Source organism: Oncorhynchus clarkii, chromosome 10 (genome assembly GCF_045791955.1).
Source record: "Oncorhynchus clarkii lewisi isolate Uvic-CL-2024 chromosome 10, UVic_Ocla_1.0, whole genome shotgun sequence".
Lineage (NCBI taxonomy): Eukaryota > Metazoa > Chordata > Actinopteri > Salmoniformes > Salmonidae > Oncorhynchus > Oncorhynchus clarkii.
In genome coordinates this window covers 40,131,494-40,275,672 of record NC_092156.1, presented here as the reverse complement: position 1 = coordinate 40,275,672, position 144,179 = coordinate 40,131,494, and the positions used below count along the sequence as shown (strand labels likewise).

Below are 144,179 nucleotides of genomic sequence, written 5' to 3'. Positions count from 1 at the left end.
TGTCCCATCGCGCTCTAGCGACTCGTGTGGCGGGCCAGGTGCATGCATGCTGACACAGTTGCCAGTTGTATAGTGTTTCCTCCGACATATTGGTGCGGCTGGCTTCTGGGTTAAGCGAGCAGTGTATAAAGAAGCAGTGCAGCTTGGCAGGGTCGTGTTTCAGAGGACACATGACTCTCAACCTTCGCCTCTCCCGAGTCCGTACGGGAGTTGCAGCGATGCGACAAGTTGCAGCGATGCGATATCACGAAAAAGGGGTATATCACGAAAAAGGGGTAAAAAGTACAAAATACTATAATTTAAAACCAGAAATTTCACTTCCCTGACCTGGATCCTTTGTTTGGACTACAGGGAGGAGAGCTCTAATGTTACTTTGTCCATCTTGTCTTTGGTGTCGTTAACAATCCTTGGTTCCCGTCTGTGCCTGGTAAAGATATGAGGGGGGGACATCATGACCTCCTTCTATAGACTATTTGGCAGAACGGCCAGAATATGTTATTTAAGTTAAGATAGGAGATGGTGCCAAACACATGCCGGAACCAACTATGAATATGACTATGAACTATGAACATATGATTATGAACTATGCCTATGTAACATCTCTGTAAACTACGTTGTATAGGCATAGTTGGGACTGCCCCAGTAGAGCTCCTGACTATGGTGCATCAAGTTTGTTGGAACCTCTCCAGCGTGCTGATAATAAACAATGATTAAACCTCTTACTTCTACCCCTTCCTTTTTCGAAAATTCTGTTAAAAATCGCGCAACTTTTCAGCGTCCTGCTACTCATGCCAGGAATATAGTATATGCATATGATTAGTATGTGTGGATAGAAAACACTCTGAAGTTTATAAAACTGGTTAAATCACGGCTGTGACTATAACAGATCGTGTGTTTCATTGAAAAACGCAAGAAAAACTGCTCTCTGAAAGCTAAAAATAATTTCCATAAGTCACTTCCACCAGTTATTAAAAGAGAACAGAATTTAATGGCGATCTGCCTGAAATTCATACAAATTCCGCACGATGGCGCCATTGTCCTAATTTTCAATTGAATTAATTGTTGGAAAATCCTTCTATCTGACCTCCAGTTTCCCAGTCTTCACCCGGATGCAGTTGAGGGAGATATTAGAAGCCATTGTTTTTGCAAGTGAAGACCTATTGAAAAGACATCGCCCTGTAATCATTTTGATAGATTATAAACGTTTACTAATACCTAAAGTTGGATTACAAAAGGATTTCGAAGTGTTTTGTGAAAGTTTATCGTCGACTTTTTTAATTTTAAAAAATTACGCAGCGTTTAAAAACGATGATTTTTTCTGAATGACACAGCTTCCATACAAAGCTATTTTGGGTATATATGGACCGATTTAAACGAAAAAAAGACCCAATAGTGATGTTTATGGGGCATATAGGAGTGCCAAGAAAGAAGCTCGTCAAAGGTAATGAATGTTTTATATTTTATTTCTGCGTTTTGGGTAGCGCCGGCTACCGCAAAATCTGTTGTTTACGTGTCGTGCTGGCATTTTGGGGGGTGCATGCTATCAGATAATAGCTTCTCATGCTTTCGCCGAAAAGCATTTTAAAAATCTGACTTGCTGGCTAGGTTCACAACGAGTGTAGCTTTAATTCAATACCCTGCTTGTGAATTTTGATCAAAGATTGAGTTGTAACGAGTACATTTAGCATTTAGCGTAGCGCATTTGCATTTCCAGGGGCATACTTGGGACGTCTGCGTGTCAAGTATGCTCAAGAAGTTAATTTAAGATTGACTTCGAGTGTCCCTGGGTAAGAATTTCCACAACAGAGCCCTGGCGGAGTGGTGTGAGGTAAATAACCTCTGTCAACAAAACGAAGGAGCTGATCGTGGACTACAGGAAACAGCAGAGACTGCACACCCCCATCCACATCGACAGGGTTGCAATTGAGAGGGTCACTGAGGATCACTGAGGACCTGAAATGGTCCCGCCACACCGACACCATTGTGAAGAAGAAACAACAGCGCCTCTTCAACCTCATGAGAGAAATTTGACTTGGCCCCTAAGACCCTCACAAACTTCTACAGGTGCACCATCAAGAGCTTCCTGTCAGGCTGTATCACCACCTGGTATGGCAACCCCACCGCTAGCAACTGCAGGGCTCTCCAGAGGGTGGTGCGGTCAGCCTAACGCATCACCAGGGGCACACTGCCTGCCCCCCAGTTCATCTACAGTACCCAGTGTCACAGAAAGCCCAAGAATATCATCAAAGACCTTAGCCACCCGAGCCACGGCCTGTTCACCCTGCTACCATCTCGCTGACAGAGACAGTACAAGTGCATCAAAGCCGGGACAGAGAGACTGAGAAACAGCTTCTATCTCCAGGCCATCAGACTGTTGAACAGTCATCACTAGCCTGCCTCCGGCTAGTACCCTGCCCTGCATCTTAAACACTGTGTCACGCCCTGACTTTAGAGATCCTTTTTATGTCTCTATTTTGGTTTGGTCAGGGCGTGAGTTGGGTGGGCATTCTAATGTTTTGTGTTTCTATGATTTTCTATTTCTATGTTTTGGCCGGGTATGGTTGTCAATCAGGGACAGCTGTCTATCGTTGTCTCTGATTGGGAACCATACTTAGGTACCCTTTTTCCCACCTGCATTTGTGGGAAGTTAACTTTGTTTGATGACACATAGCTTTAAGCTTCACGGTTTGTTTTGTATTGTTTATTGTTTTGTCGGCGTCATTTCTTAAATCAAGTCAAATGTACGCTCACCACGCTGCACCTTGGTCCTCATCCTTCAACACACTGTCACTAGTCGGGTACAGCCCGGGACACTACCCTACACATTAGAGACTGCTGCCCTATGTACTGTACACTGAGTATACCAAACATTAAGAACACCTTCCTAATATTAATTTGCACCCCTCCCCCTCCCTTTTTGCCCTCAGAACAGCCTCAATTTGTTTGGGCACGGACTCTACAAGGTGTCAAAAGTGTTCCACAGGGATGCTGGCCCATGTTGACTCCAATGCTTCCCACAGTTGTGTCAAGTTGGCTGGATGTCCTTTGGGTGGTGGACCATTCTTGATACACACAGGAAACTGTTGAGAGTGAAAAACCCAACAGAGTTGCATTTCTTGAAACAAACCGGTGTGCCTGGCACCTACTACCATACACCATTCAAAGACACTTCAACCTTTTGTCTTGCCCATTCAGGCTCTGAATGGCACACATACTCAATCCATGTCTCAATTGTCTCCAGGCTTAAATATCCTTCTTTAACCTGTCTCCTCCCCTTCTTCTACACTGATTGAAGTGGATTTAACAGATGACATCAGTAAGGGCACAAAGCTTTCACCTGGTCAGTCTATGTCATGGAAAGAGCTTCATGTTTTGTATACTCAGTGTCTATGGAGTCATTGAACACTGACCACTTTAATAATGTTTATTGCTAGCGAGATCCTATATTTATATTTCCGGACTCTGACATTTATCGTTGTAATATTTCTTATTTTCTTTTTCCTTCTTTTTTTTGTGAGGGGGGATTATTTTTATTTTATTATTGTACTGTTAGACACTTACTGCACTGGTGGAACTAAAAACATAAGCATTTCGCTGCACCTGCTTTAACATCTGCTAATCTGTGTAAGCAACAAATAAACTTTGATTTGAAATCTCTGTTACAGCCTCCATGGCAGGTGGCACTGGTAGAGCTCTAGGTGCTGTTCCCGTGTGGGATGAGGAGTTATTCATTCCAGACACTAACCTTCACATCCTCCCATTCAGCAAAGTGTCACATCCCATCAGGCCACATACACTCCAATTCTTACTATCAAGCTATCTGCAAAGCCATCCTCCCGCTCAATAACGGTATCACTGCACACACTCAATTAGCTATTACTCTCTGTGTCCATGTCTGTGTGGGTTTGTCGTCGTCAGTTTGTCCTGAAAATCAGTTGTTTCAACAATATTTTATATGCATGTATATAACGACATGTCTCATGTTTTATGTACAAGATGTGGGTTCCGAAATTATTGACACCCTTGATAAAGATGAGCGAAAATTCTATTATTTTATACTGATACTGTACAATTTCTCAGTGAAAGAGATTTTGTTTAACAAGTAATACTTTTTTTCTCAAAAAGGTAGGGGTCAAAATGATTGACACCGCTGTTTTCAATACCTTCCAATACTTCACATTGCAATGATAACGGCACTGAACCTATTTCTAAAAGGTTTTATGAGACACAGAGAGGGATCTTAGACCATTCCTCCATACTGAATGCTTCCACTGGTCCTGGGGCCCTTGTTAGGGTCAACGGCATCATGAACTTTGCCCAGTACAAGGATATTTTTTTTGCCAAAAACCTGGTTGCCTCTGCCAGTTGGCTGAAACTTGGCCGCAAGTGGATCTTCCAGCAAGACAATAACCCCAAGCACACATCCCAATCCACAAAGTAATGGTTAATTGGCCATAAAATCAACATTTTGCAGTGGCCATCTCAGTCTTCGGACATGAAACCCATTGAAAACCTTTGGTTTGAATTGAAGAGGGCAGTCCATAAACACAGACGAAGGATTTCAAGGATCTGGAAAGATTATGTATGGAGGAATGGTCTAAGATCCCTCCAAATGTGTTCTCCAATCTCATAAAACATTATAGAAAAAGATTCAGTGCCTTTATCCTCGCAAGGTGAGGTATTGAAAGGTATTGAAAACAGGCTGTCAATAATTTGGACCCCTACCTTTTTGAGAAAAAACGTATTACTTGTTAAACAAAATCTCTTTCTCTGAGCAACTGTATTTGTATAAAATAATTTCCCAATTATTTTTAGCATACAAAATAGCTCAGTATTTGAATTATTTTACATAGTAATTTTTGCTCATCTTCATCAAGGGTGTCAATAATTTCTGACCCGACTGTATTTTTGTATAGGCATTTGAATTTTACTGAATTCAGTTCTATTTCCTTTTATTCAAATTGCAATTCTGTATCCTGTTTACTACTTAAATTCAAATTCAATTCAAATTCAAGAATTGAATTGGAATTTGAGGGATTCTCAATACAATTCTTGATTGAGCCCAACCCTGACACGCACACAGAGACAGACATGCACCCGTCAAACACGTGAATCCTTCAACAAGGTCAAAGTAGAAGTTAAAAGACCTGACTTGCGATGTCAGCGGAAACTGTCTTTTGGCTAACACTATTTACCGTTTCTATTAGATTAGTTCAGAGATTCCAGACCTAACTCAGCACAACTCAGGACCACCCTGTATGGATGCAGACTGTCAATGGCTCACCGCATGGGCTTCAGAAATTGTCAACCCCTGTTGTGAGGCGCTGCATTCCAAAATAATGACCGTGGAGATTCATCAGCCAAGCCTGACCATGCACTTCCTGATGACCTCACAACTGCACTATCATCAAAGTCATCTGTATCTGAGCTCTTCTTTCTAAGCAAAGAGGATTCAACTTTGTTTCAACACAAACAGATTGCTTAGTTTATGAGTGCCTGTACTGTATGTGAACTTAACTATAAAGTAAGGTACACTTATGTATTTGGACAGTTTATTTTTAATTTCAATTTATTTTTAATTTCACCTTTATTGAACCAGGTAGGCCAGTTGAGAACAAGTTCTCATTTACAACTGCAACCTGGCCAAGATAAAGCAAAGCAGTGCGACATAAAACAACAACACGGAGTTACACGTGGGATAAACAAAAGTACAGTCAATAACACAATAGAAAAATATATATACAGTGTAAGCAAATGGAGTAAGGAGGTAAGGCAATAAATAGGCCATAGTAGCGAAGTAATTACAATTTAGAAATTAACACTGGAGTGATAGGTGTGCAGATGATGATGTGCAAGTAGAAATTCTGGTGTGCAAAAGAGCAAAAATAAGTTAATAAAAACAATATGGGGAATAGGTAGGTAGTTGGATGGGCTATTTACAGATGGCTGTGTACCGCTAGAGCGATTGGTAAGCTGCTCAGATAGCTGATGCTTAAAGTTAGTGAGGGAGATATAAATCGCCAACTTCAGCGATTTTTGCATTTCGTTCCAGTCATTGGCAGCAGAGAGCTGGAAGGAAAGGCGGCCAAAGGAGCTGCCCACTGCACTGAGGCTAGGTAACACGGTCACCACCGATAAATCCATGATAATCGAACATTTCAATAAGCATTTCTCTACGGCTGGCCATGCCTTCCTCCTGGCTACTCCAACCCCCCCCTCCCCCCGCAGCTACTCGCCCGAGCCTCCCCAGCTTTCTCCTTCACCCAAATCCAGATAGCAGATGTTCTGAAAGAGTTGCAAAATCTGGCCCCATACAAATCAGCTGGGCTAGACAATCTGGACCCTCTCTTTCTTAAACTATCCGCCGCCATTGTTGCAACCCCTATTTACCAGCCTGTTCAACCTCTCTTTCGTAACGTCCGAGATCCCTAAAGATTGGAAAGCTACCTCGGTCATCCCCCTCTTCAAAGGGAGTGACACTCTAGACCCAAACTGCTATAGACCTATATCTATCCTGCCCTGCCTCTCTAAAGTCTTCGAAAGCCAAGTTAATAAACAGATCACTGACAATTTCAAATCCCACCGTACCTTCTCCTCTGTGCAATCCGGTTTCCGAGCCGGTCACGGGTGCACCTCAGCCACGCTCAAGGTACTAAACGATATCATACCCGCCATTGATAAAAGACAGTACTGTGCAGCCGTCTTCATCGACCTGGCCAAGGCTTTCAACTCTGTCAATCACTGTATTCTTATCGGCAGACTCAATAGCCTTGGTTTCTCTAATGACTGCCTCGCCTGGTTCACCAACTACTTTGCAGACAGAGTTCAGTGTGTTAAATCGGAGGGCCTGTTGTCCGGACCTCTGGCAGTCTCTATGGGGGTACCACAGGGTTAAATTCTCGGGCTGACTCTTTTCTCTGTATATATCAATGATGCCGCTCTTGCTGCGGGGGATTCCCTGATCCACCTCCACGCAGACGACACCATTCTGTATACATCTGGCCCTTCTTTGGACACTGTGCTAACAAACCTCCAAACAAGCTTCAATGCCATACAACACTCCTTCCGTGGCCTCCAACTGCTCTTAAACGCTAGTAAAACCAAATGCATGCTTTTCAACCGTTCGCTGCCAGCACCCGCCCGCCCGACTAGCATCACCACCCTGGATGGTTCTGACCTAGAATATGTGGACAACTATAAATACCTAGGTGTCTGGCTAGACTGTAAGCTCTCCTTCCAGACTCATGTTAAACATCTCCAATCCAAAATCAAATCTAGAATCGGCTTCCTATTTCGCAACAAAGCCTCCTTCACTCACGCACCGCCACCCTAGTAAAACTGACTATCCTACCGATCCTCGACTTCGGCGATGTCATCTACAAAATAGCTTCCAATACTCTACTCAGCAAACTGGATGCAGTCTATCACAGTGCCATCTGTTTTGTTACCAAATCATCTTATACCACCCACCACTGGACCTGTATGCTCTAGTCAGCTGGCCCTCGCTACATATTCGTCGCCAGACCCACTGGCTCCAGGTCATCTATAAGTCTATGCTAGGTAAAGCTCCGCCTTATCTCAGCTCACTGGTCACGATAACAACACCCACCCGTAGCACACGTTCCAGCAGGTATATCTCTATGAACAAGCTGCAAATGCATCCAAATGTATCATTGTGTGCTAGGAATATGGGACCAAATACTGTCCGATAGGAAGTGAATGGTGAATAATGTGTCGTGCTTCTACACCTGCATTGCTTGCTGTTTGGGGTTTTAGGCTGGGTTTCTGTACAGCACTTTGAGATATCAGCTGATGTACGAAGGGCTATATAAATACATTTGATTTGATACTAAACATTTGTCTACTTTAATACACTATAAGTGAAATGTGTCCAAATACTTGTGACATCTTCAAATGGGGGGACTAGATATATAAAGTGTTTTTTTCTAAATGGTAAAACTATTTGATCTCAAATCCTAAATGTTGGAGGAAAGAGACAAATTAAACTTTTTTTTTTTGCATCACTGTACAAATACTGTACATAAGTAAGGAAGTGTTGGTGTCTGTTTCAAACAGCTATGCTGGGTAGACTTGTTGACTTAGGGTTTGTTGGCATCTAAAGCCAGTTTTTGAGAGTTACCTTGGCTATTGAGAGAGGATAAATTACAGGATATCCAGTACTTAATGAAAGGCCCAACCAGCAGCTGGAGAATTAAGTGTTCAGCCAGTCCTCTAAGCTCCAACGCTTTATGATTACACTGCTCTGCTCAACACTGAGGATTTAGCTGAGCATGAGATAAAAATGAAGTACACACTCCATTACAGAATAGGGGCTTTTCCTCAGACAGATCTGCAGGTGAATCCCTCACACCTAACATGACTTTTAACTGAGCCAAAAAAACCTCTTAGGACATTCACTGCATATACTGTACAGCGTTATGTACCAAAAATACAATACTTAGGGGGTGGTTTAATGTACTTAAGTAAAAATACTTTATTAAAGTACTACTTAAGTAGTTTTTTGGGTATCTTTACGTTACTATTTTATTTTTGACTATTTTTAGTGCACTACATTCCTAAAGAAAATAATGTACTTTTTACTCCATACATTTTCCCCAAAATACTCATTACATTTTGAATGCTTGGCAGGACAGTAAAATGGTCCAATTCACACATTTACCAAGAGAACATCCGTGGTCATGCTTACTGCCACAAATGCTTGATTTGTAAATGATGTCCGAGTGTGCCCCTCACTATCCGTAAATGTTAAAAAAATAAATTGTGCCATCAGGTTTTCTTAAAATAAGGAATGTGAAACGAGGTATATTATTACTTTTGATACTTAAATATATTTTAACAATTACATTCACTTTAGATAATGAAATACACTGCTCAAAAAAATAAAGGGAACACTTAAACAACACAATGTAACTCCAAGTCAATCACACTTCTGTGAAATCAAACTGTCCACTTAGGAAGCAACACTGATTGACAATAATTTTCACATGATGTTGTGCAAATGGAATAGACAACAGGTGGAAATTATAGGCAATTAGCAAGACACCCCCAATAAAAGAGTGGTTCTGCAGGTGGGGACCACAGACCCCTTCTCAGTTCCTATGCTTCCTGGCTGATGTTTTGGTCACTTTTGAATGCTGGCGGTGCTTTCACTCTAGTGGTAGCATGAGACGGAGTCTACAACCCACACAAGTGGCTCAGGTAGTGCAGCTCATCCAGGATGGAACATCAATGCGAGCTGTGGCAAGAAGGTTTGCTGTGTCTGTCAGTGTAGTGTCCAGAGCATGGAGGTGCAACCAGGAGACAGGCCAGTACATCAGGAGACGTGGAGGAGGCCGTAGAAGGGCAACAACCCAGCAGCAGGACCGCTACCTCCGCCTTTGGGCAAGGAGTAGCAGGAGGAGCACTGCCAGAGCACTGCAAAATGACCTCCAGCAGGCCACAAATGTGCATGTGTCTGCTCAAACGGTCAGACTCCATGAGGGTGGTATGAGGGCCCGACGTCCACAGGTGGGGCTTGTGCTTACAGCCCAACACCGTGCAGGACGTTTTTCATTTGCCAGAGAACACCAAGATTGGCAAATTCGCCACTGGCGCCCTGTGCTCTTCACAGGTGAAAGCAGGTTCACACTGAGCACATGTGACAGACGTGACAGTCTGGAGACGCAGCATGACCGGTTTGGAGGAGGGTCAGTTATGGTGTGGGGTGGCATTTCTTTGGGGGGCCGCACAGCCCTCCATGTGCTCGCCAGAGGTAGCCTGACTGCCATTAGGTACCGAGATGAGATCCTCAGACCCCTTGTGAGACCATATGCTGGTGCGGTTGGCCCTGGGTTCCTCCTAATGCAAGACAATGCTAGACCTCATGTGGCTGGAGTGTGTCAGCAGTTCCTGCAAGAGGAAGGCATTGCTGCTATGGACTGGCCCGCCCGTTCCCCAGACCTGAATCCAATTGAGCACATCTGGGACATCATGTCTCGCTCCATCCACCAACGCCACGTTACACCACAGACTGTCCAGGAGTTGCCGGATGCTTTAGTCCAGGTCTGGGAGGAGATCCCTCAGGAGACCATCCGCCACCTCATCAGGAGCATGCCCAGGCGTTGTAGGGAGGTCATACAGGCACGTGGAGGCCACATACACTACTGAGCCTCATTTTGACTTGTTTTAAGGACATGACATCAAAGTTGGATCAGCCTGTAGTGTGGTTTTCCACTTTAATTTTGAGTGTGACTCCAAATCCAGACCTCCATGGGTTGATAAATTTGATTTCCATTGATAATTTTTGTGTGATTTTGTTGTCAGCACATTCAACTATGTAAAGAAAAAAGTATTTAATAAGAATATTTCATTCATTCAGATCTAGGATGTGTTTTTTTAGTGTTCCCTTTATTTTTTTGAGCAGTGTATATTTTAGCAATTACATTCACTTTAGATAATTAGATATATTTTAGCAATTACATTCACTTTAGATACTTAAGTATATTTTAGCAATTACATTCACTTTTGATAGTTAAATATATTTGAGCAACTACATTCACTTTTGATACTTAAGTATATTCAAAACCAAATACTTTTAGACTAGTATTTTTGTATTTTATCGGGTGACTTTCACTTTTACTTGAGTCATTCTCTGTTAAAGGTTCTTTACTTTTACTCAAGTATGACAATTGGGTACTTTTTCCACCACTGGTCCTAAGAACCCTACCAAATCATTCAGCTACAGTGGGATTGTGCAGTCAACCTACTTTACCTGACCCTATCAAATGCAGCTATAATATACCTATCCCTCCCTGTTCCTCTGGATAATGTAAATATGTGCTAAATAAGAAATACATTACCACCAAGCAATCCTGTTGCCAATAAATCCTTAGATAATATAACATATTCACTTTCCACTAAGTTTCTTTAGCATGGATTAGTGATATTGATAGATACATTATTCACTAGGCAATTTGTCGAGGCTCAGCTATCGAATAGTCCTCTGTGAGTTCCTCCTTGACATGAGACAGAGAATGACAGACAGCTAACACTCAATAATACAGGCGTCAAACCTGCCTCTGCTCTGTGCCGTGCCGCATCTCCTCTGTGACAATATGAGCTATGTCACATTCTTCACAGGTTCTGCTTTGAATCTCACTTTTCATTCAGCCACTGGGGATTTCAGAGAAAGGCCCAATGTTTTGGAGGTACTAAACATTCTGTCTCCAACGTGTGTTAGAACTTCTCTCCCTGCATTATTGAACCATGTTATTGACCTGCATGCCTGTCAGCTTCTGTGCTGGATAGTGCAGTGGCATGAAGGAGCTGCCTTACGGAAAGATCATACACACGGGTGGGAAGACACACTGCGCACACAAATGAACACGCACATGCACTTTGGTAGCTTTGGGTGTATATAACCACTGCACAAGCTCCTTTGTGTTAGAGATCATTCACAGGGCTCTGACATCACTTTCTAATATTACATCCTCTATTTCAAGCTGTCTTTAGCACAGGCCCTCCCATTACTGATGCAGTGTCAGGGTAGATCACCACAAGCTAGTAACTGTCAATCAACGTGGTTGCCTGGCACAACCCTCCCTCTCTTGGGTGGCATGTGAGCTACTGTAAGCAGACCCTCCCCATCGTTCCACTGGCAGTCCCTCATGCAGGCAGGCAGGCACAGTCCTCCACAGCAGAGTGGGCCACTGGGAAGCCAAACTCATACTTACTCATGCATAGAGACTGGCTCTTAATTTACCCCCTCGAGGAGTGAGGAAGCATCCATCGTGAACGCCCCAACAAAACACCCGTCAAATGGTTGATACGCTCTGAGCAGCCATCTCTTATCCCCTCCTATTCTCCTCTGTAATTTATCATGGTTCTGCTTCACAAGGATGTTGTGATGACAGAGGGTAAAAGAGAGAGAACTGGAAAATATGATGCAGCTGATTGACAATCAACAGCAACAATACAGAAATGAATAGTGTCAATCAGCAGGAGTAGATTCAAATGCTGCAGTGTCTGTTCGAGGTGCTACACAGTGTTGGGAGGCCCGTGGTTGGTTGGAGCAGAGAGCTATGTGTGGGTGTAGTGAAAGAAAGGACAGGTCTCTGCTCTGGGCCTGACCTTTACCTGTGGGGAGCCAGACAGAACAGACAGACGGCCTCGTTAGCACCAAGCACTGATAACATCCTGGGATTGAACGGCTGAAGGCATGACAGCCAGACAAAACGTCTGGCCGTCTGGAGATATAAACAAACATAAACAAACGTTGGCTTCATTCCCCCACACCTGGCCTGTTGAATATCTAGCTTCAGTCACGCTGCAGGGCACACGGAGCCATCTGAAAGGATAAAGGATTGCCACTCAGATGTCTTCTCCTTTTTGTCTCCTTAAATGTTGTTCCCTTTCTACGGGAATGCCTTTGTTTGGGTGAACCATTCATCAATGGTTTTTGGGAAACCAAGCAGTAAATATCTGGCAGCATTTGCATATGGCAGATGAGACAGATGATGGAGATGAGAGGTAATGATAGTAGAATAGAATAGCAATGATCAGACAGAGGAGATGAATCGCCCAGGTTTAGCTCTGATGAGCGTGACCTGTCTGCTTGATGACAAAGAGATGTGTGATTTCCGGTGCACAGCCCCTTCTGTCAACTTCAACAACAGACTTCGTTATGAAAACACAAACACAAAACGGTATCAATGTCATTTGCTTTAATGTTGCAATATCCTTTTAAAAGTTCACTCCTACAGTTAAACCCATAACTTCCTCATTTCTAAACTTCATAAACCCTCCTGGCAGGTTTGGTGCACTTCTCTAACAGGTTGAAGTAGAGATTTTTTTAAAATCGTTCATCCAGAATTGTAATTCCTCTCCCCTTTAGACCAATGATTCATAAGTGAGCCAGTATTAGGATTCATGAGGTACGGCAGTCCTACACCTCCACAGTTCTCCACACTGCTAATCTCCCTCACCTCTGCTCTTGTGATGTGTGTCTCCATATTTAATTTCAACCATAAATCTTCTCCTCTCCCCTCTACGCACCCCCACAGTCCTGCGCTGGGCTGCGGAGCGTGTGATTGGAGGAGAAACTGGGGGAGGGGAAGGACTGTGAGCCCAGTGGGGGCTATAGTGGAGGAGAGATGGGAGAGAGGCTTTGGGGCATACATAGAGACTACAGTGAAGCATTATTCAACACTGACTCCACCTGCTTATTATGTCAATATCACCACAGGAATTGGTGCATTGGGCCAACTGTAAGAAATCATACCAGCCCCATTTTACTAACTTATTTTCCACAATACAAATGATACATAGTTTTAACATGGATGATTTATGTTTTCTATTGAGTGGCCACAAAGCTCCCACATGCTGTGAAAAGAAAACACTATAAGCCCAGAGATCATTAGTTATTCCCAGAGACCCCACCCTATACAGAATCCCACGTTCACACAACCGTGAAACATCATCAGTGTAATTGGAGCACAACCAATTAGTCAATGAGATCAATTACAAATTACTCCATTTGCCATTGATTCTGCATTGTGATGGGCTGACTTTTTCCCCTTGTTCAATAGCCCAACATACTATTCATCTCACCCAACACATACAGAGACAATTAAATCTCTGGCAGGCAGCAATCGATGCTTAAAACTGTGTAAAAACATTATTGACCCAACACTTCAGAAAGTCTGAAGTATTGAGCTGCCAATCTAGTGGAAAGAGGCCCTAGAGCATATGTAGGCTATTTTTAAGCTTTTTGGGCAATGTATGAAAGATATCAAAATAAACATTTTAAATGACTGAATTCACTAATACTCCACCTTAAAGGAGAGGGTAGGAGTACATAATGAGTCTTCTTGGGACTGTTTGTTATTGTGTGGCGAGTGAAGGTGAAGCTATGCAGTGTGTGTGTGTGTGTGTGTGTGTGTGTGTGTGTGTGTGTGTGTGTGTGTGTGTGTGTGTGTGTGTGTGTGTGTGTGTGTGTGTGTGTGTGTGTGTGCGTGCGTGCGTGCGTGTGGACATGTGTGGACATGTGTGGGGATGAGGGAGCATAGCAGGGCTGAGGGAACATAGGGCTGAGGGAACATAGGGCTGAGGGAACATAGGGCTGAGGGAACATAGGGCTGAGAGAACATAGGGCTGAGGGAACATAGGGCTTCTCTTGCCATGCATAGACATTACCCATCAACATAGGTCACATGGAATGCTCACAAAGACTGCATTTGCACAGAAATAAACATGCACCAAAGCACACTGACTGACGCCCCCGTGCACATGTGTGGATGACACCAGCCTCCCTCTACTCTCAACATCTGCTGGACCAGCTGGCTGCACAGGCCCTGTGTGTCCCCACATCCGCTACAGGGATTAGTGTGTTCACACACTGCCCCAGTCCCCTCCAGCGGGGTCCCCCTCTCCTCCCACCGTTCAAGTCTGGGTTGGGCCACATACTGGAGCTCAGCTGCACCATGTCCCGACTGTGTTCAAAACAACAAGACAGTAGAAAAGCACGTGAGCAGAGAGATCATGTTCACTAATGCCATTGCGATAGCAAATAGACCTCCACCTCCCTGAGGTAGACAGTTGACTAATCAAGATAGATTTATTGATTAAGTGTGAGAGAGACAGTGATCTGGCATTTGCCTCTGACACACCATATAGAGAGCCAACATCTATGGTGAGGATAATGCATTACATACATAGGAACTGAGCCCTGTAAAACATACACTGTTCTTCCTTTAGTGGGTCTCAAGCTAAAATCAATCCATTTGTAAAATAGTCTTTCAGGATCAGGTACGTCCAGACAGTCTGGACTGACAAAGGAGGAGAGAAGCGAGATAAGGCTCATGATTGCCCTCTTCTGGTGTCTGATGAATGTGTGTGGGTGCAAGTGTGACTGTGTGTGGCTGTGTGTGACTGTGTGTGCAGGTATGTGCTTAGAATGAGTACAATTGAGAGGGGTTTACACGTAAACAACATGGTCAAATAGATTACCATGACACTCCACGTTCAGGCTTTTAAGCTTGGTCGATGAGCTCAGGTCATTTAGTCATAAGGGGACGACCAATGCCACTCCCAGAGCCTGCTCATACTCAAGCTCATTCAAGTGGAACTCTCAGCATCCATTTTGACAAGCCTCTCAATACCGAAAAGCTGTTGCTTCTCAAATAACATGGAACTAGAGCCCACTACGGTATTTAAACCATAAACAATTTTTAATATTTTCTAATCTGTCATGTTTTTCTCCCGAGAGTATCATTTCACAGACTCAACTGGGGATGGAAGTATTCATAAATAGCTACTAACCCTCGCCAACCCTGAGGAGTAGCCTACCCACGCAACACCCTGGGGAGTATACGTTCACAGTAGAGAGTCATATCTCCTTAGTTTAGCATCCACTCACATTGGATTTGAAGTTACAGAATCTGGCTGCCATGAAAAGGATTTCACAGGTTCATGGATAGGTATGGAAAATATGAACATGAATGAGTAGATGGGCACGTTACTAAGGGAATGAGAGGACTTGGGCTTACATGACATACTGTATTCCTTTCAGCTTCTAGTGGATCAAAGGGCCTCAACGATCTCCAGCTAAATCTGTGGTGGGCGGTTTTCTTGACTTCATTCCAGGTGGTTCCTGCCTTCTCCATCTTCTTGTTCGTCCTTTTCAATGTCTTCTGGGAATGAGAGGAGATCATGTTAAAATTACAGAGCAACGTAACATTGTTCTAAACTAAAATAGTTAAGCACGTAAAGGAGTATTTCCTTTCATGAGAGTTTAAAGCCGTCTTTGGTATTGCTACATGTAGAACTCGGATCACACAGACCAAATCGTCTCTTGTCCAAAAGGACCTAAAATGTTGAATATTTTATGCCAGCAAAAACGGAAATTAATTAGCTCTCTTATAAACTGAGGAACTGGCAACATATGGATGGGATTGAGTGCTGAAAGGGTTAAAGGTGAGGGCACAGGTAAACTCCAAAACACCCAATTCTACAGTATTTGAACAGAACCATCACTCATGTGGATAGATTGGTCCTGAATCAGAAGGGCTGATGATGCTGTGCAGGGGAGATATGGGGCACCTACAATACTCTAACAGGCAAAGCTATATAATTCATCAGTTGTCATACATTTTTATTTTTTCTCTCCATCTCTCCACCTCTATAGCGTGCAGTTGCCCGCATGGGCTTCCAGTCTGTGTGTGTCTGTGTCTGTTTGTGTGTGTGGCAGAAAGCTCTAATTGCCAGCAGCTACAAGGTGATTAATGAAGCCCCATTGAATCTTTAATCATCACAGAAGATATCATTTAAGTCTAATGAGTCTATGAGCATAAAAATCTGAACCACAGGTAATACAAGGAGAGTATGACTGCATAGTAGAGGGTCAAAATGTTGCACGTCTTTGATATTCCATAGTGATTTAAATTACTGCCTTACAATTTCACCTCAACACAGTATCTTAGGAAACGTGATTCCTTAGTATATATGCGTTCATTTGGTGACAATGGCAACAGAAATGGAACTTGTTCCTTATCCAGGTGTGAACAAAACGTCCGTATCTGATCCAGTTGAGAAATGATGCAGTACTATGAAGGTTGCACTTCTGTGTGGAATACAGACTCATTCTGTGTTCATGTTTACTCGATTTCTCCTCTTGGCTGTATGATGGGCCTCTGTTCCCCCTGGCTCTCATAGGCAGGCAGCATCCCCCAGTTTTGACAATAAATCATCATTAGCTGATTCTCAACGTTTTATTAAACTCACACATTTATAAGCAATTAGAGGCGTCCTCCAGGAGTGACTGCTTCACAGCAGAGAGCTGGGGGCCATATCTCACTGCTGCCAGAACCACACATACGCAGGCAGGCCACACAACAACAAAAGAACAAACAACATTTACAGTACACACACACACTACATTCTCTGTATATCGTCCATTACTCCAAGGCTTCAAATCTACAGAGAAAACACAAGGCAGAAATAACTTAGAGAAAATAAGCGGGAGCTGGGTAAAACTGAGATATGATGGAGATTGGAGGTAAAGTTAGCCATTTCTCTGGTGTTATGGAACACCTTGGACATGTCATCTCGTCATTCCCAGTGATTACTGCCCATGGCAGGGTAGCCTAGTGGTTAGAGCGTTGGACTAGTAACCGGAAGGTTGCGAGTTCAAACCCCCGAGCTGACAAGGTACAAATCTGTCGTTCTGCCCCTGAACAGGCAGTTAGCCCACTGTTCCCAGGCCGTCATTGAAAATAAGAATTTGTTCTTAACTGACTTGCCTGGTTAAATAAAGGTAAAATAAAATAAAAAAAAATGGAAGGCCTAGCAGGCCAGCAGACACCCTCTGAAGCCAGTGATCTGTGCCGGCTAGGTCCTGCTTCACCTGCCCCTTTCCCCATCTCTCTCACGTCACCATTAACCCCAGGACTAAAGAGCTTGCCAAGGGACAATCTTTAGTTGAAAAAAATAACAAAGTGTACTCCTTGCCACTGTTTCGGGATGGGGATGAAGAAATGTAACCACTCTTTCATTTATAGACAGAGCTATGGATGCAAGGGTTGACCATCCATGATTATAGTTTTAACCATGTTTTGAGGCTATCCAGTGTTTGTTTACGTCACATTGTTCCCAAACACTGGAGTAAAACACGCTTATATTTTAAGTTCTGATAGCGTACAACAGTTAAACTAAGCTCATGGGGTATTTATAAGATATATTCTTCAAGAATGAAATGGGTACATATTATAAATTTAGTCCAAAAAAGGAATGTAGCAACTGCAGATTGCCCCTTTAAGCAACAGACAGATGCTTTGCATAAAGATATTAGAAGTATCTGGCAACTCTCATCCTCTTAATGGCTGAGGTGAAATGGGGAAATGATTATTCATGCATTCTGTCACCGTGGTGATTCTGGCAGCCTGGGTGAATGAATGACTACATGGGCTTTGAGGCAAGTGGCAGCTAAAGTGAAAATAAAAGCGCAAAGAAGCGCCAATTTGTGTCTCGTCATTCATTTAGAGATGTAGTAAGGCAGTGTTTTCATTGTGCTGACAGTCAGTCTCTGTGAGAGCACATCCTATTTAAAGGATTACCAAGCCTTACTGGGATGCTTCCCTGCTGTGCTCTGACAGAAACTAACATCAACATGTGCATTTCCTGTTTAGAAACCCCCCTAGATTAATAATATCAGCATGAGCACTGCTCAACAGCAGCATAAACCGCTTGCATTTCCTTTTAGGTGCATTTGGAGATGAATAGAAGAAAAAACATATTTTGAAAATGTGAATTGTGGAATAGTGAATTTGAAAAATAGGTAGCATAATGAGTATTTTATTGGACTGGAAGATACTTGAAAGGGTCAGAGAGCATCCCATTCCCTGAACCAATATATTTAATTAACTCATTTGCATAATTAACATTTCAAGCTAATCCACACAATTAAATTAGCATACATGAATGACATTCATTTGGTGAATATCAATCTAGCCTCGCTTGATAACATATTTCACGCATGCCTATTATAAGCCCTCGTGGAATAATTACAAGACAATCCAACTGTTTTAATTGCATGTAATTTTACCTCTGAGTAACATTTCTAAAACGTCTAATGACTCATTTGTGCTGACATGTGGTGCAGTTTGAATAGAGAGGCAGTACTTTGTGAATGTGGGTCCTGACTATCGTCCTTTTCATTCAGAAGAGGAGTCTTTATTATCACTGGGGGCAATTCATTTTGCAGCACTTAGTAAAAACACAGTGGACCCATGGCAATAAATGTACACAAAAACTATATATACAGCAATATGTACACAGGTAGTAGACCCTTAAACCATGCATGAACAGTCAGTCAATACCTAACTAAACAGTACTACAGTACTAGAACATCAGAATGGTCAGTTATGTTCGTATCAATGATCCTGCTACTTAGTTTCACGATGTTACCAAGCCTGTTCTAACCAAACCAGCAGATCAAATCAAATCGTATTTGACACATGCGCCGAACACAACAGGTCTGGACCTTACAGTGAAATGCTGACTTACAAGCTCTTAACCAACAATGCAGTTTTAAGAAAATGCATAAAAAAGTAAGGGATAAGAATAACAAATAAGTAAAGAGCAATTGGAGGGGGGGGGGGCAATGCAAATAGTCTAGGTAGCCATTTGATTAGCTGTTCAGGAGTCTTGTGGCTTGGGGGTAGAAGCTGTTTAGAAGTCTCTTGGACCTAGATTTGGAGCTCCGGTACCGCTTGCTGTGCGGTTGCAGAGAGAACAGTCTATGACTAGGCTGGCTGGAGTCTTTGACAATTGTTAGGGCCTACCTCTGACACCGCCTGGTGTAGAGGTCCTGGATGGCAGGAAGCTTGGCCCCGGTGGTGTACTGGGCCGTAAGCACTACCCTCTGTAGTGCCTTGCGGTCGGAGGCCGAGCAGTTGCCATACCAGGCAGTGATGCAACCCGTCAGGATGCTCTCAATGGTGAAGCTGTTGAGGATCTGAGGACCTATGCCTGTACACTAACCTATAGGGAGGAAAACATCTGTACAGTAGGGACACTTTACAAACACCACATCACCTTGGAGACACAAAGCTATCCTCCAAAAGACTTCTCCCACTGGGAACAAACTAGTTAAATCAACGTTGTTTCAATGTAATTTGTCAACGTATTGTGACTTGGAATCTTCGTGGAAAACACATTAGAGCTAGCCAAGCAGCAGAAACGTCTCCTTCAAATGTTGAAATTTGGTTGCGTTGACAACCAAACAATTCAAGATCACATTTTTTGGATTCACGTCTCCATCTAAACCAAAAATCGAAGTAAAAAAAAAAAAATAGGATTTAGCCAGTGGCTCAGCGATTAGAGCATTGAGACGGTCACAGAAAGGTCGCTGGTTTAAATACCCAAGCCGACAAGGTGAAAATTCTGTCGATGTGACCTTGAGCAAGGCACATAAACCTCATTTGTTACAGGGGCGCCGTACTGCTATGGCTGTCCCTGTAGAACAAAACACATTTCACTGCATCTATATGGTGTACGTGACAATCATTTGTATTTATTTTTATCCAAGCAGTAGATACATCTCCTTTAAATGTTGATACTCGGTTGGGTTGTCAACCAAACCTAATTCATTATTACTTTTGTAAGACAGTAAATGGCCATATTCATTATCTCCAGCACCAAACCAGTCTATGATCTGTGGTAAATAATGCTTTTCTGTGACATCACAGGGTAGGATTAAAAGTATAGTGTTCAGCTGACCACATGGGACTCCAGCCTCTGCCTGTCTGTGTGGCAGAAAGCTCTAATTGCCAGCAGCTAAAATGTGATTAATGAAGCCCCATTGAATCTTTAATCGTCATAGAAGAGGTCATTTAAGTCTAATGAACATAAACATCTGAACCAGAGACAATACAAGGAGAGTGTGACTGCATAGTGGAGGGTCAAAAACAAATGTCTTTGATAGGCCATAGTGATTTGAATTACTGCCTTACAATTTCACTGCAACACAGTATTTTAGGGAACATTCATTCTGTGACAAAGGCAACAGAAATGGAACTTGTTCCTTATCCAGGTGTGAACAAAATGTCTATATCTGATCCAGTTGAGAAATGATTCAGTGCTATGAAGGTTGCACCTCATGTGTACTCGATTTCTCCTCTTGGTTGTATGATGGGCTTTTGTTCCCCCTGGCTCTCATAGATAGGCAGCATCCTCCAGTTTTGACAATAAATCCTCATCAGCTGATATAAAATATACATATAAAAATCAGTGAGTGATGACGTATCGTGTAAGTATTCATGATCTGAATAAAAATCTAAAGTTCAATGTGTTTCCATCGCGTTTTCAATTCCACCAATAGTTTAGTCACAAAAACTGCTGCATAGGGCGGGGCACACTTGGCTCAGCGTACTCCAGGTTTGGCCGGGGTAGGCTGTCATTGTAAATAAGAATTTGTTCTTAACTGACTTGCCTAGTTAAAGGTTAAATTAAAAATGTTAAAAATGTAAAACAAAATGTGCCTACTCTGGTCTTGGCATATGAGCACTAGCCAACAGCTCACAGATACTGTGTGGGTACAGTGCAGGTAGGCTGTGTGGGTACAGTGGTGGTAGGCTGTGTGGGTAGAGTGGTGGTAGGCTGTGTGGGTACAGTGCAGGTAGGCTGTGTGGGTACAGTGCAGGTAGGCTGTGTGGGTACAGTGCAGGTAGGCTGTGTGGGTACAGTGCAGGTAGGCTGTGTGGGTACAGTGCAGGTAGGCTGTGTGGGTAGGCTAGTCTACATGATGAGATTATTATGGATTAGAGTGATAATGTTTTTATTTGTCAAACGTCGGTCAAGCATTGATCATCATGTCACCAGAATAAGACCCTCAATATTTATTGGAAAGGAGCATCAAGAGCGCCGTGCACTTTCACCACCCTGTGAAGTTTGTCATAACTTATTTCATCTGTAGCCTAATAAACTGCATGGTTTCCCCGGTCGTAGCTTGACTCCAGGCTTACTTCGATATAATGGCTGTTATATCAATATTTGCGCATTAAGGCATTTATACCTTAATTTCCCGCATAATTCATTTTACAGAAACAAAAAAAAATCCCCCACATAGAACGAACATATTATAAGTCCACGTTTAAAAAAATTATACAAAAAATACACGTTTCAATCACAGCTTTTTTTTTACGGTATGCTTCACTTGCATAAAAAATGTGGATGGAAACGTGGTTAGTGTTTGAAAATTAGTGTTTTTAAAATGTTTTTATGTATAACTTTTTATGTCATCGGGTAGAACTTAACATTATGTTTTATACAAAACATAGACATGCACCATTTTCACATATGTAGACACTGGTTTGGTGCTGAAGAGAATAATTATGAGGTTGAAAAGTGGCGGAGTTTCCGTTTAAAAACATCTTAAGGCTCATACCTTTTTTTTTCCATTTTCGCCTAAAATAACATACCCAAATCTAACTGCCTGTAGCTCAGGACCTGAAGCAAGGATATGCATATTCTTGATACCATTTGAAAGGAAACACTTTGAAGTTTGTGGAAATGTGAAATTAATGTAGGAGAATATAACGCATTAGATCTGGTAAAAGATCATACAAACAAAAAAACATGCATTTTTATTTATTTTTGTTACATCATCTTTGAAATGCAAGAGAAAGGCCATACTTTCAGACAGGAGTCTAGGTGTGATTTGATTTTGGCCACCAGATGGCAGCAGTGTGTGTGCAAAGTTTCAGACTGATCCAGTGAAGAATTACATTTCGGCACAATATTTTGGATCAAGTCTGCCAGGAGTTTTCACAAATGTGTCCCGAATTGGTCAAGTACATAACTAGAGAACATACAAAAATGATATGGAACTAAAAAATAAAAGTGTACACAATCCCAGGAATGTCATACATGAATATACACTAACTTTCACACATCTAGATGGCCGGGCCGGGCGGGGTGGGTGTGGAGCCAGAGACAGCAGTGGGGTCAAACTGTAGACCCCAGTTCCTACATTTTAACATAAAAATAGATTTTATCAAACAAAACTATGCTACATTTTATTTCTGGGACCCTCAGGATGACAAATCAGAGCAAGATTACTGAATGTAATTCCATTACTGACCTTCAGAAGTGAATGTATCAAACCAGTTGATGTGATTAAAGTTTGTTGTTGTGCACTTACCTCAAACAATAGCATGGCATTTTTTCACTGTAATAGCTACTGTTAATTGTACACTGCAGTTATATTAACACGAATTTAAGCTTTCTCCCCATATAAGACATGTATACAGTCATGGCCAAAAGTTTTGAGAATGACAAAAATATTAATTTTCACAAAGTCTGCTGCCTCAGTTTGTATGATGGCAATTTGCATATATTCCAGAACTCCAGAATGTTATGAAGAGTGATCAGTCAATTAATTGCAAAGTCCCTCTTTGCCATGCGAGTGAACTGAATCCCCCAAAAACATTTCCACTGCATTTCAGCCCTGCCACAAAAGGACCAGCTGACATGTCAGTAATTCTCTCGTTAACACAGGTGTGAGTGTTGATGGGACAAGGCTGGAGATCACTCTGTCATGCTGAATGAGTTAGAATAACAGACTGGAAGCTTCAAAAGGAGGGTGGTGCTTGGAATCATTGCTCTTCCTCTGTCAATCATGGTTACCTGCAAGGAAGCAGGTGCCGTCATCATTGCTTTGCACAAAATGGGCTTCACAGGCAGGGATATTGCTGCCAGTAAGATTGCAGCCAAATCAACCATTTATCGGATCATCAAGAACTTCAAGGAGAGCGGTTCAATTGTTGTGAAGAAGGCTTCAGGGTGCCCAAGAAAGTCCAGCAAGTGCCTGGACCGTCTCCTAAAGTTGATTCAGCTGTGGGATCGGGGCACCACCAGTACAGAGCTTGCTCAGGAATGGCAGCAGGCAGGTGTGAGTGCATCTCCATGCACAGTGAGGCAAATACTTTTGGAGCATGGCCTGGTGTCAAGAAGGGCAGCAAAGAAGCCACTTCTCTCCAGGAAAAACATCAGGGACAGACTGATATTCTGCAAAAGGTACAGGGATTGGACTGCTGAGGACTGGGGTAAAGTCGTTTTCTCTGACGAATCCCCTTTCCGATTGTTTGGGGCATCCGGAAAAAAGCTTGTCTGGAGAAGAGAAGGTGAGCGCTAGCATCAGTCCTGTGTCATGCCAACTGTAAAGAATCCTGAGACCATTCATGTGTGGGGTTGCTTCTCAGCCAAGGGAGTTGGCTCACTCACAATTTTGCCTAAGAACACAGCCATGAATAAAGAATGGTACCAACACATCCTCTGAGAGCAACTTCTCCCAACCATCCAGGAACAGTTTGGTGAATAACAATGCCTTTTCCAGCATGATGGAGCACCTTGCCATAAGGCAAACGTGATAACTAAGTGGCTCGGGAAACAAAACATCAATATTTTGGGTCAGAAAACTCCTCAGAACCTAATCCCATTGAGAACTTGTGGTCAAACCTCAAGAGGCAAACAAAACCCCACAAATGCTGACAAACTCCAAGCATTGATTATGCAAGAATGGGCTGCCATCAGTCAGGATGTGGCCCATAAGTTAATTGACTCTTTGCATCAACATGTAATTGTCAATAAAAGCCTTTGACACTTATGAAATGCTTGTAATTATACTGCAGTATTCCATAGTAACATCTGACAAAAATATCTAAAGACACTGACGCAGCAAACTATGTGGAAATTAATATTTGTGTCATTGTCAAAACTTTTGGCCACGACTGTATGTTCCGGAAAGTTGGCTGTTGTGTACAACGTCATTCTACTCACATTAGCGCACGTTAGCAAAAACCGTCCCGGTTTAGGGACACCCATCCCCAAGAGGTTGATTAAGGCTATTTTACAAACGAATGTGAGAGTATTTATTCAACCTTAAAATGAGTAACACATCCATGGCCACATTATGAGGTTACTGATTCAATGCGTCTTCTTATGTAATCATAGAAAGTGTGTTCAGGGTCCCAGGTCTGTGGAGATCTTCACCATTGCTATAATAATCTGCACAGAATCTCAAACGGCATTGATCACTTGCACCATGTACTTTTAATGTAATATCAACTGCAATCCCGGTCATTTGGTTGTGCTATTAGATAAAGCACAGTGACAACACATTACGATTTTATATAAATAAACAATATATCTGACATCGTATTCCCATTTGAACTTTGATGTGTTTTTAAATGGTTGAAAGCTCAGTGCTAAAACATTTAGGTGACAACTAAATCAAAAATCAGACATTGATTTTCCATTGGAATTTGGTTGTGCTTTTCGATGGTTGAAAGCATAGCGATAACACATTAGGAATTCAACAGACTTTTGGCTCTCTTTTTGAGCGGGTGAAAATAGGTTGGAATCTCATTGATCAACGTATCTACCAAATATTACCAAATTCTCCACGTTGAAATGACGTAGTGAGAGTATAAAAACAGCCTTTTTGTCTTCTTCATTTCAAACAGGGGAGCTGTAGGCCTATCAGCTGCATCTAAAGTAATACTCTATGATGACAAACAAAGCTCTGTGAGACAACAGCGTAGTTTGGACCAAGAAAGGAGGCGGCACACTGAAAATCAACAGAAGCACTGCTGGGGAACCCAACGTCTGTGACGATTAGAGAAACAGGATGAAAGCAAATACAGGGACGGGAGAATATGGAACTGGTAATCCACCGACTGTGTCAACTGGAACACAGTATATTTACATGTGAATATATTTACCCCTGGCTGGGTGTGTGTGTGCGTGTGCGTGTGCGTGTGTGTGTGTGTGTAACTCATTTAGGATATTAACAGCAGGCAAAGTGGAAAGGGGGAATAAAACATTGAAATAATTGTAGATGGTGTTGGCTTTGTTTTATTGACACAGCCTCATAAATATTCATGTTAGTAAAGTCTTCAATTCAGCTGTAAACTGAGCTAACCAAGGGCATGACAATTATTCTCAATACTGTTCAGTCTTTTGAACAGTGGCACTCACGTTGATGATAAAATAAATATATCCAAGTAACTCTTGGTGAACTGTGTGTGTGTATGCATTAACTCTGCAATAATTTGTTTTTAAACCATTCCTGGAGTGCATCGTGAATATGAGGTGATGTGTAAGTAGCTACTCACGGTGTTATTCAGCAAACACCACAATGGCCCACAAAACAATACAGTTCCACTTTTTATTTTGTCCTGTGACACAATATTAACATACATGTATATGTATACAGTACCAGTCAAAGGTTTGGACACACCTACTCATTAAAGGATTTTTCTTTATTTTTACTATGTTCTACATTGTAGAGTAATAGAAGACATCAAAACTATGATAACACATATGGAATCATGTAGTAACCAAAAAAGTGTTAAAAAAATATAAATATATTTTATATTTGAGTTTCTTCAAATTGCCACCCTTTGCCTTGATGACAGCTTTGGCACTCTCTCAATCAACTTCATGAGGTAATCACCTGGAATGCAATTCAATTTAACAAGGTGTGCCTTGTTAAAAGTTAAACTCCACAAATTATTTCTGTCTTAATGTGTTTGTGCCAATCAGTTGTGTTGTGACAAGGTAGGGGTGGTATACAAAAGACAGCCCTGTTTGGTAAAAGACCAAGTCCATATTATGGCAAGAACAGCTAAAATAAGCAAAGAGAAACTACAGTCCATCATTACTTTAAGACATGAAGGTCAGTCAATCTGGAAAACTTCAAGAACTTTGAACATTTCAAGTGCAGTCACATAGTCAAGTGCAGGCTATGACGAAACTGGCTCCCATGAAGACCGCCACAGGAAAGGAAGATCCAGAATTACCTCTGCTGCAGAGGATATGTTTATTAGTTACCAGCCTCCAAAATTGCAGCCCAAATAAATGGGCTGCATTTCACAAAGTTCAAGTAACAGACATCTCAACATCAACTGTTCAGAGGAGACTGCATGAATCAGGCCTTCATGGTTAAATTGCTGCAAAGAAACCACTACTAAAGGACACCAATAAGATGAAGAGACTTGCATGGGCCAAGAAACGGTGACACTGTGATTTACTTAGAATTCAAGGCACACTTAACCAGCATGGCTACCGCAGCGATACGCCATCCCATCCGGCTTGCGCTTAGTGGAATTATCATTTGTTAGTCCCACTAAAAATGACCCAACACACACCTCCAGGCTGTGTAAGGGCTATTTTACCAAATAGAGTGATGGAGTGCTGCATCAGATGACCTGGCCTCCACAATCCCCTGATCTCAACCAAATTGAGATGGTTTGGGATGAGTTGGACCGCAGAGTGAAGGAAAAGCAGCCAACAAGTGCTCAGCATATGTGGGAACTCCTTCAAGACTGTTGGAAAAGCATTCCAGGTGAAGCTGGTTGAGAAAATGCCAAGCGTGTGCAAACTATCAAGGAAAAGCATGGCTACTTCAAAAAAGCCTAAATATATTTTGATTAATTTAAGACTCTTTTGGTTACTACATGATTCCATGAGTTATTTCATAGTGTGTCTTCACTATTATTCTACAATGTAGAAAATAGTAAAAATAAAGAATGCTTGAATGAGTAGGTGTACAAACTTTTAATTGGTACTGCATATACATACACACACCTCATTTACATTCTTCAGATATGTAAATGACCACTTTTTTTTGCATTACAGTCACCAGTGGATATTAAAGAAAACAGAAGCTAAAAAATACACATGGCTGACAAACAGGAGTGTGAACAAAAAGGTATCACTTCATTGTAAGGATTCCTTAATAAGGCTTAATAAATACCTCACATCGAAAGGTTAACAACACACTGAACACATCTGAAGAACAAAAAGGCAGACATACAAGTTCACGTTTGTTAAAAACTGAACCTAGATATTTTCCATGGCCTATGACAGAGGACATGATCACAGCCCTATCATAGTAGTGTTGCGGTACATTTGGATCAAAGTCGGTTTCTTATCTTCAACACATGTAAATCCTTCAATAATTTATCTTAAGTTAAAGAAAAGCATTTTTTACTCATTTTTATTGCAATGATTAATCCTTAATAAGACAAATATTTAACCTTGAACATCACCAAAGCAACCTAAATATCTTGAGCATTACAACAAGGAATCTACATTGACAATCCGATGGGGTTTTTGTTAGTAGGGCTAACGTATACCAGTACTCAGACTTCCCATCGTGGCCTATATTTGTCCTTACAGAGCTGAAAACACACGGAGGACCTGAGAAGCTAGGGTCAGTTCTTATATAACAGCCATGCAAAGTGCACCCACTGGTTAACATCTACACTGAATATATAAATGGGTTATAACTGATTTCTCAGCAAAACAAAAGAAACCGGTGAGCAATAAGTGGATTAGGGACATGTGTAGTGACAGTCACTATTGAAATGGAAGGGAAAACATTTGACACGTGAAATGTACAGTCACATGTATAGCAACAACATGCACAAATTCTTGATAGTATTTTTGAGGCCTCAAAGCATGGTCCAATATTACAGTGTGAATTAAAAATAAATGATATACTAACAGCAGGAAGCTCTGTTTGTACAAGGCAACCAATGTCTGACATTTACAGTAAGTAGTGTAGAGTACTTAGTGTGTAGAGTAAGGAGTAAAAATTATAGGCGTGACGAAAATCGCACAAATTCAGTTACAAAAAAAACAATGTCATACTAAAAAAAACTACATTGTACATACATGTATCTGTGTTTTTATTAATCAGTACTTAAGAGTGAGCGAGCAACTAAAGCCAGGCCAAAGCCTAACCTATGGCTTCTTGTCTGGTCAAATTGCTGTCCAAAACAGATGAGAGCTGGAGAAATGTGGCACAATAAAGTGAAGGAGGGGGATAAATAGTATGGTGATACAGATTTGGAAACACTGCTGCAACAGTGACCACATAGTGGTAGGAACTGAGGGTAAAAAGGCATCTATATCTCACAGATATGTTACACACACACTTAGAAAAATATAATAATTTAATTTAAAAAAAGAAAGTATTTTTAACCAACTGCATTCAAAAACAAAAAGGGAAGACTATGCTCTCGTCAGTCAACTATGGGATAGTGTATTTTAAAGATGTGTTTATATGCAGCGAAGTGTTCATATGATTTACACATACTGCACGCTAAGGAGGAAACTTCCACACATACTTCAGCCTGAATATTTCATAGACAAACAAGCTCTCCTGTTGTGTCGTCAGACACACTGCTAATGAAAAATAACTATTCTAAAGCCCAGCAGAGGGCAGTCAGGAGTTTAAAAACTGAAATAAAAAAAGGAAGTGGGAGTTAAATGACTTGTGAGTTACTGACAGACGCTGTCAAGTTCAGTGACATGTCTATCACAATGACAGTAGTGTCTCATCCCTTAGACCCAATTAATTAGGAGGCATAAAAGTTGCCAGATCTTATAAACAGTTTGAAAGGACAAGGGGGTAGCTATAAATAGCTGTCACTGCTCAGATGTAACTAAATTAAAACAAGTTTAGACATACAGAATGGAGTAAAGGAAAACAATTATAACACTTGACACGTAAAAAAAAACATTGTTAAACAGATAAAAGAACGTGGTTAAACAGACTAACATACAACATCTGATCACAACAAAAGGATGACAAAACCAACTTCAGATCCATTTCCACACAATAAAAAGCTTCCATCTTCCTCCAACATACTGTCCACTTGGAGTGCAGTAACAGATAGCCTAAGCCTTCTTTGAGACATGAGAGGTTTCACTAAAACTTGAGTCATGCTCTAAAAGTATGCTATCTCCATTTTAGATTTGAGGAGTTGAACTACAGACATTTTACTGCAATTTGCAATACACATACAAATAAAATGTTGCACTTGCTGGTTTACCAGCTCCCCCAGAAGGAAGAGGGGACTTAAAACAAAACGGCTTTACAACAAATGTACTATACAAACTATATATATCCAAAATATTTATTTGCCAAATATTATATTAGCTAGCATGTTTTAGTGCTTCCAGCTCAACACTCATTCACCATGCTCCATTTTATGTAGACTTCTCATGCCACTGTTTCTAATTTCTTTCAAGTCGATATCCATTTTGAAATGAAAACCAACATGTGCCACAAGCACATGGCATGAGCGCAACCACATTCACAATTCAATTGCACATTTTCCATTTCTATTTTCACAAATAATATACTTTATTTGTTCTGCAAAACAAATAGCAGAGACAATGTTACAGAACTGTTTTCCTAAGCATAATTAGTGTTGGTACTTTGTAAGACCAAGTTTCCTCTTAACAGACCAATAAGAAAGAGTTCCAAACATCTCTTCCAATAAAAATAAATGTTCGGTTTCCCCCTCAGACCACTCCCTGACAGTCCTAGCTAAATTCTTGAGAAACTGCTCTTTGCTAAGAAGCTGTTTTTGTTTATTTTTGACCATTTTACCTGAAAACAAATCACAGTAAAGTACTTTATTCTTACCCAGAAATGATTTGATATTGAGATAACTTCTGCATTGGACCTTTAATAAATCACAGATTAAACAAACAAGTGAAAAGATGGCCTACTTGTCCAACCAAAGGTGAAGTGAAGGAAGTGTAACGCATGGAGGAGCTGTGGGCAGCGCTAGGTTTACTGGTACCCCAACCTAACAGGCAGCCCACAGTGCCCATGAGAAGGGAAGCAGGTTCTACCATAACACCTCAGAATAGGGGCGATAGAGAGGCAGTGGAGGAGTGAGGAGAGCCATGGCTATCATGGTGGGCTTGGCCTGGGGGTAGAGTGGTGTGTAGTGGGTTAGTTGGCACCTCTCAGGGCGTCTGGGACCCGGACCTCTTGAAGCTGCCCAGCAGGCTCTGAACTCCCTTCTTGACACTTGAGCCCACACGGCGTGCCACAGAGTCAGCCGGCGGGCCTGGCAGGCAGGAGCTGGTACTGGGCGGCCTGGCGTCCAGACACTTCTGGTAGCGCAGCTGTCAACAGGCACACAAAATTAGCACCAAATCTCATTCGAAATATAAACTTCGAATTCAAAATATATGGTGCAACAAGGCTGTGTATGTTTACTATTTTCTCTTCATAAAACAGTCCAGTCCTGGCAAACTCCTCATATCGAGAAGAACCACCTACCCAATGAAAAAGTTGCCATATCAAATAAGAACCCATCTGAATGCAGTCGTTTGTTGGGTAATGCTTTTTCAGGACTATACATTGCCGATTCACTGACATCACATGGACGTGACTTCAATAATCATGCAAGGAGGAATGATAGCCTACTCTCTGTCCACCTGGCTTGTAAATATTCTCTGTTTCAGTGTCAATCTAATTTTCCACTCGTCTGTGCCTCCATCCTTGGTACAGTAGCTAGTTAGCCAACTAGCTAGCTTGATTTGCATTGTTTTGGGCATTTTTAAGCTAACTACACAACCAGGCATTAGATTAGAGGTAGAGGAGGGAAGCAAAATGACTTCATCTAAATAGTCCTCCATGCTGGACTTATATGACATTTACGTACATTTTCTTATAGGGGGCAACGTTCTTTTTTTTTTATTCGTTATTTTACCAGGTAAGTTGACTGAGAACACATTCTCATTTGCAGCAACGACCTGGGAAATAGTTACAGGGGAGAGAAGGGGAATGAACGAGGCAATTGTAAACTGGGGATTATTAGGTGACCGTGATGGTTTGATGGCCAGATTGGGAATTTAGCCAGGGCACCAGGGTTAACACCCCTACTCTTACGATAAGTGCCATGGGATCTTGAATGACCGCAGAGTCAGGACACCCGTTTAACATCCCATCCGAAAGACGTCCCATCCGTCTTATAGGGATATCTAGAAAAACATAAAATAGCGGAACACTTCTCTCCTGTCTGCACACAGCTGTCACAAACTCAATGGCTCTTGAATCTTTGCAGGCAGAGCCCAGTTGATACAATGTTGAAAGTTTGCTAGCGAGAGTGTGAGCTCAAAACAGACAGGCAGAGTAGAGAGATGATGTGATTGAAAGACAACCTGAACCAAGCTCCATGAACGGCCTGTGAGATTTATAGAGGATATTGATTTTCAATAGGATATTATCTGCCGGACAATTAATTTGTATCGGACAAAAGCCAGCAATTACCGGCTGATGGAAACATTGCACTCACCATGCAGGCGGCCTGCACGGCCTCACTGAGGCTGGCTGCGTTGGGCTCACACCAGAACATGTGGCAGATGAAGTCCCCGGGGCCCTCGGCCATGATGAAGGCAAAGGTGTGGACGTCCTTCCCCACGCCCATGAAGGACAGGAACCGCACCCGGCACTCTGACAGAACCTCCTCTGTCTGCAAGAAACAACAGAACGCCTTGGGTTCTATTCCCACAGAAACTTAAACAACCTCAGACCTTCAAATTAGAATGACATTAAAAAAATATATATTTTTTGAGATTGTGTGTACATTTGAGTGCGACCATCTATATGTGTACTCACCTCAGCAGTGATTATGGTAAGTGTGGCTGAGGCCACGTTCACAGTAACTGACGTCCACTCTTCCTTGACTTTGGAATTCATTGCTGTGTCGAGGGCAACATTAACTAGGTCCATACCTGGATAGGAATAACAACCACCTAGGTTAGCTAGCAGCTACATCTACAGTGCATTCGGAAAGTATCCAGACCCATTCCCTTTTTCAACATTTTGTTACATTAGAGCCTTTTTCTAAAATGGATTGAATCCTCATCAATCTACACACAATACCCAATAATGACAAAGCAAAAACAGGTTTAGATTTTTGTGCAAATATATAAAAATAAATAAAAAACAGAAATACCTTATTTACATAAGTATTCAGACCCTTCGATATTAGACTCAAAATTGATTTCAGGTGGATCCTGTTGTTTTCATTGATCATCCTTGAGATGTTTCTACAACTTGGGAGTCCACCTGTGGTAAATTCAATTGATTGGACATGATTTGGAAAGGCACACATCGGTCTATATAAAGTCCCACAGTTGGCAGTGCATGTCAGAGCAAAAACCAAGCCATGAGGTCGAAGGATTTGTCCGTAAAGCTCAGAGGCAGGATTGTATCGAGACACAGATCTGAGAATGGGCACCAAAAATGTTTTGCAGCATTGAAGGTCCCCATGAACACAGTGGCCTCCATCATTCTTAAATGGAAGAAGTTTGGAACCACCAATAATCTTCCTAGAGCTGGCCGCACGGCCAAACTGAGCAATCGGGGGAGGAAAGGGCCTTGGTCAGGGAGGTGACCAAGAACCCGATGGTCAAAGCTCCAGAGTACCTCTGTGGAGATGGGAGAACCTTCCAGAAGGACAACCATCTCTGCTGCATTTCACCAATCAGGCCTTTATGGTAGAGTGTCCAGACGGGAAAGGGGATACCTAGTCCGTTGTACAACTGAATGCCTTCAACTGAAATGTGTATTCCGCATTTAACCCAACCCCTCAAGCAGAGAGGTGTGGGGGGCTGCCTTAATTGGAATCCACATCTTTGGCGCCCAAAGAACAGTGGGTTAACTGCCTTGCTCAGAGGCAGAATGACAGATTTTTACCTTGTCAGGTCAGCGATTCGATCCAGCAACCTTTCGGTTACTGGCCCAACGCTAACCACTGCCGCCCCAGGAAGCCACTCCTCAGTAAAAGGCACATGACAGCCAGCTTAGATTTAGCCAAAAGAGACCTAAAGGGCTATCAGACCAGGAGAAACAAGATTCTCTGGTCTGATGAAACCAAGATTGAACTCTTTGGCTTGAATGCCAAACTTCACGTCTGGAGGAAACCTGGCACCATCCTTACGATGAAGCATGGCTAAGGCAGCATCATGCTGTGGGGATGTTTTTCAGCGGCAGGGACTGAGAGACTCGTCAGGATCGAGGGAAAGATGAACGGTACAAAGTACAGAGAGATCCTTGATGAAAACCTGCTCCAAAGCAATCAGAACCTCAGACTGGGACAAAGGTTCACCTTCCAACAGGACAAGGACCCAAAGAACACAGCCAAGACAACACAGGAGTGGCTTCTGGACAAGTATCTGTAAGTCCTTGAGTGGCCCAGCCAGAGCCCGTACTTGAACTGATAGCTGTGCAGCGACGCTCCCCATCCAACCTGACAGAGCTTGAGAGGATCTGCTGAGAAGAATGGAAGAAACTCCCCAAACACAGGTGTGCCAAGCTTGTAGCGTTATACCCAATAAGACTCAAGGCTGTAATCGCTGCCAAAGGAAAAACATTATAGATTTTTGAATAAGGCTGTAACGTAACAAAACATGGAACATGTCAAGGGGTCTGGATACTTTCCAAATGCACTGTACATCTGTCTGAGTACACTCAATACCTGAGAATATTAGGAAAATCGAAGGAAGGAATTACTAGAAATGTGTTCGTTCATAATTCACTGAAAACCAAGAGAGTTAAAAGCTCAATATCCATAACAAGAGGATAGCTCATTGAAGTTGAGACTTCACACAGTAAGAAATCAGTATCAATCTGTAGGAGAAATTAGTAGAATACGTGCAATAATTTGAGACATTCAATTAAGTAAACGTGTATAGAATGCATTTCATTGAGTGAAACCAAACTTAGTAGAAAGTTAGCATTCATTTAAACACAGTACCAACATACAGGAGGACAAGTGGAATGTTAAATACAGGCAGTGACTGAGAAGTTTTCCTGAAACATTGTTCAAAACACCACAAGATACACCAACAAACAGCTAGGAAAGAGAAGAAAAAGCATTCCTTACCAAAGCGTTCCTTACCTACGGGTTTGGCCACAGGCACGTTACCTAGGTAACATACCTGGAAGCGCTGGACTAGCTCATTCTTTGGTGCAGGGAATTCTGTAGGGAGAATAGAGCAGAGTGAGAGAGAGAGAAGACCTCATGCTTAAACCATACAAAGGACCATAGATGCATTTGGTTTCAGATTATACATAGTATATAGTCATTAGGGATGACAAATGTTATCGAACCGTTCGGTATGCCCCCTACGGTTCAATACGCACACGTGAACCGTGGAATTATGGTATGCCTGTCATTTTCCTATCATTTCCAAAACGTGCTTATTGCGCTGCAGACTACATGCACGTTGTACATTCAAATCCACAGAAGCAAACGCTCAGCTTGTGGCCGTTAGGGGGCTCCTGGGGCTGACAAACTTTACTCCACAGCAATGTCTCAAAATGTGGCAACCGCAGTGACCGCAACTCACTCAAACAACCAATGGACGATTTGCAATGACATCTCAGTAGGAAACCTCCCTAACGGGGCCCCATAAAGAGAGGGGAAACTAAAAAGAAATATTCTCTCAGCTCCAACGTGACAATGGCGTGCACCAACGAGACAGAGAGAAGCAGATTTGAAGAAGCACCGCCGTCTTTCAAATCCGCTGTGTGGGAACATTTTGGATTCAGCGTTCAATATGACGACGAGGGTAAGAAGACCGTAAACAAAGTACAGTCTGCAAGCATTGCTTTGCCACTCGGCGACTAGAGTGGAAACACTTCTAACATGATGTGTCATTTACGTGGCCATCACCCGGCCGTATCCCTTGCAGGTGGAGTAAGGAGAGTCCACCCGTTAACGAAAACACCACATTCTCTCGCTGCTGCCTTCTAACAACAATTTGCAACAAATTCAGAAAAACAAAGAAATAACGAAAGCAGTGGGAGTACTCATAGCCAAAGATTTGAGGCACTATTCGATGGTTACTAACTCAGTACTTTGTCACCTGATGGAAAAAATGTAACTGCGTTACAATGTCTCCTACACACATTTCAGCAGCAAAGTAATTCCCAAACTCGATGAAACATCACAGAGAGAAATAGAAAACAAATTGACATAGATACCCCATCTAGCTCTCTCCACTGATAGTTGGACCTCCAGAGCAACTCGAAGCTACCTCCACTATGTACTGGAAGCTACCTCACTGTGACGGTTCACTATGTACTGGAAGCTACCTCACTGTGACGGTTCACTATGTACTGGAAGCTACCTCACTGTGACGGTTCACTATGTACTGGAAGCTACCTCACTGACGGTTCACTATGTACTGGAAGCTACCTCACTGTGACGGTTCACTATGTACTGGAAGCTACCTCACTGTGACGGTTCACTATGTACTGGAAGCTACCTCACTATGTACTGGAAGCTACCTCACTGTGACGGTTCACTATGTACTGGAAGCTACCTCACTGTGACGGTTCACTATGTACTGGAAGCTACCTCACTGTGACGGTTCACTATGTACTGGAAGCTACCTCACTGTGACGGTTCACTATGTACTGGAAGCTACCTCACTATGTACTGGAAGCTACCTCACTGTGATGGTTCACTATGTACTGGATTGTATGACACTCATCCTCTGTATGAGTGTCATACAAGCACACACTTTTCTTAAATAGAAAGACACTGAAACCGTACCGTGGCCCACAAACCGTGATACATACCGAACCGTGGGCTCACTGTACCATTACATCCCTAATAGTCACAGTAAAAGTGCCAGTGTTTTACCCTGGAAAGGAATGTCTGCCAGGTTAGAGGGGTCTGTGTTGAGTCTGTTCAGAGAGGATTTGGATGACTTCCTCTGGGCCATTATCTACAGATAAGGAAAGACACAGTTTAGCCTTAAATTCAACATTTGAAAAAACGAGGACAACCATCCACCCCTGAACCACAGTTTCACAGTCATGTGAAAAAAGTTACATTTGGAGACCAGAGTATGGTGCAATGCACCATAGCAGATGGGCTTACCTTAGAGCAGATGTCATGCATGCTCGTGGCAATGTTCTTAGCAGGTGTGTCACACCTGAACACATGGCACTTCAGAACATGAGTCAGTTTGTCTCTCGCCACGTAGGCAAAGTCCCTAAAGTTAGCACAAACACACACAAACAAAAAGAGGTATCACCAGAGAAAGAGGCTGTTATAAAGGCTGATCATGACAAATGAGGCTGATGAAACGGACAATGCTGAAATCAGTCAATACTGATAAGGATTTTTGACCAATATTGTTCAGTCTCTACTCAAGAGAAATATTAACCAAAAATACAATGAACAAATGTAACCACAACTATGACAGAGAACACTTAACGTAGTCTGACTATTATTGATGGCTAGTCTTCACTGAGTGTACAAACATTAAGAACACCTGCTCTTTCCATGACAGACTGACCAGGTGAATGCTATGATCGCTTACTGATTTCACTTGTTCAATCCACTTCAGTCAGTGTAGATGAAGGGGAGGAGACAGGTTAAAGAAGGATTTTTAAAGCCTTGAGATATGGATTGTGTATGTGCCATTCAGAGGGTGAATGGGCAAGACCAAAGTTTTAAAGTGCCTTTGAACGGGATATGTTAGTATGTGCCAGACACACCGATGTGTCAAGAACTGCAATGCTGCTGGGTTTTTCACGCGCAACAGTTTCCTGTGTTTATCAAGAATGGCCCACCACTCAAAGAACAACCAGCCAACGTGACATAACTGTGGGAAGCATTGGAGTCAACATGGGCCAGCATCCCTGTGGAACGCTTTCAACACCTTGTAGAGTCCATGCCCCCACGAATTGAGGCTATTATGAGGGTAAGGGGGGGGGGGGGGGGGGACAATATTAGGAAGGTGTTCTTAATGTTTTGTACAGTGTATAGGTGCTACTTTCAGAGAAACTGATCGAAAGTCATGGGTGGGAGTGAGAAACATCAAGCATTATGGGATGGGGGTGTGGAATCAACAACTGACAAGCCAATGTTGTAACTATGACAACCACAACCTATGTGACGGAAGATGGTGGATACAACAATACACTACCTCTCCCTGTGTGCCCAAGTGCAGCAGGTTAGAGAGAAAACACCAAATCAATTCAACAGAAAACAAAGCAGGATTCACAAAAAGGCAACTCGAGATTCAGTTAAAAGCTAGGCAAATAAAACTAAAATAAGAAACATTTCCTATAGCAAACTGGCAAAATCTGAAATGTAGATTATATTAATAAAATAAAAAAGAATAGTTAGAGTAGCAGGGGACTGGCCTGCCGTTGTCCCGGCCCACTCCCCACACTCGGATGCTGACGATAGGCTGGGTGTGCAGCAAGGTCTGGCCCAACGGATCTATCAGGTTCAAGATCTCATTCTCCAGAACAAGGAGCATGTCTTTTCCCTGTGTGGAAACATTACACAACATTTCTCTAAACATTGTTCTACCAACATTACGAGGTTATATTCCCATACACAAGCCATTATCTGACCTCTCCCCAGATCCCAGCCGTGTCGTGCAGGTTGTGTTTGTGGTAGGAGAGCTGTCTGATGCAGTTGTTGACAGCCACACTGCTCTTCCCTGGAGCCATCTCCTCCTCTGATATCTCCACCCAGCCAAGAGACCGGACTGCAAAAACCTATTCAAATCCATTTTTATGTCACATGCTTCGCAAACAGGTGAAGACTAACAGTGAAATGCTTACCAACAATGAAAAAATAAAAACAATGTGTAACGATAACTTGGCTACATACACAGGGTACCAGTACAGAGTCGATGTGCAGGGCTACGAGGTAATTGAGATAGATATATACATATAGGTAGGGGTAAAGTGACTAGGCAACATGACATAATAAACAGTAGTAGTAGCAGCTTCTGTGAGGATTGTGTGTTTTTCCTGACAGTATGCCTGTGTGTATGTGTTATGTGTGAGTGTATGTAGGAGTGTCAGTGTAGGTATGTGTGAGTGTGTGGGTAGAGTCCAGTGTGTGTGCATGAGTCAAAAGAGTTAGTCCAGGAAGCAATTTGACTACCTGCATTGACCCTTTTTGCACTAACTATGTAGCAGTCTTATGGCTTGTAGGTAGAAGCTGTTCAGGGTCCTGTTGGTTCCAGACTTGGTGCATTGGTACCGCTTGCTGAGAGAACAGTCTATGACTTGGGTGACTGGAGTCTGAGCATTTTTAAGGCCTTCCTCTGACACCGCCTGGTATAGATGTCCTGGATGGCAGGGAGCTTGGCCCATATGTACTGGGCCGTACGTACTACCCTCTGTAGCGCCTTGCGGTCGGATGGCAAGCAGTTGCCATTCAAGCTGTGATATAGCCAGTGAAGATACTCTAAAAATGGTGCAGCTGTAGAACTTTGAGGATCTGAGGACCCAAGCAAAATATTTTCAGTCTCCTGAAGAAAAAGAGGCATTGTCGTGCCAACTGTGTTGGTGAGTGGACCATGTGAATTCCTTAATGACGTGGACACCAAGGAACTTGAGGCTCTCGACCCACCCCATCGATGTGGATGGGGGCGTGCTCGGCATGCTGTTTCCTGTAGTCCATGATCAGCTACTGTGTCTTGCTGACGTTAAAAGGAGAGGTTGTTATCCTGGCACCGCACTGCCAAGTCACTGACCTCCTTATAGGCCGTCTCATCGTCGTTGGTGATCAGGCCTACGACAGTCATGTCGTCAGCAAACTTAATGATGGTGTTGGAGTCGTTCGCGGGCAGAGTCGTGGATGAAAAAGGAGTACAGGAGGGGACAATGCACACACCCAAGGGCCCACACCATGTAGTGGGTCAGCATGGCTAATGTGTTGTTGCCTATCTACACCACCGGGGGTGCGGCCTGTCAGGAAGTACAGGATCCAGTTGCAGAGGGAGGTGTTCAGTCCCAGAGTACAGAGCTTAGTGATGACCTTGGAGGGCACTATGATGTTTAACGCTGAGCAATAGTCAATGAACAGCATTCTCACATAGGTGTTCCTCTTTTCCAGCTGGGAGAGGACAGTGTGGAGTGCAATAGCGATTATGTAATCTGTGGCCCTGTTGGGGCGGTATGCAAATTGGAGTGGGTTCAGGGTGTCTGGGGGGAAGGTGTTGATGTGAGTCATGACCAGCCTTTCAAAACTTTTCATGGCTAGATGTGAGTGCTACGGGGCGATAGTCATTGAGACAAGTTACCTTGGCTTTCTTTGGCACAGGGACTATGGTGCTCTGCTTGAAACATGTAGGTATTACAGACTGGTTCAGGGAGAGGTTGAAAATGTCAGTGAAGACACTTGCCAACTTGCCAGCATGCTCGGAGTACGCATCCTGGTAATCCGTCTGGCCCTGCAGCCTTGTGAATGTTGACCTGTTTAAAGGTCTTACTCACGTCGGCTTTGAAGAATGAGATCACACAGTCAACCCGGAACAGCTGGTGCTCTCATGCATGGTTCAGTGTGGCTTGCCTTGAAGCGAGAATAGAAGGCATGTAGCTCTCCTGGTAGGGTCATGTCACTGGGCAGCTCATGGCTGGGTTTCCCATTTTAATTTGTGTTAGTTTGCAAGCCCTGCCACATCTGACAAGCGTCAAAGCCGGCGTAGTAGGATTCATTCTTTGCCCTGTATTGATGCTTTTCCTGTTTGATGGCTCATCGGCGGGCGTAGTGGGATTTCTTTAAAGTGTCCCGATTAGTGTCCAGCTCCTTGAAAGCGGAAGTTCTAGCCTTTAGCTCAGTGCGGATGTTGCCTGTAATCCATGGCTTCTGGTTGGGATAAGGTGAATTTGGAAAGAATTCAGACCCCTTTACTTTAACATTTTGTTACGTTACAGCCTTATTCTAAATCTACACACAATACCCCATTATGACAAAGAAATGTTTGCACATTTATTAAAAATAACTGAAATATGACATTTATATAAGTATTCAGACCCTTTACTCAGTACTTTGTTGAAGCACCTTGGCAGCAATTACAGCCTCAAGTCTTCTTGGGTATGATGCTACAAGCTTGGCACACCTGTATTCGAGGAGTTTCTCCCATTCTTCTCTGCAGATACTCTCAAGCTCTGTCAGGTTGGATGGGGAGCATCGCTGCACAGCTATTTTCAGGTCTCTCCAGAGATGTTCGATCGGGTTCAAGTCCGGGCTCTGGCTGGGCGACTAAAGGACATTCAGAAACTCGTCCCAAATCCACTCCTGCATGGTCTTGGCTGTGTGCTTAGGGTTGTTGTCCTGTTGGAAGGTGAACCTTTGCCCCAGTCGGAGGTCCTGAGTGCTCTGGAGCAGGTTTTCATCAAGGATCTCTCTGTACATTGCTCCGTTCATCTTTCCTAGGAGACTAGTCAGGATCGTAGTCCTTGCTGCTAAAAAAACATACCCACAGCATGATATTGCTACCACCATGATTCACCGTAGGGATGGTGCCAGGTTTCCTCCAGACATGACGCTTGACACTCAGGCCAAAGAGTTCAATCTTAGTTTCATCAGACCAGATTATCTTGTTTCTCATGGTCTGAGAGTCCTTTATGTGCCTTTAGGCAAATTCCAAGCGGGCTGTCATGTGCCTTTTACCGAGGAGTGGCTTTTGTCTGGCCACTACCATAAAGGCCTGATTGGTGGAGTGCTGCAGAGATGGTTGTCCTTCTGGAAGATTCTCCCATCTCCACAGAGGAACTCTGGAGCTTTGACCATCGGGTTCTTGGTCACCTCCCTGAACAAGGCCCTTTCCTCCCCTGATTGCTCAGTTTGGCCGGGCTTATAGCTCTAGGAAGAGTCTTGGTGCTTCCAAACGTCTTCCATTTAAGAATGATGGAGGCCACTGTGTTCTTGGGGACTTTCAATGCTGACAAAATGTTTTGGTACCCTTCCCCAGATCTGTGCCTCGACACAATCCTGTCTTGGCACTCAACGGACAAGTCCTTCAACCTCATGGCTTAGTTTTTGCTCTGACATGCACTGTCAACTGTGGGATCTTATATGGACAGGTTTGTGCCTTTCCAAATACTGTCCAATCAATTGAATTTGCCACAGTTGACACCAATAAAGTTGAAGAAACATCAAGGATGATCAATGGAAACAGGATGCACCGGAGCTCAATTTCGAGTTTCATAGCAAAGGGTCTGAATACTTACGTAAATAAGTATAAGTAAAATAATTAGTATTTTTTTAAATAAATTTGCTAACATTTCTAGAAACCTGTATTTGCTTTGTTATTATGGTGTAGTGTGTAGATTGATAGATTTTTATTTTATTTAATACATTTTAGAATAAGGCTGTAACGTAACAAAATGTGGAAAAAGTCAAGGGGTCTGAATACTTTCTGAATGCATTGATTGTTCGTACAGTGACTTTGGGGACAATGTTGTTGATGCATTTATTATTAAAGCCACACAAAGACATGAGGACAGAGAAAGAGCGACTGAACTTAGGTTGAATGTTGACAGAGAGAAAAATATGTGTGGGATTGGAGTGGAATGATGGTTATGTCCATGTGTCCAAGTGAGAGTACATACCTTAGCCTCCGGGTCATTGATGAGCGAGTTCATCTTTTCCTTTTCTTCAGATTGTGAGGAGCTAGGAGGTGAAAGGAATCAGACTATCAGTTAGTTGTCATCTACACAAGTCAGGAGCATCTAATGATAACAGACACCATGCATGGTGGGGGGGGGGGGGGGGGGGGGGGGGGGGGAGACTCACTTGAGGTTGATAGAGGCATAACGCAATGTGGCTCCTTCAAAATCCTTTAGGGTCTGATCAGCCATGGCATCTTCCTCCTGAATTTAAAACAACAGTAAGAAGTCAAAATCACCAATCATATTTCTACATTTGATATAGTAAATAGTAAGCAGTTGATACCTAAACATTGAACATCTCAATGTGCAATGTTAATGTAAAGGTTTTCAAACGGAATTGATGTTGGGCTTGTTTCAAGTAGTTGGCACTTACCTTCCAGAACTCCTCGTCATTAAATCTGTTGGGGCGGCACTGGGTGAGACTATTCCACATCAACTGAAAATACAAAAAGGACCAATTAGAAAACTAAATCAGTTCGCACTAGCAGTGGGTGCTTAATGGAAATACAATGACTGTGCGGCACGGGCAGGCATTGAGTACCGGCAGATGGGTCAATGCACGTACAATCCACTTGCTCAGACAATTTTTTATTCACAGTCCTGATACAGTATGTGGAACAATGTAGTCTTCTATCAAATGGCAAGAACAATGTCCTCAACACAGACTCCATCACTATCCTCTAGCTCTCACCGTTGGCTCCGCGTTGGGTGTGATGGCAGGGGAGGTACTGGAGGGTCTTTCTGGGGCTTCTCCCTCCTCTATGGGAGAGGGGGGCTCCCACTGTGTGGTGCCTGTTGGGATGTGCCAGTAGTAGGTACCCGACTCGTCTCTGACCCGCATCCACCCTGCAGGCAGGTCTGTGTCCGTCTCAAACGCACTACGGTCCCAGTAAGACTCTATACAAAAGGAAGAACGGTGAGATAAATATAAGATAACCCAGAACACAATTGGACTGTGTCCCACTTCCTGTTTGTGACAAAAACAAAGTGTGAATCTTACACACAAAGCTTCATTCAAAGCCCATCCATTGTTAAGACATTTAGTTTCCCCTCTTACCTGGGTCACTGTCGGGCGTGCTGTTGGCTGTGCTGCCCTGAGACAGTGACATGCAACTGGAGTCCTCATCACTGGGTGCTGCGTTTCTGCCCTGAAACAGCAGGCATGTGTCCTTCACTTCTCCACTGTCATATCTCTGAGACTCACTGCTACTCTGCGCCTCAGACGAGTCTGTGTCCCTCTCTCCACCTGTTGGAAGTAGTGGAGACTCTTCCTCATCCCCGTCCTCTTTCTCTTCTTCCTCCTTCCCATGAGGGGTCTCTGAGGTGTCGATCAGCAGAGGCTCATTCAGGTCAGAGCAGAGGGACCTCAGGGTCTTAGAAGACGGGTTCTGCTCACTGTCTTCCTCCTGCTGGTCCATCACTAAAGAGTTATGGTTGGGGTTTCCATCTGGGCTCTCGTTGTGATTCAAATCCTGGTCAGAATGTATATTCTGGTCCTGCTGCCTCTCTGCCACTTTGCGAAGTTGATTCTGACCCTCCTTGAGCCACTTGGCATTGGTCCCAGTGCAGTGCTGTCCCTGCTCGTTCTCCTGGTTCCGGACCCTCTCCTCCTCTCTCTGTTGACTGGACTCTTCCTCATCGATGCAATTGCTACCCATGGTGCCATTCAGCAGGTCCAAAGGTGTGGATGTGGCATAGTTGTGGCGCTTCTTGGTGGAGGAGGTGGTGGTGCCTTTGGCCTTCTTGCTCAGGTCAGAATCAAACTGAACACTATGTGGGTAGCGGAGGTCAAGGGTCAGCGAGGATGGCAAGCATGTGTTCTCATTGGCCAGGTCGGAGGTCTTCTCCAAAGACATGGCAGGGAGCTTAGAACCACTGTTTGGACGTGGGGGAAACAGAAAATCAGGTATAAAGATTAACAAGGGTGTTTGTCTACAACAGCATACACAACTGTGTAGAGACAGAGTTAATGTATCAGTGTTTACATGGTCTGCATTAAATAGATCTAATTTGAGTTTCATCTGATTTCTAAAATGTAGCATGAATATGATTGCAACCCGTTAACTACTAGCAAAGCTTGGCATGCAGTGATTTCAGCTCCTCCCAGTTGGACTCCAAGGCTGTGCAAGCAACACAAACTATAGAATAGCTAAAGTTAGGTAAAAGCCCACACTAACGTTACATGTTAAGCTAGCTGACGTTAGCTCGTAAATGCCCACTGCATGTCTAGTTCGTTGCAAGCAAGTTAGATGCTACTATGCACAAAAAAGAGGGACAGAGGACATGTCATCTTGCGAGCTAGTTTGCCCTACATAACGAACAATGTTTGGAATATTTGTTTCTTAGCTAGCTAGCTAAAGCTGCCAAAATTGAAGAAAAAAGGCAATCAATAGTTATTAAACCACGTATGGCACACATATTAGCTAGCTATATAATTATATTTTGTATAATAGCCTAGAAGCCGTCAAATGCATCACATTAGCTAGTTAGCTCGAGTAACTAGCAAGCTGTTTGCTAGCTACAGTAACATTCGCTAGTACGTTAGTTGTGACTCACGTAGCACTATCATTCTCCAGTTATAAACACACCCTTGTCTTGGGTGCCAGCGACATGGTAACTTACCCTAAATTGTATTTTCCACACCTTTATTTCAGTGGTAAATAGCTAAATGTAATGGTTTGCGACATTGAAGACGACGTGGAACGAAACCAATTTTGTGAACCGCAAAAGCAGCAAACTACGTCACTCATAAACGTCATTCCGTAGATTAGAAATGATCCGTAGACGCAGCTGCAGACCTAGGATCAGCGTTACCCTCCTACATTTAAACCTTTTCTGTTATGGAAAACATTTTAAAGCTGATCTTATAACAGTGTGTATGGGGTTCGTCCTCTATAAGTAATGATAGTCAGACAAGATCAGGGGTGGGAAGAGTACTGAAAATCTGTTATTTAGATAGTAATTTACTCAAGTAAAAGTAGCCCCCTTAAGAAACTACTCGTAAGCGTAAAGAATTATCTGGTCAGAAAACTACTTAAAGGACAAGTCAGCCCCTTTTTACATTTGGTTGGTTATTATGAAGCATTTAGTGATGCCCATCACAGTTTTAGTGTCATTTTACGATTTCATGTCTATTAACTGTTTAGTGATGAGGAAAACCGGAAATTGCTTCTCTGTGACGTTTTTGAATAGGATCCATGAGGTGACTTTAAATTGTGGACAGTCATTTTCAGCGATTTATCATAACCTGTCTGTAGTTGTGATTATAATGGAACTCCCTGCAATTTGTTGCTCAGGCTGTCTTTGTCTAATAATATCTGTAAACTGGGTGACTGAAGTCTTTGACAATTTTGGGGGCTTCCTCTGACACTGCCTGGTATAGAGGTCCTGGATGGCAGGAAGTTTTACCCCAGTGATGTACTGGAATGTAGGCACTACCCTCTGTAGTGCCTTACGGTGCAATGCCGAGCAGTTGCCATACCAGGTGGTGATGCAACCGGTCAGGATGCTCTTGATGGTGCAGCTGTAGAACTTTTTGAGGATCTGGGGACCCATGCCAAATCTTTTCAGTCTCCTGAGGGGGGAAAAGGTGTTGTCGTGCCCTCTTCACAACTGTCTTAGGGTGTTTGGACAATGATAGCTTGTTGGTGAAGTGGACACCAAGGAACTTGAAACTCTCGACCCGCTCCACTTCAGTCCTGTCGATGTTAATGGGGGCCTGTTCAGCCCTCCATTTCCTGTAGTCCACGATCAGCTCCTTTGTCTTACTCACATTGAGAGAGATGTTGTCCTGGCACCACACAGCCAGGTCTCTGACCTCCTCCCTATAGGCTGTCTCATCATTGTCGGTGATCAGGCCTACCACTGTTGTGTCGTCAGCAAACTTAATGATGGTGTTGGAGTTGTGCTTGGCACGCAGTCGTGGGTGAACAGGGAGTACAGGAGGGAACTAAGCATGCACCCCTGAGGGGCCCCAGTGTTGAGGATCAGCGGGTCAGATGTGTTGTTGCTTATGACATACTGTAAGCAATATATTTAGACTAAACTTAATCTGGGTTTGATAGCCAGCTAGCTAAACTAACTGCGGGCTAACTAGGCGGAGCATTGCATCATGGGAGACTAAATGCACCCTAGGAATCGTAGTATGCTGCAGAGGGCAATGCAGAAGCTTAAAAATGACAAAAACAAGAAATCGTGCAGTAAGACTAACAAAAAAAGGGCAACAAATGTTTAGCAAATCTTACAGCAGTGCTAATAACAGCATAATAACTGGTTATAGAGTGGCAGAATTGCCTACTAACAAATTTAGTTTGGTAATTGTTATACCATATGGTAAACTGTAAACGCAAACAGAAAGAACAACAACTTAGTGTAATTGATTTGACATTCATTTATTATTTAACCCTGCCAGCACTACAACCAGCACCAGTTGTTGACAGTGAACATAATGTCCCTCCCGGGAACATGCTACTTCAAGTACAGCCCACAGAGAGTAACTAGAAAAGTACTAGTGACTAGTGACCCTTACTTAAAAAGATTGCAGTCTCAGTGCAGTTTAACAGCAGTTCAACTGCAGTACACTGCAGTTATTCTGAAATTACTGCGTCCAAAATACCACAGTCGACTGCAGTTGCTGCACTTTTACTGCAATTTCAAAATCTTTTTTTTGTAACCAGAAAATGTGCTTAAAGATGCACTATGCAGAAATCGCTCTGCCATTTACTGGTTGCTAAAATTATAATAGTTTGCCTAATTGAATTTTATGTGACAAAACAAACAAGTTTAGTTTAGAGAATCATTGTACCATCTGAATCGCTGTGAAATATCTTTTCCATAACCCAAAATATTGTATTTTCAACTGTTTGAAACTGGTGGACAAAACCAAAAATAAAAGACACAAAAACTAAAGTAAAAAATGGGGAGCATAGAAATAGCTCACAAAGAACAGATCTACTGCTTCTTAGACATATCATTCTTAGACTTGCTCTCAAATAGAATGACAGATCTATAACTCACATTTCTATGTGATTTTTTGTTGGGTTACCCCAAAAAGGTACGTATTGCAGCTTTAAGTACATGTTACTTGTAGAGCGTTACCACCCACTGCTGCCAAAGATAGGCATGGGACTGGGTCTCTAGACTGTCAAGCAGTGTTTGTGGTGTCTTTTTTCAAGAACTTAGCTGGCTAACTAGCTACTCCCCTTTATTTCAAATCCATTAATCTTAGTAGGCCTAACCCGAATTCTTGCATGAACCCCTGGACAAAACCCTGAGTCCTGGGCTATGCTACATATACATTGATTTAAAGAAAGTCAAAATCACTAACAATTGTAGCCTATTTAATGACATGTACAACTTGTCTAACACACACAATGAAAATGTTGCATTGGAACCACATCCTGTGCACCAGTTAGGTACTGTATCACGTGAATAATGTTCTTATTATTTGTACCTGAGGGGGATCTGTAGGCCTTTTAGGATGCATTATTCTATATCGTTTCATTGTAGTAGACCTACAGTATGTCATACCAGTGGTGGAAAAAGTACCCAATTTTCATACTTGAGTAAAAGTAAAGATACCTTAAAAGAAAATGACTCAAGTAAATGTGAAAGTCACCCAGTAAAATACTACTTGAGTAAAAGTCTAAAACTATTTGGTTTTAAATCTACTTAAGTATCAAAAGTAAATGTAGTTGCTAAAATATACTTAAGTATCAAAAGTAAAAGTATAAATCATTTAAAATGTCTCATATTAAGCAAACCAGACAACACAATTTTCTTGTTTTTAAAATTTGCGGATAGCCATGGGCACACTCCAACACTCAGACATCATTTCAAAACAAAGTATTTGTGTTTAGTGAGTCTGCCAGATCAGAGGCAGTAGGGATGCCCAGGGATGTTCTCTTGATAAGTGCGTGAATTAGACCATTTTCCTGTCCTGCTAAGCATTAAACATGTGATGAATACTTTTGGGTTACAGGGAAAATGTAAAAGGAGTAAAAATTACATTATTTTCTTTAGGAATGTTGTGGAATTAAAGTAAAAGTTGTCAAAAATATAAATAGTAAAGTACAGATACCCCAAAAAACTACTTAAGTAGCACTTAACGTATTTTTTACTTAAGTACACCACTGCCTACTATCCTAAGTAAAGGAAAAAAATGATTTTGCAAACATGCACATCCAAACATGTTATGCTACTTGAAGTAACTTACACATATTTAGTCCCCGTGAAGTAGAGTGGGCTAGATTTGACCTTGGTCGCCAAATTCAATATTGGCCATTGGGACTCCGTTGTCCACTTTGACGTAATCCTGCAGTGCAGACAATATACAAACACAAGGAACTGCATGAAAAGGTCAAATGTTGCATGCCCAGATAGCCTCTTAAATCATTTGAATCCACAGAGAAGAATATGAGATGCAGAAGGAAGTCTAGCGGAAGAAGCCACACGTACTTCATCATCCTCCAGGATGTTCTCGAGGTCTCTGACTATGTCGTTGAAGGAGGGCCTTTGGGTGTTTGGCTCCAGCCAACAGTCCCTAATCGTCTGCAGTCTAGAAGTAAAGGGGTCAATTTACTAGCACACCAGTATCATGCAAATAGACAAGAGCAGTTGATATTCCTGGAAATATTACATGTAAAAAATGAACCAGAAAGGGGACCATTTCTCACATCTCTGGCCTACATGTCTCTGGGACTGAGTTCCTTTGTCCAGAGCAAACATAGCGCACCACCAACTCTGGAGCTTCCAGGTTAGGATATGGTAAGGTCCCTAAGATTAAGATGAATCATTAATGACTCATTATTAAAACATTAGTGAATAGATTTCATTCAGTTAATCTCAGGTGCTCTTTCCATCTTACCAAATGTTTGCATCTCCCACAGCACAATGCCAAAGGCCCAGACATCCCCTTTGAAGCTGTAGTAGTTGTTTCTGAAGTACTCTGGGGGATACCAACGCAGGGGCACACTTTGCTGTGAAGTGAAGCACAAAGAACAGCCAAGTTAGAGATATCTTTATGCTCTCGTCACAATGTCTGGGTGACTTCAGTACAGTCCTCCTCACCATGTGGTCCACTTTGCAGCTGCTGCGATGGCTCCTTTTGTGAGTCAGGTCTTGAGCCAGTCCAAACTCTGCCAGCTTCACCTCTCTGGGAAAATGGTTCACCATAATGTTTCTCAGGGCTAGGTCACAGTGCACCACCTGGAGTATGAACAATTGTGGAACAGAACTGATGGGGTCAAATATGTATGTGTGGTGACCACAGGAAAAATGTTGAATATATGACATTGTTGATGGATTTTTAGAATGATTTTAATGTACCATTTTAGAGCACAGGTGTCTCATGGCATGGGCAATGTGATATGCTGCTGTGGTGAAGAAATGTTGCAGTTGACTGTCCCTGCTCAGTTGGTCTTGATTCACTTGAAGGAAACTGCGCAGTGTCCCACTGCTCACCGACTCTAGGATCAGCATGTAAGGAGCTGGAGTAAAGGGAAATAAAACACACACAAAACCACCTTTCCACTTTTTGCCATGGGACAAGATGCAGAAACAATCAATGCTAAATAAACTATACTGAACAAAAATATAAATGCAACATGCAACAATTTCTAAGATTTTACTGAGTTGCAGTTCACATAGTTGCAAAAGTATTCATTCATCCCCCTTGGCGTTTTTACTATTTTGTTGCTTTACAACCTGTAATTTAAATGTTTTTTTATTTGTATTTCATGTAATGGACCTACACAAAATAGTCCAAATTGGTGAAAGGAAAAAAATTACATGTTTAAAAAAATGTGGGAAAAAATGTGAAGCCCCTAAATAAGATCTGGTGCAACCAATTACCTTCAGAAGTCACATAATTAGTTAAATAAGGTCCACCCGTGTGCAATCTAAGTGTCACACGATCTGTCACATGATCTCAGTATATATACACCTGTTCTGAAAGGCCCCAGAGTCTGCAACACCACTAAGCAAGGGGCACCACCAAGCAAGCGGCACCATGAAGACCAAGGAGCTCGCCAAACAGGTCAGAGCCAAAGTTGTGGAGAAGTAGAGATCAGGGTTGAGTTATAAAAAATTGAAAACTTTGAGCATCCCATGGAGCACCATTAAATCCATTATAAAAAATGTAAAGAATATGGCACCACAACAAACCTGCCACCCACCAACACTCACGGACCAGGCAAGGAGGGCATTAATCAGAGAGGAAACAAAGATACCAAAAATAACCCTGAAGGAGCTGCAAAGCTCCACTGCAGAGATTGGAGTATCTGTCCATAGGGCCACTTTAAGCCGTACACTCCACAAAGCTGGGCTTTATGGAAGAGTGGCCAGAAAAAAAAGCCATTGCTTAAAGAAAAAAATAAGCAAACACGTTTGGTGTTCGCCAAAAGGCATGTGGGAGACTCCCCAAACATATGGAAGAAGGTACTCTGTTCAGATTAGACTAAAATTGAGCTTTTTGGCCATCAAGGAAATCGCTGTCTGGCGAAACTTATCACCCCGAGAACACCATCCCCACAGTGAAGCATGGTGGTGGCAGCTTCATGCTGTGGGGATGTTTTTCATCGGCAGGGACTGGGAAACTGGTCAGAATTGAAGGAATGATGGATGGTGTTAAATACAGGGAAATTCTTGAGGGCAACCTGTTTCAGTCTTCCAGAGATTTGAGACTGGGACGGAGGTTCACATTCCAGCAGGACAGTGACCCAAAGCATACTACTAAAGCAACACTAGAGGTGTTTTAAGGGGAAACATTTACATGTCTTGGAATGGCCTAGTCAAAGCCCAGACCTCAATCCAATTGAGAATCTGTGGTATGACTTAAAGATTGCTGTACACCAGCGGAACCCATCCAACTTGAACAAGCTGGGGCAGTTTTGCCTTGAAGAATGGGCAAAACTCCCAGTGGATAGATGTGCCAAGCTTATAGACATGCCCCAAGAGACTTGCAGCTGTAAAAGGTGGCTCTACAAAGTATTGACTTTGGGAGGGGGGTGAATAGTTATGCACGCTCAAGTTTTCAGTTTTTATTGTCTAATTTCTTGTTTGTTTCAAAGTGGTAGCCATGTTGTCTAAATCAAATGATACACATTTTACAATTCCAGGTTGTAAGGCAACAAAATAGGAAAAATGCTAAGGGGGTGAATACTTTCGCAAGCCACTGTATGTTATATGGATGTCACATGACTGGGAACACAGATATGCATCTGTTGGTCACAGACACCTTTAAAAAATGGGCCTCACAAAGGTTTCAGATCTCGTCATTGTATTTCTTGGCATTCAAATTGCCATCGATAAAATGCAATTGTGTTCATTGTCCATAGCTTATTCCTGCCCATACAATAACACCACCACCACCACACTGTTAATATCAGCAAACCGCTCACCCACACAATGCCATTCAAGTGGTCTGCGGTTTTTAGGTCAGTTGTACATAATGCCAAATTCTCAAAAACAACGTTGGAGGCGGCTTAAGGTAGAAAAATGAACATTACATTCTCTGGCAACAGCTCTGGTGGACATTTCTGCAGTCAGCATGACAATTGCACGCTCCCTCAAAACTTGAGACATCTGTGGCATTGTGCTGTGTGATAAAACTGCACATTTTAGAGAGGCCATTTATTGTCCCCATTTATTGTCCCCATTTGTGCCCAACATTTGAGAGAAATACGTTTTTTGTGCGTACGGAAGATGTCTAGGATCTTTTATTTCAGCTCATGAAACATGGGACCAACACTTTATACGTTTATATTTTTGCTGAGTGTAGTATGTGACTCTTACCCTGTGTGATGTTCCAGTCTAGCAGCTGCAGCACGTTCTTGTGGACACCCAGCTTCCTCATGATGCTCACCTCTCTGGCTACTCTCCTGTGAGTAGCCCCTACAGATGGTGAGGGTTGGAGGGCATTACTCTGTGATTGATATTATTGTAATGATTAAAGTGCATTGTCTCTCTGATTGATGATGAATGTGTTAGTGAGCTTGATGGATGTGTCCTAACCCTCTTTGATAATCTTGCAGGTGACAATGAAGTGGCCCTTGCAGGTGCCACGTATCACCTTAGCCTTGTAGTACACCCCTTCCCTCCCTGCTTTGATGATATACTGTAGACCTAGCCCAGACGTGTTGAAACAGGAAACCTGGGAAATTAAGTCCACACTGTTACACCATTTCACAGCTAAATTCAAATATGAGAATGTTTTTTTTTTACACCGTTGCTTTTTCTACACAGTAAGTTTACAGTTTGCCGTGGTCTCCAGAGAGACCTAGAAGCAGACTTGGTTGTCTGCCTTTCAAGGGGAGTGGTTAAGTTGGTGTCCTGTGACTCCTGTCCCAGAGTGACAGAGACAAGCTCTCGTGTGGGATGGCTTCTTGTCTCATGCCCCAAACACTTCCTCAAGGTTAGGGGACTTCTAGATGGGGGGTTAGATGGAGGAGCTCTGCCCGATAGACCCTCAACACCCTGCAGGTCTCGAATGGTGTGAATCAAAGTGCGATACCTGGAAAGGATATGAAGCATGTTAGTAGTATTATACACTAGTAGTATAATACACTACCAGTCAGTTATACACTACTCGTTCCAGGTTTTTTTTTTTTTTTTACTATTTTCTACATTGTAGAATAATAGTGAAGACCACAAAACTATGAAATAACACATGGAATCATATAGTAACCAAAAAAGTTTACTTTTTCGGGATCGATGTTCTGTCCAATGTAGGCTAATGCGCTTAGCATGAGGTTGTAAGTAACAAGACAATTTCCCAGGACATAGATAGACATATCTGATATGGGCAGGAAACTTAAATTCTTGTTAATCTAAATGCACTGTCCAATATACAGTAGCTATTACTGTGAAAGAATACCATGCTATTGTTGGAGGAGAGTGCACAATTTTGAACATGAAAAGTTGTTAATAAACAAATTAGGCACATTTTGGCAGTCTTGATACAAAATGTCAAACAGATATAGAATGGTTAATTGGATCAGTCTAAAACTTTGCACATACACTGCTGCTATCTGGTGGACAAAACCTAATTGCACCTGGGCTGGAATAATACATTATGACCTTTCTCTTGCATTTCAAAGATGATGGTACAAAGAAATACAAAATAACTATTTTTGTCTTTGTATTATCTTTTACCAGATCTATTATGTTATATTCTCCTACATTCCTTTCACATTTCCACAAACTTCAAAGTGTTTCCTTTCAAATGGTACCAAGAATATGCATATCCTTGCTTCAGGGCCTGAGCTACAGGGAGTTATAGTTGGGTATGTCATTTTAGGCGAAAATACATTTAGGTTAAACAAATCAAAATATATTTTATATTTGAGATTCTTCAAAGTAGCCACCCTTTACCTTGATGACAGCTTTGCACACTCTTGGCATTCTCTCAACCAGGTTCATGAGGTAGTCACATGGAATGCATTTCAATTAACAGGTGTGCTTTGTTAAAAGTTCATTTGTGGAATTTCTTTCCTTTTTAATGTGCTTGAGCCAATCAGTTGTGTTGTGACAAGGTAGGGGTGGTATACAGAAGATAGCCCTATTTGGTAAAATACCAAGTCCATATTATGGCAAGAACAGCTCAAATAAGCAAAGAGAAACAACAGTCCATCATTACTTTAAGACATGAAGGTCAGTCAATTAGGAACATTTCAAGAAGGAGAGTGATAAAGTGTTGCATCAGATGACCGGACCCCCACAATCACTCAACCTCAACCCAATTGAGTTGGTTTGGGATGAGTTGGACCACAGTGAAGGAAAAGCAGTCAACAAGTGCTCAGCATATGTGGGAACTCCAAGACTGTTGGAAAAGCATTCCAGGTGATGCTGGTTAAGAGAATGCCAAGAGTGTGCAAAGCTATCATCAAGGCAAAGGGTGGCTACTTTGAAGAATCTAAAATACAAAATATTGATTGACTTGTTTAACACTTTTTTGGTTACATGATTCCATATGTGTAATTTCATAGTTTTGATGTCTTAACTATTATTCTACAATGTAGAAAATAATAAAAAATTAAGAAAAACCCTGGAATGAGTAGGTGTGTCCAAACTTTTTACTGGTACTGTATGTTATCAACTGTATTTGGTGTAGTAAGGTTGCATCCAGTATGGAACAGTCACATCTACTACCGATACTGTATTTAGGAAAGGTACAAATGTTTGATATCTTTACAAGTGGTGTAAGCTTACTTCCTCGTCCACAGAATTGCCATTAAAATGACAATGGTGACAGTAAACCCAGAAATACCGATTAGAATGTAGAACATCCCGTTTAATCTGCTACCTCCTGAGAAAATACACATTCACCAGTTACATCAGAGCTTGAGAAACTGTCAACAACAGTAAGCTTTCCATCTCACAATACATATGATTACACGACTCACCTACTATAGGATCTGAGAATTTATAACCAAGATCATTTGTTATATTTGAGTTCCTGATGAGGGAAGTTTCTGTGTGATTACTTGTTGCATTCCAATATGACATTTCTCTGTTGAGTGTGTATGTTGCCTTCATCTGAGGACTCAAGAGCAAAAATATGAAATGGTATGAAACAAATTACATTGAAAGGGTTCTAAAGTAGGCAAAGAGCTATGACTTCCCCCCCCCCCCCCCAGAGTTATACACATTTAAATTGTATGGAGAAAGAGAGTACACCTCACCCACAGTGCCCAAGCTGGTAAGATATTCAAGCAACTTCTGTCCAAATTCATGTGAAATATTTTCTATTGCAACCACTGAGATGACCACTTCTGTTCGTTCTTCACCTCACTTTGTTATGTGGCTTCCTGTCGTCCCTCACTCACAGGAAGGAGCGGCTTTGTCATCAGTATCACTATGTCTCGCTGGATAAATTAAGCTTTCAAGTCATTCTATATTCATGTACTCCTATGAGTTTTTGGGTGACAACGGCAGCTGGTTAACATTTTGCAACTGGCCACTAATCATTTCAAATGAAACATGACCATATTGGACCCCAATATGACTAACGGTTATCAAGGGAAGTGTGTGTCAGATAGTGCTATGGGTGGGAGGCATTTTCATGCTGTGTTCTGATGCGCAAAGCTTACTTTCACCAACAGTAAAAAGGTTTGAACATAGATTGACAAAGCCCACACACAGTTCTAGGTTGTAAGGGAGGTGGAGGTGACATGGCCTCTTTGTGGTTTCCTATGTTTTCAGAAATAGTACTAAAATATATTTTCTCCCGACAGTTATTTGAGCTGTGCTTGTCGAAAGTATGTGGCCCTGAGAATATGTTGTCTAGCTTTACCTAGGCTGCTGGACATTGTTATTAAGTTATGACCAATATAGAAATGTACATTCCATCCAATTGCTCATGTTAACCATCCTAATAAGACTGTACATGAAAAGGGACACAAAAGCTGTGTATTTTATTGGCTGCCTGCTTTAATAGTTAGATAAACTAATCACTCCATATACAAGACAGATCTTTGCAGTTCATATTCCAATACATCCTTTTTCCAAAAGTATTTATGTACAGTACATGTTCATTTTTCCACAAGGGTCAGTGCAAAGTAAATTTAGACTATAAACATTTTTAGAAAAAGTACATTAAATTAAGAATAAATCAAAAAGAAAACATTACAACTAAATAGACAAAAATAAAAAATAAACATTCAGTAGTAATCGCTGTATCAAGGTTTTCAGAGGGACAATACTGAAAATGACCACTGCAGCAGTTAGCTAAGGTTAAAAATGTTTTAAAAAATCAAAGACATCAGAATGCTTACCGTACTACCATCATACGTCAGGTAGAGTGGGTAGGTTTCTGTCCAGATGTTATAATCAGTAATTGATTAACCAAATAAAAGCATACACCTCAACAAGCCTTTAAAGACAGAGCAGAAATGAGAGCTGTGGATTGTAACAGATATAGCTCAGGGCTTAAACAATTAGATTTTTGTGTCTTCATATGATTAGATGAATTGAACTCCTTGTGACAATGTTTCACATAGTGCATGTCAACATAGCTACAATAAATACATGTTTTCCGAGGCGCGTAGGGGAAAAGCTATCTATTCACTTGTCGCATAACGGTAAGGTGCAACGACTCAAAACTAAGAAATGTCCCTCTGCCTAAATCAAATACATCATACCTATGGCATTCAGAAAGATGCAACATTAGCCACAACTTATGCTCTTTGAAGTTGTGATCTCATTACTTGCATAAATAATTGTGTTAACTTGGGCACAATAATAAAGTATGTCATGGCCTACTGGTAGCTACTATAATGAAAGTCAACTGTTGATGTGATAACATCACAATGTTGTCATGGCACAGACTGATATGTTGTTGGAATGGACCTGCACACAGATTGGGACAAGCAGACGCTACAGGAAGATTGTGTCAGATAGGTAAGGGGTTCTGAGGCTTTGTTCTTAGCAGACCTGGCGTGATGAACACCAAAGACAGAGATACATTGCAATGCAAATACATGAATGTAGTTCAGCAACACTGAATTTAATCCAGGCCTATCGGTCTGGAGTCCGACTCCTTTACATTTGAAGAAGACAAAAAAGGGTATTTTCTAAAGAGACATTTTAGAATTGTGACTATGGATTTGACTACTGTCCAAAGCAGGGTATGATGAGGTAGTGAACACTTGCTACTACTGCAATCATTTTTTGTAGATTTCAATGGGGGGGGGGGGGGGGTTCAGTTACATTTCACTAGATCAATTGTATTATAACATCTTTAACTACAGAGAATACCAATCAAATGTGTCTAGTGTCTACACATATTGCCACTGGCATTGGTTTACAAACAAACAAACACACACACACACACTTGTCACATCTGGCCTAGGACCAGCACCATGGGCCTAAGCATGGTCACCCTCCGACAAGGTGTTGATGCTGAAACAAACCAATACACAGCCCTTCCTTTTGTTTGACATCGCTAGCGCAAAATAACTTGAGTACCATTGCTTGAAAAAAATGTCTATCCACTAAGAAGAGGTGGTGTAAAAATGGTTTGTGGTCCACTTCTAACCACCAGGGATGATTTCTAAGGTTCAGCTCATCTCAACCTGAGAGATTTCAGATTCAAATAGTAAGGTGGTTTTCTAGCACAAGCATGTCGATGAACCAGCAGCACATTGACACATCAACAGTTAATTACTGAAGAACACAGTACTTCTTATAATCAGACTCAAAGTCCTCGTCCATGCTAGTTGTGTCGGCCATCTTTTTGCCGTCAGTTTTGGGCATGAACAGAGAATAATCCACTCCCTGCTGCTCGTAGAACAGGATATAGGCAGAGTCTGCATCAATCTCCTCTGACCTCAACTCCTGAACACAGAAAACACAGTGCAGCTTGGTTTATACTTGTGAACTTCAAATTGCTGCGTTATAGATGACAAATGGACAATGCATCACATACCAGAGATTGAAATGCTGTGTTTGGAATACAAACTCATGACTTCACTTACCTTACAGCTACTGTCGTTGTAACAGTACCACTTTTCATTTGGGTTTTTGGCATATGTCACATAGTGGCCTCCTCCGAGGATCCCTGAATGGCACTGCAGACACAAAAGTGATTGGTGGTTAAGAGGATATTCCAGGTGGTAGATAGTCACTTTGCACTCCTGTGTCTTCAGGTTATAAGAGCAATATTCTTAGAGAAAAACTAATATTTAATACTTACTGAAATTGCATACAAGTTGTACATGGGGTCTATGCAGATTTTGTCTCTTTGGTCCTGGGAGGCCTCCAGATCTATGCTGTCCTCGGTGTAGCCATTGCTCTCCAGCTCAGACACAGACGTTGTGTTGTCACAGTCCCTAGCCGTGTCCTCTCCAGAGGTAGAGTCGCTGAGGCCCTCTCCCCTGCTCCCCATCCCGCTGGCCTCGAGCTCCATGGGGCTCTCCCTGCCACTGTCCAGACTCTCTTTACTGAGGGATAGCTGGTACCTGCTTTCCAGGGGCAACACCCGTCCACGGCCCTGCCTCCTGCCCTCACTCTGTGGGCTGCAGTTGGGGCTGACATCTCTGCTGAGGGGAGTGCTGGCCATCCTCCCTGAGCACAGAGACTCTGAAAATAGAACATACATTCATAGATGAACACCAGCCCGTCTAAAGGAATAAGTGGGATGTGACAGCTACATCTGAAACCCCAGTCAAGACTCTTTACAAACCTTTCCCATTGTTGAGAGTTGGGGTGGGGTTACAGACAGTGTCTCCACCCCCAGATTTTGGTACTCCTCCCTCTGTGTCGTGTAGCTCCTCCCCTAGCCCGTCCCTCCAGCTCTGTTGGCTTTGGTCTGCATCTCTCGGAGTCAGAAAAGCACTGGGATCAAATGTCTCCCTGGGAAACCTCACAATCTTCTGGGATTTGATCCACCGCCCATTCATAAACTGGAAACGTTTTAAATGAATAATCTGTCATTCAAATGGGCAGAATAAAAGCGTTTTAGAGTGGGTGATGTCCTGTGCAGTCTTGCAAATCAGACATGGCATTCAAACTGTTGGACTAGGGGTTTCTTTCTTTCTCTTTGCATAGGTTTCAACTGTTGCCTATAGACACTAAGATTAATAGGGAGAGGACTGGGGAGTTAATGCAGAGGGAATGAGCTGTATATCTGACCAGGATGGGCGGCAGCCTCCACAGGTCCAGTTTCTTGGTGGCCAGGCGGTGGGTCTTGCACTTGGAGCAGTAGTAGAGCTCATCCTCTCCCAGCTCTTCCTCACTGGTAAAGGCCTGCAGACAACTGTCCAGACTGATGGGCTCTGCCTGGGCCCTGCGACTCTGTTCCACACTGGGGTGCTCCTCCACGATCTATAGGACACACTCATTACTTAGTCAATGTCGTTGTTCCATTAGATATGGAATAAATTAGGCATGTGCATCTTTCCTTTTCAGGACGATTCGATGCATGATCTCTCAATACAGAAACGTTAAGTTTTAGTTTGAAACGATTCGGTTTGATTAGAGGAACGAATCGATGCGACACATTAACATTGGTTGCATAAACACATTCAGTAAAATCTGCTGCTGATGGGCCTCTCTGAGCTGACATCTGTCTGTGTCTGTGTGTATATATACATTTTTGCACATAAAAAGTGTTAGAGCTAGTAATGTATCAATATTGATCTTACATTTTCTATGACATAACCAATTAATTTATAGCACAACTTTGGATTTCACCTCTGTCTCATAATCAAATGGTTTAGACTGTTTGGAAGTTGACAGACTCGGAGTGAACTTCTCTTCTCCCACTTCGACTATGCGGGTAGCAAAAGTGATTGCTGTCCTCGTTATGAAATTAATCAACTTTACCCTGAATATCGAAAAATTACAATACATTTATTTTTATTCAACCTTTATTTAACTAGGCAAGCCAGTTAAGAACAAATTCTTATTTACAATGACGGCCTACCCCGGCCAAACCTGGACGACGTTGGGCCAATTGTGCACCACCATATGGGACTCCCCAATACATACTGATTGTTTCAAGCAAAACTACCAAAACTACTGCTGATGGTGATCCTGAACAACTTAAATAAAATCTAATGTCCCGATCAGCATCTAGCCTACCTATAGCCAGATGAGCGTAGTCTCCCTGGCAGTAGCTTAGGCTACTTTTACTCCGGGAAAAAACATTTTCAACAGCGCATTTGATAAGAATAACCTATCAAATTACATTGGTTGTCGCTCAACTCATAAAGCTAAATATTGCGCAAGCCATTTTACAAACATATAAATGCTGAAGGTGACGCGCAGATGTGCCAGATCAGGAATAGGTCTTCCTCTTGTTGGTCTACGAGTGAAGCTGGGTACAGTGCGCAGTTTGACTAGCCTACTGTTATTGCCTGGGGTTGCATGCAAAATGACTTGTAGATCAATGACTTAACACAGTTACATGCTTAGTTCAATACTGAAGGAGAGAGGACGCATCGGTTGTCACAAAAGATTAAGTATTTTCAGAAGGTAAGAAAAAGAAAATGTTATTTGACCTGCGATTTGTAACATTTGAATAGATTTTCTGACCGATGCATGCTACATTGGATCAGTTTGTGATCCTGTGGACCGATGCACTCATATCTTAAACACTTGGACCGGGGACTGATGCATATTGGTGAATCTGGTAGCCTAGCGGTTAGAGTTGGACTAGTAACTGGAAGGTTGCAAGATAGAATCCCCGAGGTGACAAGGTAAAAATCTGCCATTCTGCCCCTGAACAAGGCAGTTAACCCACTGTTCCCCTGTAGGCCGTCATTGAAAATAAGAATTTATTTTTAACTGACTTGACAAGTTAAATAAAGGTAAACATTTTTATTTAAATAATCATTACATCCCTAGAATAAATATATTGATATGACCTCTAGGGTCTCACTGCTGTGTTTATCCCCAGCCTCATGTCTCTCTTACCCTCTCCTGAGAGGTCTGGTAACGGAGGTGTAGAGCAGTGGGGTCCCAGTCCACAGCCATGAAGGCATTCCCCACAGCAGCCCTGTCATCGTTACACTCCACTGTGCAGCCTCTGCAGAACCTGTGGGGGACACCAACAGAGGGTATCAATTAACACCTTCTCCATCTTCAACCGTATTGTGATATGTTGTACTGTGAGGGCAGACAATTACCTGTACCACGGACACCAGGCGCAGGAGTTGCCATCTCTCTGCACCACGCGCAGGGTGAAGGGATACTGGTAGCCCATGCTGTCATCACTATGTTCACAACAAACAAAAACACACAGTACAATATCACACATCTGTGCCATTAGGATAAGACTGAGCACTGCAAGCCACCTGACAGAACACACAGAGTGGTCTGGAGAGACTGACCAGTCCTGGGCGTGGTTGCTGGCCTCCTGAGGGGGTAAGGGACTAGCCAAGCGGGACACCTGGGTCCAAACAGCGTCATACAGGTCCCTGGTCCTGGTGTGGACTGTACACGGCACGATCAATGGCATCCCAAACAGACTGGGTCGGTTTTTCTGACTGGACAGGAAATATAACTCTGCCCGCATCTACAAAACAAACAAAAACAGTTTAGAAGTGAGCATTATATAGACTGACTAATCTTGATGCATTGATAATCTTGTCTCCATCTTTAGCCCATCCTGCAGTTCTCACCATCTTCCTATGGATGGCGATGATGTACCCAGCAAAGGTGCTGTCCAGAGGGGGCATCACGTAGCCGTTGGGGAGACCATTGGCATGGCTGCCCTCTGTGACACAGGGCACTACAGTGCTGGGCATGCCCTTGGGGATCATTCCTAGTTTCAGAGAGTTAATCTCAGTTACCTTGGCAGCATTCCCATTTGCTAGCGCTGGAGCTTCTGGAGATGACATGAAGAACAAACAGCTTGTCAAGTTGTCAGTGAAGACTTAAATAAGACATAACAGCAGTGTTGACAGCAACTGTGATGGTCATTTAGCTTTGTTATATTGTTCAGTGTCAAAGTAGCTACCTTTCCATCAGTTATCTAAAAACATGTGCATTTCTTGAAATTATTAAATGTTCTTGGTTGCTACTATGCATTTTCATCACTTCGCACTGATTGCTTTTAAAAAGAGCCTTATATGACAAAGGCTTTGATTGAATAACTTTTCAAAAAAGTGCCTTTGAAAAGAGAAGAACAAACTGATAAACCAAATCTGTATACCATCACCATCTGTTTGCGTGGGGGAGGACACCACAGATGTGGATACGCCTGACACCGGGATCTCAAACGCACACAGAAAGCCGCTCACCGCCCGACGCACTTTCTGGTTGTCCAGTGGGAAATTCTAAAAATTGGGTAGACAGACTTTCACTAGTCTATGTGCATATGAACAGAGTGATGGTTGGATGGACAGTGATGAGGACAGATGATGGCTGGTGATAGCTCTACCTTGATGTTAGAGGCATGGACTTCAGCCAGGAGGATCTGCTCAGGGTTAAGGCAGCAGAGTTCACTCAGGAGTCTCTTCAGGCCTGTGTACTTCTCATCCGCATTGAGCCGGAGCCCATACCGCACTGGGCATGACCCATCCAGCTTAATGACTGGACAGAGGAAACAAAGACAAAAGTGTTGCAGAGGCACGGGGTCCAATATACTTTCTCTCACAAGACAACAGGAACAAAGGAGCTTTCTATTCAAAACCACACTGTTACTGTAAAGCTCTGAGGCGAGCACAGGAAAGGGTGGACAGGCGACAGACATCCTGAGACAAATATCTCCAATATGATGGTAATCTTTGATGTTTCGGGAAATATTTTCTGGATGTTGAACTGTAGTACTGTATACACTGCATTATAAGGCTCACCTATGATCTCCAAGTGCATGGAGTTATCCATGGGTAGGGGGAGAGAGAGAAAGTTGAAGGGGTCGAAGCGTGCACTGACATGGCCACAGGTCTTGCACTTGACCTGTGACCTGAGCTGGCCATGGAACAGATCCACCACAATGGAGCGGTTCCTCCTCAAGTGATTCTCCCACGCCTGGGGGAACACAACACCACATCCTCACACCAGACAACTTCTAGCAGTTCAAGATGGCACAGAAAGCTAATATTACACCCACAAATCAACATTTACACTCAACAGTTACATAAGGTAATTCACCCAGGGTCTTGTTTCTGGATTGCTTCACTATGAAAAGAGGAAAAGTGTCTGAACTCTGACCTCAGAAGCCACCTCCCAGTCTGGCCGCCCGTCGCTGTCCTTCAGCTCTACGTAGGGTTTCTCGTGAACGCGGTTCAGGTCCTCGTGAAGGCCATCCAGCAGGAAGGCCAGCAGCTCCTGGGAGTCCTGCTGCTGGAAGCCATTGAACCGCGGGGCGTACTTCGCTATCGTCCACTGACGGAAGAGACAGGGGAGAGACAAGGACAGAAGGGAAAAGACAACCATTTGACTCTTGATTTTTAGGTTGAAAGACTGCACTTTTTAGGTTGGTAGACTCTAGCGTTATTGGGGGGGTCAGTTGAAGGCTTGTTTGTGGACGTACTCTGAGTTTCAGAGGGGCCAAGTTCTTTTGTGTTCCGCTCCACAACTCTTGTACCAGATCGCCATAGCATTTGGCCATGTGACCACGCATCCCAATGGGATTGGTCCTGTTATGAAGAGAAACAGTACAAATAATCTTGCACACTCATCTCTGCTTGCTGTGGGTTTATTTAACCAAAGTTTTGCTCAAAGTATATAACAAGCATTATTTTATAATAAGAATGCATTCTTGTAAATCTAAGATAATGCACACGTATACCTGTTGAGCTCATAGAGGTGGTTTCCTGAGGTGAAGTAGTCTGTGAGAGGCTTGGTGTTGCTCACACACTGGATACTGGAGTTCATGAAGCACGTGTTGCCAAGGTTGCTCAGTCCAGTCGCACCTTTCTCAGTAGGGACTGTGAACAGGAGGAGGCAACAGTCTGAGGCGGCTATTTAACCGTCAAAGGCTTCTACAACAGTCAATGTTGCGTGAAAGCAAAACGAGTATTGTCTGACAGGCTTATCTATAATATATCAAAGTACTTATCAGCTCAGTTAGTGTTAAATTCTTAATAGAGTCATTCCATGTCAATTCACCAAGCCATGACACCCACCATCACAGATTATTCTGAAATTGTTTCTAAAGTTAGAAACAGATTTTATTTGTATTTTTATTTAACTAGGCAAGTCAGTTAAGAACAAATTCATATTTACAATGACGGCCTACCCCGGCCAAACCCGGACGACGCTGGTACAATTGTGCGCCGCCCTATGGGACTCCAAATCACGGCCGGTTGTGATGCAGCCTGGAATTGAACCAGGGTCTGTAGTGACGCCTCTAGCACTGAGATGCAGTGCCTAAGCCCGCTGCAACTCGGGAGCTAAGATTAGCATTCCTTCAACATTATTTTGTTGACATATAATTTGATCTCTGAGAAATTGATTGCACCTAAATTGGTTATTTTAAAATGTAAAGGATACACATATTATATTCAATTAATATAGTACCCAACATCCAATTTGGACCAAACTTCTTCCGACCATTGAAAGACAATAAAAAGCTCAAAAGCCACCCACGGACTCCCCCACACACACCACCACAACAACCAGTATATACAGTATCAGTATGGAGCTAATGCTTGGAGTATTGATTCTTCATCCTACGTAATGTATTCCCTGTGAATCTGGCGATGTCCCCTCCCGTTTAAAGAAATTAGCCATTGAAGTTGCTTGCATTATTTACCATAAATTAGTGTGAAAGTACCAGGTTATTCCCACTAGATGCTGCAGTTCCTGCTATGGCCACACACTTTTATCAAATTTTCTGGTCTCTTGTGTTTATTAAATGGATTACAAAATGTTCTTTGCAATTTTGGGTAGAAAATCAATAGCTTTTGCTCATGGTGAAAATAAATCGTTAAGCCAGTCCTCCATGAAAGCAATTCAGTTTGTCCTTCTCTTAGCAACCTAATGCTTCAACCCAATTCTCTTTGTAAGTCCAACAAATGGCAGTTCTCTGAGGGCTATCCCTATGTTGCTTGTGGGTGGCTGTTGACCATTGTATTGAATTCCTCATGTCTTACTCATTGTTAGGAAGAATTATGGTCCAAAATCAGATGTTCAGTATATGAATACTATAAATTAAAAATGGCCAAGTTGGGTGCAATCAATTAGCTTAATTTCTCAGAGATCAAATTATATTTCAACAAAATAATGTTTCAGGAATGCTAATCTTATCCTTTTCCAACTACAGAAATTGAGATGGTGGGGGTCAAAATCCTCTTTCTTGTGCTTTTTGAGGTGGACTGACCCAATAAGGATTACACAATAGTAGTACTATTGGTGTAGCTGTATGCAGTAATGGTCTTACCATTGTGTCTGTTCATCCTGTTGTTGTTAGCAATGAAGGACATCTCCTCAGGCCAGCTCATGTCCTTGCTCCTTACTAATTAACACAAAGAAACCGTCATCTACTCATCCTGACAATACATGATGCATCTATTTAACACAGAGACTCATTATGATACATACCTTCTATAACCATGTACTGTTCATCTGGGATCTTCAACCCCTCCAGGGAATGGTCTTCATCATCAAGAAGGGTCAGATAATTCTGTGGAATACATTGTTTTGAAAGGTATTTGAGATTGAACTGTAAAAATACAAATAAAATGTGGAGTGCATTTGTGTGTGTATCGGAGCTTAGGTGTTTACTGTGCGTGTGTAGTGTATGTTGATGATGGGTCAACCTTCTGAATCCCCACCCACCTCATTGTTAAAGAGCCACAGGCGCATGTCTTCCTCCTTGATGCGGAGTCTCTGGGCCAGGTACTCATGGATGTCTTTGATGGTGCCCATCCTACTGAAACAGCCCGTGTAGACCAGCACACGTTTTAAGGGGGCACTAGGAGAGGGGACATTACCTGGGGATGGACCGGGAGACACCATTGATTACTGTTCATAGATGGAAAACTATAAAATGCTTGTGGTAGCTCATTTCCAGAATATTTTGCTGTGGCCAAAGGCTCTGCCAATCAATGAGGCCCAACTTGAGATCCGCGCAGATCATGAATTGACGTCAGTGGATCGTGCACATCTTAGGATATTGCCTATTAGGATATTGCCATCTTAGGATAGTGTCACAGAAAAAAAGGGTGTATGCATAGTGAGCACCCAGTTCCCCACACAGAAGTGATCTCACATGACTGAGATTAATGTGACCCCGTGGTGCCACCAGTCCTGTGACATCCACGTAAAAAAGAAGAAGATTTATTGGTTGTGTGGAGAGAGAATAGATAGCTGATCTCACAAGCTGCACACGCGGGAACTATTATTCAACAAGACAAACTATTCTAGAATTACAGAAGTGCAAAAATAGTACAACTTTTTGAAATTAGTTGAATGTAGAGTATGATCTAATCAGACACGCTTCAGACAAAAGGTCTGACTGTCAGATAATCAGATTACAACACGGATGTAAAAATAGACTCACAGTGTGGCACTGACCCTGCCACACTCTTGGAGCAGAAAGTCACTAGGCCATTGTGCTACTCTTGTCTCTCCTTTGGAGAGGTGCTGGAGACACATGCAGGGGAAGCTCTTACCCATATTGACCCAGACATTGTTCTGGGGGGTGCGGGCGGGGGGCTGCTGCTGCCTCAGGAAGAGCAGGTGGCGGGGGAACAGCTCTAGCTCAGCACAGTCTGTCTTGGTGTTTCTGATCACCTGGGAATACCCACAGGAGAAGAGGAGAGGGGACGGGAATATGAGGTTAACACAATATCAGGATTAATAACGGTAACTGGAAAATCCACAAGTTAAACTGTACATACCGGCCTGGGGAGACTCAGGTTGGCTCCGTACCAGTGGTAGAGTGCCCTCCACACCGGCTCTGGCACAACCTCAAAGTCCCTGCTTAGAATCAGGGATGGGGAGCGCCTCAGTAGGCCCCCCTCCATGGTCAATGTGGGAGCCTGGGGGAACAGTTCAAGAGGGGCAGGGTTAAAACTGAAACAATATGGCAATGTCAGTTTGAGGAATAGGAACATACTTCCACAGTGTTGTTTGTGGTGGTGGTGTCTACCTTTAAGGGCTCCGACATAACCAGAGGCTGGTTGTCGATGGCCCCAGGCCTTAGAACCGCCATGTTCACATCAGCCCCCAGGAAGCACTGGTTGTCTGCATCTGGGGTCTCATGCTGCCGGGCAAAGCAAATATCCGTAGCAGTCGAGCCCAGGGGTAGAAGGCCTAAAGAGAGCAAATTGTTTTAATTGTTTTCAGTGACATTCAATGGAAAACTCACTCTCAGGTATGCAATAGTTAACAACTAAGTGGAATATTTCCTTAAGCTATACTAGTATCCAACTGTTTTGCTAAATGCAATGCTGAGAATTCTTAGCCACTCACTGCCACTGGTTGTCTCAGAGGCCTCTGATGCACTGGAGATGTTGTCTGAGAACTTTTCCTCTGGGGAGCTGTGGGAGCTGGCCATGCTCTCCCCCTCTGGGCCCTGCTCTGCCCTGGCCTGCGTCTGGGCCCCTACACCACTCCTCCCTGTGCCAAACACTGACGGCTGTTCCACCACGATGTGCGTGTTGTCCTGGACGAGGCGCCAACAACCACAACAGCAAAGAGATTATATTGTAGAGTGGGCACATTATGAGAAACAGATGATCATGGTGTCAAGCAGCTAAAAAGCCTTGCTTACATATTTGACGTAGTCTCTCCACTGCTGCCACCACGGCACTGCTATGAGGAACCAGTAGTCTCCTGGCTGGAGGCCATGTCTGCTCTCTCTCTCCAACCAGCCCCTGCAGACACAAGTCAATGAGTTTGTGAGTGGTAGATTGATGAGGGGCATGTGTATGACAGCAGGAGAGGACAATGACATGGTGACAGACACACACACCTGATTATCTTTCCCTCCTCTTCACACGAGGCAGGCCGCAGCCCCAGGACAATATGGCACACCTAGGGACCAACAGGAGAGCAGAAGACTGGTGATCCAGCAGAAAAGCACACACAGCACATAATGATGACCAAAGTAGAAACACAGTGGCTGGCTCTTACCTGAAATAACAGGTTGAGGAACTCATTGGCAAGTGCACTCATCACACTCCATATTTGGTAATCCTCCAGGGTCAAATGCCCTTTCTTAAGAACAAAACAACAAAATTCCAGTTTCAACATTTTCTGACAAAATTTAAGAAATATGTACAAATTCAAAGCAACGCAGGCAATAAGGTAATACCTTAGTGGTATCATGCTCCTTCAGGATGTCTTCCACAATGGCATGGACATTACTGTGCGTTTCCTAAGGGGACAGGGGCAGCGTAAGATAAGTGGTTACGGGACAGGTTAAAACAAACAAACTAACTACAAACACTACAACAGTTATCATTTTCTACATGATGTCCATCATATGTCCAGTATGGCCAAATGTTACTTACAGGTAGAGGGTCTGTGCGATTGTCTTTCCACACCTCCAGTAATGCCCCAACCATATCTGTGATTTCCTCCCGAGACAGAAGCCCATCATGGTCAACATCAAACACTTTGAAACAGACTGGGGAGAAGAAACAAGGGGAAAGTCCCACATTGAAACAGTTAATAGGCAGGTTTCCATTGACCCAGGTTTATTCGACAAAAGCAATGTCGTAAACAAAATCAATGATGATCAATGACCAATGAGAAATTTTAACATTTTTAGCAGTTCGATTTTGTCAAATTTGGTGTTTTTAGAATAAATTACGATTGCTGAATAATTTAAGGTATGCGGGGCACATAATTTAATAACACAACTATAAAACGCCACTCCACAATTCATTCTAATGTCTACTGCTTGCAACATCTATAAAAATGATTTTCCTTTGTAGGACAAGGATTGTCCTGACTTTCAATAATGCCGGAATTCCTTCGCCTTGCTTTTCTGGTTGGCTGAATTATTTCAGATCTACAGGATTGCATGTTACGGACCGTGGCGATGTGTTGTCACGTGAGAATTATTACAATATGGCAAATATTCATCTATGCTGGCTTTCGCAGGCTACCTGAGACATACAGACAGGTGGGAGGGCATACAGGCAGGCAGTCAACTATTTATTAATGCGCAATTTTCCTAAATGGGTAATGGAAACACTTCATTTTTATTCAATACTGTAGTTTTTTGAGAAACAAAGTTTTTATTTTAGGTGTGACTAGGGCTGTGGCAGTCATGAAATTTTGTCAGCTGGAGATTGTCAAGCAAATAACTGCCGGTCTTACGGTAATTGACCATTAATTAGCATAAACCCGTTTCGCATGTTCTGGCTTCCAAGCATAACCAACAAGACACTGATGAGGACCTTTGGCACATCTACATTTTAAAAAGTCTAATAAATCCATTTAATATAGCCTCCACCATCATAGTCCATTTCAGAAGAACAGAATAGCATATACTTTGAGTTGTCCTTATGTTAGGCCCTGATCTGGCTATGCCATATGGCTGTAGGCAACACTAGTTCATTTAGCAGACAATATTTGCTTAGAATTCCGTGGCATCATTTTTAAAAATATATATATATATATATATATATTTTACAGTATGAAGAATACAATTGAACATAGCTTAATAAAATAAAGGATATTTCATAGGAAGTGCATGTGGCTATTCTGTGTTGAGCAGTTAACTAAGAAACTGGCCCTCCTACATGCTTAATTTAGAGTTTTTTATGCAACTTTAGCTATGATACAAACGTTGGGCTATATGTTTTGATGTTTAATACATTCTAAGGCTTCATGATGGGTCTAATGATGATTTGAAAAAAGTACGCTGCACACACTTCAGTCTCTCATTCACAATTTGACAAGCACTTGATAATATTCTCTCCAGGCCTCGAATGTCCCGGCGGCATCTCCCTTGTGTGGCCGTGATGCCCCCTAAAAAATTCCAAATCATTGTACAGCCATTGTGCCCTTGGGCTGAATATAATAGGCTAATTATAATTCCCTTCTGCCGACTGCCGTGCTCCGAAGCACCGCTCAGTCACATGGTACTCTCAGATGCAGCCAATGCCCATCACGTGATCGAGTGCTTCCGACAGGCATTTTACCTAAGAAGTAGGCTACAAATTAATGAAGACAGACACATCTGGGACGCAACTGCGAGCATCCCTCAAATTCCAAGTCTCATATTGAAGATGTTAGAACTGTTCACTACTTTTCATCAGCCAATAAGATGAGTAGCCCTAACGGATAGCAAAAGCACAAGCCTATGTCATTCTACTATCCCCCAAAGTACAAAACTTGACCTATTATATTGGTCAACTTGTCCTTCATTCAATAAATAAATATTCCAAACATATCTCTGCGACAGTAGTGGGATCAGACAGCTGCCCAAATGAAATAAAACCACTAGTATCAAAAAAACTTGAGGCTGACCGTTTAGCTTAAAATGTTGATCAACTATTAGGCTATTCCTTCACATAAGCACGGCGCTCCGCACACCCGCAATAAGCATGAATGTAACAATATGCAATCAATTAGCGAGTAAACAAGTGATGGCAAATTATGCATGTAATGCTTTATTATAAAGGGGCATTTTTATGGTGAAAATTATCTTGCCCAAACTTCAATCTCACAAGCATTTGGAAAGTATTCAGACCCCTTGACCTTTTCTACATTTTGTTACGCCTACAGTGCAGCCTCATTCTAAAACTGATTCAATATTATTTTTCCTCAGCAATCTACACACAATACTCCATAATGACTAAGCGAAAACAGGTTTTTAGAAATTGTTGCAAATGTATTAAAAATAAACAGAAATACATTATTTACATAATATTCAGACCCTTTGCTATGAGACTCGAAATAGAGCTCCGGTGCATCCTGTTTCCATTGATCATCCTGGATATTTCTACAACTTTATTGGAGTCCACCTGTGGTAAATTAAATTGATTGGACATGATTTGGAAAGGCACACACCTGTCTATATAAGGTCCCACAGTTGACAGTGCTTTTCTAAGCAAAAAAAAAACATTCCATAAGATCGAAGGAATTGTCAGTAGAGCTCAGAGACAAGATTGTGTCAAGGCACAGATCTGGAGAATGGTACAAAAAATGTTTTTGCAGCATTGAAGGTCCCCCAAGAACACAGTAGCCTCCATCATTCTTAAATGGAAGAACCAAGACTCGTGTGCCTAAGGCTGGCCACTCAGCCAAACTGAGCAATCGGGGAGGAAGGGCCTTGGTCAGGACCAAGAACCCGATGGTCACTCTGACAGAGCTCCAGAGTTCCTCTGTGGAGATGGGAGAACCATCCAGATGGATAACCATCTCTGCAGCCAGAGCCTGGACTTGAATCCAATCGAACATCTCTAGATAGACCTGAATATAGCTGTGCAGCGACACTCCCCAACCAACCTGACAGAGCTTGAAAGGATCTGCAGAGAAGAATGGGAGAAACTCCCCAAATGCATGTGCCAGGCATGTAGCGTAATACCAAAGAAGACTAGAGGCTGTAATCGCTCCCAAATGTGTTTCAACAAAGTACTGAGCAAAGGGTCTGAATACTTATGTAAATGTCATATTTTCTAAAAAACAATTTTTGCTTTGTCATTATGAAGTATTGTGTGTAGATTGCTGAGAATAAAATACAATTTAATCAATTTCAGAATAAGGCTGTAACGAAATAAAATGTTGAAAATGTCAGGGGGTCGGAATACATTCCGAATGCACTGTATGCCAGTTAGGCTCAACACCGGTTGGTTATAAGGCAGATTAATGTGGTTAATTTTAAAATAAGTTATTTGGCCTTTGTGATACAAACCTTGTTAGCATACATGAGGTGTGTGACTATGATTTGAAAAAGACGCAAAAAAAAGGTATGCACTGTTTCTTGCACAAGCTGGGCATCATTCACAAGTGATGGGTGACAATATTGGCCTATCAAACTATTCTTTATTTAATGATAATAATTAGGATTTAGAATGGACCATTATCATTCACCTGTCTCAGAACAGGGGCATGGGGGGGGAATTATTATGTACTTAAGTTGCGAATGGAGGACGCTTTTTCATTGGTTCATTTTCATGCCAGTAGGTAGGCTCTTCTCCTGTTGTAGCGAAGCAATGCGCTTAATAGTTGAGAAATAAATATAGTAGGTCTAGCCAATGGAAATCTGATGGGATCCTCTGTTTTCTCACACAATTGCATAGCCTATAGAAATGTTGCCCAACATGAGCTCATAGGCACTCATGAAGTGTTTGATTAAACAGCCACATTGAGTGGCTGCTGCCAACATTCTGACTCAACTTTAATAATGGAAAAATTGATGTAATACATTTATCACTAGCCACTTTAAACAATGCCACTTATATAATGTTTACATACCCTACATTACTCAACTCATATGTATATACTGTACTCTATACCATCTACTGCATCTTGTCAATGCTGTTCGGCCATCACTCATTCATATATTATGTACATATTCTTACTCATTCCTTTACACTTGTGTGTGTGTGTGTATATATAAGGTAGTTGTTGTGAAATTGTTAGGTTAGATTACTTGTTAGATATTACTGCATGGTCGGAACTAGAAGCACAAGCATTTCGCTACACTCGCATTAACATCTGCTAACCATGTGTATGTGACAAATAACATTTGATTTGATTAGATTTTCGATTACATTTGTGTGAGTGATTACAGGAACAATAGAGTGCTGAGTACCAGGCAGTTAGCAAGTTTAGTAGGCTACTAATGACCATTGGCAGCATCAGAGTCTGGAGAAGCCTAATTACGTGACAAACGGTCACATTGAATTTGACTGCGGTCATGACTCGTGACTACCGGTGTCCCCATAACAGTCACATCACCATAACAGCCCTAGGTGTGACGTCACTATGTCCAGCTGTTTTGAATCGACACAAGATAATTTAATAGAAACGCACTGTAGCAGGCAATTCTCATATACGATTTTCTAAGTGTAAAAAAAGCACTGGAATAGTTAATAGAAACATAGCTAAAGTAATGAAGAAATGACAAACAGCAAGGCTTAATGCTTGTGTATCCACTTACACTTCTGTCTCTCTGCCAAAGGCCCTCTGCAGCAAGCAGATAGGCCACACGAGATTTCCTTGAAATCTATGTGATTGTCCCTGTTTTCATCAAAGGCATGAAACAAACCTGGACACAAAGAGAAATGTTGAAGATGGAAGTAGTAACGATTTCCTTCAAAATAAGTATCCAATAAATCAATCCTGTTTTCTCTTACCTTCACTTAGTGATGCATGAATAGGGGGAGAAACTAACGGGACAAAGGTTTCCAGGTCAAATCGGCCAGTCCGAGATTGAGCTTTCAGCAGCCAGTATCTCTTCTCCAGGTCAATGATATCTGATTCCTCTACTGCAAGAGAAAAATCAATAAGCGGCATGACAAGACTAGTGATCATATCGGACCCTTAGCCTAGGCTATTGTTTAGTATATCTCCCAAAGGATCAGGATGAGCGTCACTCACAGTGTGTTACTCCAGCCAAGGTCTGGTAGAAGGTGGGTGTGTCACTATCGTCTGTCAGAGTGACACACACCCCACTGGACAGGAGCCAGCGGGAGAAGGTGAAAGCATCCTTGTTCTGCAGGAGCCAGCTCTTAAATTTCTCATAATTTACCTTCTCACCCTGGTAAAGAAAATAACAAAAGGTGCAAATTATCTTTCTGTGTTAAGTAGCATTAGCAGCCCTGTGCACTTGGTTAAACAGATAAGAAAGCCTAGGTGTGCTAAGTCCTGTCAGCAGTTTACAATTAGATAAGGCATGAGGGTAGATTAGGATGTGGCATTATTGTAGTGAACAGATGTTGCAGATAAAAATAGACCTGGTAATAGAACAAAAAGGTAGCCTAATAAATATCATATGTGAAAACATGGCTGTCAAAAGTTGTTTAAAACAGTAAAATACATATTCAGTCAACTAAGGCATGCGAGCGGACCTCTGAGAAACACTTCCTGAGAGAAAGTGGGATCTCTCCATCCACGGTCTGCAGCATGCTTTCCATGTCCTCTCGCGTTGCATGATTGCCTGAATCGCTGGCAAACAGACTAAAAATGTCTGAAGGAGAGCCACAAAAGAAGGTTAGCTTGTTATGCAACTCAGTCACATGTGATATTTACAAGGGGATGAATCACAGAAGATATTTTTAAGAAAATAAATGACATACCACACTAAGTGTGAAGATGGTCCATTTGTTTAAACTTTGTTTAAATATTATTCTAACAGAGATCCTATTAAATTATTTATATTATTCTGATTATTCTTGAAATTACATGGTCAACACAAACATCTCTAGTGGTTTCATAAGTCTGTCTTACAATACTCACATTTAGCTTTTTCCTCATCACGTCCTCTAGTCAAGAGAACCAGCCCAACAATGAGGTTGTTGAAGTGCAGGCCTTTAGGGGTCCCGCCGAATGAGCTGTATATCACCTAGAGATAGGGGAAGGGAGCTGGGTTGAGTTCAGGTAAACATGTCAACCAACCCATTCATGCCCAGTCCTGACCTACTTTCTTTGACAGGTTGTTTTTTGTAGAGTGAGCGCTGTCGTAGAAATCTTTAAAAAAAAAAAACATTTTCCCCATGCAAATGCAAAAAGTGAAGATTAATTAGAGCTTTAAAAAAGGAGAATGTAGCTTTTTCAAAACCAAATTGCAATTTTTAAAAATGTAAATGGCATGTTATAGAAGGGTACAGACACTTTTTTTTGCGGCTTCCCTTGTTTGAGAAACTTACTCCAACCAGTGATTCACGTCCTCATCCTTGTTTTGCAGTACAGGGGCTCAGAAAAAACATGAACAAAGGCTCCAAAAACACCCAAATATGTCCTTTTAGAAACGGGAAAGCTCTCAGTATAGTGATGCAGGTCTTTAGATGTTGTACACGTGAAAGAGTCATTCAGAACTTTATCCGCAATGTTATATTCAATGTTGTTGTGACTCGAGCAATACCTCACCGTCTATCCTAACAGTAGGCTCCACGGATAATGTTAGATAGGGGAAACAGCTCGATGTGCACAAAATGGAATAAAACGATGTGGATAAAGTTCGGAATGACCATTTCCATGTATACAACATCTAAAAGACCTGTGTCACTATACTGAGAGCGTTTCAGTTTTTAAAAGGATGTATTTGTGTGTCTGGAGCATTTGTTTATGTTTTTTGAGCCCCCATACTGCACAACAAGGATTTGGAATTGAATTACTGGTTGGGGTAAGTTTTTCAAAAACAAGGGAAATTGCAACAACAAAAAGTGTCTGGACCCTTCTATAACATTCCATTTACATTAAAAAAAATCTCTGTTCGTCACTTGGGCAACCAAAATTTGACTACTGATTAGACATACACTGAGTATAAAAAACATTAAGAACACCTGCTCTTTCCATAACAGACTGACAAGGTGAATGCAGGTGAAAACTATGATCCCTTATTGATGTCACATTAAATCCACTTAAATCAGTACAGATGAAGGGGAGGATATAGGTTAAAGGATTTTTAAGGCTTAAGACAATTGAGACATGGATTGTGTATGTGTGCCATTCAGAGCCTGATTTAAGTGCCTTTGAAGGGGGTATGTAAGTAGGTGCCAGGCGCACCGGTTTGTTTCAAGAACTGCAACGATGCTGGGTTTTTCCTGGTCAACAGTTTCCCGTGTGTATCAAGAATGGTAGACCACCCAAAGGACATCCAGCCAACTTGACACCTGTGGGAAGCATTGGAGTCAACATGGGCCAGCATCCCTGTGGAATGCTTGACACCTTGTAGAGTCCATGCCCCGACGAAAGGAAGCTGTTCTGAGGGCAAAAGTTATGCTCGACATAATTTCACTGTCAAGCAAAAGTGAAATTATGAATGCTCTGACTTGCAGGACCACATTCCAAAAGCTGTTAGGAAGAGTCAAGCCCATTTGCTGCTAATGTGAACTAACATCAGAAGAGCACAATAGGCTACAATCCCTCCCATCAGACTGGGCCCTCTATCGGTTTAAATATCAAATCAAATGTATTTATATAGCCCTTCTTACATCAGCTGATATATAAAAGTGCTGTACAGAAACCCAGCCTAAAATCCCAAACAGCAAGCAATGCAGGTGTAGAAATAGGCTCACCTCAGCAACCCTGGGTGGTACGACATCTCCCAGCACCTCCCTGAGGAAGCACTGCTGGCTCATATAACAGGACAGGCCACTGGTCCTGCGGAAGGCATCCTTCAGACGCTGGAGCTCCACATCAGTGACTGGGAGGAATAGAGAAACCGTAAGTGTTTAGAAAATATAATCGCTTTTCTGTAAATGAAACACGGACTATGGTTATGGCAGAGCATCAAACCATGGTCACCAATACAAGCAAAGGCTATCTGCTTAACTCCTTTACCCCAACCCACAACCACCAAGACTGTTAAATTGTATTACAATAGCTACCATCATAACTAATATCAGGGCCTAAAACAGACTTTTCATCAGCTAAAATATTTTTGGGGACATAATTACACACAACCCCCCACCCCAAAAATTTTTTCATGCTTTGTCATGTTTCTTACACAATAAATGTATTACTAGCAAAAAAGTGATGTGGTATATTGATACATTTTATTTCATTTTTTGGGAGGTTCCCGTGGCAACAAAGGCAGGTCACTCAAGTCCTCAGTGACAGTGTGCCTATTAGATAAAGAATCTGACTAGGGGCGGCAGGTAGCCTACTGGTTATAGCGTTGGACCGAAAGGTTTTTGGATCACATCACCGAGCTGACGAGATAAAAATATGTCGTTCTGCCGCTGAACAAGGGGTAGGCCGTTACTGTAAATAAGAATTTGAAGCAAACATTGAAAAACAATCTTTCTTGTGAACAAAACAAAGGTAAATAACCAAGAAACACAATAACAAAGTCTCACTTTTGTACTTGAGTAAATTAGACCAACTTTTATGCATGTGCACAGCACTTCTAAAAAATTAACCTTCAGGCCATCTATCAGTGCACACAGCTCCCCAGCCAGGCAGTGTTGCTGCGCATTGCACAAGGTGGGATATATATCATAGGATTAGTATTTGTGTGAGATTCACTACCAGCTACAAAACAAAACGGCAAACACTTTGAAAACAGCTACTGCTGCATTAATTTAGCTATAAAATGTGTACTTGACTTATTGACTGCAGGTGAAGCCCTGACCACCCGCCAACGTGGCTGGTGAAATAGACATCGACATAGACATAGAAATCTACTCGCATTTGGCAGGGGTTCATTTTAGGCCCTGTAACTTATCAATAATTGTAGGAAGATGCATCTCTGCGACCCAAAGGAAATGGCAAAATTACTAATAACCGACGGTTATGGATGAAGACTGTCGTGAAAATAACATAACCGTAATATATATATATATATATACACACACACACACACACAGAGTCAAAAGTTTACACATGTACTCATTCAAGGGTTTTTATTTGTACTATTTTCCACTATTTTCCAGTAATAGTAAAGGCATCAAAACTATGAAATAAGACTTGAAGGAGTTCCAACATATGCTGAGCACTTGTTGGCTGCTTTTCCTTCACTCTGCGGGCCCAACTCATCCCAAACTCAATTGGGTTGAGGTCGGGTGATTGTGGAGGCCAGGTCATCTGATACAGCACTCCATCACTCTCCTTTCTTGGTCAAATAGCCCTTACACAGGTGCCAGAATAAAAACCTATCCCTCAACGTAATCAAGACTAAGGAGATGATTGTGGACTACAGGAAAAGGAGCACCGAGCACGTCCCCATTCTCATCGATGGGGCTGTAGTGGAGCAGATTGAGGTCTTCAAATTCCTTGGTGTCCACATCAACAACAAACTAGATGGGTCCAAACACACCAAGACAGTCGTGAAGAGGGCACGACAAAGCCTATTCTCCCTCAGGAAACTAAAAACATCTGGCATGGGTCCTGAGATCCTCAAAAGGTTCTACAGCTGCAACATCGAGAGCATCCTGACCGGTTGCATCACTGCCTGGTACGGCAATTGCTCGGCCTCCGACAGCAAGGCACTTCAGAGGGTAGTGCGTACTGCCCAGTACATCACTGGGGCAAAGCTGCCTGCCATCCAGGACCTCTACACCAGGCGGTGTCAGAGGAAGGCCCTAAAAATTGTCAAAGACCCCAGCCACCCAGTCATAGACTGTTCTCTCTACTACCGCATGGCAAGCGGTATTGGAGTGCCAAGTCTAGGACAAAAAGGCTTCTCAAGAGTTTTTACCCCCAAGCCATAAGACTCCTGAACAGGTAAACAAATGGTTGTCCGGACTATTTGCATTGTGTGCCACCCCCCAAACCCCTCTTTTACGCTGCTGCTAATCTCTGTTTATCTTATATGCATAGTCACTTTAACTATACATTCATGTACATACTACCTAAATTGGCCCAACCAACCAGTGCTCACGCACATTGGCTAACCGGGCTATCTGCATTGTGTCCCACCACCCGCCAACCCCTCTTTTTACACTTCTGCTACTCTCTGTTCATCATACACTGCTCAAAAGAATAAAGGGAACACTTAAACAACACAATGTAACTCCAAGTCAATCACACTTCTGTGAAATCAAACTGTCCACTTAGGAAGCAACACTGATTGACAATAATTTTCACATGCTGTTGTGCAAAAGGAATAGACAACAGGTGGAAATTATAAGCAATTAGCAAGACACCCCCAATAAAGGAGTGGTTCTGCAGGTGGTGACCACAGACCACTTCTCAGTTCCTATGCTTCCTGGCTGATGTGTTGGTCACTTTTGAATGCTGGCGGTGCTTTCACTCTAGTGGTAGCATGAGACGGAGTCTACAAACCACACAAGTGGCTCAGGGAGTGCAGCTCATCCAGGATGGCACATCAATGCGAGCTGTGGCAAGAAGATTGGCTGTGTCTGTCAGCGTAGTGTCCAGAGCATGGAGGCGCTATCAGGAGACAGGCCAGTACATCAGGAGACGTGGAGGAGGCCGTAGGAGGGCAACAACCCAGCAGCAGGACCGCTACCTCCGCCTTTGTGCAAGGAGGAGCAGGAGGAGCACTGCCAGAGCCCTGCAAAATGACCTCCAGCAGGCCACAAATGGGCATGTGACTGCTCAAATGGTCAGAAACAGACTCCATGAGGGTGGTATGAGGGCCCGACGTCCACAGGTGGGGGTAGTGCTTACAGCCCAACACCGTGCAGGACGTTAGGCATTTGCCAGAGAACACAAAGATTGGCAAATTCGCCACTGGCGCCCTGTGCTCTTCACAGATGAAAGCAGGTTCACACTGAGCACGTGACAGACGTGACCGTCTGGAGACGCCGTGGAGAACGTTCTGCTGCCTGCAACATCCTCCAGCATGACCGGTTTGGCGGTGGGTCAGTCATGGTGTGGGGTGGCATTTCTTTGGGGGGCCGCACAGCCCTCCATGTGCTCGCCAGAGGTAGCCTGACTGCCATTAGGTACCGAGATGAGATCCTCAGACCCCTTGTGAGACCATATGCTGGTGCGGTTGGCCCTGGGTTCCTCCTAATACAAGACAATTCTAGACCTCATGTGGCTGGAGTGTGTCAGCAGTTCCTGCAAGAGGAAGGCATTGATGCTATGGACTGGCCTGCCCGTTCCCAGAATCCAAATGAGCACATCTGGGACATCATGTCTCGCTCCATCCACCAACGCCACGTTGCACCACAGACTGTCCAGGAGTTGGCGGATGCTTTAGTCCAGGTCTGGGAGGAGATCCCTCAGGAGACCATCCGCCACCTCATCAGGAGCATGCCCAGGTGTTGTAGGGAGGTCATACAGGCACGTGGAGGCCACACACACACTACTGATCCTCATTTTGACTTGTTTTAAGGACATTACAAAGTTGGATCAGCCTGTAGTGTGGTTTTCCACTTTAATTTTGAGTGTGACTCCAAATCCAGACCTCCATGGGTTGATACATTTGATTTCCATTGATCATTTGTGTGATTTTGTTGTCAGGACATTCAACTATGTAAAGAAAAATGTATTTAATAAGAATATTTCATTCAGATCTAGGATGTGTTATTTTAGTGTTCCCTTTATTTTTTTGAGCAGTGTATATGCAGTCACTTTAACGATAACTACATGTACACACTACCTCAATAAGCCTGACTAACATGTGTCTGTATATAGCCTTGCTACTCTTTTTTTCAATCACAACTCCCAGAGTGGCGGGGCACGTGCACATCCATGCCTCCTCCTCCACCTGTTGTATTCTGTGACAAATAAACTTTTATTTGAAGGTGTGTAGGGTCATTGTCCTGTTGAAAAACAAATCAGTCCCACTAAGCTCAAACCAGATGGGATGGCTTATCATTGCAGAATGCTGTGGTAGTCATGCTTGTTAAGTGCCTTGAATTCTAAATAAGTCAGACAGTGGCACAAGGAAGACACCCCCACACCATCACACCTCCTCCTCCATTCTTCACGGTGGGAACCACACATGCGGAGATCATCCTTTCACCTACTCATCGTCTCACAAAGACACGGCTGTTGGAACCAAAAATCTCAAATTTGGACTCATCAGAACAAAGGACAGATTTCCACCAGTCTAATGTCCATTGCTCGTGTTTCTTGGCCCAATCAAGTCTCTTCTTCTTATTGGTGTCCTTTAATAGTGGTTTCTTTGCAGCAATTCGACCATGAAGGCCTGAGTCCCACAGTCTCCCCTGAACAGTTGATGTTGAGATGTGTGTTATTTGAATTCTGTGAAGCATTTATTTGGGCTGCAATTTCTGAGACTCTGCAGCAGAGGTAACTCTGGGTCTTCCTTTCCTGTGGCGGTCCTCATGAGAGCGAGTTTCATCATAGCGCTTGATGGTTTTTGCGACTGCACTTGAAGAAACCTTCAAAGTTCTTGAAATTTTCCAGATTGACTGACCTTCATGTCTTAAAGTAATGATGAACAGTTGTTTCTCTTTGCTTATTTGTACTGTTCTTGCCATAATATGGACTTGGTCTTTCACCAAATAGGGCCATCTTCTGTATAACACCCCTACCTTGTCGCAACACAACTGATTGGCTTAAACACATTAAGAAGGAATGAAATTCCACAAATTAACTTTTAACAAGGCACACCTGTTAATTGAAATGCATTCTAGAAAACTACCTCATGAAGCTTGTTGAGAGAATGCCAAGAGTGTGCAAAGCTGTCAAGGCCAAGGGTGGCCCCTCGAAGAATCTCAAATATATATTGATTTGTTTAACGCTTTTTGTTACTACATAATTCCATGTGTTATTTCATAATTCTGATGTCTTCACTATTATTCTACAATGTAGAAAATAGTACAAATAAAGAAAAACCCTGGAATGAGTACGTGTCCAAACTTTTGACTGGTACTTTATATATTTATTTTAGTTATTTAACTAGGCAAGTAATTTAAGAACAAATTCCTATTTACAATGACAGCCTACTTACTGGGGAACAGTGGGTTAACTACCTTGTTAATCTAAATAAATTTGGCTGTATGTATTTTTAGATATAGGCCTATTATAAATGCGTATTGTTGATGCATCACCATATTTATTGCAAAAAGAAGTACATAACTTGAAGCTACATATTATTTTGACAGAGGTAATGAACTTTCCATTGATCAGCACAGCAAATGATAAAACAGAACCATGTTTGAAACTGAGCTTAATTCAATATTACACAGGTAAGCCAGCAGTTACAGAAATCAGGAATGCAGACAGGCTCTATCTGAGCTACTGTGTCCAACACACCACCACTTTCTGTTATGATGGGCATCTACTGACAAAAAAAAGGATGTTATTATGATTACATGTTTTTCTAAAATAAAGGTTTAAGGAAATACAGGCAGGCACCACAGTACTACAAGAAAAAACAGCTCAATCAAGCCTGATGGTATTGTAAGTATAAAAGCAAAGCTTGCATTCATTTAATTTTAAAAAGTATAAAAAAGTAGCATAATGGGATAATGTCATACTGTGGTGTGTGAAGAATCCAATACTGTACCTTGTATGCGGTACAAATCACATTATTGTGGAAGCACCTCCTCTAAGAGTTCCAATTAGGCTGTTTGAGAAGGTTTGAATTCTAAGCAACCTGCCTCCTCAAACGTAATTTGAAGCACAATACCAACATAGCGATGATAGTAGGTCAAAGCGGTGTGCTGGAAAACTTGGTAGAGCATGGGTGGAATAGACATTGTGATGCTCATGTGAATTTCCTTTCTTTTTCATCTTCAGACCAATTTATTTATTTATTATTTATCCGTTATTTTACCAGGTAAGTTGACTGAGAACACTTTCTCATTTGCAGCAAAGACCTGGGGAATAGTTACAGGGAAGAGGATGGGGATGAATGAACCAATTGTAAACTGGGGATTATTAGGTGACCATGATAGTTTGAGGACCAGATTGGGAATTTAGCCAGGACACCGGGGTTAACACCCCTACTCTTACGATAAGTGCCATGGGATCTTTAATGACCTCAGAGAGTCAGGACACCCGTTTAACGTCCCATCCGAAAGACTCTACCCTACACAGGGCAGTGTCCCCATTTACTGCCCTGGGGCATTGGGATATTTTTTTTAGACCAGAGGAAAGAGTGCCTCCTACTGGCCCTCCAACACCACTTCCAGCAGCATCTGGTCTCCCATCCAGAAACTGACCAGGACCAACCCTGCTTAGCTTCAGAAGCAAGCCAGCAGTGGTATGCAGGGTGGTATGCTACCAATGCCTATTCTTACTCAAAACTTTTTTTTTTATCATCATGAATACGATAAAATGAAACATTGGCACAGCACCAGACAGACAACATCAACGATACAGTACTGGCAGACACACACCATCATCGTCAGTATAGCTACTACTAGTTAGCTCTGTCAGCTCTAACTACCGGTAGGGCACTAGAGTGGTGCCTCGGTCTAAGTCATGCATCTCAGTGCTAGAGGCATCACTACAGACCATGGTTTGATCCTGGGCTGTATCACAACTGATTGGGAGTCCCATAGGGCGGCGCACAATTGACCCAGTGTCGTCCGGGGTAGGGTTTGGCAGGGGTAGGCCATCATTGTAAATAATAATTATTTCTTAACTGACTAGTTAAATACAAATAAAAACAATTATAAGATGGCCTTACATGTCCCTGATTGCACAGTTGCTGTTCCAGCGCTAGGCTAGGCCTGAATATCATAACATACCATGAATATGATAAATTGCAAACTTAGAGCACCAGAAAGACACAGGGTTTGTTGATAAATTCACTCTGGCTATCTTTGCACTCTACACACACGTACATTGTAATATTGTTGCATGGTGGTATTATACATTTTGTATTGTAGATATATAGTGGTGTAACTATGTTATATGATGTACTGTTTTATATGTAATGTAAGTGCCTTGGACCCCAGGAAGAGTCGGGGATCCCTAATAAATACAAATACTCCAATTTAAAAGCACTTTTGTCCGAGTGTGCCAGAGCGCAGAATAACAGACTTAATGATTAACGCCCAACACCCGTTGAATTTGACTCTTGCCAGTAAACGTATGCAAAGAAACGGTATTAAATTGACAATGTATCGCAGTGCTAGCTGTGCCACTAGAGATTCTGGGTTCGAGTCGAGGCTCTGCGGTGACCGGCCGCGACCGGGAGACCCAATTGGCCCAGTACCAACGGTTAAGCTGGGTTGCGTTTCGGAGGACGCACGGCTCTCGACCATCGCCTCTCCCGAGTCCGTACGGGAGTTGCAGCGATGGTGACAGTAACCAATTGGATACCACGAAATTGGGGCGAAAACGGGTGAAATTGACAATGTCAACAAACAGCTAGCGTTAGCCTCTCAGTGCAGCTGCTACTTGGTGGTGTCATTCATGCACTTCTAGATGACAGGGCACTGACAGTTACTGTACACAGCTAGCTACCAGTAGCTCTAGGCCTTATTTTCCGGTCGTTGGCCTCTCCCCAATACCTATGTCATCATCAACCTATCCTGATCCCGAGGGCAGTACTGTAACGTACATCTTTAGGGTAAAAAAAAAAGAATAATATGTAAACTAACTAACCGCAGTACTGCGTCTTATTACCGTTAATGCTAGCCTGAAGCTAGCAGTACTAGCTACCCATTTGAATTAAACCTTAGTCCACTAACGTTAGCTAGTTAATTGCCTGCCCTGACGTTAGCTAGCTAGTAACGTTAGCAACGTATTACTCATCCAACAGAGCTAGCATAAACGAAGTTAGCCAGCTAGCTAATGAATCTAACGCTAATGTTGACAGCTAGCTAGCCAAGGTTAGCAAATGGTCAATTATGTTTACCTCTGTTGATAGCCTCGTCATACGAAAGGAAACCTATCCTTGACTCTTTGGCTCCCATGTTTTCCTCATTTCATAGCAGCAGCCTTACAAATATAAAAGGCAGCTAGCAACTGCTTTGTTCATTTAACTAGCTTGTACACTGCGGTCAAAACTATCTAATAATGCCTTGCGTATACCGAAGCTTTGCCGATGCCTCTTCGACTAAAAGTCACGTGATCACCTGTCAAGGCCAATAGTATCCAGCTGCAGCCCCGCAGAAGGCAGTGACTATTGCCGCGTTCAAAACAACTGGGACCTCGGATAACTAAATCAGTGCCTTCAAGACCGCTAGGAACTCGGGGAAAAAACGATATTTCTAAAGCTTCGACTTTCCAACCTGAAGATCACCGAATTCATGATTTGACCTCGGTTATTTTTGAGTTCCTATTTGTCTTGAAAACACCATAAAACTAGCTTGTCACTAAACCAATACCCATCTATTGTCCGTGGTTAATCCCTACCACATAGATGTGAACTTTTCTTTCCTAGATTCCTTTCCTCGCTCCCTTGCATTTCCTAATTTCTTATATTCATTTCCTAATTTCATTTTCTTCTTCCTTTCCTTTCCTCTCTACTGGTCATAGTTAATCTCAACCACATACATGTAAACGCCTCCTTTTCTTTCTTGAAATTATTTTCCTCTCCATTCCTAGCTTCCTCTCCTCCTTCCAAATCTCTCTTTCCTTATCTCCTTACCTTTCCTAGTTAATTTTTTCCTTTCCTAGCTCCCTTGTCCTAGCTTCCTTTCCTTTTCTCCTTTTCTCACTCCATTTCCTTTCCTGGTTCCCTTTATTTTCCTCCTTTCCTAGCAATCCTTTTCTTTCCTAGCTTCCTTTCCTCCTTTCCTAGCTTCCTCAACTCCATCCCTAGTTCCCTTTCCTTATCTCCTTTCCTAGCTAATTTCCACCTTTCCTAGCTCCCTTTCCTTGTTCCTTTTCCTTCTTCCCTTTCTTCTATCATTTTCTTTCCTAGATTCCTTTTCCTTGCTCCCTTTTTTTGTCCTTTCCACTCTCCTGTCCTTTCCTAGCACCCTTCTTTTCCTCCTTTCCTAGCTTCTTTCCTAGATTCCTTTCTTTCCCCAACTCCTTTCCCCTCCTTCTTCCCTATCTCCTTTATTTTCCTAGCTTTCTTTCCTTCTTTCCTGGCTTCCTATTCTCCCCTACCCCCATTTCCTCGCTCCCTTCCCAATCTCCCTTTCTTTATCTCCTTTATTTTCCTAGCTCCTTTCCTCCTTTCCTTGCTTCCTTTTCTCTTTCCTTTAATTTCCTCATTTTATTTCCTAGAACCCTTTCCTTTCCTTATTTCATAGTTGGCAGGACGAGCAGCTGGCGAGAGCCTATTGGTTCGTTCTTACAGGCCTGGGCAGTTCCAAATCTAGCATGTATTTTTATATTTTCCATTAGGGAGCGCCTACTCTGTGAAGTGCGCATGTGCAATAACTCAATTCGCATTGCACTGATTCTGAACAACATCCTTTTTCATTTGTTTATATATATATATATAATTATTATTTTAGTTTTGCATATTGTAAGGTGTACAAAACTTAGTCATCTCTGTTGGCAACAAATGTTCGTTTTGGGAACAGAAAACTGTTTTGAAATCAAATGTTTCATCGATGAGAAAATGAGCAGAAAGTCGGCCAAAATCCTTCTAGTTCCATCTTCTCTCACTGCCGACCACTGGGCTTCCTCTCATCACCATATTTGGTGGTGAGTGGAAACGCCAGGAGGATACTTCAGATCTATAAATCCGATTAAACATCTGGCTCATTCTATTTGTGCCACGGCTAGTAGTTAGGAAAGGAAGAAGGGAGCGAGGTAAGAAGGAAAGGAGCTAAGGAAAGGGACATATTTTCCTTCCCTGAATTAGGAAAGGATGAAAGGATGCTAATAAAGTAGGAAAGGAAGCTAGGAAAGGATGATTATAAAGGGAAATTACTATTTTACCGTTCAATTTAAATGGGGTGGGCACGTCCCAAGGATCCCGGACAGCAAGGACCGATACAAAAGGAGTTCACATGTATGTGGTAAGGATTAACCACGGCCAGTAGATGGCGATAGTATTGGTTTAGTGACAGGCTAGTTTAAGTTACAGGCTACTACGGGGCTGCAACTGGATGCAGTTCATCAAAGCCCTTGAAATATTTCAGCAAGTTTACATAATCAAGACTTACTGACTTTAGTAAGTTTGTGTTATTGCCAAAGAATAACCGAGACAGATTCATAATGTACAAACAAGTTTAATAATCATTTAATGGTGGTGCATTGCGTTACACAAGCCAAATAACGTTCATCTATCCATAAAAAAGCGCACTGTGGCACTAATGATGATGTCGACGTTTACATGTATCTTTTCAATTCATAGACATGTCAATATTCCTTCATCTTTTCAGAGCTTTGTAAAATGTTAATGAAAAAATGTACAAAAACACAGTAGTGTTGATATGAAACAAAAGGAGATTACTGAAAGTCCTTTCATTTCATATTGTTTGTGCAATTTCATTTACAGATCCCATCCTATGACAGAATAATGGGCTGACCTGTTGCCATCTGTCTGTCACTGTTGCCATCTGTTCAAATTTAGGGGTACTGCAGAAGGCAGTACATAAAATGAAAATTATTTACATGTTCTCAGTACACACATTCCTCCAATGTCCTCTTACCTTTCTGGGTAGCCATGGATGTCATGATGAACAACCACTAAAGCCACTCTTACTAGAGGACTGTATCCACAACTATGCAGCAGGCAGTACTTCACGCAGTATACAATAAATACAATATCTCAAAAGATGAATGCACACCACAGTTCTTTAAAAATTCTGATACAGCATGTATGGAATATCTGCAATCTAGTTCTGCAAATACTTCTCTGAGTCATACCTAAACTCAAAATGTGTTTGTGTGTGTAACCTCTTTTAAAAACACATTTAGGGCCAGTTTCACAGACCAAGATTAAATGACTCCAGGAGTTGGGCAAATTACCTTTCGATAATAAAGACCTTAAAATTTCAAGAACATTGTTTAAGTAACTATGGATGAAATACAGGGTAGTTTCTGATGCAAACCCTTTCAAATGAAGTTTAGCCATAATGGTAGTCAGTCAAAAGTACAATTTAGTCCAAGAGTGGGCTTAATGTAGGTCTGTGAAACTTGCCCATAGATATACTTCTAGAATTAGACCATTTTCTATTTACATGGGAGTTTCAGAGTGAGCAACGGTTAAAATGTTAGTGTGGAAATAAATGTGCTTTACAAAAGGCTGGCGCCTTGCAATGCATGTGAGGATATAGACAGCACGTAGTAAAAACTAAATAAAAAAAGCTACATGGGCTGCATTTGCTCCAGTTTCAGTGGAAAACGTGTCTAGAAGTGATCAACTCTCAATAGATGTTCCACCTATAACATACAAAGATGAAACTCCTGATTGAGATGCTATGCCTTGTTCCAGAGAGACGTCTTCAATGAATCTTTTAGCAGTCTTGCTGACACTGACAGACGTAAAGGACAGGGGGGCTCAGCCCCAAATTCATGTGTGCAGCAATCACAAATACCATCAGATATTCAGACCCAAACAGTAACATTCACCAGAAACAATTAAAGCCTTGTAAACAAAACTAGGGACATAAAGACAACCATATACCAGTCACCCCAGTTTACAAGGAGGTGGAAAACTTTTTTGAACATCCAATTTCTTAAATCTAAAATGGTTTTTATTTTCAGATGTACACAGGCAAAGCACTTGGGGATAAAAGGGTTGAAATTTGAGAATGTCCATTTGCTTCACCTGTTCAGATTTTAAGATGTCTTGTCCCTTGATCTGCCTCAGACCGGCCTTCCCTGTCACCTTCCGTCTCTAAGCTTGAACTCGGTTCATCCTAATTCATCACCCATGGTGCAATACTTTTCACAACAAAGCTGTTGAGTCAAGCTGGCTGACAAACAGTGCTGGCGGTCTTCCCTCAGAAGGACTGGGTGTCCTTGATTTGAGGACAACATGATCAGTCTTAGCTTGAAGAGACAATACATGGCCAAAAGTATGTAGACATCTGTTCGGACATCTCGTTCCAAATTCATGGGCATTAATATGGTCTCCCCTTTGCTGCTATCACAGCCTCCACTCTTCTGGGAAGGCTTTCCACTAGATGTTGGAAAATTGCTGCGGGGACTATCTTCCATTGAGCCACAAGCGCATTAGTGAGGTCGGGCAATGATGTTGGGCGATTAGGCCTGGCTAGCAGTTGGCGTTCCAATTCATCCCAAAGGTGTTCGATGGGGTTGAGGTCAGTGCTCTGCGCAGGCCAGTCAAGTTCTTCCACGCCGATAAATACCTTGCTTTGTGCACGGGGGCATGCTGAAACTGGAAAGGGCTTTCCCAAACGGTTGCCACAAAGTTGGAAGCACATTATCATCTAGAATGTCATTGTATTCTGTAGCGTTAAGATTTCCCTTCACTTGAACTAAGGGGCCTGGCCCCACCACAAAAAACAGCCCAAGTTCATTATTCCTCCTCCACCAAACTTTACAGTTGGCACTATTCATTGGGGGCAGGTAGTGTTCTCCTGGCATCCACCAAACACAGATTAGTCCGTCGGACTGCCAGATGCTGAAGCATGATTCATCAATCCAGAGAACTCGTTTCCACTGCTCCAGAGTCCAATGGCGGCGAGCTTTACACCACGCCAGCCAACGCTTGGCATTTGCGCATGGTGATCTTAGGCTTGTATGCAGCTGCTCGGCCATGGAAACCCATTTCATACAACTCGGTAGAGAGCATTGCAACCAAGGAGATGATTTTTATGCACTACACCCTACACTCCTGTTCTGTGAGCTTGTGTGGCCAACCACTTCGCGGCTGAGCCGTTGTTGCCCCTAGACGTTTCCACTTCACAATAACAGCACTTACAGTTGACCATAGCAGCTATAGCAGGGCAGACATTTGACAAACTGACTTGTTGGAAAGGTGGCATCCTACGATGGTGCCACGTTGAAAGTCACTGAGCTTTTCAAAATGGGCCATTCTACCGCCAATGTTTGGCCTTCGAGATTACATGGCTGTGTCCTTGATTTTATACACCTATCAGCATGGGTGTAGCTGAAATAGCCAAATCCACTAATTCGAAGGGATGTCCACATAATTTTGGCCATGTAGTGCATGTCAGGTCAAACATGTGACATTCCTGTCTCTGTCCTGTGTCGGCATATGGAAAGGAAGCATGCTAATTACCAGAGCAAGAGCACCTTGGGCTGATCGTCCTTTAAGGCTAAGGCTTGGACTTCAGTTGGACTATAACAGCACATGTAAAATTAACAGCCATGAGACAGACGTGCATGTTTAAAAGCAAGGCAATCATTTCTATTTACCTAGTCCATACAAAATGGGGTACATCATTACTTAACGTTGCACTAGGTAACCAACCGTTCACAAGCACTACTACCTTTACTATCTTCATTCTATAATGAAAACACGAGACCAATTCTATTGTTAACGGTGTGTTTTGAGGGTCTCAGTCCGACAGGGAGGGAGTCATCTCAATAGCAAGTTTTAGCTGACTTGTGTTTGGTTTAGCTTCATGAAATTCCTTATAAATACTTGGCATTTTAATTCCACAAAGGTACTCTAACGTACACTTTCAAATATTCCATAAGTCAGTGGTCCAACAATTGTGGAGCACAATTGTGGTCCAATTCAATACACATGCTGGTGCATTTCAAATTCATCAAATCACAGACAACCTTTAAAATGCATGCATGAAGGACTGCACCAACAACATCTTTAGAGTGAGGCAGAAACAGATGTTCCAAAAAGAAATAGAACCAAAGATTTGGTCCATGGATGAAATGGGTTGTAAACTCCCTCATGACATTAGCACAATAACAGAAGGATTGCACCCAGAAAAATTCACTCTGGCTTTTTATAATTGACCAAAGCAAAAAGCCAAGTGGTGCTGAATCCATGCTTACAGGGGACATCAATGGTCAATAAAGGGCAAGCTCTGACCAAAAATGAAGCAGAAAAAAACCCCATGTACTATTCTATAAAACACTATGTTCCCCCCCGTCTCAATTCCTCTAACAGAAGACTGATGGTGATGAAAGTGGTGTTAGGTAATGCAAAGTGTATAGCAAGTGATTCCTCCCATCAAATGTTATCTGCAGGGTTGATCACAGGAGATCGATAAAAAGACTGGATCAGATGCATTCCACAGGCCATAGTGCATTTCCCTAAAGCCAGGTGGCCCATTGCAAGGCCAACCGTGTAACTTGATGTGGAGAGGGTGTGTTCAATAGATTTAAGCGAGCTGTGAACACCTTAGCGTTTCTATCTGCGTGTGGGCATATGTGTGTGCATGTGTCTGTGTAGGAAGCCTAAGCAGGTGGGCCGGCCCCATGGTTCTGTGACAGTAGGAAGGACTGCACCACCTCCTCTGTGGCCTGGGGGCTGGTGTTGACGTCCTCCAGGGCATCTGCCACAGCAAACTGCCGGTCCCTCAGCCGATTCCAATTGGATAAAATATTGTGGTACTCAAAGACTTTCTCATAGTTCCCCAAAGAGTTGTACAGTTTAATTAGGCCCCTGTAGTCGTATTCCAGTCCACTGTAGCCCTCGCCAAACAGCTTCTTACCTGCAGGGGAAAAGCACACATACTGGTAAGAATATTGAATAGGACAATGAGGAAGAATAGATTACAAATGAAGAGTACAACAGTAAAATAGACCCCATCTAAACTAGTGACTGACCGATAGCGATAGAGCGCAGGTAGAGTCGCTCAGCATCTTCATACTGGTTCATGTCGTAGTTGTAGAGAGAGGCCAGGTGGCCCACAGACAGAGCCACCTCATAGTCCTCCTGACCCAGAAGCTGCTCCTTGATCTGGATAGCCTTGATGTGCATCTCCTCTGCCTCCTGAAAAACAAAAACAGATGAGACCTCTCAGTCATCCACAGCCTTGGGGTCTGTATACAGCTTTTCAGCTATCATTAAATCCCAGAGCCTCTGTGACATTTTAACCTACTTGGAGAGCAGATTCCTGCTCCAAAAGTGAGTCACAGGGTCCGTAAACACCGTGGAGAACATTTGGATGGCAGTTTATGATGAAAGTGTGTCACAGGTCACCTTCTGCATGCTTTCTACAGACACTTGTCTCAGGGGTTGGAAGGGAGGGATGATCTAATTCTGACCTTGAACTTCCTCATGGATTGGTAGAGGCGGCCCAGGTTGCCATAGTGTTTCGCTGTCTGAACATTAAACTCCCCGAAGGCTTTCTTGGCCAGCTGGAGGGAGGAGAGGTGGAGGTCATGGGCATCCTGGAGCAGCCTCTCCTCTGTTTCCTTGTTGTGGCAGTCAATAGCGATCTCCTCCAGGATCAGAGCTGAGTGAGCAGCACAGCACAGTCAGAAGAGGTACAGAGAGTCAGACGTACACTTCAAGTTAGTCAGGAAATGAAAGATGAAAACGGATCTAATCCAAATAACACGGACCTCTCCTCCAAAATAAAACAACTCCTCTTCAGTAATTGACTCGGCAGCAGTTGAGAATCACAGACGTCATCGTGCCCATCACGGACAACGTGGGACAGGAGTAAACAGATGGTTGTGAAAGCCATTTTACCTTTGACTCTTTTGGAGGAGGCCAGCAGCAGATGATCCTCTGGGAGAATGTGAGTGATGATGTCTATGGCCCTCTCTGCGTGGAATCTGTACACAACATACCCAGGGGGCACAGCAGAGAAACAGATTTAACTCCGTGACACAGTAGCTAAAGCACAAACATTTCCTAGGAAACAAAATAAAGACAGGAACATCACTTTTGGGAGGGACACTGCAATTGGCCTGCATGAACTTCCAAATACAAGAGAGACTAAAAGTACATACATAACATCAAATGGACAACAAGTACCTTACAGCAGTGGTTCCCAACCTTTCTTAGTTACTGTACCACCAACTGAATTTTGCTCTGCCTGGAGTTCACTAGAAGTAACCCCTCATGTCCATTTTACCAGTAAAGCTATGGTCTCATGAGTCTTCAAATACCCCCTGTGGATAGACCAAGTACCCCTGGTTGATTACTCACAGCGCATTGTCAAATTTGCCAGAGCTGTACAGATGGACATAGGAGGAGTATGCCAGGTCCTCGTGTGCTGTGGCCACATGGATATTCTTTCCCCCGAAAACCGACTGCCGGATATCTAGAGCCGTCTGGAATATTAACACAGTTTCAATATCACACATCTGATACACCCTCTCTGCTGTCAATCGACATCTCAGACTGACTCACCCACCTGGTATATTGCAACTGATTGGCAGATGTTATCCACATTCAGCAAATAAAACCCATAATCGAGGAGAGTGTCTGAATATTTGGGATGCTTGTGTCCAAAATGCTCACTGCAGAAACAATAAGGAAACAGACATTACTGAAGGAGACAGAGACAAGGACTACAACACACAAACAACAAGTGTGGTGAATCTAACTTACCGTGCCAGGAAAACAGCATGCTTTATCAGCTGCTCTGCCTTACTGAACTCCCTCTTTACCACACAGGCCTGTTGGTCCAAACACAAAAGGCATGAAACCACACTAAGATCAAACTACTAAGGATGTGCATCTTTCCAGATGATTCGGTACATTTCGAGATACAGTACATGGGCTCTGATACCAAAATCATTTCAAACTAAAAGGTATCGTAAGATTTGGTTTAATTAGAAACTGAATAGATGCGATACACTAACATTTGTTGCATAAACATTCATGCCTGGTTTCTTCCAGAGGTGATGCTTGACATTCAGGCCAAAGAGTTCAATCTTGGTTTCCTCAGACCAGAGAATCTTGTTTCTCATGGTCAGAGTCCTTTAGGTGCCTTTTGGCAAACTCCAAGCGGGCTGTCATATGCCTTTTACTGAGGAGTGGCTTCCGTCTGGCCACTCTACCATAAAGGCCTGATTGGTGGAGTGCTTCAGAGATAGTTGTCCTTCTGGAAGGTTCTCCCATCTCCACAGAGGAACTCTGGAGCTTTGACCATTGGGTTCTTGTCACCTCCCTGAGGTTGCTCAGTTTGGCCGGGCGGCCAGCTCTAGAAAGAGTCTTGGTGGCTCTAAACTTCTTCCATTTAAGAAGGATGGAGGTCACCGTGTTCTTGGGGACCTTCAATGCTGCAGAAATGTTTTGGTATCCTTCCTCAGGTCTGTGCCTCGACACAATATTGTCTCGGAATCCTACGGACAATAGACAGGTGTGTGCCTTTCCAAATCATGTCCAATCAATTTAAATTTACCACAGGTGGACTCCAATCAAGTTGTAAAAACATCTCAAGGATGATCCATGGAAACAGGATGCACCGGAGCTCGATTTCGAGTCTCATAGCAAAGGGTCTGAATACTTACGCAAATAAGGTATTTTTTTATTTTTATAAATCTGCTAACATTTCGAGAAAGATGTATTTGCTTTGTTATGATGGGGAATACTTAAGTAAATTAGGTGTTTTTTATAATAAAATTTTAAAAAGACTTAAAACCTGTTTTTGCCTTGTCATTATGGGGTACTGTGTGTTGACGAGGAAAATAATGAATGTAATCCATTTTAGAATGAGGCTGTAATGTAACAAAATGTGGAAAAAGTGAAGGGGTCCGAATACTTTCAGAATGCACTTAACGAATAAAGCTTAATGCGTGATGCATGCCATTTTAGCATTTGAATACTGAAGGTGTTCGATAAAGTGAAAAAGTTTTTAGAACTGTTGCAAATTTGAAATGAAACACATAAATCTCATTTACATAAGTATTCATGCCCTCGAGTTGATACTTTGTAAAAGCACCTTTATCTGTGATTATAACTGCGAGTCTTTCTGGGTAAGTCTCTAAGAGCATTCCACACATGGATTGTGCAACCAGTCGTTTATTTATCCTGAAAAACTCCCTAGTCCTTAACGATGACATGCATACCCATAACATGATGCAGCCACCACTATGCTTGAAAATATGGAGAGTGGTAATTAGCAATGTGTTGTATTAGCCACATTGTATTAAGGACAAATTTGCCACAGTTGCAGTATTACTTTAGTACCTTGTTGCAAACTGGATTCATGTTTTGGAATATTTTTTATTCTGTACAGGCTTCCTTTTTACACTGTCATTTAGGTTAGCATTGTGGAGTAACTACAATGTTGTTGATTCATCCTCAATCCTCAACCCTTCTTTGCGAGGCAAAGCTCCCTGGTCTTTGTGGTTGAAATTCCGTGGTCGAATGAGGGGCCTTACATACAATTGTATGTGTGGGGTACAGAGATGAGGTTACCATAACAAGGGATTGAATACTTTTTTACTAAAGACATTTCAGCTTTAAATTTTTTATTCATTTGTAAAATAAATAAACATAATTCCACTTTGACTTTATGGGGTATTGTGTGTGTAGGCCAGTGAATTTTTTGTGTGAACTTAAATCATTTTTTAAATCAGGCTGTAACAACAACATTTGGAAAAAGTCAAGGGGTCTGAATACTTTCTGAAAGCACTGTATTTTTCAGAAGATAGAATTCATGTAATAAATGTTAGTGAACCAACATAAAAAACAAATGTGAAAGCGATTTGTAACGTTTGAATCGATTTTCTGACCAATGTATGCTACATTTGGTTCGGTTTGGGGTCCTCAGACCAAAGCACTTGTATCTGGGACATATGTGTATCGATGAATCGTTACATCCCTACTAACTACAGTCCAAAGCAGTATCTATGACTAACAGAGTACTGCAGTGACTCCTGTGACAATAGTATGGGGACATCTCAAAAAGTATTTATTAATACATTCATAGACATGTCTATAACACAGGAAAAGGGAACACTCGTACCTTGGAGGCCTGTCTCAGGACATCTACCACAACTTTAACAGGCAAACCCACTGTGATTTCTTTCATTGCCTCTATGCACCACCTGTAGGCCTGCAAAAGACAAAATCAGTGATGAGATCAACATGATAAACCAGAACACCAAAAGAATCTAACAGAACCAATTGACATATCTTTACCAGGCAACATACCTCATCATAGTGGCTCTTAGCAAAGAGCAGCGCACACAGCTCTCCATAGAGCGCAGCTTTGTTGGCCTGATGACCATGTTTGGCCAATTTGTCCATATACAACTGGGCCAACTTGACAGTCTCTTCACCAAGATGGTACTTGCAGTTTCCATTCCGGACATGAAGCAACCTAAGAGAAATTAGTGAATCTGGTAAGTTTTTGTGGAAAAATACAGACTAAGAGTAACCAGCCATAGAACTAGAATTGGACCCGAAAATACTAACGCTCTGTGACCCACTGACCTGACACAGCACTCCACAGCACGGTACCAGTGAAGCACCTCGTCATGCAGTGTGCACAGCTGCAGACACGACAGAAACACCTTCTCTGCATCACCATACCAGCCTGCATCAGACAGAAAGCCACCTACAGGACAGGGTCAACATTAGTACAATCAGAAACAAAATGGTAAAGAAAGTTGATGGGTGCGGGCACCTACCTAAAACAAAGCCAAACTGAATAGCCTTCTCTTTCACATGGGCATCAGACTCTGCAATGTAGGAGCAGCGGCGACTGAAGGAGTTGGCCAGGACAGAAGCCACTTTCACCCCATGATCCATCAGGGCCTGGAAGCAATGGTGCAGGAGGTGTCTGCAGGCACATACACAAAGACCGGGCATGACGACGTGATACAACCATACATGAGAACCGGTCAAAATGCGTGACAATGACATTCAAGGTTCTCTCAAGGATCATCATATCCCTTTTGCTTCACATGATCATGAAGTCAGATTACCATACAGAATATGAAATATATATACACACACACAAAGTACCTTTTGTCAGATGCTCTTAGAACTTTGGCAAACACCTCCAGCTCACAGAACTCCCCTCCCAGCTGGCAGAGCCGACCCTGCTGGTACAGCTGGAGAAACATGAAGACAAAGTTAGGATAGCAAAAAAGGGACAGGAGTGTCAGAAGCTAGGTTTCCATCCAACTAGTCACAGATTTTCATGTGAATATTCTAAAATCTGCATAAAGAAAATGTGTGCATTTTCACACCAGTGGCGTTTCCGAAATATGGAAACACATTTTTGTGTACACTTACATTTTCAACTCAACCGATAGTTTTGTCTCAAAAAGTTGCGTTAAATAGCAAACGTGTCTACTCTGGTCTTGGCACATGTGCTCTGGCCAACAGCTCGCAGATACAGTGCAGGTAAGCTGTGTGGGTACAGTGGTGGTAGACTGTGTGGGTACAGTGCAGGTAGGCTGTGTGGGTAGGCTAGTCTACATGATGAGATTATTATGGATAAGAGCGAGAATATTTTTTATTTGTCAAAACAGCAGTCAAGTATCATCATGTCACCAGAATAAGACCCTGAATATTTATTGTAAAGGAGCATCAAGATCACAGTGCACTTTCGTCACCCTGTGGAAAGTGGTTACTTAGCTGCCTGGCAAGCTAGCTAGCTATCTAGCTAGCATGGTAACAGTACAGTAACATTACAGTAGCTCTAACATTTGTTTTCATGGGTAAGAGAACTGTCAAAGTTGGTGAGAGCCAAAATATCATGCAATCTGCTAACGTTAACAAGGTTATTGCCCATTTGGGTGAATTATTTTCAGCTAACTACGTTTGTTGGCTAGCTAGCCATGTATAAACAGCTTACAGTATTAAGTTAGATTATGCTTTGATATCAAGGGGACAAACTTCTAGTTATAAACAGCTTTAGCGAATGTAACTTACACATATATGTAATGGTTGATTAATTAAAAATCAGTCAGTCCATGATATAGCCTAGCTTACAAATTTGCAATGATGAGCCTACTTGCTTGAATACGGACTTGTTTTCCAATAACACAGTGTATTATTTTAGGCTGACTGCATTAGCCTAGTTCACATTAGGTTTGCTATGTCTTGCTAATTGTTCTTGTGGTAGTGTGATACATTCATCCTGTTGGTTCCAGATGCCTAAAAAGACCCATAAGCCCTATAAGTGAATGTCCTGCTTGCAGACACTTGGCACCACAGGGGTTTGGCCTTCCCGATGCAGGCAGCAGGCCAGCACCGAGGCAGAAGTGGTATGACCTCTAAGAAGGTATGTATTATGACAAAAAGTTAAATAGCAAAACATGCATAGGCCTGTGACATTTGAACTGTGTGTTCATCTAGAAAACACACCGTTTTACACTACATGACCAAAAGTATGTCGACACCTACTCGTCGAACATCTCATTCCAAATTCATGGGCATTAATACGGAGTTGGTCCCCTCTTTGCTGCTATAACAGCCTTCACTCTTCTGAGAAGGCTTTCCACTACATGTTGGGGACTTGATTCCATCAGCCACAAGAGCATTAGTGAGGCTGGCGGCTGATATTGGGCAATAAGGCCTGGCTCACAATTGGAGTTCCAATTCTTCCCAAAGGTGTTTGATGGGGTTGAGGTCAGGGCTCTGCGCATGCCAGTCAAGTTATTCCACACCGATCGACAAACCATTTCTGTAAAGACGTCGCTTTGTGCACGGGTGCATGCTGAAACCTGTAAGGGCCTTCCCCAAACTGTTGCCACAAAGTTGGAAGCACAGACTCGTCTAGAATGTCACTGAATTCTGTGCCGTTAAGATTTCCCTTCACTGGAACTAAGGGTCCTAGACCGAACCATGAAAAACAACATCAGACCATTATTCCTCCTTCACCAAACTTTACAGTTGGCACTATGCATTGGGGCAGGTAGTGTTCGCCTGGCATCTGCCAAACCCAGATTAGTCAGTCAGACTGCCGGATGGTGAAGCGTGATTCATCACTCCAGAAAATGCATTTTGTCTGCTCCAGAATTCAATGTCGTCAAGCTTTACACCACTCCAGCAGACACTTGGCATAGCGCATGGTGATCTTAAGCTTGTGTGCGGCTTCTTGGCCACAGAAACCAATTTCATGCAGATCCCGACAAACAGTTATTGTGCTGACGGTGCATCCAGAGGCAGTTTGGAACTCGGTAGTGAGTGCTGCAAACGAGGACAGACTGTTTTTACGTGCTACGCACTTCAGCGGTCCCATTCTGTGAGCTTGTGTGGCCTACCACTTTCCTGCTGAGCAGTTGATGCTGCTAGACGTTTCCATTTCACAATAACAGCACTTACAGTTGACCGGGGCAGCTCTAGCAGGGCAGAAATGTGATGAACTGACTTGTGGCAACGTCATAGGATGCCACCTTTCCAACGTCTTCAGTAAGGCCATTCTACTGTCAATGTTTGTCTATGGAGATTGCATGGCTGGGTGTTTGATTTTATACACCTGTCAGTGATGGGTATGGCTGAAATAGCCAAATCCACTAATTTGAAGGGGTGTTGACATACTTTTGTATATACAGTACTAGAAATACCGGTCATTAAATGTAAGCATTTAATACTAATTAACGCAACTTTATTCTAATATTTGGCCATTAAATTGTCATTGCATATTGTAACAAAGAGAGTATGCACAGTGTCAAAGTACCAAGCTGTGATCTTATCAACCAATCACAACAGGTTAATGAAAGTTTCAGAGAGAGCCAGAGTTCATCACCCCTTGACTCACGGTTTCCGTTGTGTGGGGGATGGGTTGTGGGGTGAGCTGCTTGAGAGGGCTGTAGTCAACAGCAGCCCGGGGGGGGAATTAATAAAGCTTACAGGCTAAAACATGTATTCACTTTCCTGATTAATTAAAATGAGGTACCATACTATCTAGTAATGTCCCGTCTATATTTTAAGCAGGTCTCTCCAATGAACCTGCTGGGCCAACACCTACAGCACCCCCAGCGTCTGTATCTGCTGTTCAGACTCCTCCATTGAGGACCGCATTGAACTTGTTGTCAATGGTAAATATTACATTTTTTGTCATATTTTTTTCACAATTACTATGGCTCTGCTGCCATGACAGAACATTGATTCAGATAATCCTTGACAGGTGACTTGGTTTCCTTCTTTCATCATTGTGTCCATTCGGTTTCTCTCTCTCTCTTTTGCAGTTCAAGAAAAGAAAAGAAAAGCACCCAATGTCACAGGAAAGCCCAAAAGATCATTAAGGACAACAACCACCTGAGCCACTGCCTGTTCATCCTGTTGAAGGCGGGGTCAGTACAGGTGCATCAAAGCAGGGACCGAGACTGAAAAACAGCTTCTCTCAAGGCCATCAGTCTGTTAAATAGCCATCACTAGCACAGAGAGACTGCTGCCTACATACAGACTTGAAATCATTGGCCACTTTAATAATGCCACTTAAATAATGTTTACATATTTTGCATTACTCATCTAGTATGTATATACTGTATTCTATTCTACTGTATCTTAGGTCTATGCCGCTCTGACATTGCTCGTCCATATATTCTTATTCCATTCCTTTACGTAGATTTGTGTGTATTGGGTATATGTTGTGAAATTGTTAGATATTACTTGTTAGATATCGCTGCAGTCGGAACTAGAAGTACAAGCATTTTGCTACGCTAGCAATAACATCTGCTAAATACGTTTATGTGACCAATAAAATTTGATTGGTTTTTATAACAGTACAACCTTAAAAATGTAACTAATATATATATATATTTTTTTAACTGACACTAGATGTCTGTAGCCTGGCCAAGTTGTCTACAGCCTCTGTGAGTGTCCCCGCCCATAGACAACGTCTGCAAGTGCCCCAAACCGCTGTGGCCTTTTACTTACTACATCATGTACCGTGATCCTTTTAGAACTAACATTCATCAAAACATGGAGAAAAACTATTGTCATGTTTTAAATCTCACATGACCGTATTGTCAGGGTTCATATACATGTTTTTCCTTCTTTCCTTCCTTTATCATTCCAGCATGACGTGCCTAGGAAGTCTGTTGGTGTAAAAATGATATACACTTGAGTGTACAAAACATTAAGAACACCTGCTGTTTCCATGACAAACTGACCAGGTGAAAGCTCTGATCCCTTATTGATGTAACCTATTAAATCCAATTCAATCAGTGTAGAGGAAGGGGAGGAGACCGGTTACATAAGGATTTTTAAGCATTGAGACAGATTGTGTATGTGTGCCACTCAGAGAGTGAATGGGCAGACAAAAGATTGAAGTACCTTTGAACAGGGTATGGTAGTAGGTGTGAGGCGCACCAGTTTGAGTTTGTCAAGAACTAAAACGCTGCTGGGTTCTCACGCTCAACAGTGTCCCGTGTGTATCAAGAATGGTCCACCATTCTTGACATCCTGCCAATTTGAAAAGATCATGAGAAACACGGGCCAGCATCCCTGTGGAACACTTAACACCTTGTAGTCCATGCCCTGATAAATTGAGGCTGTTCTGAGGGCAAAAGGTGGTGCAACTCAATATTAAGAAGGTGTTCTTAATGCTTTGTCCACTCAGTGTAGCGTATTCTTGAGCTGGGCGATAAAGACAAAATTGTCCCAATACCAAATTGGTATTGGCAAACTTATATCATTTCAAACTTTACATTTCTCTAATATACGCTAACTAACGTAACGAACGATATCAGCCAAATGCATGCGATAAGTGATCGGTATGGTCGGTGATCATTTTTAGTGTATCGTGCCAGCTATAGCTTAACCTGTCAAGAGCTTGTTTGATTACATATTTGTTTTTAATGCGGTTTACATTCAAATCATTTTCATAATAAATCTTATACCTTTTCCTTTTTCTCCCCAGCCCTGCTACGGGGCTCTGTGAAGACCACCTCGCCTTTCTCCCCAGCCCTGCTACGGGGTTCTGTGAAGACCACCTCGCCCCTTCTCCCCAGCCCTGCTACGGGGCTCTGTGAAGACCACCTCGCCTTTCTCCCCAGCCCTGCTACGGGGCTCTGTGAAGACCACCTCGCCTTTCTCCCCAGCCCTGCTATGGGGTTCTGTGAAGACCACCTCGCCCCTTCTCCCCAGCCCTGCTACGGGGCTCTGTGAAGACCACCTCGCCTTTCTCCCCAGCCCTGCTACGGGGCTCTGTGAAGACCACCTCGCCCCTTCTCCCCAGCCTTGCTACAGGCCTCTGTGAAGACCACCTCGCTTTTCTCCCCAGCCCTGCTACGGGGCTCTGTGAAGACCACCTCGCCTTTCTCCCCAGCCTTGCTACGGGGCTCTGTGAAGACCACCTCGCCTTTCTCCCCAGCCCTGCTACGGGGTTCTGTGAAGACCACCTCGCCCCTTCTCCCCAGCCCTGCTACGGGGCTCTGTGAAGACCACCTCGCCTTTCTCCCCAGCCCTGCTACGGGGCTCTGTGAAGACCACCTCGCCCCTTCTCCCCAGCCTTGCTACAGGCCTCTGTGAAGACCACCTCGCTTTTCTCCCCAGCCCTGCTACGGGGCTCTGTGAAGACCACCTCGCCTTTCTCCCCAGCCTTGCTACGGGGCTCTGTGAAGACCACCTCGCCTTTCTCCCCAGCCCTGCTACGGGGTTCTGTGAAGACCACCTCGCCCCTTCTCCCCAGCCCTGCTACAGGCCTCTGTGAAGACCACCTCGCCTTTCTCCCCAGCCCTGCTACGGGGCTCTGTGAAGACCACCTCGCCTTTCTCCCCAGCCCTGCTATGGGCCTCTGTGAAGACCACCTCGCCTTTCTCCCCAGCCCTGCTACGGGGCTCTGTGAAGACCACCTCGCCCTTCTCCCCAGCCCTGCTACGGGGCTCTGTGAAGACCACCTCGGCTTTCTCCCCAGCCCTGCTATGGGCCTCTGTGAAGACCACCTCGCCCTTCTCCCCGACTCCCTCTGCTACAGCCTGCGTGAAGACCACCACTGCCTCTGCTGTCTCTCAGGGAACTGAGCGCTCTGCTATAGCCTCTGTAAAGGCGCCCTCATGCTTTTGAATAGATTGTGCATATATTATGACAACATTGTGACATTTCTCCATTTTTAAGGTTGGTCGAGCACACTATTTGTCTTGAGGCATGCCGAAGTTGGTAGCCGAGGTCAACTTTTGGGATTCTTCCGTAGTCTGTCATTCAACAAGAGACGACTCGTACCACTTTTTCAAGCAAAGGTCTTTTAAGGGAGTATGCAAGAATACTTGGTCGGTTAGGCTAGCCGCCAGCCAAACTGAAGCATGCCGAAGCCTAAAGTGCTCTCCTCTGCTATAGCCTCTAAGACATACCAAACTGTAATTTCTTAACCAATATCATGATATACATTAAAACATTGCAGAAACAAAACTGCGCATCAGTGTATTGATATGATGAAGATATTGTGAGTAATATTACATTTGTCTTGTTTTGCTTTTTATTTTATTTTCAGGAGAGCTGATTGGTGTGGACTACCTGCTCAGGCAGACTGCGAAGGACATGGACCCCCCCCCTGACTTGGAGGAGACTGATTTTGAGAACTATGCAACGGACCCCACAGTTGGTAGTCTTCTGGATGACTTCACCACCACTGCTGATGATTTCTCTGCTCCTAGCCCCACCCAGGATGCTCCCACTACAGTCCAACCTGCTTCCTCCAGCGCCACGTCTCCTGCCACCAGTACCTGGCCTGCTTCACCCACAGCCCAGTCTGCTGCCACCAGTACCTGGCCTGCTTCACCCACAGCCCAGTCTGCTGCCACCAGTACCTGGCCTGCTTCACCCACAGCCCAGTCTGCTGCCACCAGTACCTGGCCTGCTTCACCCACAGCCCAGTCTGCTGCCAGCCAACTCCACCCATGCAAAAAACCTGATTGTTTGAGAAGTGTCAACACATCAATAGTTTCCATATTAGACTCTGCTGTACTGTAGTCCTTTTTTATCTTATTTCTACAACCAGGGGCTTGATTCAATCAGATCAAGCATTAACCCAATGTTGCTCATGTGTCACAAACCACTCCCTTCTTTATTATCCTTACCACATTAGAAGTTCAAAACAGAGTTAGAAAGTGTAGGCTATTGCATAATTTTCATGTTAATTTGGATGGGGGGACTTAAAGCCTATCAGTCTAGTCGGGAGTAGGGCCTATAGCCTACAATAGAACATCACGTATTTCAGTGTTTCTAACGCGGCTGCATGGGATTTGTTGAATATAAAGTTGGGCTGGTTTTGTTGCATTCAAGGTGATAAGGTAACAAGGTTCTGCTTGTGAATTTGACAGCTCTAACACAGTTTCACCTCCGATACCGCCAAAACAACCGCTATGCTGGTGTTGACCAACACTAATCTGATTAAATCGAGCCCTAGAACTTTTCGATTTAGTTTTTTTCCCCTCTGTTTGCATGGATGTTGTCATATGTTTGGTTCCGATTGTGTCATTCACTCAGAATCAGGCAGTGCCATACCCACTCATTACTTTGGGTCCCTAGGGGCTGTGTGTGTGTGTGTGACATTTCACATTAATAAACATGTTTCTATATTTCAACCAATTATTTGAATGACTTTCGATTGTAGGTCAATCATTATTCACTTTAAATAACTGACATACGTGGCTCTGAGTAAATGTTCATAGATGTGATGTATTTATAAATACATCAGGTAATACGCAGTCCACAAGACACTGCAACAGATAACTGATCATTTAAGATACTAATTGCATAAACAAGGTTGCGGGAGTACTGTACATAATAAACCAACCTCATTAGAACACACACACATACATACACATATATATATATATATATATATCTATATATATATATATATGGTTGTTTTGGTGTTTGTTTAGAAATTTTATTTCTGGCCGAGGCAGGATTCGACCTGGAGACCTTCGGGTCCTCTCTTCCCCTTCCTTAATTAAAAAACTACATTTTCATTTTTTCCCCCAGCTTACCACAATAAATAAATGAATAATAAAACACTTACATTATGACGAAGCCTCAATTTTAAAAATGTTCTTTTTTTTCTTCTCCCCCTTAACATCGTTCCCCAGCTTTGGTGTTCGTAACACCAGAATACTGGGTTCGATTCCTGGGACCACCCACATGTAAAAATGTATACACGCATGACTGCAAGTCGCTCTGGATGAAAGTGTCTGCTAAATGGAATATATTGTTGTTAACCTTTTAAGCAGGATAGCTAGCAAGCAAGTTAATCAGCTGATTTGCTTTGCAAAGAGTTTGCAACGTTAGCTGTAACGTTAAGTGGCTAGCTAAAACGAATCAACTCGGGAACATCACATTGTATAACGTTAGTTAGCAAACTAGACTAATAACTTACCTTGTAATACACATCAAATTGAATATTTTCAGGGAGGGAACGAATATCTCTTCGCGATCGACTGTAATTGTCCACCACTGCTGATATAGCAGTGTTGTACAGTGTCTCTGGGATCCATTCGAGCTCCAAGGCCGCCATGTTGTTTTCCTTTTCTCCAGCCAATAACACCCCCTCTGCTCGATCGACGGTCGGTAGCTAGCTAACCACCTTGCCAAGTTTAAACTCCTTTTCTTGTACCTTCTCATGTAACAAAACAGTTTTGACTGTCTCATCTGGTTAAGCACCAGCATTAACCATCAGCCATGTTCCTAGGATACGCACTGAACCAGTGCAGTCTGCCCGAAGGTCTATCTCTGCCCCCACCCTGTTTTTCACACTCGGGGTCTGATTCGCCGGAGTCAAATGTACTTCGCTTCGTTCCTGAGGGAGTTTGATTAATTGAACCCGCACCGGGCTATACAGACAGGGAGTATGGCCCGTGACGCCTGTTCATACCTGAAGTGAACGGGAGGAGCGAACATCTACGCCGCTCGGTCGTTTTCAAAGGCAGCATGAATTCATTTTTGTATTTTTTATGTAACCTTTATTTAACTAGGCAAGTCAGTTAAAGAACAAATTCTTATTTACAATTACGCCCAATGACAGCCTACCAAAAGGCAAAAGGCCTCCTGCAGGGACTAGGGCTGGGATTGAAAATAAAATATAAATCAAATATAAAATATAGGACAAAACACACATCACGACAAGAGAGATAACACAACACTACATAAAGAGAGACCTAAGACAATGACATAGCAAGGCAGCAACACATGACAACAACATGGTAGCAACACAACATGGTAGCAGCATAAAACATGTTACAAACATTATTGGGCACAGACAACAGCACAAAGGGCAAGAAGGTAGAGACAACAATAAATCACGCAAAGCAGGACAACTGTCAGTAAGAGTGTCCATGATTGAGTCATTGAATGAAGACATTGAGATAAAACTGTCCAGTTTGACTGTTTGTTGCAGCTCGTTCCAGTAGCTAGCTGCAGTGAACTGAAAAGATGAGCGACCCAGAGATGTGTGTGCGCTGGGGACCTTTAACAGAATGTGACTGGCTGAACAGGTGTTGTATGTGGAAGATGAGGGCTGCAGTAGATAACTCAGATAGGGGGGGATTGAGGTCTAAGAGGGTTTTATAAATAAGCATCAACCAGTGGGTCTTGTGACGGGTGTACAGAGATACAGACCAGTTTACATAGGATTATAGAGTGCAGTGATGTGTCCTATAAGTAGCATTGGTGGCAAATCTGATGGCCGAATGGTAAAGAACATCTAGCCGCTCGAGAGCACCCTTACCTGTCGATCTATAAATTATGTCTCCGTAATCTAAAACGGTTAGGATGGTAATTTGAATCAGGGTTAGTTTGGCAGCTGGAGTGTTAAGAGGAGTGATTCTAGAACCAAGTCTAGATTTAACTTTAGCCTGCAGGTTTGATATGTGCTGAGAAGGACAGTGTACCATCTTGCCATACTCCCAAGTACTTGTATGAGGTGACTACCTCAAGCTCTAAACCCTCAAAGGTAGTAATCACACCTGTTGGGAGAGGGACATTCTTCTTTTCCAAACCACATGACCTTTGTTTTGGATGTGTTCATAACAAGGTTAAGGGTAGAGAAAGCTTGTTGTTCACTAAGAAAGCTTTGTTGTAGAGCATTTAACACAACATTTGGGGAGGGGCCAGCTGAGTATAAGACTGTATCATCTGCATATAAATGGATGAGAGAGCTTCCTACTGCCTGAGCTATGTTGGTGATGTAAATTTAGAAGAATGCGGGGCCTAGGATCAAGCCTTGGGGTACTCCCTTGGTGACAGGCAGCAGTGGCTGAGACAGCAGATGTTCTGACTTTATTCATTGCGCTCTTTGAGAGAGGTAGTTAGCAAACCAGGTCAGGTCATGGGAAAAAGAGGAAGACACATCTGGGATAGTCGCATTAGAAGGGGTGGGAGATGAGGAAATGTTGGAATCCTGTCATCATGATGGTGATTAAAGAGCTCAGCCATGTGCTTCTTGTCAGTAACAACCACATCATCAACATTAAGGGACATGGGCAGCTGTGAGGAGGTTTTATTCTCCAGGTCTTTAACTGTTTTCCAGAACACCTTGGGGTTGGACCCACAGAGAGAACTGCTCCTTAAAGTAACTAACTGATGCATCATTCAGAAACAAACATCTAGTTTCCAAAAAATATATTATCTTATTTTCAAACTAGTTTTCATTGGGAAGGCAGATATACTTTATTTTTTTATGAAAAGCAATCACTTTTGCATGTGAAAACAGAATCCTACTCGTTACTCATTATGCGTGCTTAACCTACTTCACTTTTGTTTTGAGCCGACATCGCCGTCGGCCAAAATCGGGCACCTGGCTCGCACAAGGGAGGCAGCAAGTATCCCAACCGGATGCAGTCAACGCTAACCCGGTTCGCCCTGCGCATTAATCGAATCCCCTCACTGCTGCGCAGATGATGATCCCGTCACAGGATTCTGTCGATAGACCGGGGTAGACCGTACTCTTGCTAATGATGTATTCAAGTGCTTGTCGGAACTTGAAAACTCTGAAATGTCCAATTTGCTAACTTGTTGTAGTTATACACGTGCCGCGTTCAACCAGTTAGCAATCGGACACTTCAGAGCTTCCGACAAGTGCGTGAAGGCGGCATAAAACCAGCGTTGCTGTGTAGTCACGTGGGTCAGTCAGGCTGCTAGGTAGACTGTACTGGAACGTCAGCTGTATGCTATCTTGCCAAAGAGATCGCAAACTCTGATCTGGCGATGCGAGAAGATGGAAGTGGAATGTATGTGGTGTTTTCTAAATGCATCCAAAATACTTGCTCTATTAATCAGTCAATCAATCACATACTCACAGCATAATATATATATATAAAAAAGTATTCATCAGTATTCATCGTTGTCCTATGGACGTCATTCCTTTTTTATTTTTTTTATAAAATATGTGTGTCCCTGGAACATAAACGTAACAGATCTGCAGCACACAAAATACATTTTTATATTGTTGTCCCTTGACAAGCAGGCATTGTGGAAACTGATCAGAGACCACTAAGAGGCTGAATAATAGCAACTTTGAAAGCACCACAAGCTCTTGTGGCCAAGACTGGACAAATGTGCATAATATGTCCCCAAGTCCACAAACCTTGTAAAAGCGAAATAGGATGTGGAGAAATTGCGAAACAACCCGCGCGCCGCAAAGCTCAAACCAAGTGCACCCACTGCAAAATTGTTGCCAGGCAGTAAAAGCGGCCGGATTGATAGGTGTAGAAATCTGACGTCGGAACGTTCATTGGACCTTTGTGAAGCTAGCCACAATAACGATTAACCACAATAGTGGAATTTGAAGTTTGCCTTCAAAATAAAAGTCCCCAATTGAAACATGCAGAAGGATACATATAGTGGAATAATGCCATATTTGGACTAGATATTTCTAAACATGGTTGGAATGTTGTTACAAAACTTAACAATAAATACAATAACGATCTAATTTGACAATAATTCGTTATGAATGTTCAATTACACATTACAGACTAACTATGGATTTGCCACAGTCAAAGACCTGCAATAAGACCTACCGCGGTAATATTTGTGTAAACTCAGAATTTTAATCTGTGGGTGTCACTGTGTAGGCTGATACCCCAGTTCATGGGTGCACACTCTATAGGTAAGGTTGTACAGTGTAATATGAATGTTCAATACGTATAATGTGCTGACTGTCGGTTAAGATGGCGTGTCATGGAGGCATAACATGCTCAGTTCGAGCTACTCTCTGAAACCCACTGAAATAATTCCTTTGATGATACAGTGGTATCAATATATGGTTATAACATCTACAGAAGAGGCAGAAATGCCAATGGAGGATGTATCGCTGTTTATATTCAGAGTCATATTCCTGTAAAGCATATACAGATCTTATGTCAAATGCTGTTAAAGTAATATGGATACAGGTTCACCTACCTCACCTAAAGCCTATTATTGTGGGAAGTTGCTATAGACCACCAAGTGCTAACAGTCAGTATCTGGATAATGTGTGTGAAATGCTTGTATGTGATATCAGCAGAGAGGTATATTTCTCAGTGCCGTAAATATTGACTGGCTTCCATCAACCTTCATAATCACGCATAACGGACTCAAGAAAAAGCTTCAAACTGTAACCAGTGCCTGCAACCTGGTTCAGGTTATCAGTCAACCTACCAAGGTATTGGCCACATCTTTATTAATGCTGCAGAAATCCACTCTTAAGCAGTATCCACACCCATTGGATGTAGTGAACATGTTTATTTATTTTACTAGGCAAGTGAGTTAAGAACAAATTGTTCTTTTCAATGACGGCCTAGGCCTGTTCAGGGGCAGAACGACAGATTTGTACCGTGTCAGCTCGGGGGTTTGAACTTGCAAAAGCTCTAACCACTAGGCTACACTGCCCCAACATAACATAATAGCCATGTCTAGGAAACCCAAGTTCCTAAGACTGCACCTAAAATAGTGTATAAGCGGTCATGCAATAGGTTTTGCAATGATTCCTATGTTAAAGATGTGAAAAATATTTGTTGGTCTGATGTGTGTAATGAGGAACATCCTGACGCTGCACTCAAAGCATTTATGACATTGCTTCTTCCGGATACTGACAGCCATAAAGAAACTGACTGTTAAAACTGTATGGCTGAGAGGGATTTTTTATTTTATTTTACCTTTATTTAACCAGGCAAGTCAGTTAAGAACAAATTCTTATGAGGCTAGGGAATGGAAAATAAGTCTGGCAACGCAGCAGATTGGCAAACATACAGTAAATTGACAAATCAAGTGACTAAACAAAAATAAGAAAAAAAACTATACTATGGAACAAAGATACATGATATAAAGAATGATAGTAAAGCGCTCTGGAGTCCCTAAAATTACATTTTAGGCAGAAAAGCTAACTCGGCTCCATCCTTCATTGAGGCTAATGGCTCATTCATAACAAAACCCTTTGATATTGCAAACTACTTTAATAACAAATTTGTTGACAAGATTAGCACATTTAGACACTACATACAAAAAACAAATGCAGAGCCTTCATAATCACGCATAACGGACCAAATAACGAAAGATAAGCACTGCAGCTTTGAATTCTTCAAAGTGTGGAAGAGTTGAAAAAATTATTGCTATCTGTAAATAAGGACAAACCACCTCGATGGTAAATTACTGAGGTTGGTAGTGGAGTACATTGAAACTCTTATTTGGCACATCTTCAATCTAAGCCTAGAACGTGGAGTGTGCCCACAGGCCTGGAGGGAGGCAAAGGTCAGTCCTCGGCCAAAAAATAGCTACGGTTATAGCAATGGTTCAAACAGCAGACCAAACAGCCTAAAACCGGTTCTTAGCAAAGCTTTGGAAAACATTATGTTTGACCAAATACAATGTTATTTTACAGTTAACAAATTAACAGACTTTCAGCATGCCTGTAGGGAAGGGAACTCAACATGCTCAGTGGTGACACAAATGGCTGAAAGAAATTGATAAGAAGATTGTGGGAGCTGTTTTGTTAGACTTCAGCGCAGCCTTTGATATCATTGTTCATACCATATTGCTGAAAACCTAGGTGTTATGGATTAACATCCTCTGCCTTTGAATGGATGGACCGTTATCTATCCAATAGAACACAGAGGGTTTTCTTTAATGGAAGCCTCTCTAATGCAAATTCTAGTGTGGCGTACTGCAAGGCTTGGACCATTATTGTTTTCTGTGATACTAATGAACTTCCACTGAAGTAGAGGCTTGATGAGAGTGACCATACTACCTGTGTCCAACAAGGCGGCCGTATCCTGACTTTTGATGGGGTTCTGTGGGGCTGCAGAGGCTTCATGGGCCCAGCAGGTTGTGATGTACTCGCACCTTCTGGTGGTCTTCTCTGAGGGCCATTGGCAGGGACTAGTCATTTCCCAGGCAGCTCCAGGCCAGGTGTCCCTCCTGGCCACAGGTGTAATACCTTCTCTGGTCCACGCTAACTAGCGGCCGCCGGGGATGATCTGGCTTCAGTAATAGGAGGCCGCCTTGAAGCAGGGTTCAAATAGGCGTCTCCCGTTCTACCACACGTTAGTTCGGACTTGAATTCAGGTCTACTGGGCTCTGGCCTACTGATTCGCAACATCTGTACCATAACCTGGTGATTTTCTAATATAGCAACCAGTGTGTCAACTGATGGGGGGTTGCTCTGGGCAGCATGGCACTTTTCTGTGGTGGAATATATTTGTCCATTACCAGGCAATCTATTCCTGATGGCCCGTCCCCATGGTAAGCCAACTTCTACTTGGCCTGAATGCCAAGTGTCACGTCTGGAGAAAACCTGGCAACATCCATACGGTGAAGCATGGTGGTGGCAGCATCATACTGTGTGGATGGTTTTCAGCGGCAGGGACAGGGAGACTAGTCAGGATTCAGGGAAAGATGAACAGAGCAAAGTACAGAGAGATCCTTGATGAAAACCTGCTCCAGAGTGCTCAGAACCTCTGACTGGGGTGAAGGTTGACCTTCCAACAGCACACCAACCCTAAGCACACAGCCAAGGAAATGCAGGAGTGGATTCGGGACAAGTCTCTGAATATCCCTGAGTGGCCCAGCCAGAGCCCCAGGCTTGAACCCGATCTAAAATCTCTGGAACCTGAAAGTAGTTGTGCAGCGACGCTCCCCATCCTGCCTGACAGAGCTTGAGAGGATCTGCAGAGAAGAATGGGAGAAACTCCCCAAATACAAATGTGCCAAGCTTGTAGCTTCATACATAAGAATACTCAACCCTGTAATCACTGCCAAAGGTGCTTCAACAAAGTACTGAGTAAAGGGTCTGAATACTTATGTAAATGTGATATTTCAGTTTAATTTTATAAATTGAAAAAAAAAACTAAAAACCTGATTTTGCTTTGTGTGTAGATTGGGGTATTGTGTGTAGATTGATGAGGAAAAAAACGAATCGAATCAATTTTAGAATAAGTCTGTAACTTAACAAAATGTGGAAAAAGTCAAGGGGTCTGAATACTTTCTGAATGTACTGTTTTATTTTTAAAAAAAGATACTCTGAACTCCGACATTGCTCGTCCTAATATTTATATATTTCTTAATTCATTCTTTTAATTTTAGATTTGTATTTTGTGTATTGTTAGATATTATTGCATTGTTGGAGCTAGGAACACAAGCATTTCGCTACACCCACAATAATATCTGCTAAATATGTGTATGCGACCAATCAATTTTTTGTATTTTATGTAAATGTAGGTTTATGTATATTGTGTATTTTATTGTTATTTCCTGTTTGGACCCCAGGAAGAGTAGTCGCTGCCTCGGCAGCCTCGGCAGTAGCTAATTGGGGATCCAAATAAATACTACACTGAACAAAAATATAAAACGCAACATGTAAAGCGTTGGTCCCATGTTTCATGAGCTGAAATAAAAAATCCCAGAAATGTTTTGTACACACAAAAAGCTTATTTCTTTAAAATGTTGTGCACACATTTGTTTACATCCCTGTTAGTGAGCATTTCTCCTTAGCCAAGATAATCCATTCACCTGACAGGTGTGGCATATCAAGAAGCTGATTAAACAGCATGATCATAACACAGGGGACAATACAAGGATACTTTAAAATGTGCAGTTTTGTCACACAACACAATGCAACAGATGACTCAAGTTGAGGGAGCATGCAACTGGCATGCTGACTGCAGGAATGTCCACCAGAGCTGTTTTTTTTTTATTTCTTAATTTTTTATTTGACCCTTATTTAACTAGGCAAGTCAGTTAAGAACAAATTCTTATTAACAATGACGGCCTACCCCGGACGACTCTGGGCCAATTGTGCGCCGCCCTATGGGACTCCCAATCACGGCCGGATGTGATACAGCCTGGATTAGAACGCGGGATTGTTGTGACACCTCTTGCACTGAGATGCAGCGCCTAAAGTCGCTGCACCCTTGCCCAGTCATGTGAAATCCTTAGATTAGGGCCACATTTATTTATTTAAATTGACTGATTTCCTTATATGAACTGTAACTCAGTAAAATCTTTGAAATGGTTGATGTTGCGTTTATATTTGTGTTCAATGTAACTACGAAATACTCCAGGAAATGACATTGCAGGCTAGCTCAGTGCTGCAGCCTCTCATTGAGTAATTTTATTGAAGGCCGACTGGGGTACTGCAGGCTACCATTAGCAACCAAATTATCCGTATAATTTATTCTGTGTGCGATTTTACAATAATTGGTTCAAGGACATACATCTGGTTTATTAGAAGCAATTATTGGTACCATGATTGTCTTTGAAAAAGTTTACATTTTCCCATGCACTATAATACTGTTTTCTGCTAACAACGTGGTCGGCCTTGAACTTCTGTGGCTTCAAAGAGAGGGAGAAGTTGTTCTCCCCCGGAGCACACTTTATATGTAAGGCTGTACAATAGTGTAATATGAATGTTTAATATTTATTATAGGCTGACCGGTTAGCTAATGTGGCTCACTTCCCAGTGGTTTCAAATTCCTGCGATAAAAGCTATGAAGCTAATATTTGTTTAAACTCTTTGGAATTGTAATATGTGGGTGTACTGAGTAGACTGATATCCCATTTCATGGGTGCACACTATAGATAAGGCTTTACAATATAATATGAATGTTCAACACTCACAATAGACCAACTGTGGAGGGGATTCTACGCAGTCAAAGTTCTGCAATAAGAGCTATGATGCTAATATTTGTGTAAACTCTTTAGAATTGGACTCACTGAGTAAGCTGATAACCCACTTCATGGCTGTACAGTGCATATATGTATGCCCCCAAAGCAATTCATGCAGTCTAATAAATCCACAGTGGGATTTGAACTTTACTATTAATTGTCAAATTAATTCGTTATTGTATTTATTTTTAAGCTATATAAAAACATTCCAACCTGGTTAAACATGATCTAGTCCAAATATGGCATTATTCCTCTATGTGTATCCTGTTTGGATGTTTCAATTGGGGACTTTTATTTTTTTAAGGCAAACTGCAAATTCCACTATTGTGGCTAGCTTCACACAGGCGGTTCAAATACCTTACGACCAATCGTCGAAAAATAAACAGAAGCAAAGAAGGAACGGGGAAAAGGTTTTTCGATCCAGATATCATTGCACATTTTGGCTTCAAACACGGCTTAGCATAACCGGTGGACAAGTATTTATTGTATAGCTTTGCTTGGATTTTTCATGGCCATGAACGACGCATTAATTTTCCGAGTTAGTGCATTCTCCGAGCAAGGAGGAAGGAGATACATGGAGGATGTTATTGAGTTTAAAGTGGAGTACGAACCGCCTGAACCAGAGCCAGCAGAGGGTGGTCTGAATTCGGTAGAACAACAAGGGGAGTCAAAAGTAGAGAAAAAGGAGAATGGTCATACTGAGCAGACCATAATAAGCAATTCCCCCGAAAACGTTCAAGAATCGGTGCCTGTTAGTGCAATGTGGACAGAAAACATAACATGTGAGAAGCATGGGGACACTTCCCAGGCAGAAGTTCCAGCAGTGCACACGGTCGTTCGGAAGTCTGTGGCGTTTTTTGGTGTATTTGACGGTCACGGAGGGCGAGAAGCTGCTCATTTTGCGCGAGACAATCTGTATGGTATTCTGAAAAAGCAAAGGGGGTTTTGGTCAGAAGATCAAGGGGAAGTCTGTGAAGCAATTCGAAAGGGCTTCATTGCCTGCCACCATGATATGTGGAAAGAGCTACGTAAGTGATCTTCTTTGCTGACTGACGCGATCTACAAGCTAGCTAGCCAACAACGCTCAAGTTATTGTTTCGAAATTATGGCGCCACAATAACTGTGGTTTAGCTAGCTACTGTACAGTCTGTAGCTACCCAATGCCTTTTTGCTGCTGCTACTTCCAAATATGATCGCCTCGTCCCCTCTGCTACAGTTCTGATATCCATCCCTTTTAATATTAGCTGTTAACTGGCAATTTTATGAGCAGGTCTTTTCTATGTAACGTTATTGCTCTGGGGTTTGGGAAGACAAAACCATTTTTGGGGTTTGTGAATACCTAGCTCTGCAAGTAGAGCATAAAAGGTAAGCATGTCAACCTTATGTTCCAAAAGCAATGATGAGTTTCTCTCATGACAAGCTGTTCTTGTCTCAACCTCTGACATGTGTCATCCAAAGGTCTCCCGATTTCCTCTAATCTGAATACACTTCTTTCATATGATGGCCGAATGCCAATTGTCACATCCACTCATCTGTGTTGCTGCAAGTTGTTTGTTCATAATAATGTTCTCCAATGCTTTCCCCATCTTAATCCTACAGCTGAGTGGCCCAAGACTCTGACCGGCCAGCCCAGTACTGCAGGAACAACGGCCAGTATAGTGCTGATCCGGGGGGATCTGATGTACGTAGCCCATGTGGGGGACTCGGCAGTGGTTGTTGGGGTGAAAGAGCCCGGTGAAAAGAACATCAGAGCCTTGGAAGTCACACAGGACCACAAACCTGAACTTCCCAAAGAGAAGGAGCGCATTGAGAGACTTGGGGGCAGGTGAGTTGGAGAGGACACTACAGTCTCAGTTTGTGTCAGTGCCCAGTGTGTTCCGTAAGTACATGGAGTAGCCAGACAAATTGTATAAATATATATATATAGTGTACTCTTTCAATTTCTTTTATTATGGAAAAAACATAATAACAAATGTGGTGTTCTGTCATGTAAACACAGATTCTCTGTTGAGTAACAATATAGATAGTCCAATTTCTGCCCTGCTAGAGCTGCCCCGGTCAACTGCGTTGTTATTGTGAAGTGGAAATGTCTAGGAGCAATAACATCTCAGCAGCGAAGTGGTAGGCCACACGAGCTCACAAAACAGGACCACCGAGTGCTGAAGTGCGTAAAAATCTTTCCTTGGTTGCAACACTCACCACCAGCCTCCGGACTGGTGCAGTGGTCTAAGGCACTGCATCACAGTGCTAGAAGTGCCACTAGAGATCCTGGTTAGAGTCCAGGTTCTGTCGCAGCCGTCCGCGACCAGGAGACCCATGGGGCGGTGCACAATTGGGTTAGGGGCGGGTTTGGCCGGCAGGTATGTTCTTGTCCCATCTTGCGACTCCTGTGGCGGGCCGGGCGCAATGCATATGTAACGGATGTGAAACGGCTAGCTTAGTTAGCGGTGCGCGCTAAATAGCGTTTCAATCGGTGACGTCACTTGCTCTGAGACCTTGAAGTAGTGGTTCCCCTTGCTCTGCAAGGGCCGCGGCTTTTGTGGAGCGATGGGTAACGATGCTTCGTGGGTGTCAGTTGTTGATGTGTGCAGAGGGTCCCTGGTTCGCGCCCGGGTATGGGCGAGGGGACGGTCTGAAATTATACTGTTACACATACTGACACGGTTGGCAGGTGTACAGTGTTTCCTCCTTCCGGGCTAAGTGGGCATTATGTCAAGAAGCAGTGCTGCTTGGCTAGGTTGTGTTTCGGAGGACACACAGCTCTCGACCTTGGATACCATGAAATTGGGGAGAAAAATGGGTAAAAATTCTAATGAACACTCACTAATGAGTTCCAACCTGCCTCTGGAAGCAACGTCAGCACAAGATCTGTTCGTCAGGAGCTTCATGAAATGGGTTTCCATGACCGAGCAGTCGCATACAAGCCTAAGATCACCATGCGCAATACCAAGTGTTGGCTGGAGTGGTATAAAGCTTGCCGCCATTGAACTCTGGAGTAGTGGAAACACTTTCTCTGGAGTGATGAAATCTAACAGTCCGACAGATGAATCTGGGTTTGGTGCCAGGCGAACACTACCTGCCCCAATGCATAATGCCAACTGTAAAGTTTGGTGGAGGAGGAATAATGATCTGGGGCAGTTTTTCATGGTTTGGGCTAGGCCCCTTAGTTCCAGTGAAGGGAAATCTCAACGCTATGCATACAATGACATTCTAGACGTTTATGTGCTTCCAACTTTGTGGCAACCGTTTGTGGAAGGCCCTTTCCTGTTTCAACATGACAATGCCCCTGTGCACAAAGCAAGGTCTATACAGAAATGTTTTTTTGAGATCGGTGTGGAAGAACTTGACTGGCCTGCACAGAACCCTGACCTCAACCCCATTTGAACACCCTTGGGATGAACCGGAACGCTGACTGCGAGCAATGCCTTATCGCCTAACCTCACTAATGCTCTTGTGGCTGAATGGAAGCAATCCCCAACATCTAGTGGAAACCCTTCCCAGAAGAGTGGAGGCTGTTATTGTAGCAAAGGGGGGACCAACTCCATATTAATGCCCATGATTTTGAAAGAGATGTTTGACGAGCAGGTGTCCACATACTTTTGGTCATGTAGTATGCTTAGCTTTTATAACCTTCAATCTGTTTTCTTTTATCATATTTTGAACCAGAATGAGACTCTAGCCACTACCCATTGTCCCTGCAGTGAGGATTAACCATCTTCATTTAATATTTTCATAATTTAGCTGCAGATAATCGGCAAAAAGAAACCTCCCAGTATGCAATTTAGAGGGCCAAATGAACGTCTCCATCACGATTCGGTTCCTGACTGTCACCTAAAAGAGCCATTCAAAAAGAGCCGTTAGTTCGAACAGCCTGTCACCATCAGTAGGCTACACTGACAAGTCATTTTAGCGGTCCCTCACAAGTCATAGGCTTCGAATCCTAGGAAAGTACAAACAAGTTGCTGGTTGCGATACGATGGACATATAACTACGTTGTATGATCTATAAATATCAAAGGGATATAGGAGATTGACTTGATTCAGTCAGTTCGACGCCTTTAAAAACCAACATGTCCAGTGTTTCCCAACTCCAATCCTCCAATACCCCCAACAGCACATTTTCTGTTGTTGTAGCCCCGGATTCAACCTGATTCAACTTGTCAACTAATCAAAAATGAGCCAGGTGAGTTTGTCCAGAGCTACAACAAACGTGTGCTGTTGGGGGGGAACTGGAGGACTGGAGTTGAAACGCTGAACTAGTCATCACTTACTGTTCGGTCGTCAATCAAAGCACACAGTAAATATCCTATGCGACCCGACTCTGTGGATGGCTATGTGAAACAATTAATGCGCCACACAACAATTAAGTGTTAACTCATCGTTACCATTACGTGTAAATTAACTAACATGAAAATAAGTTTGACTGCAGCCAACCGCAGCGCACATAAATAACACGGATACCGAGAGGCAGGACAGACAGCAGACTGACAAACCAGCAGTTATCCTGTCATCACTCACTTTGACTGACAGGCGCCTGTTCTATCAATAGATTACTAGAAGATGTACTGTATATCGTTCATTCTAGCGGGAGAAGGCTATACAGACTTTTCTGACGAGGGAATTGAACCTTTTAAATGTAAAGAAGCCAAGTTAAATTTATGATGTAGAAAAAGTAGCCGGCCGACCGACCAATGAGTCTGTTACCTGTTACCGCAGACCAAGTGTAACAACACCCGCCCAGAACCGACACATCCGGCTTCTTCACCTGAGGGATCGTGGGGGATGCTGATGAGTATTTCTGTCTGTAATAAAGCCATTTTGTAGGGAAAAACTAATTCTGTGGGTTGACCTGGCTGCCAAGTGGGTGGGCCTATTTTCTCCAAGGCCCACCCATTGCTGCACCCCTGACCAATCATGTGAAATCCATAGATTAGGGCCTAATGAAATCATTTCAATTGACTGATTTCCTTGTATGAACTTTTGAACTGTAATTGTTGCATGTTGCGTTTTATATTTTTGTTCAGGATATGATCACATAATAAATCCGCCGTGCCTGTTGTGCTTGTGTCCTTTTTCAGTGTAGTGAAGAAGTCCGGGGTGAACCGTGTGGTGTGGAAGAGGCCCAGACTGACCCACAATGGCCCTGTCAGGAGGAGCACTGTCATAGACCAGATTCCCTTTCTCGCTGTGGCCAGAGCTTTGGGTAAGCACTACACTGTTGGCCTAAACACAAGTTTCCTCTGCCCTCCACTAGATACCTTACCGCTTCATAGCTGCTGCCTTTATGCAAACAGTATGATTTCCAGTAAGCTTGTCATCCAATCATTTCATTTAATATTTGCCCAGTGATGAAGCGTGTGTGTGTGGTTTGTTGTTGAAAGGGGACCTGTGGAGCTATGACTTCTACAGTGGGGAGTTTGTGGTCTCTCCAGAGCCTGATGTCACTGTAATGACCATTGACCCTAAGAAGCACCGCTACATCATCCTGGGTAGTGATGGCTTGTGGAACATGATGCCAGCTAAGGATGCTGTCGCTATGTGTGAGTGCCACGATCAGATGGTGGTAAGCCAGAGCTTCTTGTTTCCCATTCAGACCAAACCGTCTTGGCTGTCTGCCGATGCCCTTCTAACAGGTTGATGGTGTCACTATGTCTGCTCTTAGGGCCCTAAGGGATGGTCCTGTGCCAAACGGTTAGGATGCACGGCCTTGCTGTTCTGGCGCCAGCGCATGCTCCGTGCAGACAACACAACGGTCATAGTGATAACCGTGCAGCACCCTGATGAGCCACCCATGACCATGCACCTACAGGAGCTCTATGTCAATATGGCAGAGGGCCTTGATAAGATCCCCCCCGTTACAACCGCAAACTCTCCCCGCCGTTACGACGGCCCCATTATGGTACGTACCAAGGGTAACTTAGAACAGCACCATCCCATTTTAATACTTCCACCAGGCTTAAATGTAACCCGTGTTTGTTTTATTTGCATTTCATTGAACGTTGTATTTGAAGCCTTGATTAAAAGCAGAATTGCTAGTGCGACCTGGAACCCCAGTGTCAGTGGGTCTTTCCAGTCGTTTACGGCTGCTTCCTAGAATCTGACATGCTCCTTCACCAAGACAACTTTTTGTTTTTTGGGACAGACAGAGGAGGAGGATGGGGAGGTCTGTTTTGATGAAGAACATGGGCATTGGCGACACCTAGAATGGGAGTGAGGTGACTGTCCACTCAGTGAATTGTAAATGAACGTGTACAAGCGTGTGATTGATAATTGTTCAAATGAAGGCCACGTCATTGACATTTGTTGTAAAAAAAAAAAACATTTTTAAGATTTGAAGGTGTCACATTTCAGATGTAGGGTACTGTAAAAAATAATTAAACATTTATGAGTGTCACTACCCTCAAACTGTTAAATGTTCTGCTAGGCTACATTGCTTGTGTTCACACCAAGCAGTTGGAGTGTAGCTACCCTCATATGGATGCTGTTTTTGCACAGGGAGACAAAGCTGCTGACGATGAGTGGGCCCCGATTTCTGTATTCCCATATTAAGAGGGACTCTGACTTTAACAGACCTGTGCATCTTGTGTACTGTTGGCCTATTCAAAGAAGCAGCCGTCTAGTGTTTTAGTAAAAGAGGGAAACTAGAGAGCCGTGAGATGTTTTCTGTAAACGGAGTGGCTGCGGTTCTGGATTTTCTTGAACCCGGTTTGCTGCGGATAAGAATACAGATATTTCTGTGCATGTGCATTGTTTCAACTTTCTTTAGCCGCTGCACACTCCCATACCGCTTTCCTGTCCTTACAGATGTATTTTACATAGCTGAGCTCACTCAGCTGCCTGCTCCGCTGCTGGCTTGCCCCTCCTAAATCAGCGATGAACGCCTTTGTCTGGTGTCGCCTTCAAAGTTCATGTTGTACACAAAAGACATGGTCGACATATTCAAACTATTGCAAAAGATTAGGCGATCAATCATGATCACGATGTTGTGTTCATTTTTTCAGAGGGGGAGTTAAGACTACATTTTGAACTATTTACATGTTGGCGCACCGGTCGGCGCAAAACGAACTCGCCCCTTGTCAGACTAGTGACCGGCTTGGCTGCCCAGAGATGGAACAGCTAGGTAGCCTACTCGTGCGGTTCTTGCAGGATCATCGAGAAAGAAGCGGAAAAAGTCCGATTGTGTTTAGCCCCAATGCAAAACTGAAGTGAGGACTTACATGAAGCTGTCTAGGCAGCATATAAAACACAAGCAAGACACCGACACGTACTGTTAGTCTAATTAGAGATCCAATGTTTCATCATTGCAGAACACTGGCTAAGCAGAAGGCAGAGAGACCTTCTTAGCAGTCGTGTTATTTTTTTCCCCCAGGAACTGCGTCTACGTTATGGCAGCAACTATAGCCTACATCACACACACAACACAGATTTTTGTAGGGACTGCGTCCTGCTTGTGCAACTGCAATATCCGTTACAACAGACAGGGAAGGTTGTAGCCTTCATAGTAGGCTATATCTCTTTTGGAATGTTGGTTCAAATCGCTGCAGGGTTTTTATTTCAGCTGTTCAGAAATGAGGCAGAGACTGGCTAGAACATGGTTCAAAAGAGGGTGAGTAAAGAGAGAAACTGAAGGAATGGGAGTGTGAGCAGCAGCTATGTAGGGAAAACATTTGTTAAATAACACATGCGCAGAATGTGCTCTGGATCCTTAGCTTTGAGAAAGAGGTTTCTGCTGCCACAGCCTTTTCACGGCCCTCTTAAGTGGAGCGTGGGCTTATTCAGGGTGAGGGGGTGGGACTTGTTTGATCTTCTCCCGTTTTCCCTGCAGTGCACTTGTGATGCTGATAATGCAGAATTGAAGAGAGAAAAAACAACGATTAGACATAGAGCCGCTTAAAAGGTAGCTTGTGGTCTGGCTATGGTTTTTCATCTTGATCCAGTCCAGACCTCTGACTCAGGGTTAGGTGATGGATCTTGGTTAATTGCGTATCTGCATTCTCTTATCGTTCTGATTTAAACTAACAAAATGATGTTGACCAGAACTCCGGGAGAGCTGTAGGATGTCTGTCATTGGCAGTTCCGTTCCACATGAAGGCAGCCACCTTGTTTTCTCATTTATCTAGTGCTGAAAGATTAGTTCTTTCTGAAGTCGTTCCAGGTTGGTTTTCAGTCAAGATAATTAAAAAACAAACATAAAATGCACTATGCGTTATATGGGCTGAATGCTATAACGACACATAATAAGCCCTTTAATAAGAATCCCATGATGGGAGTGACTGCCCATTAATGAGTATCACTTATTAACCATCATTTATTCACTTTACTAAAATATTTCAGTTGTGTATATTACATTTGTTTTATTTATTTCGTTCCATGTCATATCTCTATAGAGATGCTGTCTGACAAAATCACTATTTTAGTAGTTCTTCAAATTTAATAAGACATACTTTTATGACTACTGAATACCAACTACCAATAATTTGTCATTTCAGGTTAGAGACTGCACTCAATCCCTCTCGATCGCACATTATTCTGTCTCTTCTCTCGCTCTCTGTGTCTGCCCCACACTAACCTAACAGGCATAAAAGAAACACACCTGACAAGTAGGTGTGCAATGAATTATGGTAATTTGTAGTTAATTACCACCCCCCTCCCCCCGTGGTAAACTATGTAGAATATTGTCTTCTACAACGCCCTACTACATCGCCCTGTTCGGGCTTGATCTGAGTTATCTCTAGATCTCACAATGTGCGCATTTAAGCGCACAGAAAAAAAACGGAGCAAAATTGAATTAAAATAATTGAACCAATGTCAGTCAGTTAGTTGTTTTGAAAACCAGAAAGTAACCAACATTTTGTTTAATCGCTCAGCACTACATTAGTGTTGCTATAACCCTTTTCTGGATTCTACTCGGTGTGCTTGATTTGCTTCATATCATGACTGATGGATTATAGAATGTTAACCTTTGTTTGTTTATCTGCCCTGTTCCAGCAGAACCCAGAGGTTAACACTGTGTCCTCTGTGGGTGAGCCTCTCCCCCTCCCAGCTCTGGAGTGGAGGAATAGTCTGTGTGAGGCTGGTCTCTGTCCCCCTTCAGAGCCCCTGGCAGAGGTGGACTCACAGAGAGTGACCCCAACAGACAGAACCTTGAACGTTTGTTCAATTGAAGGCACAGGGACTCCAGGGTTCTCAGCACCATCCACCCCTCTGCTGAGGAGGCTTCGTAGGCCCCCACACACTCCCCTCTCCCCCAGCATAGCACACCACAGCCTTGGTCGGTCCCCTCACAGTCCCTTGTCTCCCAGGATGCCTCGCCGCAGCCTGGCCCGTTCTCCACGCAGTCCCTTGTCCCCTAGAACGTCTCGCCGCAGACTCAGTGACCGAACCCCTCTGAGGCGAGGTGGAAAGGGACAGAGACGCTCCCCCAATGTTCCCGTCATCCTACCACAGAAACGCAAGGCTGCCTTGTGTGTGTGCTGAACCTCATCTTACCACGGACGACAGATTGACTAGGATGATGACCTTTATCATTCTGCAAAGAGATGCATAAGGGCATCTGAACATTGTGTGCTCATGTATCAACAGCATGCCACTGTTCCATTCATAGATTAAGTATACTTTTATAGTGGAGTCTGGTACCATCTAAACATTTTTGTAAAAATGTGATGTTTGTGTATATGCTAACTTTACATCTTAAGTGTTTTTATGATCTTTTGTTTATTAACTGTTTTAATGGAAAACATATTTTATCTAGTGTATACTGCTGGTCATATTTCCACCCCCTTTTTATGTTTAAAATAATAATAATAAATCAATAAAAAATCCCATATTCTGTACCAATAGAAAAATATTATACTAAATACTTTCCAAACTGTACATTATTCATACTTAGCAATATGTGTATTTTTGAAAATCATAATGAATTGACTATCCTGAACTAAACCACAGAGCCTGAATGAATTTGGTGATAAACGCCACACCTTGTTTTAACTTCCATGCGGAGATCAAGGTGCTTAGTTTCTATCACTGGACAGGTGAAGAGCAGTCAGGAATGCCAAATAAGTGTTTTGAATCAGGAGAGGGGGATCCATGGTGTTTTGAATCGGGAGAGGGGGATCCATGGTGTTTTCAGAACTACATGTGTTAAATGTAGAATATCCAGAATGTGCTACCTGCTATGAATACTTTATATATCCCCATAGTTGATTTGTTATTTCAAATAGTTTAATCTTTCCCTGGTTCCCCATGAATAGTTGGCCTTGCATCATTGTTCTCATGTATTGCTTTCAGCTATCCACTGGAGGGCACCCACTGCAGGTGTAAATGTGGTGCCAAGTCGTTTCAGTGCTGTGTGATTTACTTTGCAAGTGTTCAAATACCCCATATTCATAAAGTATAGTGGATTTGATCTCCTGAAAGTTATGATTGTTGTGTCAGTTTAATGCCCTCTTGGATTTCTGAATCCATAAAAGTGTGAATTAAATCTTAAAACGATAAACAAATGACAGCTCATTATGTCACCCCGTTGGGAAGTTGGCCTTGCTTGTATGATGAGATATTTGGAGTTAAAATATTTGACTCAGCTAAAATGTGTTTGTTGACAATTACCTTAAACTTCAATCAGTCAAATAGTGCTATGTTTACAAAGCTGAGTTCTCATAACCAGACAAGTGGAATACACCTCTGAAATACACTACATGGCCAAAAGTATGTGGACACCTGCTTGTCAAGCATCTCATTCCAAAATCATGGGCATTAATATGAAGTTGGTCCCCCCCTTTGCTGCTATAACAGCCTCTTCTGAGAAGGCTTTCTACTAGATGTTGGAACATTGGTGCAGGGACTTGCTTCCATTCAGCCACAAGAGCATTGGTGAGGTCAGGCACTGATGTTAGGCGATTAGGCCTGGCTTGCAGTTGGTGTTCCATTTCATCCCAAAGGTGTGCAGTTGAGGTCAGGGCTCTGTGCAGGCCAGTCGAGTTGTTCCACACCGATCTCGACAAACCATTTATGTATGGACCTCGCTTTGTGCACGGGGGCATTGTCATGCTGAAACAGGAAGGAGCCTTCCCCAAACTTTTGCCACAAAGTTGGAAGCACAGAATCGTCTAGAATGTCATTGTATGCTGTAGCGATACGATTTCCTTTCATTGGAACTAAGTGGCCCGAACCATGAGAGACGGCCCCAGACCATTATTGCTCCTCCACCAAATTGACAGTTGGCACTATGCATTGGGACAGGTGGCATTCTCCTGGCATCCGCAAACCTAGATTCATCTGCCAGATGGTGAAGCTTGATTCATCACTCCAGAAAACGCATTTCCACTGCTCCAGAGTCCATCGGCGGCAAGCTTTACACCACTCCAGCCGACTCTTGGCATTTTGCATGGTGATCTTAGCCTTGTGTGCGGCTGCTCGGCCATAGAAACCCATTTCATGAATCACCCGACGAACAGTTATTGTGCTGACGTTGCTTCCAGAGGCAGTTTGGAACTCGGTAGTGAGTGTTGCAACCGAGGACAGACGATTTTTACGTGCTTCAGTACTCGGGGGTCTCGTTTTGTGAGCTTGTGTGGCCATCACTTTGTGGCTGAGCTGTTGTTGTCCTCTATGTTTCCACTTCGAAATAACAGCTACTTACAGTTGACCGGGGCAGCTCTAGCAGGGCAGAAATGTGATGAACTGACTTGTTGGAAAGGTGGCATCCTATGACAGTGCCACGTTGAAGCTCGTCAGTAAGGCCATTCTACTGCCAATGTTTGTCTATAGAGATTGTAAGGCTGTGTGCTTGATTCTATACACCTGTCTGCAACGGGTGTGGCTGAAATAGCAGAATCCACTAATATGAAAGGCTGTCCACATACTCTGTGGTGTATGATGCCATATTTAGTGCACACTGGATTTACAAATCGGATAATTGCACATTTGCAGCACAGATAATTGTTCTTACACCAACCATTGTGGTACCATTGACACTGCAGAATAATGTCGATCTTGTACAGGCATAGATTAATACAATTGTGTTATTTTGAAAACAGAAAAATATCTTCCATAGCATTGAAGTGCTTTTGTAAATATGATTTTATTTGTACAGTATATTATGCAAAACCGGCATTGGGTTTTACATGAATGTGGCATGATCAGCTCTGTTTGTGTTGAAGTGTATTAAGGGATGGCTTTATTAATATAAATTATTATTTGCTAGATAGATTACATAGAAATTTCCACTTTACATCCATTACAGTGATAATCAATGTATGTCTTGATGTCAAACTGCAATACCTGCCTTGAATGTGACTAAATAAGTGTGTTGAATAAATACGTTGTCATTTCAAATTAATTGATGTGTTTTCTTGTTGCTAAAAGAAAGAGCAGTCAGAGATGACAGACAGCGCCCTCAACTGGTGTAACCTGGAAAAACCGAAATGAGTGAGATGAAGTATATTCGTCAAGGTAAGTCAAGTCAGGCATTAGAATGACTACATGTTACTAATGCACAACCATCAACATCTTATAAAACAATCAAACACATACAGATATCCATGAAGAGTGCCAGGGCCCTCAAAATAGCCATCACCCCCACCATGTTGATAAGTGGATTTGCTCTTGGGTGTTGCACAGTCATAATTTCTCCACTAGATGCCAACAAAGACTGCATTTGCTTCATTAGCTGGTTAGGAGAGGGATGGCTGCAGTTCAAAGGGAGGTGCACAGCACACTAGTGTCACATCCACATGTATCGATTACATGTTTACAAATGCTGTGGGACTTTGTTCTAAAACTGTATCCGTACCCATTGGATGCAGTGATCACAATATAGTGGCTATATCCAGGAAAGCCAAAGTTCCAACAGCTGGGCCTAAAATAGTGTATGAGAGATCATACAACATATTTTGCTGTGACTCTTATATGGATGATGTTAAAAATATTTGTTGGTCTGATGTGATTAATGAGGAGCATCCAGACGCTGCACTTGATGAATTTATGAAATTGCTTCTTCCAGTTATTGATAAACATGCACCTGTTAAGAAACTGACTGTCAGAACTGTTAGGGCTCCATGCATTGATGAGGAATTGAACAACTGTATGGTTAAAAGAGATGGGGCAAAAGGAGTCTGGCTGTACATCTGACTGGATTACTTACTGCAAATTGAGAAATGATGTGACTAAACTCAACAAAAAGAAGAAGAAACTTCATTATGAAGCCAAGATATATGATAAAAAGAATTATGGAAAAAGTCTTTGTAGTACTTTAAATTAAATTCTGGGTAGAAAGACAAATTCAACTCCATCTTTCATCAAATCAGTTTGGCTTATTCATCACAAAACCATTTGATGTTGCCGATTATTTTAATGATTATTTCATTGGCAAAGTGGGCAAACTTAGGCAGGAAATGCCCTTGACAAACAGTGAGGAATCGTATTCATGTATAAACAAATAAAAATTATGAAAGGAAAGCAGTGTCAAGTTAGTGTGGGAGAGGTGGAAAAAATGATTGTTAACGATCAGTAATGACAAACCTCCTGGCATTGACAACTTAAGATGGAAAGCTACTGAGGATGCTAGCTGACTCCATAGCCACTCCTAACAAGTCTTTGTCCTCAGGCCTAGAAGGAAGCCAAAGTAATTCCTCTACCCAAGAGTGGTAAAGCGGCCTTTACTGATTTTAACAGCAAACCTATAAGCTTGCTGCCAGCTTTTAGCAAACTGTTGGAAAAAATTGTGTTTGACCAAATACAATGCTATTTCACTAAAAACAAATTAACAGACTTTCAGCATGCTTATAGAGAAGGGCACTCAACATGTACTGCACTGACACAAATGACTGATGATTGGTTGAAAGAAATTGATAATAAGAAGATTGTGGGAGCTGTACTGTTAGATTTCTGTGCAGCCTTTGATATTATTGACCATAACCTGTTGTTGAAAAAACTTAAATGCTATGGCTTTTCAACCTCTGCCATATCGTGGATTCAGAGCTATCTGAATAGAACTCAAAGGGAGTTCTATCTAATAGAACTCAAAGGGTTTTATTTAATGGAAGCAGCTCTAATGTAAAGTGTGGTGTACCGCAGGGCAGCTCTCTAGGCCCTTTGCTATTTTCTATTTTTACCAATTAACTGCCACTGGCATTAAACAAAGCATGTGTGTCCATGTATGCTGATGATATAAGCATCAGCAACCACAGCTAATGATGTCACTGAAACCCTTAACAAAGAGTTGCAGTCTGTTCTGGAATCGGTGGCCAGTAATAAACTGGTCCTGAACATCTCTTAAACTAGGAGCATTGTATTTGGTACAAATCATTCCTTAAGTGCTAGACCTCAGCTAAATATGCTAATGAATGGCGTGGCTGTTGAACAAATTGAGGAGACTAAATTACTTGGTGTTACCTTAGATTGTAAACTGTCATGGTCAAAACATATTGATTCAGTGGTTTCAAAGATGGGGAGAGGTCTATCCGTAATAAAGGGATGCTCTGCTTTTTTGACACCACACTCCAAAAAGCAAGTTCTGCGGGCTCTAGTTTTGTCTAATCTTGATTATTGTCCAGTCGTGTGGTCCAGTGCTGCAAGGTAAGACCTAGTTAAGCTGCAGCAGGCCCAGAACAGAGCGGCACGTTTTGCTCTTAATTGTAATCAGAGGGCTGATATAAATACTATGCATGCCAGTCTCTCTTGGCTAAGAGTTGAGGAGAGACTGACTGCATCACTTCTTCTTTTTATAAGAAACATTAATGTGTTGAAAATCCCAAATTGTTTGCATAGTCAACTTACACACAGATCTGACACGCACACTTATCCCATCAGACATGCCACCAGGGGTCTCCAAATCCAGAACAAATTTAAAAAAAAACATATAGTATGGAACTTCTTTCCATCTCATATTGCTCAAATATACAGCAAACCTGGTTTTAAAAAAACAGATATAGCAACACCTCGCGGCACAGCGCCTCTCCCCTATTTGACCTAGATAGTTTGTGTGTATGCATTGATATGTAGGCTATGTGTGCCTTTTTAAAAATGTATGTAGTTCTGTCCTTGAGCTGTTCTTGTCTAATGATGTTCTGTATTATGTCATTATGTTTCATGTTTTGTGTGGACCCCAGTAAGAGTAGCTGCTGCTTTTGCAAAAGCTAAGGGGGATCCTAATAAAATACCAAATATCAAATACATCAAAATAATTTCAGGTGGGTGACATGGGCAAGTTTGAAGCAGGGCTGGGTTACCCAAAAGCATCGTAGCACTAAGATGATCTTTCATCCATGGAGTGTCAGAGGAATTATGATGATCTTTCATCCATGGAGTGTCAGAGGAATTATGATGATCTTTCATCCATGGAGTGTCAGAGGAATTATGATGATATTTCATCCATGGAGTGTCAGAGGAATTATGATGATATTTCATCCATGGAGTGTCAGAGGAATTATGATGATATTTCATCCATGGAGTGTCAGAGGAATTATGATGATCTTTCATCCATGGAGTGTCAGAGGAATTATGATGATCTTTCATCCATGGAGTGTCAGAGGAATTATGATGATCTTTCATCCATGGAGTGTCAGAGGAATTATGATGATCTTTCATCCATGGAGTGTCAGAGGAATTATGATGATATTTCATCCATGGAGTGTCAGAGGAATTATGATGATCTTTCATCCATGGAGTGTCAGAGGAATTATGATGATCTTTCATCAATGGAGTGTCAGAGGAATTATGATGATCTTTCATCCATTGAGTGTCAGAGGAATTATGATGATCTTTCATCCATGGAGTGTCAGAGGAATTATGATGATCTTTCATCCATTGAGTGTCAGAGGAATTATGATGATCTTTCATCCATGGAGTGTCAGAGGAATTATGATGATCTTTCATCCATGGAGTGTCAGAGGAATTATGATGATCTTTCATCCATGGAGTGTCAGAGGAATTATGATGATCTTTCATCCATGGAGTGTCAGAGGAATTATGATGATCTTTCATCCATGGAGTGTCAGAGGAATTATGATGATCTTAGTGCTACGATGCTTTGGGCAAACCCAGCACAGAGCCAAATATGGTTTGAACCATTTGACATGAAAAAACAAGTTAAGGTGCTTGTAATGGAATATGAATTGAATATGAATAAATGGAATGAATTTGACTTCGTTCCGTTTATTCCATTCCAGCCATTATAATGATCATGCCCTCCTATAGCTGCTCCCACCAGCCTCCTCTGGTTTTGAACCAAATGTTTTTCATGCTTATGTTTTTCCTGTTGGGAAAGTGTTGAAAGCTGCACAATCTAAGGGCATGAGTGATTGTGAAATGTTCATGACAGCCACTAAGCAGACACCCTCGTTAATGGCAAGGAAACACTTCTCCCCCACGTCTCTGCTGCAGCGTGTGCCTCTATTTACCCTGAGTGTGTGTGCACATTAACATCTTCACTACGAGGGATCTCTGACTGGCGAGGTGTATGTCTCCACTGGGAAATACGTGGGAGGATTTGCTGGGCTAATTGAGAACGTGTTGGGATGAGGAGGTGTTGCTGGGAATGACATGTTCAGACATAGAGGTGAGGTGTCAGTAATGGTGTTTTTCCAAACGCCTAAAGGAGGCCAGTGCAAGCACACACAAAAGGAAGAGTAGCCATAGCCTATGTCATCAATTCTCATAGTTTATATAACAGATCAGAAACTCTGTGAGCTTAATGTTTTTCTTAATAATTCGGCATGTTTCAAGGCTGGTTGGCTGAAACACAAAAGGAGTCAAATCTACAGTGTTGGTTTGTGAATGACTGAAAGCACAATTTGTGCAATAGTGACAGTCTAAATGACCAGGATTAGCCAGCATGTTTATGGTGTACTACATCTAAATAGTTCTGCCTTCTTTTCTTTGCAAACAATTTGGGAACTATTGGGGATTTTCTTCTTCTTCTTCTTTACTGTTTCCCTCTCCTCACCATCCTCTGGAAACTAAAGGCTCCAGTTCAACAGTGCCTGTTCCCTGTCTCTTCTCAGTGGGTTTGCATGTTGCCCTTCTCATTCCAAAACCTTGCATAATTTTGTGGTCAGGAAAGACAAGTTAGTAAGTTGTCAGGAAAGGGAAAAGATGGTACAGATTTATTTGTACCATATTTTTGCATGACTTTTCAGAGCCTAATCTAATCACAGAACCACTGTTGTGGTGACTGAGTTCTACTTCCTGCCGCCTGTAGTAATTCAGTAGGGGACACTATAGACAAGAGACTTCAAAAGGCCTTTAAAGCAGAATACCCACTTTGTTTAGACTTTAGAATTTTCCTGTGCACTTCACAGGTCCTCTGGAAACCGGTGACAGCTTGGCAATGACAAGACCACCCTCTAGACGAAACCACTTCAAGTAAGTAGTGACGATACACAGTCCTGCCCCAATTTCAGCACAGGTCTGTCATTTATTCTTTGATCAGCATAACATTTAATATGAAACAAACACATAAAACAGAGCACAGTTGTCAGGGCCATGAGCTACATCCATCATTCAGACCTCACAGTTATCAGGGCCATGAGCTACATCCATCATTCAGACCTCACAGTTAGCAGGGCCATGAGCTACATCCATCATTCAGACCTCACAGTTAGCAGGGCCATGAGCTACATCCATCATTCAGACCTCACAGTTAGCAGGGCCATGAGCTACATCCATCATTCAGACCTCACAGTTATCAGGGCCATGAGCTACATCCATCATTCAGACCTCACAGTTGTCAGGGCCATGAGCTACATCCATCATTCAGACCTCACAGTTATCAGGTCCATGAGCTACATCCATCATTCAGACCTCACAGTTGTCAGGGCCATGAGCTACATCCATCATTCAGACCTCACAGTTATCAGGTCCATGAGCTACATCCATCATTCAGACCTCACAGTTGTCAGGGCCATGAGCTACATCCATCATTCAGACCTCACAGTTGTCAGGGCCATGAGCTACATCCATCATTCAGACCTCACAGTTGTCAGGGCCATGAGCTACATCCATCATTCAGACCTCACAGTTATCAGGGCCATGAGCTACATCCATCATTCAGACCTCACAGTTGTCAGGGCCATGATCTACATCCATCACTCAGACCTCACAGAAATCAGGACCATGAGCTACATCCATCATTCAGACCTCACAGTTGTCAGGGCCATGAGCTACATCCATCATTCAGACCTCACAGTTGTCAGGGCCATGAGCTACATCCATCATTCAGACCTCACAGTTGTCAGGGCCATGAGCTACATCCATTCAGACCTCACAGTTGGGGGCCCTCCGCTGTACTTCTCTGTCCTAGATGTCTCAGCTGCAGGGTTCCTACAAAGTCCCAACCCATTCCAGCCCTCATCATAGCCAAAGCAACATGACATTGTCATACTGTATGTGTCTCCTCAAACAACCGCATAAGAAATGACTGTTTTGAAGGAACCCACATCTGATACTTTATCCTTCTCAAGCATAGCCTTGTCTTCAGAGCAGGCCTTGGAATAACCAGAGACCATGGCATCTCAACACAAGAGTTTGGAAAATAACCTGCTATTTGTGAGCCTCCAGAGGGAATAATCCTTTCCATAAACCAGCTCATAAACTTGCAAATGTCCTCACACAATGTATTGTATAATCATTTCAAAAGTATGGCTTTTGTTGACCACCTAAAAAGATGCAGACTTGTTCTTCACACATGGATGGAAAACAGATTTTTGCTGTGGGCCAATGTGGCTCTGTTGGGTTTAGACGTTGATTTGTTCAGCTTTGGGCAAAGATTATAAGATCTACAAAAAAAAGTAGGAAACTACAAAAAGGAAAAAAGCATGTGTGATGTTCCATGTACCTAGAATTTGTGCCAAAGGCACTCACAATGGATATACTTTCCTAACTGAGTGGAGGACTTGCACTATTGCCATCAATGCTTATGAATACTCATCACTGTTTAAATGAATCCTTTAATGTGGATAGCCATACATATCTCTGGGCATAGGCTTTGTGGTTCACTGATTATTAAGGGTTTTCCGAGATGTGCTGGTCGACTCTAAATTGAAGTAGTACCGACTTGGTATTTGAAGGGTGCGGATGTTTGTCAGCTTAGATATAGCATGTGCCTTTGAGTAAACCTCAAACCATGTTCAAATCAGACATGACCTTATTACAATAGACCACGCTGATCTTTGCTATCAAAGGCAATGCTCTTGTGAGGCTCTCACAGCTAAACTGATTATAATGGCTCTGTGTATGTTGCAGCCATCACCCCAGTTTTATCCAATGATCTGTCTCCTGCTGGTCCTCTGGGATATCCAGTTTAAGGACAATCAGATTCACCATAGTTGATACATTAATATAATGCAATCACACCAGATATTAGACAGGATTGGAAGACCCTGCTCAGGGTCTGACATTCAGACATTATTCATAATAATCACTGCAATCTAAAACCGTGATTTTGTTTTCCAGTATGTAGAAATTACATTAGGCTACATCAGTAAAGGGAAATTGTTCATCAGAAGAGGGGGAATCTATAAAAATGTGATTCAAGGCCCTTGTGCAAAATACAAGTGGCATCTTCCTAATTGTCAACTGTCCCTTAAGACAATTTACCGTAGTGTGGGGGCTATGTAAACATACATCTGACCAATTACGCGAGACTTTAGTTCTGGGTTAACCGTAAGTAGGCCTGCTATAGTTATGGGTGTGAGATGTATTTTATTTACTTCTGCCTGTCTAACTCTCAAGGGGCCTCGATCTCTGTTGTAGGGCTATTTGAGAAGCTATAATAATGCAATGTCTAAGAACATTAGGAGTACTTTAATTACGAATGCAATAATGCCTGGGCATTAATTTAGCCTACTTACTTGGAAATAGACTAGGCAGCGGGAATTGGGATTTTGCAGAAGGTTGGCTATACCACCGAATTAAGTATTTTCCCAGGCATTATGTTAGCCCTACAGCTTTGGTTATAGAGGAATTACTCAATTTTCGTGAGGTCTGCAACACCTTTCTTAATAGGTTGGCTTTACAAAGCAGGACAGGACAGCTGCTCCTTGGGAAAAAAATGCAGATAGGCCATTTGCGGTAAGTTTTGTTGTTAAGGTAATGACACATTCGACGACACCCACATTTGCATTGCTATTCCTGCTTTTTCATTATCACTACATTTTGGATAGCACTTTGGTCCAACCTGTTTTAATCACAAGGGCCTATTGGTTGTTCCCGCATTCCAAATGATTAGCTTTTCTCACTGGACTTTTTATTCACCAATCACCACACTGTTGTGGTTCTAGTAGCCATATTAGAAATAGTCCTACACATACCATACAGCCAACAGTTGTTTTACTCTATTGAGCAAAAATATTTATGCAACATGCAACAATTTCAATGGTTTTAATGAGTTACAGTTCATATAAGGATATCAGTCAATTGAAATAAATGCATTAGGCCAGCATTTACAGTGCCTTGCGAAAGTATTCGGCCCCCTTGAACTTTGCGACCTTTTGCCACATTTCAGGCTTCAGACATAAAGATATAAAACTGTATTTTTTTGTGAAGAATCAACAACAAGTGGGACACAATCATGAAGTGGAATGACATTTATTGGATATTTAAAACTTTTTTTACAAATCAAAAACTGAAAAATTGGGCGTGCAAAATTATTCAGCCCCTTTACTTTCAGTGCAGCAAACTCTCTCCAGAAGTTCAGTGAGGATCTCTGAATGATCCAATGTTGACCTAAATGACTAATGATGATAAAAACAATCCACCTGTGTGTAATCAAGTCTCCATATAAATGCACCTGCACTGTGATAGACTAAGAGGTCCGTTAAAAGCGCAGAGAGCATCATGAAGAACAAGGAACACACCAGGCAGGTCCGAGATACTGTTGTGAAGAAGTTTAAAGCCGGATTTGGATACAAAAAGATTTCCCAAGCTTTAAACATCCCAAGGAGCACTGTGCAAGCAATAATATTGAAATGGAAGGAGTATCAGACCACTGCAAATCTACCAAGACCTGGCCGTCCCTCTAAACTTTCAGCTCATACAAGGAGAAGACTGATCAGAGATGCAGCCAAGAGGCCCATGATCACTCTGGATGAACTGCAGAGATCTACAGCTGAGGTGGGAGACTCTGTCCATAGGACAACAATCAGTCTTATATTGCACAATTGGTTGTTCTTATGGAAGAGTGGCAAGAAGAAAGCCATTTCTTAAAGATATCCATAAAAAGTGTCGTTTAAAGTTTGCCACAAGCCACCTGGGAGACACACCAAGCATGTGGAAGAAGGTGCTCTGGTCAGATGAAACCAAAATTGAACTTTTTGGCAACAATGCAAAACGTTATGTTTGGCGTAAAAGCAACACAGCTGAACACACCATCCCCACTGTCAAACATGGTGGTGGCAGCATCATGGTTTGGGCCTGCTTTTCTTCAGCAGGGACATGGAAGATGGTTAAAATTGATGGGAAGATGGATGGAGCCAAATACAGGACCATTCTGGAAGAAAACCTGATGGAGTCTGCAAAAGACCTGAGACTGGGACGGAGATTTGTCTTCCAACAAGACAATGATCCAAAACATAAAGCAAAATCTACAATGGAATGGTTCAAAAATAAACATATCCAGGTGTTAGAATGGCCAAGTCAAAGTCCAGACCTGAATCCAATCGAGAATCTGTGGAAAGAACTGAAAACTGCTGTTCACAAATGCTCTCCATCCAACCTCACTGAGCTCGAGCTGTTTTGCAAGGAGGAATGGGAAAAAATGTCAGTCTCTCGATGTGCAAAACTGATAGAGACATACCCCAAGCGACTTACAGCTGTAATCGCAGCAAAAGGTGGCGCTACAAAGTATTAACTTAAGGGGGCTGAATAATTTTGCACGCCCAATTTTTCAGTTTTTGATTTGTTAAAAAAGTTTGAAATATCCAATAAATGTCGTTCCACTTCATGATTGTGTCCCACTTGTTGTTGATTCTTCACAAAAAAATACAGTTTTATATCTTTATGTTTGAAGCCTGAAATGTGGCAAAAGGTCGCAAAGTTCAAGGGGGCCGAATACTTTCGCAAGGCACTGTATGGATTTCACATGACTGGGAAGGGGCACAGCCATGGGTGGGCCTGGGAGGGCATAGCCCCACCCACTTGGGAGCCAGGCCTACCCAGCCAATCAGGATGAGTTTTCCCCCACAAAAAGGCTTTATTACAGACAGAAATACTCCTCAGTTTCAACAGCTGTCCGGGTGGCTATTCTCAGACGTTCCCGCAGGTGAAGAAGCCAGATGTAGAGGTCCTGGTCTGGAGTGGTTACAAGTGGTCTGCGGTTGTGAGGCTGGTTGGACGTACTGCTAAATTCTCTCAAACGACATTGGAAGTTGAGGTATGGTTGAGAAATTAACATTCAATTATCTGGCAACAGCCCTGGTGGAAATTGCTGCAGTCAACATGTCAGTTGCACGCTCACTCAAAACTTGAGACGTCTGTATCATTGTGTTGTCTGACAAAACGGCACATTTTAGAGTGGCCTTTTACTGTCCCCAGCACAATGTGCACCTGTGTAATGATCATGCTGTTTAATCAGCTTCTTGATATGCCACACCTGTCATGTGGAGGTCTTGGCAAAGGAGAAATGCTCACTAACAGGGATATAAACAAACTTGTGCACAACATTTGAGAGAAATAACATGTTTGTGCATATGGAACATTTCTGGGATCTTTTATTTCAAATCAAATCAAATCAAAATTATTTATATAGCCCTTCTTACATCAGCTGATATATCAAAGTGCTGTACAGAAACCCAGCCTAAAACCCCAAACAGCAAGCAATGCAGGTGTAGAAGCTCGGTGGCTAGGAAAAACTCCTTAGAGAGGCCAAAACCTAGGAAGAAACCTAGAGAGGAACCAGGCTATGAGGGGTGGCCAATCCTCTTCTGGCTGTGCCGGGTGGAGATTATAACAGACATGGCCAAGATGTTCAAATGTTCATAAATGACCAGCATGGTCAAATAATAATAATCAGAGTAGCTGTCGAGGGTGCAACAAGTCAACACCTCAGGAGTAAATGTCAGTTGGCTTTTCATAGCCGATCATTCAGAGTATCTCTACCGCTCCTGCTGTCTCTAGAGAGTTGAAAACAGCAGGTCTGGGACAGGTAGCACATCCAGTGAACAGGTTAGGGTTCCATAGCCGCAGGCAGAACAGTTGAAACTGGAGCAGCAGCACGGCCAGGTGGACTGGGGACAGCAAGGAGTCATCATGCCAGGTAGTCCTGAGGCATGGTCCTAGGGCTCAGGTCCTCCAAGAGAGAGAAATAAAGAAAGAGAGAAAGAGAGAATTAGAGAGAGCATACTTAAATTCACACAGGACACCGGATAAGACAGGAGAAATACTCCAGATATAACAGACTGACCCTAGTCCCCCAACACATAAACTACTGTAGCATAAATACTGGAGGCTTTTATTTCAGCTCATGAAACATGGGACCAACACTTTTACATGTTGCATTCATATTTTTGTTCAGTATATATATATATATATATATCCTACAGCAGCGTTTCCCAAACAGTCCTGGGGACACCAAGGGGTGCGCATTTTCATTTTTGCCGTTGTTCTACACAGCTTATTCAAGTAATCAAAACTTGATGATTAGTTGATTATTTAAATCAGCTGTGTAGTGCTTGGGCAGAAACAAACGTGCACCCATGATGTTCCCAGGTTTTGGGAACCTAGTTTGGGAAACGCTGGCCTATAGTGTATTGTAAAATAATGTAACCTTTATTTTATCAGGGAGTGAACACTGAGACAAGGGTCTAATTTCCAGGTGAGCCCTGTGCATACAACACATGATACAATATGCACTTTTAAAACTACACATCCATAAGTACATGTTAAAATATACAAAAATACGCAAAAAAAAAACAATCATAAACAACAGTTGCATTTCTTAGCTACTCAGTCCTCAATCAACACTTCAAACTGCCTGAGTGGCACCAGAACATCCAATTTTTATGAGATCTGCAGATTGTTCCAGCAGTGGGGGGCACTAAAACTAAAGCGGATTTACCTAATTCGGTGGAGACCCCCGAGGAACCTCAAGACATAACCAACACTGTGTGTGTGTGTTTGCTTTGATCCATTAGCTCAGCAGAACTCCACGCTCAGTTGTTGCAGTGGGATGGTCAAATTGATTGCTCATGACAGTGGTTTCCCCCCTCAGGGCTTAGCGGGGTCAGAGGGGTCAATATGTCTGTCAGTTAATCAGCACAGGAGCCATCTTCCAGCCACTGGCTAACGTGGCTGCCACTTAAGACGCGCAGGCCTAATAGGTTTAGATGGAGACATTTATTTTAATGGCTGTTGCAAATTGTCCCCTTGACGCAATACATTGTCTCCCTTGCCCGAACCTGGTTGATCCAAGAGGCTCACTGTCTCTGTGTGATGTGTAGCTATCTCTACCCTTACTCTTTCTCCCTGAGTCCAGTGACACCTGTATGGTGGTGGTGGGGGTCTGTGATGATGGTCCATCCCTGGATGCAGCTCAACCTGTCAGCGGTCCTGTGATGGCTCACCCCACATGCCAGCCTCTGACTTCAGCGATGACTCACCAACACCTGGTGGGTGTGGGGCAATCTGTGGGTGCAGATTAGGGGTCACAACTTTGCTTTTTCACCATGGAGAAGTGGTTCCTTTCTCCTTCCCAACAGATCTCCCGAATATATTGATATCCACTTATCAGAGTACAGCAGGCCTTTAACCTACACTTGAAACCCATGTGGGTAAAATGTCATTCTACCTGACCTTTAATACCCATCTCTCAGGAGGGCCAGGACCAGCAGTGTCCTGAAACGTAACATATCTCACCATACAATACGTTATTCTTCTGTGTGGATGAATCAGCATCACTCTGCTTCCCATATGGTTCCAGTCTTCTCTCAGCCTCTCAAGCATTATCAATGATTTATTAAGGTTACGTCTGTATCCCCCTGCCACTCCAAAGCCCCCTAATGAGCTCCCAACAGCTTGAGCGAGACAAGGGCCATTAGCCTTAATGGTGGGCCAGATCAAAGGGGCTGTGCCGAGATGGAGGTGAACGGAGAAAACTAAGTTAGAGGGACTAAGCGTGCAGACTGCCCGTCTGCAGCACAGCGCCTTAATTTGTAACGATGCCCTCGAGGCGAGCCTCAGCCCCCCCCCCCCCCCCCCCCCCCCCCCCCCCCCCCCACTCTCTCTCTCGCTCTCTCGCTCGCATCTCCTCTCCTGTGAGTCTGTGGGCCCAGCCATGGATCAGGACAGTCCGGGAGCCAGCTAGAACGACCCCTCCAATCACTCTGAACAGCTGTAAGAGCCCGACAAGCGAGGCTCTAATCGGACTACTCAGAATGATTTGAAATCTGTACTTTTATGTAGTGGCTGCTTTTAAAGCTGGAATTTGTACATGGTAAAACTGCCATGACTGGTCACAATATTACAACAACAAATAAGTTACTTCAAACAACCAACACTGTTATTCCGTCGGACATAATTGCACGCGCGATAGAACAGCAGAGTATGTACTACCATTTGTTTTATTGTTGCTGGATGCTCCTCCGTTTTTTTAATCAACAAAACCAAAACAAATGGTGGGGTGAACAGGGGCACTGGTTCACCTTGTGCCGATTTCAGCTTCAACCAATGTAACTTACTGTATACTATATAGATTAGCACTTTAACCATCTTGGCAGGGCTCTCTGTCTGTAAAGCCTCTAACTACATTGACTGTTTGTAAATTGTCCCTCATCAATTATTCAGAGAAGCATTAACCTCTGGATTGATTAACTGTAGTGTGTTTTCTAATCACTGCACCTAAGAGTGTTTAGTGATAATCAGAGTAGTCAGTAGTATTGATGAGCAGTCTGGAGCCAGACTAAGGCGGGGAGCTGCCTGGCTCTCTCATCATCAATCACTCCCATCATGTCACTGACTCACTGCTGGTGCTCAGTCGGGGCCTGGGTGACGGACAGCACGTCACTCACTGCTTTACTGTCTTATGTCAGGCCTCCGCCTCATCGCACTATTAGAAGATGTGCTTTTACCTGGGTCATCTTATGAGTCAATGTGGCCAACGTTATACAGTCCTGTGTAAAGAGGTGATTGGAATGTTACATTTGAAGATAAGGTGTGTTGGCCAATGTTCCATGCAATGATGCATGCAGTTATAACATTGTCAGGTTACAGTGGGGCAAAAAAGTATTTAGTCAGCCACCAATTGTGCAAGTTCTCCCACTTAAAAAGATGAGAGAGGCCTGGAATTTTCATCATAGGTAGTACACTTCAACTATGACAGACAAAATTAGAAAAACAATCCAGAAAATCCCACTGTAGGATTTTTAATTTATTTATTTGCAAATGATGGTGGAAATTAAGTATTTGGTCAATAACAAAAGTTAATCTCAATACTTTGTTATATACCCTTTGTTGGCAATGACAGAGGTCAAACATTTTCTGTAAGTCTTCACAAGGTTTTCACACACTGTTGCTGGTATTTTGGCCCATTCCTCCATGCAGATCTCCTCTAGCGCAGTTATGTTTTGGGGCTGTTGCTGGGCAACACGGACTTTGAACTCCCTCCAAAGATTTTCTATGGGGTTGAGATCTGGAGACTGGCTAGGCCACTCCGGGACCTTGAAATGCTTCTTACGAAGCCACTCCTTCGTTGCCCGGGTGGTGTGTTTGGGATCATTGTCATGCTGAAAGACCCAGCCACGTTTCATCTTCAATGCCCTTGCTGATGGAAGGAGGTTTTCACTCGAAGTCTCACGATACATGGCCCCATTCATTCTTTCCTTTACACGGATCAGTCGTCCTGGTCCCTTTGCAGAAAAACAGCCCCAAAGCATGATGTTTCTACCCCCATGCTTCACAGTAGGTATGGTGTTCTTTGGATGCAACTCAGCATTCTTTGTCCTCCAAACACGACGAGTTGAGTTTTTACCAAAAGGTTATATTTTTGTTTCATCTGACCATATGACATTCTCCCAATCTTCTTCTGGATCATCCAAATGCTCTCTAGCAAACTTCAGACGGGCCTGGACATGTACTGGCTTAAGCAGGGGGACACGTCTGGCACTGCAGGATTTGGGTCCCTGGTGGCGTAGTGTGTTACTGATGGTAGGCTTTGTTACTTTGGTCCCAGCTCTCTGCAGGTCATTCACTAGCCCCCCGTGTGGTTCTGGGATTTTTGCTCACCGTTCTTATGATCATTTTGACCCCACGGGGTGAGATCTTGCGTGGAGCCCCAGATTGAGGGAGATTATCAGTGGTCTTGTATGTCTTCCATTTCCTAATAATTGCTCCCACAGTTGATTTCTTCAAACCAAGCTGCTTACCTATTGCAGATTCAGTCTTCCCAGCCTGGTGCAGGTCTACAATTTTGTTTCTGGTGTCCTTTGACAGCTCTTTGGTCTTGGCCATACTGGAGTTTGGAGTGTGACTGTTTGAGGTTGTGGACAGGTGTCTTTTATACTGATAACAAGTTCAAACAGGTGCCATTAATACAGGTAACGAGTGGAGGACAGAGGAGCCTCTTAAAGAAGAAGTTACAGGTCTGTGAGAGCCAGAAATCTTGCTTGTTTGTAGGTGACCAAATACTTATTTTCCACCATCATTTGCAAATAAATTCATAAAAAATCCTACAATGTGATTTTCTGGATTTTTTTAAAATAGTTTTGTCTGTCATAGTTGAAGTGTACCTATGATGAAAATTACAGGCCTCTGTCATCTTTTTAAGTGGGAGAACTTGCACAATTGGTGGCTGACTAAATACTTTCTTTGCCCCACTGTACATACTGTAGTTTACTGTCTAATCCACAAGAGGTTGGTGGCACCTTAATTGCGGAGGATGGGCTCGTGGTAAAGGCTGGAGTGGAATTAGTGCAATGGTGAAAACTCAAACACAAGGTTTCCATGTGTTTGATGCCATTTCCATTTGTGCCGTTCCAGCCATTATTATGAGCCGTCCTCCCCTCAGCAGCCTCTACTGGTCTGATCTAATCCTTACTTTAGTGCTATTTTGGTTTGAATTTGTATTTGGTGTTTAGACATCTCTCTTTACTTTCTGCTTGAAAACAGTCTGTTTTTATATACTTCTATAGTGGTGAGTCAGGGGATATTGTGGCAATTTGTAGCCCGTTTCCATGTTCGGTCCACTTAGTTTGCACCTTGTATTAAATCAGACTGTGCGTCTGTCCTGTTCAGTGGAGATTACATCTCTCCATGTGGCGAGGGCTGTCATCACCTTGTCATGAGGACGCACTCGCTGCCAGTGCTCCAGATAAACACACACTGTACTGTAAATGCTCTTTAGTCATCTCAGCAGGCAGCACAGGCTGCCAATCTCCTCCAGGTGTGGTCACGCATGTCAGCTTTCACTATGCCGAATGAAGGCAGGCATTGAGTCAACAGAAGATTTTAAATATGTTCCTTTCAGAGAGGTTCGTCCTTCCGTTTGGTCTGAGGACTGGAAACTGTAAAAAATAAATCTCTTGCCATAAATCTCAACATATCTACCCTCCACCTACGTCACACTCTGAAGAAAATGACCTCTAACATGGAGCTCTTTTGACTGTTTGCTGTTTAAAGAGTTTTTTTGTTGCTCATTAGAAAAAATGAAATGTCAGTCTTGGAGGTGTGTTTCCCCATTTGGTTAATTATGTTAATCCCCCATGAGACAGTGAAGACGCAGAAGCCTATTTCCCTTTCTCACAATCCCCAGAATGAATCTCGAAAATCTGTAAAACCATTTTGACGTTTTTGCCAAGGATGTTTTAGTTGCGCAATTTTACATCTAACTAAGGTGTTTGGTGCAGTACAGCGGAGGCAGCTGAGGGAAGGACGGCTCATAACAATGGCTGACACTGAGCGAATGGAATGGCATCGAACACATGGAAACCATGTATTTGATATCATTCCGCTCCATCCATTACCACAAGTTCGTCCTCCACAATTAAGTTCCCACCAACCTATGTGGTGCAGTATTTCTCAAGTAAAGAAAATGTGCTACGGGTTGTCTTATGCAAACAAAGTCAGAGCTGCTGGGCAGGTCTGTCTCACTGTCTATGCTATTGGATAGAGAGCAATCACTGCAGCTGTTCACCCCATGGTAGTGGGCAAATGGATATTTGCCAAATCAAAACCCGTCTTTCATTTACCCGTTGTGACGCACATATGTTCCAAACCCCGTTTCAGACGAGACTGACTTTATGACCAGAATTATCCTATTTACACTTTGTAGTCAATTTTGACAGTAGAATAACTGTTTCTGACGCATATTGATATACGTTTTCAAAGGGATCCGTTGCCTTTTAAAGGCAGTTGCTTTTGAAACGTTTGCTGTGCTCACACATGGCTGATTGAGTAAGAGCCGTTCTCCCTCCTCCAGTGGTGGAGCTTCATGACCCCAGGAACGCAGACCTCTTGTCCGAGGGTTGTAAAAAGTTGGTATGAGCTGAGTTTTTTATTTTTTATTTGCTCGGGAGAACTGAGTTATACCCCTTACGCAAACACCACCAGACCCCACACACCTTTTGCCAGTCCCTTTTAAACATTTTCATAAATGGACTGTGATGTATGCTTTGTGAAAATAAAACTGAATCCAGAATCATGAATGTTATATTTCAACATGGACAGTTATGTCCTGGTAGTGACCTCACTTTTTTTTTCTCCCTTTTATAACATAAATTTTTGAGAGTGTGGCCATTTGCCCCTGTTAGAGATCAGAGCAGGAATAGTCTTGTTGGCTTCCCTGTAGATTTGGAGGCCGGGTCCGAGGATGTCTGTGTTGGCTCTGTCTACCTCATGGTGGACCACTGCCATTCAAAAATACTCAGCTCAGCCTCAGCCCTGGCAGTAGTGCCAGCACTCACAGACTTGTTGGAAGCACATTCCTGAGGCTTGGCTCTCAGCTCTGTCAAGGTGCAGGCCTGGGTTCTGTCAGGACCAAATGCCTTCTGCTGCTGTGAAAGGAGAGATTGGAGGGAGCCTAGAGAATCAGCCATTCAGGTCACCTCAGCGATGCCTTCTCCCAGGCCTCTTAGCGCCGTTCCTCAGCCCTTTGTCCCCACAGAGGCGGCGTCTTCAGAGGAGAGGACTGAACCTCTGATTGAGTGCAGTGAGCCCCCTGTCTCCTGTGTAATAGGATTACCTCACAGACGTTGGCTGCTGCTAATTCTCTTTCAAAGAGAACGACAGGATACCCGACAGGACAATATTGTCCTACCATCCGTAATAAAGGGATCTGTTTTCATCCGGAATAAGCGTCTGTGTTTTAATGTTTTGGTGGTGCTTTTGCTGTTCTTTGCGGGGGATCCTGTTATAAGACGTTTGGGCCATAATTGCAATGTGGCCACATATTTATCACCTGGTCAACTCAAATTGTAGATGTTTGAGTTTAGTTACTTTTGGATCAACTTTTCAAAGTGTACCTTGGACTTTTGTTGTTGAAAAGTTGTGGTGTGATTTACCATAGCTTAATTTATTCATACACAGGCTACAGTGCCTAGTTGAGAGACAAAGACTGTAGGAGCCAACGCTACTCACTCTTATAGAGTTGCATATAGGGCATGGCACCCTGTCTCTTTAAAGCCCTTCAACAGAGAACACTTTGAGATCCCCCTGAAATCAGAACACCAGAGCTGGGAGTCAATTCATTTAAAATGGAAAAACAAAAGCTTTTACAAGAACACACTGTACCAACCACAGACCGACTGTAGTACTACAGACATTTCATTTCATCCACACCTCTCCTCCCCAGGCTTTCTGTCTTAGAGGCAGCTCTTTGGTGCACTTAAGGGTAAGTATGCCTCTCCCACACATCAGCCTGGGCTTCTTAAGTGGAGCGGTGTCTACTCTGAGCCGTTAGCCCTTAGACCGGGTGTCCATTAGGAGCAGACCGAGCCAGCTCCTCACTCCTGTCAGGGGAGGGTTTTCTCTCCCCCAACGCACCACACTGTGGCCCTCTCCTCTCCACTGGCTCCCACATGCTCTGATGAGTCTGGTCTTCCGGTAGATGCACACACACACACACACACACACACACACACACACACACACACAAACACAGAGAGAGAGAGAGAGATGGTGCTTGTAAGCGCACGGCTGAGACAGTGATCTGATTGGTAAAGGGTGAGAAGATGGCCGAGTGCTGCTTGACATGGTGGACAGGCCTCTGTAGGTGTGAGGCTGAGTGTTTGTAGGAATGTTGTCACGAACAGAGGAGGAGAGAAGAGGCTGGGGTAACCTGGTACAGCTGCTGCAGTAGGGAAATAAAGCTATGTTCTGCAACATTGGCAAGGCAATCTATTGATGCCTAAAGGCTTAACATACAACAGAACTCATGGTGCAATTATACGTCATACAGAAATGTATTGCACAATTAATTAATCTATTGTACTGTTGATTATATTGTTGTTTGCTGTTGGATGGGTTTGTTGCTACGAACCCAGATATTAACAGACTCTGTCATCCTTATTAGGGCATGTTTATATTACAGAGAAACATGAAATTGTAGTGCTAACTTCTAGAGGGAATCTGCATATATGGTGAGTTGTCAAAGACCTCAGCGTTGTCTATTTCCCCTTGGAGCCCTGGCCGATCTGTAGAGATGTCCTGACCTCACGCTGGAACT

The 144,179-nt window shown here is 42.8% G+C and overlaps 5 protein-coding genes across 8 annotated transcripts; 1 reads left to right on the top strand and 4 right to left on the bottom strand.

Moving 5' to 3' along the window:
- Positions 1–27,099: 27,099 nt before the first annotated feature.
- LOC139418467 (amyloid beta precursor protein binding family B member 1-like) lies at positions 27,100–44,568 on the bottom strand. 2 transcript variants are annotated; one of them, XM_071167939.1, is made up of 14 exons: positions 44,438–44,568; positions 42,873–43,690; positions 42,507–42,712; positions 42,189–42,251; positions 41,940–42,016; positions 41,756–41,816; positions 37,757–37,903; positions 37,541–37,668; positions 36,267–36,381; positions 36,027–36,111; positions 34,275–34,355; positions 31,988–32,103; positions 31,665–31,841; positions 27,100–30,489 (listed from the first exon to the last, which is right to left on the bottom strand). In XM_071167939.1, exons 2-14 carry the CDS (start codon positions 43,669–43,671, stop codon positions 30,328–30,330), a joined length of 2,217 nt encoding a protein of 738 aa, XP_071024040.1. In that variant the 5' UTR covers positions 43,672–43,690; positions 44,438–44,568; the 3' UTR covers positions 27,100–30,327. The 2 variants fall into 2 exon arrangements, with proteins under 2 accessions (XP_071024040.1, XP_071024038.1); XM_071167937.1 differs by having other exon boundaries at positions 34,260–34,355; positions 44,438–44,550.
- Positions 44,569–47,589: 3,021 nt separating this feature from the next.
- Positions 47,590–54,611, bottom strand: LOC139419553 (fibroblast growth factor receptor 1-A-like). Its single transcript, XM_071169523.1, has 12 exons — positions 54,496–54,611; positions 54,217–54,349; positions 54,023–54,119; positions 51,827–52,325; positions 51,608–51,706; positions 49,142–49,302; positions 48,884–49,021; positions 48,681–48,792; positions 48,490–48,589; positions 48,272–48,371; positions 48,030–48,128; positions 47,590–47,756 (listed from the first exon to the last, which is right to left on the bottom strand). The coding sequence occupies exons 5-11, from the start codon at positions 51,666–51,668 to the stop codon at positions 48,060–48,062; spliced, it is 741 nt and encodes a 246-aa protein (XP_071025624.1). The 5' UTR covers positions 51,669–51,706; positions 51,827–52,325; positions 54,023–54,119; positions 54,217–54,349; positions 54,496–54,611; the 3' UTR covers positions 47,590–47,756; positions 48,030–48,059.
- Positions 54,612–55,225: 614 nt separating this feature from the next.
- Positions 55,226–84,083, bottom strand: LOC139418466 (ubiquitin carboxyl-terminal hydrolase 32-like). Of its 2 annotated transcripts, none has more exons than XM_071167936.1 (34): positions 83,589–84,083; positions 75,409–75,536; positions 73,628–73,733; positions 73,240–73,358; positions 72,770–72,929; positions 72,526–72,657; positions 72,330–72,437; positions 67,723–67,838; positions 67,524–67,586; positions 67,343–67,426; positions 67,182–67,243; positions 66,981–67,083; positions 66,680–66,872; positions 66,357–66,520; positions 66,106–66,246; positions 65,878–65,998; positions 65,042–65,196; positions 64,805–64,886; positions 64,644–64,718; positions 63,051–63,189; positions 62,793–62,898; positions 62,471–62,644; positions 62,113–62,287; positions 61,698–61,849; positions 61,470–61,593; positions 60,937–61,142; positions 60,646–60,830; positions 60,442–60,528; positions 60,230–60,350; positions 58,445–58,636; positions 57,996–58,215; positions 57,507–57,892; positions 57,289–57,381; positions 55,226–57,148 (listed from the first exon to the last, which is right to left on the bottom strand). In XM_071167936.1, the coding sequence occupies exons 1-34, from the start codon at positions 83,644–83,646 to the stop codon at positions 56,975–56,977; spliced, it is 4,704 nt and encodes a 1,567-aa protein (XP_071024037.1). In that variant the 5' UTR covers positions 83,647–84,083; the 3' UTR covers positions 55,226–56,974. The 2 variants fall into 2 exon arrangements, with proteins under 2 accessions (XP_071024037.1, XP_071024036.1); XM_071167935.1 differs by having other exon boundaries at positions 57,996–58,239; positions 83,589–83,824.
- Positions 84,084–85,846: 1,763 nt separating this feature from the next.
- Positions 85,847–104,165, bottom strand: LOC139418464 (amyloid protein-binding protein 2). The gene is made up of 13 exons (XM_071167934.1): positions 103,780–104,165; positions 95,472–95,560; positions 95,135–95,286; positions 94,938–95,061; positions 94,656–94,824; positions 94,468–94,557; positions 92,103–92,170; positions 91,906–92,011; positions 91,698–91,822; positions 91,236–91,321; positions 90,806–90,996; positions 90,365–90,530; positions 85,847–90,249 (listed from the first exon to the last, which is right to left on the bottom strand). The coding sequence occupies exons 1-13, from the start codon at positions 103,915–103,917 to the stop codon at positions 89,993–89,995; spliced, it is 1,761 nt and encodes a 586-aa protein (XP_071024035.1). The 5' UTR covers positions 103,918–104,165; the 3' UTR covers positions 85,847–89,992.
- An 8,708-nt stretch (positions 104,166–112,873) lies between these two features.
- On the top strand, positions 112,874–124,871 carry LOC139418463 (protein phosphatase 1D-like). 2 transcript variants are annotated; one of them, XM_071167932.1, is made up of 6 exons: positions 112,874–113,563; positions 114,135–114,360; positions 117,613–117,737; positions 117,916–118,097; positions 118,197–118,433; positions 121,523–122,221. In XM_071167932.1, exons 1-6 carry the CDS (start codon positions 113,044–113,046, stop codon positions 122,009–122,011), a joined length of 1,779 nt encoding a protein of 592 aa, XP_071024033.1. In that variant the 5' UTR covers positions 112,874–113,043; the 3' UTR covers positions 122,012–122,221. The 2 variants fall into 2 exon arrangements, with proteins under 2 accessions (XP_071024033.1, XP_071024034.1); XM_071167933.1 differs by having other exon boundaries at positions 112,876–113,563; positions 121,526–124,871.
- The last annotated feature ends 19,308 nt before the right edge of the window (positions 124,872–144,179 follow it).

What these genes read in the sequence shown, in the direction of transcription:
- LOC139418467 (XM_071167937.1), bottom strand. Translation starts at nt 43,671, where the DNA reads ATGTCTTTGGAGAAGACCTCCGACCTGGCCAATGAGAACACATGCTTG. An exon ending in CGGCTGGGATCTGGGGAGAG is followed by an intron (nt 37,669 to 37,756) that starts GTCAGATAATGG and finishes GTTTCCACACAG; the next exon opens with GGAAAAGACATGCTCCTTGT. An exon ending in CGTAGGTAAGGAACGCTTTG is followed by an intron (nt 32,104 to 34,259) that starts GTAAGGAATGCT and finishes ATTCCTATCCAG; the next exon opens with GTATGGACCTAGTTAATGTT.
- LOC139419553 (XM_071169523.1), bottom strand. Translation starts at nt 51,668, where the DNA reads ATGAGGAAGCTGGGTGTCCACAAGAACGTGCTGCAGCTGCTAGACTGG. An exon ending in GACACCTGTGCTCTAAAATG is followed by an intron (nt 49,022 to 49,141) that starts GTACATTAAAAT and finishes TTCATACTCCAG; the next exon opens with GTGGTGCACTGTGACCTAGC. An exon ending in GCTGCAAAGTGGACCACATG is followed by an intron (nt 48,793 to 48,883) that starts GTGAGGAGGACT and finishes TTCACTTCACAG; the next exon opens with CAAAGTGTGCCCCTGCGTTG.
- LOC139418466 (XM_071167935.1), bottom strand. Translation starts at nt 83,646, where the DNA reads ATGGGAGCCAAAGAGTCAAGGATAGGTTTCCTTTCGTATGACGAGGCT. An exon ending in TCAGGAAGTGTTTCTCAGAG is followed by an intron (nt 72,930 to 73,239) that starts GTCCGCTCGCAT and finishes TTTCTTTACCAG; the next exon opens with GGTGAGAAGGTAAATTATGA. An exon ending in ACAACGACAGTAGCTGTAAG is followed by an intron (nt 57,149 to 57,288) that starts GTAAGTGAAGTC and finishes TTCTGTGTTCAG; the next exon opens with GAGTTGAGGTCAGAGGAGAT.
- LOC139418464 (XM_071167934.1), bottom strand. Translation starts at nt 103,917, where the DNA reads ATGGCGGCCTTGGAGCTCGAATGGATCCCAGAGACACTGTACAACACT. An exon ending in CATGCTGTTTTCCTGGCACG is followed by an intron (nt 92,012 to 92,102) that starts GTAAGTTAGATT and finishes TTGTTTCTGCAG; the next exon opens with TGAGCATTTTGGACACAAGC. An exon ending in AATCCATGAGGAAGTTCAAG is followed by an intron (nt 90,531 to 90,805) that starts GTCAGAATTAGA and finishes TTTGTTTTTCAG; the next exon opens with GAGGCAGAGGAGATGCACAT.
- LOC139418463 (XM_071167932.1), top strand. Translation starts at nt 113,044, where the DNA reads ATGGCCATGAACGACGCATTAATTTTCCGAGTTAGTGCATTCTCCGAG. An exon ending in TGATATGTGGAAAGAGCTAC is followed by an intron (nt 113,564 to 114,134) that starts GTAAGTGATCTT and finishes TTAATCCTACAG; the next exon opens with CTGAGTGGCCCAAGACTCTG. An exon ending in GTTACGACGGCCCCATTATG is followed by an intron (nt 118,434 to 121,522) that starts GTACGTACCAAG and finishes GCCCTGTTCCAG; the next exon opens with CAGAACCCAGAGGTTAACAC.